Genomic DNA, 109,039 nt, shown 5'->3' on the forward strand with positions numbered 1-109,039 from the left:
CGGAACAAATGGACATTGGGAGGGGGAGATTTGATTCTATTTCATGTCGATGCTTATTACTCAGTGAATTCCTTTGGCTTTTTGTTTCCTGCTATTTTTGTTTGTCTGGAAGAGAAGTATGTCCTAATTCCTTGTACTTGTTTTTGACGTGGAACAATCAATGTATTTAGGGAGGAGTTAAGGCGACCCCAACCCCATCTCCTGATTTAAATCATGGACAAATCTAAACAATTAGGGAGAAGAACCTTCCCCAGAATTTGAAATTTGTCCCTCAAGAAGAGAAAACATGTTCTAAGAAGAACATGAAACAGTCACTTTGTGGTGAGAATATCAGACCACTGCCCTAAGTGACCCTATCTGGGATTGTGCTGCGGCAGTTCTTGTACAGGGCTCCACATGGTGATTCAAAGGTTGGCCAGCCTTACCTGATATATCACCACTTGACTCGTTTGCTAAAATTAAAGCCTTTCATCTAAAGGATGGTGAACAATAGATCCAAATGTAGAGAAGTGGATTGTAACAATATTAGAATTAAGCGATTACAAACGTCATGTGGACAAACCAGTGTTTTTGTGTCTGAAAAATTTGGACTAGGTACATGGTGAAGCACAAATTCCATTTACTTGATAACCATTTCATGTCCCCTCCTTCACCCTCTTCCCCCACTTAAGAAAATGCTTTTTATGAAACTGGATTATGAAACTGTTCCAGTCTGATTTATGAGTTTGTCAAGAACTTTAAAAATGAAGGTCACACATGAATCTTCTAAAAGAATTTCTAGCAGACAACTTGTTTGATTGGATCACAGAGGACAGGAGAGGGAATGACACCTTTGAGTTGGGTTGGATCCAAATTGTGACAGGTGCTGAAAACTAAATAGAGACATTTGTGTTTTTTCTAGGAGATGATAAGTACTAACCTGGTTTCAACTTCCCAGAACAAACTGTCCCCTCCCAGATTAAACTCACCGCTTCTAATCTCACCATGTGGCTGTTAATTCAAGACTTAATGGACTGCACCTCCCTCAGCCTTCCTTTGATTGCTGGAGGACAAAAGACCAAACCCTTCCCAAAGCTTTCCTTCATAGAGGCAGAAACTGGACTCAGCTCACTCCCTTTTTCACCTGTTGCTCTGCCTTGTTTCAAGTACATGGAACATGACGTTCCTCTGTCAGGTGTCCCCTGTTGCTCCCCCTACTTCCCCAATTCTTTCTGTGTGCTGCCTCCTTTAGATTGCAGGCTTCTCACAGAGACTGCCCCAGGGGTTAGGGCAGCACCTGGCACGTGGCAGGTGATTAACGAAGATTTGTTCAATTGCACTGGATTATTGAGTCAAAGTGGGGGCGGGGATGACTGGACCTACACTTCAAGAAAGATGCTTTGGCTGTAGGATAGAGAATGGCCAAGAAGGACAGGAAGAGACTGGAGGCAAGGAAACCGATGAGAAGGCTGTGCACTAATCCAGGGGAGAAGCAGTGAAAGCCTGAGGGAGTGCAGAGTAGAGCGAGGCTGGCGACCAGTCAGCCATGGGGGACAGGAAGAGTATGGAGGCACAGCACTCCAGGGTGGTGAACCTGGGAGACTGGGACAGGGATGCCTTCCAGAGGAATAGAAACATCTGTATGTGGGAAAGATGAGTTTGGTTTTGGACATGCTGAGTTTGAAAAATCTCTGGGACACCAAGATTAAAATGTCCTCTGGGCAGCTGGGGGTGTGGGGCTGGAAGGGGGAATAATGGGCGAAAGTCACAGTATGGATAGAAGGCTGACCAGGGGACCAGGGGCTGAGAGGTACAAGGAAGGTAAGGAGAGTAAGTGTCGTGTGGAGGAGGGGACGGCATTGTTGCTGATTCTTCATTCCCACTTTCAGAGCTTCCTCCTGCCAGAATCACTTCATAATTTTTCCTTTTGTAACCAGAGCATCCGTTTATATTGGCCTTAACCCAACCATCAAACAGTCATCAGAGCTAATTAGGCTCAAGGGCCTGGGGAGATCAGAGGCTCAAAAGGACTGGGGACCTTGAGGGCTAAGGAGTTTAGGACTTGGCAGGACTCAGGAGCCTGGGGGGCTCAGGGCTTTTGGAGGGGGACTTGGGGGTTTGGGAGAGGGCTTCAGGGCTTTGGGAGGGTCTCAGGCCTTGATGAGGATGTTCAGGGTTTGAGAGGGGCTCAGGGCTTGAGGAGGGAGCTCAGGGCTTTGAGCAGAGGGGCTCAGGGCTTTGGGAGGGGCTCAGGGGCTCAAGGCCTGTGTGAGGCTCAGAAATCTCAAGAAGGGGGCTGAGGGTCTCTGGACCTAAGAAAACTCAGAAGTCATCTGTTGTCTGAGGGGAAGGGAAAATGCATTCTGTGTACTGAAGAAATGGGATCTGCTTCTGACCTGATTCCCCCCTTCCCAAGCGCCCCTGCCTGCCTCTGCATATCCAAGGAGCTCTGTGTAAGCCAGAGGTGGGACTAGTCTTCTCTTAACTGTTTGTCCTTGTCTGGCTCAGAATACACTCAGTCCACACCCCTCCAGCTCCCTTTGAGGGCCAACAGCACTCCAAGACCAATCCCTTGGCAAGACCTTTCTATCTACCTTGGCAGCTGGGGGCTCCTCCATGTAGATATTTTGCACCATTCCATTGCTTGGTCTTAGTAGATATCTGCCAGAGAAATACCGCTTCACCTCCAATTACCCCAAAGTCCACTTTTAGAACAGACTGACTATCTGGTCCCTCAGTCTCTATCCTGCTTCCCACTATTTCAGGATCTCCATGGATGGTGAAGGAGACTTATCCCTGCCAAGCTGCCCTGATGATAGATCTCTAAGGCAAAAGCACATTAGGGTTTAAAGTTAAGGGTTTAGGGTTAAGTAGGAGCCCAGGACCCTCCTTTCCCTCCTGCTGGGAGCTAGGGGTCATGGGCCTGTATCTTCCACGCTACCACATGAGCTGTATAGCAGGCTTCTAAACTCTGTAACCACAAAGCTCCCTAAGCTCAGACCTTTAGACCCTCTAACCACTGCCAAGATTTCTGCAGTTTCATGTTCCATTCATGGAACTGGGCTTTCTCTTTGGGTGAGCCCCTTTCTAAAAGATCATCTCCTCCATTATGAATCCCATTAGGTAAACAAGTATAATCTATCCTTCACCACTGTGCCAGGATCCAACATGGTTCCTTCAGGGTTTGCGGAAGATGCTCCTTGAACTGTCCAAGGTGCTGAACTGCTCCATCACACCTCTTACCTTGGACATGCCCTTGGACATGCTCCATAATTCTTGGCAATTCTCATTCTCGGGAATTTATTCAACAAGGCCCAAATTTTCCACTCATACACACACACCCATGCATACACGTATGCATGGGCACACTCCCAAACAAGTCCTGAAGCCTAAACGATATTGTTGTCAGTAAAGTCAAGGCTCCTGGTGTGTTTCAGGGTCTGTGAAAGCCCACTTGCCTTACAACCCTTGTGCAATACAAACGAAACGAACCCTAATAACGGGCCCCAAACCTCAACCATCTTAACTGATGCTTCTATGTTGCTTAGATGTACACAGGAGTTGAAGACACAGAAAAATGACCATTCTCACCTGGAAAAGTCATACTGGTAAACCTTACTGTTCAATCACAGCCTAGGAGAGAAAAAACATAGTTTAAAAAAAGTTTCCAAGAATTCCTCCAGTGCTAAGGTGCCACAAAAATATGAAAATAATAACAGTGTACATTTGTGCAGCGATTCAGGATTACAGAGAGCTGGACAAATAACATTTCATCGATTCATCCCAACAGGTGCTATTATTAACATTTTGGAGGCTACAAGATGAATTGGCTTACCTAGAGGTAAACAGCTAATAAGGCAGGATTCAAACTCAGAGCTTTCAGGTTCAAAATTCAGCATTCAATCCACAGCACCACCTAGCTACCATGCAGTTCAATCATGACATTTCCTATAGCAATGGGGAACCTGTGTCCCTAAGGCCTTCTAAATCCATATTTCAACCTTTTGACTGAGTCCAAATTTTATAAACAAATTCTTTTATTAAGGGGATTTGTTCTATGAAGTTTAGATTCAGTCAAGGGGCTGCACTTGGGGACTTAAAGGGCCACACGTGGCCTTTTGGCCACAGGTCCTTATCACCTCACACTTGGACTAGTGCAATAGCCTGCTGGCCTCTTTTCCTACCTCAAGCATCCATCCTCCACTCAGCTATCAAGGTGGTCTTTTTATTGTGAAAGTTTAATGATATCACTCCCCTGCTCAAGAAGTTTCAATGAGTCCCTATTACCTCCAGCATCAAATCTTAAAACCTCCCTGCCTTGTTTGTTTTTGTTGTTTTTATTTTTGAGGTAATTGGGTTAAGTGACTTGACTAGGGTCACATAGCTGGTAAGCATCTGGGGCCACATTTGAACACAGGTCCTCCTGACTCCAGGGTCGGTGCTCTATCTATTGCAGCACCACCTAGCTGCCCTTCTCTTTAGCTTGTAATGCTCTTCCCAATCTCACCTACCTTTCCAGTTTTCTTACATTTTATGTCTCTCTACCTACTCTATGATCCAGTGACACTGGTGTCCTAGCTGGTCCTCACATTTGATCCCACTCCATGCCTTTGTCCCACTCTGAAAATATTCTCCCTCCTCACCTCCACCTCCTTGTTCCCCTGAATTGCTTCAAGATTCATTTCAAATCCCACCTCCTGCAAGAGGTCTTCCTCAGTCCCCCCACTGCTAGTGCCCTCCTTCCCATGTCATTTCTAATTTATATTGCCTGTATCTTGTTTGTGTATAATTGCTTGCTTGCTGTTTTCCTCATTAGACTGTGAGGTGCTTGAGGGCAAGGCACTGTGTTTTTACCTTTTTTTTTCTTTGTATCCCCAGTGCTTAGCACTTAACAAAAGTAGCTGCTTAATATAAAGAAGCTGCTTAATACACAGTTTGTTGGTGATGATAATAGCTGTGGTGGTGACTGATGATTTGGGTGATTGTACTGAACTGATTGCTTTTTCTTTTCTAAATTGTTTACCAATAGGGGAGTTCTGGGTGGGGGAGGGGTAAACATGTACTTGCAAATGAAAGTGATATAAAAGGAAAACATATCAAAACATGTTTTTCTTAAAAATAAAGGGTCTAGAAAAGTATCCTCCTTCTCCCTCACTCTCTTCTCAATGTAGTATTCATGCACCTTCTCCCGGGTGGGGTTATGAAAAGCTACCACAAGTTAATAGCATTCTATGAGTCATCACCCTGTTCAAAGCCAGTGCTCAAGAGCCCCCACTGATGTGTTCTTACCAATCATCCTGGAGACCAAGATGAAAGTAAAAGACATTTACTTAAAGAACACAACAAAGTAACAAGCCCCCTTCCTCACATACATACGCATACAAACATTCCACATTGATATAGCTTGAAATATGCACCTGAACGTAGGAGCTCTGCATTGAAATAATTTCAAACTTGCACATAGCTCTGCCTTAACTGCTTAAGCAAATCAAACACTTACTGTCCCTATGTGCTATATGCCGATCATAGCCTAACACAATTTACTCAGACATGACTAACTTGGTCTTCCCCATTTGTGTGGCCACGAACATTCATTCACCTTCTTACTTGAAGGGCAGTGTTGCATGTCCTGTCACAAATCCCTCTCCTCCTTTCCGGTTCCCATGACTGTGCATCCTAAGAGGATGCTCAGTATATCCTTGAGACGCCTCCCTGTTTCTGTCATGATATCTGACCTCACTAAAATACATTTATTTCCCATCTCTGAAAGAGATTTGGTGCATCCTGACAGAAATGGATGAGTGGGAATCAGAACGTCCATTTTGACCTAGGGAGTTCATTTTAGGTTTTTGTGAAGGAAGACTCTGTACCACGGAATGGGAGAAGAGAGGTTGAGTCAAATAAAAAGGCCATTTTGTAGGTGACTTGGAAGTATCTGAACTCCTGATGAAGGCCCAAAGCCAAATTTGGGGGAGGAGAAATTTGGTAGAAATTGAGGAAAATTGGATGTAGTAAATTGGAAAAGAATTTTTACAGCTAAGCTCGGGGATAAAGGCCTCATTTCTAGAATATATAGAGAACTGACTCAAATGTATAATCATACAAGTCATTCCCCAATTGATAAATGGTCAAAGGATATGAACAGGCAATTTTCAGAAGAAGAAATTAAAGATATCTATAATCATATGAAAAAATGCTCTAAATCACTATTGATTAGAGAGATGCAAATCAAAACAACTCTGAGGTACCACATCACACCTATAAGATTGGCAAACATGACAGAACAAAAAAATGATAAATGCTGGAGAGGATGTGGGAGAGTTGGAACACTAATTCATTGTTGGTGGAGCTGCGAGCGCATCCAACCATTCTGGAGAGCAATTTGGAACTATGCCCAAAGGGCTACAAAAATGTGCATACCCTTTGACCCAGCAATATCACTACTAGGACTGTATCCCCAAGAGATCATAAAAATGGGAAAGGGTCCCACATGTACAAAAATATTTATAGCAGCACTCTTTGTAGTTGCCAAAAACTGGAAGTCAAGGGGATGTCCATCAATTGGGGAATGGCTGAATAAATTATGGTATATGAATGTAATGGAGTACTATTGTGCCATAAGACATGATGAACAAGACTTCAGAGAGGCCTGGAAGGACTTATATGAACTGATGCTGAGTGAAAGGAGCAGAACCAGGAGAACTCTGTGCACAGCAACGACCACAGTGTGCGAGAGTTTTTTCTGGTAGACTTGGAATTTCATAATAATGCAAGAACTTATTTTAAAAAAAATCCCAGTGGTGGTTTTCTAAGGCAAAATGCCTTCCACACTCAGAGAAAGAAATATGGAAGTGATTCGCAGAATGTAACAGATCATGTTTGTGTGTGTGTATATTTTTGTGTATCATGTTTTGATTTGTTATATGATTTCTTCCATTTATTTTAGTCCGACTACATAGCATGACTATAGTGAAAATGTACTCAATAGGAAAGTATATGTAGAACCTATACAGAATTGTAAGCAGTCGTGGGGAGGGAGGGGGGTAGTGGGGGGTAGGTCTGGGGGGGATAAAATCTCAATTGTGTGGCAGTGATTGTTAAACATTAAAAAATAAAAAATAAATAAATAAAAATAAAAAATTTTTAAAAAATTAAAAAAAAAAAAAGAAAATGAGGAAAATTGGGAGAAAATCTCCAGGAGCTGATATTGGTCAAGATGCTATTTCCAGGTTGGAAGAACCAGAATTCAGGATATTTGAGAAAATGTACAATAATAAAAGCTATCTTTAAAGAAGAAAACACTGGGGAGTAATAATACCCATCATTTTTATAGCACTTGAAGTTTTCAGAGCCTCCCATTCTAAAGCTCTTCTGACCCTCATAACTGGTTGGCTAGTTAGTGTCATCCCAAAAAGATATGACTGGGTTGGGGTCTGTGATAACAAGCAAAGTAGCATCTTTTGCTGTTTGGGTTTTAGTATAATCAAGTGCCTCTGATTGAATCTTGCCTTTATCAACCAAGAATCTTTACTAGGAGTAAAGTACAGAAACAAGAGTTTCTTTTAACTAGAAACAGTATATATATTTGTATTGTTAATTATTTTAATGTGGTTAAAGAAGATCTTTCCCATCCATTAATGGGCCTGCCCATTAAGGGGAGTTTGATTAGGGGAGTTGTTTTGTAGGAGAGTCCCAAGTTTTCGGATTAGTTTTTGGAAGAAGGCTTATGTGCCAGATGAGACTCTGGGAAGCCACTAAGCAGCCCTCTGGCTTTGAAAACCCAGGTGTTGGTGCTTCCTTCTCTGGTAACTATGTATGTGTGTGATGGTCAGAGACTTGGATCTGCACATTGGCCTTTATTTCTCTTCTTGTATTTTTCTCTATTGGTGGATGATATATGTGCTTGATTAAAGGAGATTGTTAATCCCTCAAAAGTTGCCTTTACTTTTAGAAAAGCAGAGCAAAGAACCTGGAAGAGTAGGCTCTCCTCTGTATGTCCTTGATAGCTTTCTTTTGCCACATCACAAGAAAATTTTCAGTTAGCTTTTGTATGAGAAGTAGGCCCTGTGCCTTGTAAATCTCAGCTGAAATAGAATCAGCACCAGGTGCTTTGCCACATGAAAAGAGCCTCATGGCCCTCAAAACCTCTTCTTCACTTGGAAGTTGGGCTAAGGAGGTCAACCTGAGGTCAATGGTCATTTATTGATTGATTGATGATGGTCTGTTAAGAACACTATGGAAGTGTTCAGCGCATCTCTCTAGGATCATGTCCTTATCACTAATCAATGCAACTCCATCAGCACTGAGTAGTTGTGATGCACCATAGGGTTTTGGTCCATAAATAGCCTTCAGGGAATCATAAAAGTGCTTTGGATTGTTACTATCAGCATAAAACTGAATTTCCTCTACCTTCTTACTGAGCCATGAATCTCTGTAAGCTTTGTTTGTGCTTTGCTTTTGATGGAATTAAATGCTGCCTCCTTAGAGGTGGATGAACTATCCTGCTGGCAAATCACGTGGAGTTCTCGTTTTTCATTTAGCAGCTTCTGAATTTCCCCATCATTTCCATCAAACCAGTCTTGGTCTTTGTGAGCGTTCTGACCCAGATGAGCAAATGCAGTGCTGTACACCAAATCTCTGAAAGCTGCCCACTCCTTTTCTGCTCCACTGTTGCCCACTGTATGTTGGCTCAACTTTCCCTCCAAGTAGCAACTAACTGTTCACAGTCAAAGAAGCACTCTAACTTGTTGACATTAAGTCTTCTGGTAGTCATCTTGCCTTGGAGCCACTTCTTTTGTTAAATGTAAATGTTTACCTAGGAGAGGATAAGTCCCTCACTCTGTGCCTCACACTCTCAGTCTCTTCTTTTTACACTGACATAGTCTATTAAAGGTCAATGTTTGCTGTGAGGGTGAATCCATGACGTTTTGTTGCTTTTAGGTAAATGGAAGACAGTGTTGGTGATGAGGTCATGCGATGCACAAGTCTTCAGTAGTAAGTGACCATTGCTGTCGCTGTTTCCAACTCCATTCCTCCCAAGGACTCCCTGCTTTGTCTGATAGTCTGTGCCTCCTCTGGCTTTCTTTGATCTCATCAGAGTTTGTCATGGTGGGAGTATGGAGCCATGTAGCTTTCCTGCAAGTGACAATCACACTGTCATGAGCCTGTTACTCACTCCTTTTGGGAGCCATATAAGCTTAATGATTGCAGAATTCACACCAGCTCCACAGCTTTCCCCTTCACTGTAGCCACTTCAGAAAAATGTGTATCCAGCTCTGACTTCAGTAAACTGGCCTTCATCTGCTAGTCTTGTGTCACTCAGGGCTGCTACTGGGATGTGATACCTCTGAATTCTCTCAAAACAAGAACTGTTCATCTTTGAGATCTCCTGGATTCCATGCACCAATGCTTCACAATCTTCACAAAAGTTTTTGTACATTTTTTTGTGTTTCAACCACAGGGTGAAAGCCATGTCTGTCATGGTAAGCAGGACAAAGTTGGGTGAAGCAGAGAGTTTTTAGGGCCCCTTTTGTAGCCCCTTCCCTCATACCAGGAGGTGGGCAGTGTGGTCCTTTAAAAAGCTGCTCAGATAACCAGGGAGCTGCCAAATCCCACAGCTGCTCCAGCCCAGTGAGAAGATGACCCTATGGCCTGGGCCACTGGGTACAGGGTTGTGACTACAGCTCCCAGAGTATCTGCACTTGATGCTTTGTCACTTGCCTGTGGCCACAGGACTTTGATGGAGATGAAAACAGTAAAATGGTATAGGGGACATTTTTTGATTCCTGCATACTTTGGATGGGGTAGCTAGGTGGTACAGTGGATAGAGCACCAGTGTAGGAGTCAGGAGGACCTGAGTTCAAATCTCACCTCAGACAATTGACAGTCACTAGCTGTGTGACCTTGGGCAAGTCATTTACCCCAACTGCCTCATCCTGGGTCATCTCCAGTCATCCTGATGAATATCTGGTCACTGGATTCAGATGGCTGTGGAGGAGAAGTGAGGCTGATGACCTGCACAGCTCTCCCTCACTCAGAATCAAAGTCAAGTGCAAATCATGTCATCATTTCTCTGATGGCATAGTCTTCTTCAGCAATGAAGGATGAATAAACACACACTTTGGATTTAAGTGAGGCAGAGCTGCACAAAGTTACTGGCCTCTCTCTTCCAGAGTCACTGGAGTCAGGACAAAAGCCAAGACATGTGATGTCTACCCAAGCTCGAAGCAATCCACAGCACCTCCTCATTCTGACAGGGTGGTGGAGGGAGGAGGAAAGAGTCTTCACATGCTTGGAGTTGTTAATGCATGATCTGTAATGACTATGTTAGAACTTCCCTTCTTCACAAGGGAGTAATACAATGGAGTTACACAATAATCAGTCAATTAGGAGGGTTTCTGACATATCAGTGATCCTTTGGAAGAGAACTCTGGCTGAATTTTGAGGTGCCTGTAGCTGCCAAAACCATAGAACCAGCCTTGACCAGCTCAAGGGGCCTTGAGGAGAAGCTACAGATTCAAGACCTTGCTGAAGACTTGCTAAACATCCTGCTGCCTGACTTACTGTGACTACAGATGTCTTCTCCCTTCACCCCTGCTCCCCACCCAAAAGCCTCTAGAAACTATATTATCTCACCCTTTTTTCACTCCCTTTTGAGCAGCTGAGAACCCTCTCTTCCTCTCTGCTCTCCTGCAGGATCTTTTATCTCCTGCAAGCTTTTTTCAGACAATAAACACTTTGTAATCTGTAATTAGACTCTGTTTCATTTCAGGTCCCTTTATGGGCCTGGGGGTCTTTTGTTAACAGGGAAGACTCTGTGCATACCTTTTGACCTAGTACTACTACTACTGCTCCTATACACCAAGAAAATCAAAGGAAAAGAAATAAGATCCATACATACAAAAATGTCTATAGCAGATTTGTGTGCATGTGTGGTGGCAAAGAATTGGAAATTAAAGAAATGCCCATCGATTCAGAAATGGCTGAACAAGTAATGACATATAAAGGTGATAGAATGCTACTGTGCTGTAAGAAATGGTTTCAGAATGGTGATGGCTTCAGAAAGACTTATATGAACTGATGCAAAGTGAAATGAGTAAAAACAGGAGAACTAGCTACATGTCGTTTTTGTTGTTCAGTCATGTCAGTTGTCTCTGACTCTTCATGACCCCACTTGGGGTTTTCTGGGCAAAGATACTGGAATGGCTTGTCATTTCCTTCTCCAGCTCATTTTACAGATGAAGAATTGAGGAAAACAGGGTTAAGTGCCCAACATCACACAGTAAGCCCCTGATGCCAGATTTGAACTCAGAAAGATAAGTCTTTGTGATTCCAAGCACAGTGCTCTATCCACTTCACCACCTTGCTGCCCATCTACATAGTAACAGTAATACTGTAAAGTCAACTTTGAATGATTTACTAAGTCTGATTAACACAATGACCCACCACAATTCCAAAGGACTCATGATGAAAAATGTTATCCACTTGTAGAGAGAAAACTGATCGACTCCAACAGATAGCAGGTCCAGTCACACGGGTTTATGGTTTTCTCCAGCTTTGTTCAGCAACATGTGAACAGGAGCACAGGCAAGTACAACACTCTATCTACTGTGAAGACATAGACTCAAGGACAAATAAAGGATAGTTAGTAAGCAGAGGTGATAAGTAAGAAATGGCAAGTCAGACAATTAGAGGGTTATAAGGAAATTGGCAAGTAGATTGATGGATGGACCAATTGGCAAAATTCAATTTCATAAATATTTATTGAGCATCCACTATGTGCCAGGCACTGTGCTAAGCATTGGAGATACAACTACAAAAAAGACAGTCCTTGCCCTCAAGGAGCACATAATCTAACTGAGGAAGATAATACACAAAAGGAAACTGTAAAGGGCGGAGGTGTCAACAGAGAGTGCCAGGAACAGGATATTCCCTGGATTTGAAACCAAGAACTGGTGGTAGAAAATGGAGAGAAACGGACCAAAAGTTGTTGATGCAAGACTGATGGGAACATGATCATGGTTGTGGGTTTGTTGAGACAAAAGTAAGGAATTTGGGTGAGATTGTCAAGTTGCTGAGCAGTAAAAAGTAGTGTTTTATTGGGGTACTTGGGGCTGAAATAGAAACACTAACAAGTTGTTCAAATAAGACTGATCATCTCACCATTATGAAACTTAGGGAAATTATGCAGTGATTCACTTAAGCATGCAAATTCTGTAGTTCTGCCATTGCTTAGTAACTACTATCTGCATGTCAAATGGAGGCTGCTCTCCTTTCTGAAGGCAAAGAACCTCAAAACACATCTCTTCCCACTTGAGTGTAAGGGAGAATGAAGTATTTTTAAAGGAAATAGAAGCAGGGTTTCAAAGGAACAAAAAGGGATATGATGTGAAGGGGAGATGGCTTTTGTTGGAAGTGTCACACTGAGGAAATTAAGGTAATTAGGACAGTGAGTAGTCAAGTAGGAATTGAGTGAACCACACTGACTCCATCTTGTGTTCGACTCTGGTGCTATTTCATTATGGGTTTAATCTAACTTCCATCTTGTGGGAAAACGTTCAGTTGGGAGAGTTGGGAGAAAATCTTATTGCATTGTTTGAACCTCATTCTATGTGGCTGGAAAACTGGACCACCTCTCCCTGCTGCCTACAGACCCTTAACTAATGACCTAAATTAAATGAAATCAACACTTTTTATACTTATGAACTTCAATTAAAGATGATGTGACAGGTGAGGATACTGACAAATAATCTGCAAAGTATGAATCAGGAATAAGGACGCAAGAAGCCAAACTGAAACAGCTCACAAAACTATTGGACTTTCTTTGAGAAAAGAATCAGATGCTAGAAATGACAAGCACTAAACACCACTAACACAAAAAAATTAAAGTATGACTTTGACAGCAAAGTTCTTATTAATAATGGGCATTCAAGATCAGCTGTTTGTGTTCTTGTTAGAGCAAACCTCCAAATGAGTGCAGAACTCAGAGAAAAAGATGGGGTTCCATGAAAGCGTGGCATCCTGACCTGCAAACCCCAAGAGCAGGCTGAACCTGGGAAGCCCCCGGGAGCTCAGCCCAGAGGAGGCTCCCTGTATTTTTGCTGCCACTGACAGGATCCTCTGTTGTTCCAAGTTCAGTCCGTCCTTCTTGCTGGAGAAAAGGAAGAACTCCAGGAACGCCTCTCCACACTCCAGATCTCTTATGATGAAGTCCTCTGAAAGGAAACAGAATTTAGGTGGCCTCGATGGGGAAACGCGATCTCAGAAGGGAAAGGACCTAGTTCTCCACGACTCCCTCACGTACATGAGGACTCCCACCCTCCCTTTTCTGCTCCCCTTCTACGGGTTGTCTCCCTCCACTAGAAGGGCAGCCCCTTGAGGGTAGGGACACAGTGCCTGACACACAGTAGGCACTCAATAAATGCTTGCTGACTTGGAGATTGGAGAGTAGAAGGGGGGAAGGGAAAAGACAAGTCTATACTTGAGGCTCAAAAAAGCATTTGGGGTCAGCCTGGAAGAGGATGTTCTGACTGGAATGAGGACAAATGTGCTCTGAGGAACACCAGGAAGGAGCCTCTGGGGTTCCTGACCATAAACCCTTGTCCAGTCTGTGACAAGAAGCAGGTAGTATGGACATTAAGTCTCAGGCTTTAGGCAGGAGAGCCTGGAGTGGAAGAGTCACTGGCCGTCATAGAGAGCATCCATCCAATGAGTGTTTATTAAACATCTGTCATGTGCCAGGCACCATGCTGGACGTTAGGCGTACAATGACAAAAATGGCCTGGTCCTGGCCCTCCCAAAGTTGACACTGTCCTGGGGAAGTGAGGCACACACGGGTAAATAGGGTGGCTAGGGCACACCAGTCACAGAGTCAGGAAGACTCATCACCCTGAGGTCAAATCTGGCCTCAGATACTTATGAGCTGGCCCTGTTTGCCTCAGTTTCCTCATCTGTCAAATGAGGTGTAGAAGAAAAAGGCAAATTATTCCCACATCTCTGCCAAGAAAACCCCAAATGGGGTCCCAGAGAGTTAGACACAACTGAAAATTGACTAAACAAAATTAATGCAATATGTATATGGAGAAAGTGTATGTGTGTGTGTGTGTGTGCACGTGTGTATGTGTGTGTGTAATAGAATGGAGGGTAGAGAAGCAGTGACAGTGGCACCTGCAGGAGCTGTCACTTGACTAAACCCCGAATGGAGCCAGGGACTCCCTGGGGAGAAGGGAGGGCACACAGCCTGGGCCAGAGTCTCCAGAAAGGCCCAGGGCAAAAGATGGGAGGAGGTAGACAAGCAGGCCGGTTAAGTCAAATGGAGCATAAGAGGAGCAGATAGCAAGATCAAGCCTGTCTAGAGATACGGGGCAGCTGATGATGTGGGAGGGGAGCCCTGGATACATCCATGGGGGAGTCACCTGAAGACAGACAATACATGAACCCATGGGGAGCAGAGGAAAAAGCAAACACAGGCTGGAAAGGGGGCCCTCACAGGGACACCCCATTGAAACCAAACTCCCTCCATCAAACCTACTTTCATTCCTCCCATGCCTAGCAGCCACCTTCAGCAGTGACAGAAAGGACAAAGGTAGGAAAAGCAGAGGCAGAGACTGGGGAACAGCAAATATCATGTCTCAAGAGGAGAAAAAAGGCAGGAGGACGAGGACAGTCTGCACTGCAAAGACTTCACCGAGGTAAAGGGGAGCAGTGCTCCAAGGGCCAGTGGATCTGGGTTCTGCTCAAGGCAGAGCAGGCCTTCCCTCCATTGTCCTTCACAGTCTTGACACCCAGGACGGCCAATGGGCCAGAGCCTGCTTGGCAAACATTCACCAGGCAGTGCACCACTGTGCTCAATGAACCAAGTCACTGCACCTGTTCATCAGCAGGTCCCTGGTGACTTTTAAATGGTTTCATGGAGTGACTGGGACAGACAGGCTAGGGGATGTTGAGGACAAAGCAGGGAGTGAGCAGCTGGAGGTGCTGAACATGGCCTTTTCATAAGAAGTCTGGCAGCAACGGCAGGAAGGGAGACAGGGCGGCAGTGAAAAGGCTACTGGGCAGGGACTGTTCATTGGATGCTCAAATCTGGGTGAAAAAACTGGAATTCTGCCAGAATTATTTGACTCAGTGATACCCCCTCTTCCCCACAGGAAGAAAGACCTGGAAGCCAGCTTCCTGAAACATGTGAATGGAGCGGATCACAACAAGCATGAGGTTTGTGGAAATTAAAGCAAAGTACACAGCACTCCAGAGAAAGAGGGGCCCACTGCCACAACAGTGGGCAGGGGGCAGACTGGGGGCACACGCTATCAGGCAGGTGGATGGACGGGTGTATGGACCAGTGTGCGCACCTCCAGTGGCTCGCCTCCTCCCAAGGAAGGGAAAAACAAATCTCAAGTTCTTCTCAAAGGAAAAACTCATGAGAGGCAACAAGGAAACAGGGAAAAGCCTGGGCCTGAGGAAGAGAGCCCTTTCATGTCCCAATGGCTCCAATGAATGAGGCTCAAGGAGGGAAAGAACCTGAGGGTGGGTGAGGCTGGGAAAGCAGCCCACCCATGGGACTTCCTTTTTGTGTAAATTCCCTAATCCCCAGTCCAGGGAGGAACCTGTCTGTAACCTGACTCACACATCCTACTAATCGTACTTAAACTGTTCAAGATTTCTGTCCAGTGTGAACCTTCTGATGTTGGGTAAGTTCAGCGCTCAGATGGAAGACCTCCCCATGAGTTTTCTCTCCAGTATGAATTCTCTGATGGGAAGCAAGGGATGAGCTCCAGCTGAAGGTCTTCCCACATTTACACTTGTGAGGTTTCTCCCTAGTATGAATTCTCTGATGTCGAGCAAAGTGTGAACTCAGGCGGAAGGCCTTCCCACACTCCTTACATTCATAAGGTTTTCCCCCAGTGTGTATCCTCTGATGGGAGGTAAGTTCTGACCTATGAGAGAAGGCCTTCGCACATTCTTTACATTCATAGGGTTTCTCCCCAGTGTGAATTCTCTGATGATAAATTAATTCAGTTCTCCGGCCAAAAGCCTTCCCACATTCAACACATTTGTATGGTTTCTCTCCAGTATGTATCCTGTAATGGGAAGTAAGGGATGAGCTGCGTGTAAAGGCCTTCCCACAGTCCTTACATTCAAAGGGTTTCTCACCGGTATGAATCCTCTGGTGATAAATTAATTGTGTTCTCTGCCCAAAGGCCTTCTCACATTCATTACATTTATAAGGTTTTCCCCCGAGATGGATCCAATAATGAGAAGTAAGTTCTGATCTATAGGAGAAAGATTTCTCACATTGACTACACTGGTAAGGTTTTTCTCCAGTGTGAATCCTCTGATGATAAATGAGTCCCGTTCTCCTGCCAAAGGCCTTCCCACATTCTTTACATTCAAAGGGTTTCTCTCCAGTATGAATTCTATAGTGGGAAATGAGGGAAGGATTACGGGTGAAGGCCTTCCCACATTCACTGTATTCATGGCGTTTCTCTCCAGTATGAATTGTCTGGTGTCGAGTGAGTTCTGCCCTCAGGCAGAAGGTCTTCCTACATTCATTACACTCATAAGGTTTCTCTCCAGTGTGAACTGTCTGGTGGCGGGCAAGTTCTGCTCTCAGGCAAAAGCCTTTCCCACACTCATTACACTTATAAGGTTTCTCTCCAGTGTGAAGCCTGTAGTGGGAAATGAGGGAGGAGCTTCGAGTAAAGGCCTTGCCACACTCATCACACCGATATGGCTTCTCCCCAGTGTGAACACTCTGGTGTCGATTAAGGCGAGTCCGCTGGAGGAAAGCCTTCCCACATTCCTTACATTCGTAAGGCTTTTCGCCAGTGTGAGCCCTGCAGTGGGAGGCAAGTTGTGACCTATGGGAGAAGGCCTTCCCGCAATCTTTGCATTCATATGGTTTCTCTCCTGTGTGAATTCTATAATGGGAGGTCAGGGATGAGCTGCGGTTGAAAATCTTTCCACACTCACTACACTGATGATGTTTCTCTCCAGTGGGAACAAACCAATAAGAAGCAAACAATAAGTTACAGTTGAAACCTATCCTACATTCATTATAATTGAAAAATATTTTCTTGGAGCAGATTCTGTTCCGTTTCTTTAGATCTGAGCACTGCCTGAAGCTACTTCTGTGAGCCTCAAGAGCGCAGACAGCCTCTCCAACAGGTCCTTGGCCTGGCCTGAAGCTCCTGCCATCACCCCTGCCTGCCTCCTCCTCCTCCTCCCTCTGCTCCCTCTCAAGGTCACCATCACTAGGGGCCCAGGTTTCCCTCAAGCAGAGAACAGAGGCATCCTTTCTGCTGAGTCCCTCTTGGGATGACTGTTCCATAGAAACACCCAGCTCTGGACCGGACTCCCAATCTGAAACAAAGAACAAACATGAATCCCCATCATCCTCACTTGGCACATAAATAGTCCTATCCTCTCTCTCCTTCCATCCAAAAAAATGAGTCTCTCTTTAAAATGTAGAACAAGTAATGTCTTGTTGGCACAGCTCAGAATGGCATATACACTGCTTCCAAACATCCTCTCAACAGGGAGGTCAGTGATGACACTTCCAGATGACAAGTCCAGCGTACCCATTTGAAATGGAGGTGAGCTCTGAACAAGCCCCAGAAACAGAACTTGGCTGGCCACCATTCAAGGATGATTAAAGGGGCCTCCTGAATTCTACTCATCCTGCCTTGATCTCGGACACACCTGGGCAGCCAGTTGCAGACACTGAAATGTCAGGCACTCAGGACTTGAAGCACTCCCTCAAGAACCTCCTAGCTCAGTGACCTTGGACAAATCATTTGTCACCTCTCAGCCTCAGTTTCCTCATCTCTAAAATGTGGATAATGATAGCACCTAACTCCCCCTCATCCCCAAAGGAAGATCAAAGCCAATGAGATGACAGACAGAAAACACTTTGCAAACCTTTGGCTAGCTTTGAGGATTCTCTTGCATGGGTTTATCTATGCACATGCAGTCCCAAGCTTTTCATGAGCGGGGGCTACACATCCCTGTACTTCTGGTGCTTAATGAATGCCTCCTGATGGCAGGATGGGGTGAGGGGTTAGGAAGAAGATCGAAGGGAAGGGGAAGGAATGAACATTTATAAGGCATCTCCTGTGTGCCAAATGTTTTATAAATATGATCTCACTGGACCCTCACCACAACCCTGGGAGGTAGGCTTAGGGTCATTTTACCAAGGAAGAGATGGAGGCAAACAGGTGAAGGCACTTGCCCAAGTCACCCAGCTACTGAGTATCAGAGGCTGGACTGAAACTCAGGGCCTCCTGACTCCAGACATGGAGTCCTAGCAGGTCCTAGAAAAGATTACCCAGGACCAAACTAGAGAATAGGGGAACTGTGATGGGTGAGGTACCTCTCTCTGCCAAGGCCCCCAAATTCCCCTTCCCCGCCCACTAGCTGACCCACCACAAAACTCCATGGCTCCTGTACTCAGACCCCCTGCCTCAAGGCAGAGCTCACTACTACACTCCTTCCATGGAGATCCCCCCAATCTCACTGACCCTTCACAACCCTAGAAGTACTGATGACCCCTTCCCACTCATTAAGTCAGAGGCAGATTCTTGTGTCTACCCCTCTCCTTCATAACTTGATCTTAATTATAACCCTAATTCAAAGCTGAGCACACATCTGAAGGGTCTAGGAAAAGTCTACAGAGTGAGAAAGCAATTGGTTCAAATATCCCAGAAGGATTCTTGGTCAGGGGACTCCTAGGGAAAGCCCAAGAGGCTGTCTGAGAAAGACAAACAAATAATGATGAAGAGATAAAGAGAGAAACAAGTCCAAGTGACTTCTTCTCCCATCCCAGGAGCCCCAGGCAAAAGGGAAAAGAGGCCCCCAGCAAAGCTGGTCCCAGAACAAGGTTAGGGTTAGGCTTAGGGATAGGAAAGCCAACCCTGGACATGGTTCTGTCTCCAGAGGTGGCATGAGCTGAGGGTTCCCCAGAGAGAACCACGGTACTTGGGAACCCAAAGCAGGGCGCCAACCTGGAAAACAGGTCAAGGAGACATAATCTGGGGAACCTGGATGCTCTGTTTCAAGAAATTATAAGTGAAAACTGCACAGAGAAAGGTAAAGCTAGAAAAAATTCTTCTAAACTCCTCAAAATGAAGGGTGCTGACACCAAAAACAAAGAAGTAAAGCCACAGTCTGAATCACACAAGACCTATCAGCTACCACCAAGACAGAGAGAAGATCATGGGGCGTAAAATTCCAAAGGATAGTGAGAGAGGTCAATTAAAAAGCAAATAAACCAGGGAACCTCAGATACCTCCTAGCTGTGTGACTGGGCAAGTCATATCACTTCCATCTGTCTCAGTAGTCTCGTCTGTATAATGGGGGTCACTGGGTTGTTTCCTTTCCACATCAGAGCTTGACATGAGTCACCTCATTTCCTTGTCCTTCCTAGGGTCTTCAGAGCTCACTCCTTTTCCCCCATTTCTGTTTAGAGACTCCACCAGGTGATCCCCCGTACACTTCTCTCTGCCTCCAAACCTCCTCCACAGCTCCCATGCCTGACTCTGAGCTTGACCACCACACTGGCCTCCCAAAACCCTCCCTCTTTCACACAGCCACCAAAGGACTTTTTTTTAAGTTAATTTATTTATTTTAATTTTCAACATTTACTTCCATAAGTTTTCAGTTTTCTTCCCCCCACTCCCTGAGACAGCATGCAATCCTATATAGGCTCTATATATACATTCCTATTAAATACATTTTCACATTAGTCATGTTGTATAGAAGAATTACAATGAAATAAACCAAAGAGCAAATGGTTGGCTTCACTCTGCATTCAGACTCTGCACTCAGATTCTGCATTCACACTCTGCACTCGGTTTCCCCTGCACTCAGACTTCGCACTCAGACTCCACAGTTCTTTCTCTGGAGAGGGACAGCATTTTCCATCACAAGTCCAAATGACTTCTCTTAAGGACAGCTCTGATCTAGTTAACTCCAAAGACTCCCGACTAACTGCCCTTCAACTCCCAAAGCCTTCTACCACCCGGCCCCAGCCTGGCCTTGCAGCCCAGCAGCTCCTGATCCTTCTGCCCTCTGTGACAAGCCAGATTGTACATGCTTGCACATGTAAACAGCAAGACATGAGTGGACACACACATACACATGCATGTGCACACTCAGAGCCCCCACTCCCTTTAACTTACAATTCAGGCCCCACTTTTGCATTCATCTGCTAGCCTTTATCTCTTTTGTGGACTACATAAATAATGTTAATCATGAATGCTCTGAACTCACTCACTCTACACCCACACTGTGTACATTTTTATATGCCCCACTCTCCTCACTCCATGCAGGTGGAAGCCCCAGTCCTCGTCTTCTTGTTATCCCCTGCACTCAGTGCAATGCCTGGCACCCAGTAGGTGCTTAATAAATGTTTGTTAATAGCTTGAAGATTCCTTTATTCTGGTAAGAAGTGGGGCGAGGGTGACCAAAGAAAAAGCCCAGCCCATCTCAGAGACCAACTCTAGACAAGCAAGTCCGAGCCCTTCAGGGCCAGTGGGACCAGCACAAGCCCACTGGCCCATACCCTTCTCTTTGGCCCAAATTATGCTTTTCCCTAGTTTGGCACATGACACAAACTGTAATAAGCTGGCCTTTTTTCCCCACAACAGAAGGACTAGGCTGGGACCCATGGCTTACAATTCTATAGGGGAGTCCACTCAAGAGCTCAGAGAACAAGCACTAATCCTCTTGCTGTCATTTGTGTCAGTCGTGTCCTACTCTTCATGACCCCATGTGGAGTTTTCATGGCAGAGATACTACAGCGGTTTGGCGTTTCCTTCTCCAGCTTATTTTAGGGATGAGGAAACTGAGGCAAACAGGGTCACCCAGCTAGGAAGTGTCTAAGGCTGGATTTGAACTCAGGGTCTTCCTGACTACAGGCCCAGCACTATCCACTGAGCCACCTAACTGCCCAATTAAATAACCAGTAATAATTTAGAGTTAGCTCAGGCTAATAATGATTGATTTATTAATTATGAGTATAATTTATTAACTGTGAATTCCTTGCTAATGAAGCTCTGACTCTGCACCAAGCACTGGGCTCAGCTCAGCAGGATAAGCTGCTCTCAGGAATGAGGAAATCCATGCACCAAGGGGAGGCCTTGATTGTTCCCCAGCGAATGTTGCCAACCACCATCCTGCCCAGGCTTCAGCCCAGCTCATGACTGCAGCGAGGGAGGGAAGCAAGGGACAGGAGACCTCAGTGGTCCTCACGCATTCACCCTTGGGCAGGACAGAATGAAAATGGCTCCTGGACCTACGGAGGGCCAGGTGGGGTCTCTCCCACCCTCGGAGATGACCTCCCATACCCTGTTGCAGCCTGTCTAGGGGCTCCCTCAGGGCCTTTCTCTGCATCCCCAGCCTGGCATACATTATGCACTTAATAGATGCTTGCTAACTAGCCGAGGCAGGGTGTCTGTCCTCTGTAACATGTCTCTCCTTACCGCCCCCTGCCCTGCCAAGCCTCTTCTTACAACAGCTGCTAACATTTATACAGCACCTACTATGTGCCAGACACTGTGCTAATACAGCACTTAATATGTGCCAAACACTGTGCTATTATCACATTCGATCCTCACAACAACTGGGAGGAATGGGCTATCATGATCCCCATTTTACAGAGGAGGAAACTGAAGCAGACAGAAGGGAAGTGCCCTAGCCAGGTCACCTGGCTGGTACCTATCTGAGGCAGGATTTGAACTCGGGTCTTCCTGATTCCAGGCCTGCAGTCTATCCACCATCCCCACTTGTGGCTCCTTTCTTAGCAGGGACCACACCTGATGCTCCCAGCACAAGAAAGGCCCTTCCCACAAGAAGGCAGCAGAGATGGCAGAGGTCTGGGATCATCTTTCTGACACACAAGTTAAGGGAGCTCAGAGAACAGACTAAAGTATTTCAGGCACCTTCACTCACCTGTCCAACACTTTAACCCTAATTCCTTAAGAAGATAAAGATGATGCTCTAAATCACTATTGATTAGAGAGATGCAAATCAAAACAACTCTGAAGATACCACACCACACCTATCAGATTGGCTAACATGACAAAACAGGAAGGTGATAAATGTTGGAGAAGAAGTAGGAGAGTTGGAACACTAATTCATTGTTGGTGGAGTTGTGAGCTGATCCACCCATTATGGAGAGCAATTTGGAACTATGCCCAAAGGGCTACAAAAATGTGCATACCCTTTGACCCAGCAATATCGCTTCTAGGAATGTATCTCAAAGAGATAATAAAAATGGGAAAGGGTCCCACATGTACAAAAATATATATAGTAGTTCTCTTTGCGGTGGCCAAGAACTGAATATTAAGGGGATGCCCATCAATTGGGGAATGGCTGAACAAGATGTCATATGAATGTAATGGAATACTACTGTGATGTAAGAAGTGATGAACAGAAAGACTGCAGAGAGGCCTGGAAGGACTTATACAAACTGATGCTGAGTGAAAGGAGCAGAACCAGGAGACCTTTGTACACAGCAACAACCACAGTGTATGAGGAATTTTTCTGGTAGACTTAGTCCTTCATAGCAATGCAAGGACCTAAAAAACTCCCAATGGACTCTTGAGGCAAAACGCCTTCCACATCCAGAGAAAGAACTATGGAACTGGATCACAAAATGAAGCAGACCATTTTCTTTTGTATTATGTTTTGTTTTGTTTTATGACTTCTCTAATTTATTTTAATTCTTCTATGCAACATGACTAAGGTGTATTTAATAGGAATGTATGTGAAGAACCTATATAAGATTGCATGCTGTCTTGAGGAGGGAGTGGGGAGGGAGGGGAAAAAGTCTAAGATTTATGGAAGTGTAGAACATTGAAAACAAAATAACTTTTAAAAAGAGAGAGAAAGATGGACCCTCATGAGGCAGAGAAGTGACAGATGGTGAAGAAAGGGCCAGATCCCAAGACAGAATAACACAGGCCTAAACCCATGATGGCGCCAGGCAAGAGGCGTCATCAGGCACAGGGTCGAAAGATGAAGAAAAGGTCTGGAAGGAGGAGCTGGAGACAAGGGGAAGAAGGGAAAGGGGCATTCCCTCCAGGTCAGAGAAGTGAAGGTGCTGCCAGCCTGGCTGAGCTACAGACCTAGGGAGAGGAGAGCACCAGGACAGCTCCTTGTCCACTATGGGGATGACAGGCCTCCCTCATCTACCCACAGCACGCCCTCTTACACTCACCCTCAGAGCTGCTGCATGCACATTCTCCTTTAGGATACCAAGGGGCCTCCCCTCGTTCCAACTGGTCCATCACATCAGGCTGGGAAACAGCAAGTCCTGGTGATGGGAAAAGGGAGAGTCCTGGCGTTGTCAAGCCACCTCAGGTCCAATCTGGCCCCTCTTGTTGGTATAAGGCAGCAGGCTCAGGGGGCCCAGGAGGGCCCACTGGCTCCTGTCAAGTCTCCAAGGAGCTGCCCAGGGACTTTCAAGGACAGCCTTGGACCCAAGGGAATGGGACGAGGGGGGACCCACACTCAAGAAGGGGACCAGGAAAATTCTTCCACCTGGGAACAAGGTGATCCCATCAGGCTCCCCGTGACTAAGCTCTCAGCCAACGCTCCTGCCCTCCCTCCAAGGGGCAATGTTTATATCCCAGGGGAGCCTGGGGTCCTCACCCAGGCAGACCATGTTCCTGTAATTCTCCAGCATCACCTCACAGTAGAGAGCCTTCTGGGAAGGGTTTAGATGCCCCAGCTCCTCATGGCTGAAGATCACAACCACGTCCCTGAAGGTCACCGATCCCTGAAACACCAAATACTCTTGTCTGGACTGACTTCTTGAACCAAGGTCCAGAAAGGGGACGGCAGATGACCAGATCAGTCTTATTTGAGAAGGACTAAGTGTCCCTGTTTGGTCTAAAACATAAGAGAAATGAATAAAGACACCAGGGCAGCTTCATGGGGTCTGCTGCTGGGGAGCCAGGGACTTTGGGCAAGGCCAAGGCTGACCTGCTCTGTCCACTGGCCCTGCCCTGAGGCAATCAGAGTTCCTCAGCAGGCACACACTAAGTGGATGTGCAGGCTCCTTCTCTCCTTGGACACCAGAGCCATGACAAAAGCCTGTGGGAGAGTCTGCATGCCTCTGCACTCCTGTCTATACTTCATTTATTCATTCTCAAATTGACACATCCAGCTCTAACCTCTCTGGTGACCTCCAATCTCAGATCTCTAACAGCCCTTCAGATATCTCCAACTAGACAGCCAGGAGACACTTTAAACTCAACATATCCAAGAGAGCTCCTTATCTTTCCCCCTACCTAAACCTTCTCTGGCAGTGGAGTGGATAGAAAGCCAGGCCTGGGGTCAGGAGGACCTGAGTTCAAATCTGTCAGACATCTGCTAGCTGGGTATCCCTGGGCAGGTCACTTCACACTGTTTGCCTCAGTTTCCCCATCTGTAAAATGAGTCAGAGAAGAAAATGACATAAACCACTCCAGTGTCTTTGCCAAGAAAACCCCAAATGGGGTCACAAAGAGTGGGACACAATGGAAACTGAACAACAAACCCTTCCCACCTCCTTCCTTCCTTCTTACTGTCAAGGGCCACCACCATTCTCCCAGACCCTGAAGCTCACAGTTTGTAGGAGTCATCCTGGATTCCTCACCATCTCTTACCCCCACATCCAGGCTCTAGTAGCATCCCTGGTCGATGTCGCCCCTGAAGCATCTCTGGTCCATTTCAGCTCTGCAGCATCTCTAGTTGATTTCACCTCTGCTACATCTCTGGTCCATTTCTCCTCTGCAGTATCTCTGGTCCATTTCTCCTCTGCAGCATCTCTGGTTCATTTCACTTCTGCAGCATCTTCCCAATATGCCCCTTTCTCTCTTCTGACATGGCCCCTACCTTGGTCCAGGCCCACATCACCTCACACTTAGACTACTGCAATAGCTGCTTGGGAGTCTGCCTGCCTCAAGTCTGTCCCAGTCCACTCCATCCTTCTTTCAGCCACTAAAGTGATTTTCCTGAAACGAAGGTATACCCATGTCATCCCCCTATGTCATAAACTCCAGTCATTCCCTATCACCTCCAGGATCAAACACAAAGTGCTGTTTTGCATTCAAAGCCCTTCATAACCTACCCTGCTCCTACTTTTGCAATCCCCTGACTCTTCCATTCAGTGTCACTGGCCTCCTGGCTGTCCCACGAACAAAACATTGCATCTCCCACTTCTGTGCCTTTGCCCTGAGGCAGCCTGGCTTCCTTTCCTGGCCCCACCAGGCTCACTGTCACCCTGGTCCGACACAGCCTTCATGCTCACCTGCCTGGCGGCCATGACCAAAGGCGTTGCCTCAGTTTCCCCTTCTGTCCAGGGGCATGGGCACAGGAGCGGGGGTGACAAGACCTCTCCCCCCACAACCTCTGACCTTTGACATGCAGCCTCCTCTCAGATTGGAGGGAGGTGAATGGAAGTGAACAGCCTGGAAGAAGACGGTGGAAAATGAACAGGAAATAAATTCCGAGGATGCAGCACCCTGAGAGCGTAAGGCGTTCTGGGAAAAGTAGTGCGGAGGTGGAGCTCAGGGGTTAGTCTCGCCCAACAACCCCCTCAACCCCGGGGGTGAGGGGAGGAGTCTGGCCAAAGTGCGCCTTCACATGGTCTCACACCCTCCCCCGTGCCCCACTCGCCTCCTGGGTAGACACAGAGGGAGGGGGCAGGGAGTCTGACCCAGCCCCGCCTCCCTGGGGGGAGGAAGAAAGGAGGGAGCAAACAGTGTGCTCCCTCCGCAAACATCTCTCCCATAGTCCGTTTGGGGACGGGGAGCTCACTCCTTCCTCTCCAAGGACCAGGAGACCAGACTTTGTGGACAGCGACCAACCCCAATGTCGCTTCCTCACCACCCTTTACGGACCGGAAGCTTACGGACCAGGCTCTCCTAGAAGCGGGCTTCCAGTCGGCCTTGGAAGCCCCTCGGCAAGGACAGAAGCTCCCCGTCTCCAGATTCAGTGTGAAGACCCGCTTCCCCCCAGGCCGAGCCACTTCTCCAGATTCAGTGTGAAGACCCGCTTCCCCCCAGGCCGAGCCACCCTTCACCCACTGCACTCGTCTATCCAGTGAGGCCAGGGGTAAATACAGAGGAGCGCGGAGGGGCCGGACCCCTGGGACCTGCCCCGCGGGAGGAGGGGGAGAAAAAGGGGGGATCTCGCCATGGTGGGGGGCACTGGTCTGGGGCTTGAACTTGAGCTTGGCGGGGGGGCCATATCCTAAGGGAATTGGATTAAAAGAGGCAGATTGCACGAAGTAGTCAGCCTCACTCTCCCCCGGTCATCCAAGTCCAGGGGCAGGAAGAGTCAGGGCGGCAGAACATGGGATGCAGGGAATGATTTTGGCCTCTTGGATGTCTGACCAGGCCCCAAGCGCCACCCCACTCCAACCCCCCACCCCCACCCCCGTTCCAGCCGCCTTCATGGCCATTTGAGACAGATGTTCTCATCTGTCCATTCTGCTGCGGGAAACCTTCACATGCTGGGGGGAATCCTGACTCACTGACCTTCGGAGACCTGTGGGCCCTCAACCCTCCTTACCCCCCACCCCCGCAGCCCGGTTTAGCCCTCTATCCAGAGGGTGTGACTGATGGACACGCCACTGCTTCTCGGAGCCACAGGTGAGCGGTGGGCGGATCAGGTGGATTTGAGCCATGGATGAGTTGCCCTCACAAGAGGTCCTTGACTTTCCTGAGCGTACCGATACCCCTACATCCACACCACGCCGGTTGTGGATGGAAGAAACGAAGCCGAGTCTGCCCTGTTGAAGGGAAGGTTCCCAAACCCTTGAAGGCCGCAGCCCAGCACGCTGTACCTACCTATGAAAAGGTCATGTACAGGGGAGACAGATGGGGAGGAGAGTTAGAAGGACCCTTTCCAAGGCATCTGGCCTGGAGGCAAAACACTGCCTTTCTTTTACTCCAGCCACTCATCTGCATGGGAGAAAATGGGAACTCTAAACTCTAGACTTCCTTAGTTATTAGATGGTTTAGCCTTCAGAGATTAAATTTACGATTAGAACCAGCCAGGGTTTAAAGTCTCTAATGGAGGGAACTGGAAACCCATAGAAGAGGAAGCCAAAGAAAAGATGAATTCTGAAGGCAATTACATTTGGAATTCAAGAGCTTGGCTCCTGGGCTGGAGCTGAGAGGCTGCAACAGCCTCAAGACTGGACTCCCCCCCTCCCCCCCAGCCCAAAGGAGGCTGCTGATGCCTAGCCAGGGGCTTCTCTGCCTTTCCTAAGAGAAACACTTCAGGATTTGTCAAAGTTCCTTAACTGTCCTCTCCAGGCACATGCTCAACGTCCCTCCCCATAACATTCTGGCTTAAATTCTTCTCCCACCCAGAATGGAGGAGATGCACCAGTCAGAGGGGATCTTTCCAAGGCCAACATTCCTGTGGAATCAGGGCTCTGGGCTACTCTTACTACAAAGAACTGGGTAGACTAGGCATGCCAAACCTGAAGAAATGATAGAAAATTGTGTTAGCCTGCCTTCAAATGGAAACACTTTGCACCTGGCTGCATTCAATATTCAAACACCCTGAGCCATTCCCCTCCTCCCCAATCAGGCTCCCAGTTCTCTACATACATTCAGTTGTCCCCTGTGTAATTGGAGCCAGCTTCCTGGGTCTGAGGTGGCTCAAGTTTCTTCAAGTCTCCAAGAAAGAGCTGGGTCCCATCTCTTTCTGTGCTCAGTGCAGCACTGACATGCCCACTCAGCCACTCGCTAAAGCCCATGGTTGTTCTTTTGTACAAATGCTGTTTCCCCAGCGATGAGAGGCAGGTGGTGAGGCGGCAGGACATCTCAAAGAATTTCAAACACTCCACCAACTCCAGGCCAGTTAGAGAGATTTAGTGCAGTTCTGAGATTTAACACTCTGGTGAGTGACTAAATTCCTTAGAGGAATTAGTAATTTCAGTAAGGCAAGGCAGACAATTTTATAGAGTATAGGAGGCTGATTACACAGTCAAAATTTGCACAGAATATAGGAATATGAGTAATATTACAAAGGGGAGGAGTTGTTAAGGAATTAGGTCATGGGGGAAGGGTCCCACTATCACTGGTGGCACTGCTATTGCGGTCCTGTCTGGCTAAGAGGACGATGTGATTGTGGTTGAGTGCAAGGACACGCCTGTGTGAATGTGTGGTTTGGATCTGGGGTCAGTGGCTGGCCTGAGCAGTGGGGCCCATCAGGGGCCGGGCCAGCTCTATTAGGATGCCATCACCCAGGACGTCCCCAATACTGGCACCACAACATGACTGCCCTTGAACTCAAATTGAAGGCTCTAAACCCTCATCCTAGATGCCCTCTGAGAACTTTCTGGGTTTCTGCGGCTGCACCCTCTTGGTTATCCTCGTTTGTCTCCTTCATTGGCTCTCCATCCATGTCCTGCCCACTAACAGGTATCCCTCAAGTCCCTCTGGGGTGGAGAACCTACAGCCTCAAGGTCACATGTGGCCTTCTAGGTCCTCGGGTACAGCCCTGTGACTGAGTCTAAGTTTTACAGAACAAATCTTTTATGAAGGGGATTAGTTATGTGAAGCTGGGATTCAGTCAAAGGGCCGCACTTGAGGACCCAGAGGGCCATAAGGTTCCCCACCTCTGCCCTAGACTAATGATTCCCTGATTGATAAATCCAGCCCCTCACCACAGCTCCTGATAGTTCATCATCTACAGACTTCTTACATTATGAAAATATGACTTACCTTAAGAATTCTGAAAGAAATCCACATTCCAAAACAAAGCTATGTTAACGTTACTGTACAGTGCTATGCTCTGCACTCCTGCTCTGCCACTCAGTGCTCTATCTTCACACATTCCCCACAAAAAATAAAATTCACCCAGTGAAAGGAGAATGAGTGAGCAGAATACCCGCAGCAGCTGATCCCCCGACACAGAGAGGAGACTCCTGCCCCATTCTGTGCCCCCTTCTCCCCACCACTATCTGCCCTCTGGCACCAAAGCACAGGTCTGTCCTGGCCAGTTCCTCCTGCTGCTCTCCCTGCCAACATTTCCTTGAGCCATGTGCCACTCCCTCCATGGGTACTGACCACCTTCCTTCCTCCCTCACCTCCAGGGACAAATTCGCATTACGTAAAAATCACTTTACTGTACGGGTCTGCAGGAAACTGTTGCCTACTGGTCACCCTGAATCGACTGTCTCATAGGCATCTCCAATTCATTGCCACCTTTTCAAACTTCCCTTTTAATAACTTCAGGCCACTGTTGATCCTCTTAGCTGTAACATATTCAACTGTTCATTCACCCCTGCCTACATCCCATCACATGCCATGTTTTGTGGTTTCTACCTTCACAGTAAGACTCACGTACACTACCATGCCTCTTCCCAATCACACAACCACCGCCTTGGTTCAGGCCCTCACAGCTCATTACCAAGGATGTAGACTTTATGGCCTTTGTACCACTGAAATACTCTATTTGCCCTGAAGAGAGTTTTCAACCAGCACAGGAGAGCCACTTTTCCCATCTTTGAGTCTGTTTCTTCATCAGTAAAATCAGGGAGTTGAACTGCACCACATTGAGGTCCCTTCCTTCCTGCTCCAACATTCTGACTAGAACATGGGGAATGCTCATGGGCATCCCTCAAGGTGAGGCCTTGATCTTTTTCCCGTGAAAATATGTGTGGCTGCCGGTCAGCATGAGCAGATTGCAACCCCACACCAGCACTGAGGAACTTCAAAGAATGAGAAGACAAGTGATAATGGGCAGCTCTGTCAGAAGCTAAGTGCTTCACCAATATCTCATTGGGGAGGCAAGTGCTGTTATTTTCATTTTGCAGATGAGGAAACTGAGGCAAACAGAGGTGAGAGACTCAGCCAGGGTCCCAAAACCATGCAGCCTCTGAGTCCCAGGGCTCTGTCCACTGCACCACAAGCTTCCAGCACGCTGGGCGTGGCCCCCTTTGAGAGGAACACATGCAAAAGCTAGGCTGGATACACAGGATGAATGTCTCAGAGGTACAGACCCCTCAGAATGAGGGCTGGTCACCCTCTCACATCCCACCCCTCAGTAAGCATGGATGGTTTACAATCTGTCACTGAAGCAATCAGTCCAATGTTGGAGCTACCAGTTTCACTGGAAGATCAAGGTTGGTAGCTTACCTAGATCAGGGGTGGGGAACCTAAGGACTTGTTCTGTAAAATTTGGATTCAGTCAAAAGGTCACACTTAAGGATTCAGAAGACTGCGGTTCCGCACCCCTGACCTAGATCTTGGCTCATACTAGGCAGAAAAGATGGAGAAATATGCCTCTGTCCAGCTTGATAATGATGCATTTCAATGGATCACTCACTGAAAAAAGGAATCCCCAAACAGACACTGCCTGAAGAGGCAGCCCCACCCCAAAGGGACTGGGGCTCCCCCTCCGTCCTCCCATTTTGTTAGGAAAAGGGCAAATGTTTTCCAAAAAGGGAAGATAGTCTACAAGCTACATAGAGGTCAAGGAGTTTGACTTAGGTTCCTGGGGAACGTCCAGAGCTTCTATGAAAGAAATGGAGAGTGAAAAGGAACCAGTGACTACACAGTGCTAGGACAGCCAGACCTTGGAGGCTAGAGTCACATGGGGATGCCCATAGACCTGTCCTCCAAACAATGCTTTAAAATGCACACAATACACACATGATATATTAACAACAACAAAAATTCAGACGGCCCAGGCCAAGGAGTCGTTTTCTGTAACCAAGCACGAGTCCTTTTTCTGGCAAAGTCATTAAGCTGTGGCAGGTAGGGGAAATATTACATTGGTACTTGCAGCCTTAGGGACACCAGCTGTTTCCATATTGCATCATTCCTGGACCAATGTCTCCCACTCTCCTTGCCCCACCCAGAGGAGCCTCCATCCTAAAACCTCCCCCTTCACTGAGTGAGCCTAACAGCACAGCCAGCTTCCTGCTCCCAAAGTCCACCTCCTGGGTTGAGATTTGGCGTGATAACTGAACAGAATGGGGGTTGGTTTAACATTCTTTTCATTCACACAAGACATGGTCGGAGATGTTCTAATGAATCAAGTTTAGAGTATAATGTGTCAGGCCCAGCGCTAAACCCAGGGGATACAGCTAAGGCCATCCCTGCCCTCTAAGAGAGGTGGCCATGGAAGAAAGGTGTTTTGGCTTGCAAAGTCTCAGGCATAGTGAGTGGACAATGAGCAGTTAAGTGGCTATCCAGAAAGAATCCACAAAGTAGAATTAGGGCTAGATTGAGTGGGCTTTCCCAGTAAGTCCATGACCTGGGAAGGGCCAGCACAGTCCAAGCCCAGGACAGGAGGAGAGTGTGACAGGTGACTAGCCAGAATGAGCAGCTGGTCTGGAATTAGCTAGAGTGAGCTATGGGAGTTTGCATTCCCTGACCAGTCAGGACAGCTTAGCCCCAAGGTGGGAGGAGGACGCAAAAGGCTGGGAGCTGATGGGGTTAGAGGTGACAGAGAGGCAACTCAGGCTTTTCATTGCCTTTCCTGATAGGTTTATTCAACTACAGGAAGCTGATAACACAGCAGACAGTGCACTGGGCCCGAATTTCCAAGTTCAAATCAGGCTTCAGACACCCACTAGCCCTGTGACCCGGGACAGGTCACAGCCCTCATTTGCCTCATTCTTCTCACAAAAATTTTCTTTGCAAAACTGAGATCATGCTAGCACATACCTTCCAAGATTATTTAAGGATCAAATGAGAGATCTGTAAAGTATTTTGCTATTAGTTATTGTAGCAGCTATCATGGTGAGAGGCAGAGTGAGCTGGCAGAATGTAGAACTGGCCTCAAAGTCATTTAAGACGGATTCGGGTTCAGACTCTGACACCTACTGGCTGTGCATGTTCTAAGGTAGTTGTGTCAAATTCACATGAAAACAGGGGCCTAGGGTTAAGGATTCTTTGAGCTGCATATTGCCTGGGAAAATCACATATGTACATTATCTATGCTGTAGTGTATCTGTTTATTTTGCTAAATTTCCCCATTCCATTTTAATCTGAGAGAACACCTCAGAGTACCCGCAGCCTGGGTTTGACACTTCTGCTTTATAAGACAAATTGTCAGTGGGGGATTTCTTCATCCAGGAGTTTCCTATCCTAATGGACCACAGGTCCAGCCCTTATGCCTATGGATCTGGCAGGTAGAGGCTGGAAGGCTATAGACAGAGCTTCCCTACATTGTAGCCAAGCTTTAATAAAGTCTCTTCTGTGATTTTTATGGAGAAGATGGAAAGATGTAGAGTAGAAGGTAGTAGAGATGCAGCCTGACCCGCTTTGGTGGCTGCTGCAGCCCTACCTCCCCAGCATGCACAGCACCTAAAGACCCAGAAGAGAACGTTCTTGTCACCCCAGTCCTGGCAAATGGTCTAACAGCAGAAATAGACAGGTTTATCTGGAAAAAGAACACCAAAGAAGAGACATGACCATCTGTTTTGTTATTGCATGGTAAGGACCAAGGGACCATTCCATTGGACTTACAGATGACACATCTTCTATTCGTTATCACCTGGAGAGTAAGGATCATCCTGCTTTTCTGTTTGTATCCCCAGGGCTTAGCACAGTATAGTAAGTGCTGAATAAATGCTTTTTCATTCATGCAATGCAACTGGGTAGATTCAGAACTGGTTGAATTTAGTTAAATTCAGAACTGGCTGAACTTAAAGTGGAGTTGTCAGTGATATAATATCAGCTTGGTAGGAGGCTTCCAGGCAAGTGCCCTAGACATCTGGGCTTGGCCCTGGACTACTGTTCGTTTTTAGCAATGATGCGGATCAGAAGACAAAACACAAACTCAGCATTTTTTTCAGACAAGACAAAGCTGGGAAGGATCGCTAACGTGCTGGACCCCAAAGGAATTTAATAAGATGAAATTCAATTAGGGCAAAGGTAAAAACCTAAAGACCTAACCCTACATGTGCTCTGGGTTTGAAAAAAATCTATCACACTTCGCTCCTATCCTAATATAACAGTAATAATAAACAATAATAGATAGCATCTATATAACACTTTAAGGTTTACAAAGCACTTAACAGACATCTCATTTTATCTTCACAACAACGCTGGGAGGTAGAAGCTATTATATCCCTATTTTACAGTGAGGAAACTGAGGCAGGTAGGTTGAGTGTCAACCAAGAGTCACCCAGCTAATGAGTGCCTGAGGCCAGAGATGAACTCAGGTCTTCCCAACTCCAGGTCCAGAGCTATCCACTGCAACCCTTGAGGGCCAAGACAGAGCTAAGACATGGAGTATTGCCAGCCAGGAAGAAGGAACATGAAGACTGATGCTTCAGCAGGACCAAAGAAGGTGCGAAGGGAGCCACTAACAAGCCATGCTAGAACACAGAGCCCCTGGAATAATGTAGCAGATAGAGGAGGGATGTGGGCACACCTGTTCATTACAAAAATCACTTTGGCAGCCATGTAGAGGTCAGTCCAGTGGCAGAGGCAATGAATGGATAGATGGTAGCTGTGTGAGGAGAGAGAAGGGAACACACATGGGAGAGGCTGTGCAATTTGAAATAACAGGACCTGGTAACTCAGTGTATGTGGGATGAGGACAAGGGAGGAGCCAAAGATGACTCCAAGACAGTGATGCCCTCAACGGAAATAGGGGAGTTAGGAGGAGTGGCCTTGGAGGAAAAGATAATCCATTCTGTTTTGGCCATGCTGGGTTTAAGATGCTGATAGGACATTCAGTTAGAAATGTGACATGGGATGATATAGACTTGGGTATCCCAGAGATGGTCATTAAAGCCATGGGAGCTGATGAGGTCACTGAGACTGTCAATTCCTATATTCATAAGGGTTCCTTCAAGTAGGAATTCTCTGATGTCGAGTAAGATCTCCATTCTGGCAGGAAGACCTCCCACACTTATTACATTCCTGTGGTATCTCTCCAGCATGAATTTTCTGAAGATAAATCAGGTTAACCTTTTGGCAGAAGGTTTTCCCACATTTGTTACATTTATAAGGTTTTTCTCCACTATGAATTCTCTTATGTTTAATATAATCTAACCTACAAGAGAAACATTTCGCACATTTATTACCCTCATAAGATTTCTCTCTAATATGAGTTGTCTGATGTCAGGTAAGGTATTCTCTGAGGTGGAAGGCCTTCCCACATTCATTACATTCACAGGGTTTCTCTCCAGTATGAATTCTTTGATGTTGAGTATGGTCTGGCCTCAGGGGATAGGCTTTCACAGGGTTTTTTTCCTGTATGACCTCTCTGGTATTGCGTAAATTCTCTCCTCAAGTGGAAGGCTTTCCCTCATTTATGACATTCATAAAGTTTCTCTCCAGTGTGACTTCTCCGATGTCAAGTGAGCTCTCCCATCCAGAAGGCCTTCCCACATTCATTACATTCATAAGATTCCTTTCTAGTGAATCCTGGGAACTAGGCTTAGGAGGCTTATCCTATATCTAGCTCATGAGGTGTCTCTTCAAGAAGAATTCTCTGGTACAAAGTAGGCACCTTATAAATGCATGTTGATTAAGTGATGTTCAGCGTGTTGTGTACTCTGGAGGAAGGCCCACCTGCATTCATTACATTGGGGAAGTTGATGGATGGGCTATGGCTGAAGGTTTTCCTATATTATATGAACACATTTTCTCTTGAAGGCTAAATAGGGTCTATTGTTCAACTGATGGAATACCCACATCCATTATGCTTAGAAAATATCTTCTTCCAGTAGACTCTATTACATTTACTTAGGCTTAATTAGAAATGGAAATTCCCATGTATATCATATTTATGGAAACTGTCTACTACCTATACTCTCCACGGGAGGAAGGGACTGGCCCAAGCCTGCACTTTGGCATGCTTCCGACATCCTTTCACATGACTGGGAGCTTTCTTTTTGGCTCATCATATCTCGCTGAAATGGTTTCTGTCAATTTCTCTGAAGCCTCTCTCCCACAGGATAAGATTCTCAGGACTGTTGGAAGCTGAAGACACAGAAATCGTACCTTGGGAGCCTATGGAGAAATGCTTCCCTGGAAACACCCAGCTTTGGAGCTGCCTCTTTTGTATCAGGTCTAGTCTCCCTATCTGAAAGAAATAAAAAATGTGAGTAAATGAGAAAAAAAAATTACTGTCTAACTTGAAAGGACAGACCAAATAACCTTACTACTACCATTTTTATTTTACACTCATTTGTAGTTTGTCAAAACCTTCACACTGATTCTCACAAAGAGGTTGTGAGGAAGGAAAATCCATTACTATATTGGCTAAACGAGGAAACTGAGTGATTGGCAAAATTAATTGGTAGCAGTCAGTCAGTCCACAAGCACTTATAAAGCACCTACTACATGCTAAGCCTTGGGCTAAGCACAAAAACTAGGCCCTGCTCAGAGTCTAATGAGGGATATGAACAGCAAAGAGCCCTGTCCAGAGGAGCTCCAGACAGAGAGTAAGCACTCACACTGAGGGGGAAACATCAATGTCCTGGCCTAATTGCCATGGGCTGCCCAAGTCTTCTTACCTTAGTCCAGGTCTTCGGTGGCCAACTGGATAAACGTATTGAGAGAAGAGACTTTCCAGAGTCAAACAAGGGTTAGGCTTTATTCAGGATCTTAGTTACGTGTCCATATGCAGGGTGAGTTCTTTCCCAGGAGAAAGGAACCCCTCTCCTCCTCAAGGAGCAAGGATCACACAGCGAGAGGACGGGGGTGGCAGAGGGGAGGGACCCCTGGAGGGGACCCTCGTCAGGCTTTCCTGTCCCGCTTAAGCTCTCCCAGCCACATAGTTCACACGTGGATACCATGCATGCTCTCAGCCCCTTAGCTAATTAACAAAAAGGTGTGCTCAGACCAGGGACCAATCTCAAGTGTGGGATGCTCTCCCCAGCAAGTTTCCACTGAGAAGAGGTGGAGAAACAAGAAAGCTCGAATCTCACTCCTCAATTCCCAGCTGTTCCCTGGGGGGCCTCATGAGAGCTCTCAATCAAGAAGCCCTCATTTTCACCTGCCCAAAACCGTTCACGTGAGAACTGAGCTTACACCCCAACACATCAAGAGGCAGAGATAAGAAGGCAGCCAGTGAAAATGGCCAGAGAGGGAGTCGCAGGGTCTCAGGAGGCCACTGTCACTGGACTGCAGTGTAAGAGGGGAGGCAGTACAAGAAACAAGCAAAGTAGAAAGGGAGGCTAGCACCAGACAGGTATTAGCAACTGACTGAAAGTGCGGGGAGAGAGAGTGAGGAGTCTGGGAGCCTATGGGACCAGAGGGAGGGTTAGCGCCCTCAGCAGGAGTCAGGAATGGGGAACAGTTAGGGGGAAATATAAATCACTAAGCAGCTAGGTGAGGCACCACAGCACAGAGCACTGGGTCTGGAGCCAGGGAGAAATCTTCATGAATTCAAAACCATCTTCAGATACTTTCTGGCTGGGTGACCCTGGGCAAGTCAATTAACCCTGTGTGCCTGTTTCCTCATCTATAAAATGAGCAGGGGAAGGAAATGGCAAACCACTCTAGGACCTCTGCCAAGAAAACCCCCAAAGGCATCACAAAGAGTCGGACATAACTGTAGACGATACGTTGAGTTGAAGATGACGGAGGCAGCCAATCCAAAATGCACCAGAGGCCACTGGAGAGGTGAACCGGGAGGTCAGGAGAACAGTCTGGACTGCATGGCAGGGAGACAGCAGGTGGAAAAATCAAAGGCAGGGAAGACAGTGTGGAGGAGAAGAGTGTGTGGGGGTGGGGGGGAAGAGCATGGGGGGGCAGGCAGTGTAGGGGGAAGAGATCATCTGGGGAGACAGACCAACAGAATGAGGGCTGAGAAATAGCTTCTGCATCTGGACTTTGGAGAGGGCGGTTAAGTGGAACGCTGACGACGGAAGTGGAGGGGGGGGAGCTGAAGAAGAGATGTGGCGCAGCAGTTAGCAGGCAGGCCTGGATCAGAGGAGGGGTCTGGGAGCCTGGGCATGTGTACAGAGCCAATGGGGGGGGACATTGTGCTGCTGGAGGAGGCAGAATGGGAGGGGATCGCTGGAGCAGGCATCATGGGAGACAAGGGCAAGGCTGAGACAGTGGCAGAAACACCTGAGTGGTGGGAGAAGAGCAAGAGGGTAGACAGGGAACTAGGGGGTTGAGGTTAGCAGGTCTTCTCCAGTCTACCCTCCGGATCCCTCCGCTGCCCCCAACAATGGCCTGGCCTCCAGAAGAACTGGCAGCTAGAGACACACCAAGAGAGTCTTAAATCTAGCAGGAGGTTGGCTGACCCTGATTCTGCAGTTCTAGGCACTTACCAGTACCATTCAGAGGTTCTGGGAGGCAACTGAACCTCCCTGACTCTTCCTCCTGTCTTCTGCCATGCTGGGGCAAGTGAACCTCGACTTTGCAGGAGTTCCTTGGGAGGCAAGACTCTCCCTTGAAGGGTCTGGCAGGGCCAGGCTGAGCCCGACAGATGACGCAGCCGTGGCTGCCTATTTCCTCACCCTTCCTTCATAGCTGTCAACTGTAGCAGGGTAAGAGGGCAAGTGCCTCCCTTCCCCCGCCTCATAGGGCTTTCTAGGCAAGCCTGAGCCTAGGGCTGGGCCACCCCCTCTGTTTGTTCTTTCCAGCTCTGAGATGGTCTCATCCAGACTTGGAGGCCACCTCTGAGGTCCAGAGGTCTGTAGAGTCCATCGGGGTCAGAGCTGAAAAGACAGATGGAAAGATGAAGCATTTAATAAGTGCCTGCTGTGTGAGGCAGCCAGTGTCTGCCCTCAGGGAGCACACATCTAACCTGGGAAAGAGCTCTGGGAAACAAGGTGGCTGTGCACCAGGAGACCCCTTCTCACCAGGATAAGGTATAAGCTGACTTCTCAAAGCTGGGGACTGAAGGGCAGAGTCCAAGGTAGCAGGGGAGCACAGGGCTGGCAGCAGGGCAGAACTTGAGGCCAAGAAGCCAACAGACAAGGAAGCACTAACCACATGGAAGTCTGAATGACTGACCAGTCCAAGCCAAGAAGGGTCTGAATGTGAGCACTTTGCCATAGTGTTCCTTTTCCATTTCCCTCCTTGCGCTGGGATGGGGGGCTCATGGAGCAAATGAGAGTGAGAAAAGGGAGCCAGGTGCCCGATCCTGGACAGAGACCATAAGCAGTCTGTGGAAGCAGCAGCTTCTCCAACTCAGGGTGCTGGGCAGCGACAGCTCAACTTAAAGAAGGAGGAAGCAGACCAGACCATTCAAAATAGTCTGACCCACACTAGGCAGTGAAAGCAGGAGGGTGAAAACAGGTTGGAAAAAGGACCACCCCACTTCTTGACCATTGGGAAGGCTCTGCAGGACAAGACGAGGGGTTTTGTCTGAGACTCTTGACAGATGTAGGAATCACACAGGAATTAGCTGGGCAAGAAGTCCAGCCACCAGAAGACTCAAAGCAAGAACAGCCAACAAGGATGAAGGCCAAAGAGAGGAAGCCAACAACCAAACGGGAGGAGGAGGGATGGGAGAGGAGGGTGGAAGAGGGGAGGAGGGGAGAGGGAGGAGGAAGAGGACAGCATCCTAAGTTGGTGAAGAACATTAAAAACACTACCCCATTTCATCCTCAGCAACCATGGGAAGGAGGCCGTGTGATGATCCTCATTTTGCAGATGAAGAAACTGAGACCCACACAGGCTAAGTGACTCACCCATGGTAGTGAGCATCTTTGTTTGTTTGTTTATTTTTACCTATTTACTTTATTCACATCAGAATTTGAACTGGGTCCTCCTGACTCCAAGCATAGCCCATCTCCTCCTCACCTAAGATGGCACCTCTGTGTGAAGCCCTGGGTCTCTCTCCAGCAGACCCCCCCACTGTCACTCCCCCCATCCTTCTCCCCACCATCTGGCTCCTTCCACGTGTTGCCCCTGCTCAGACCTCCATTGCCCCTCCTCACCTTTCCCCTCCCTTCTCCCAATCTCCTCCTGCTACCACCCTCTCCTGATCTCTGCTGCTGCTTCCTCTACTTCTCTGGCTCCTTTGCTGGGTCTTTATCCATGGTCATGAAAGGATCAGAACAGTAAATGGTGAATTAGAGGAAGGGAGGGAGCCCCACTGGTTCACATCTTGTGACTCAATTCTGGAGCTAGCTCAGGTCTCTTTCCATTCAATTACAGGTTCAGTCCCATTTCTGTCTCATGAGAAATGCATATTCAGTAACCTTATTGTGTTGTTCTACCCTAGCCCTAGGTCATTGTTTGACCCTAGTAACCAGCTGGGATGCCAGACCCCCTCTCCCTGCTGCTTAGACAGCCTGCCTAAGGACCTTGGTTATGCTGACCAGAAGTCCAGTGAGATCCAAAGATCTGATGGAAGGTGTTTTCTCACCAGTGTCCATGTCAAGCCACCCATGTGTCTTATCTGAAAACTGACCCCACACTGGTTAACCAGTTGCTGTTTCCATGTTTCTTTGCTGGGGGGAAGACAATTGTGGGGAAGACAATTGGAGAAGGACAATTGTGGGGAAGACAATTGGGGGGATGTCTCCTTTTCTGATTTCAGGAAATTGCACCTCTTTGCTCTCCCTCTCCCAACTTGGGAAGTTCCTAATCTATCCTCCAATTAGAAATCAGATTACTAAATTTTGTATCTACGTTAATCATTTTCTTTTTATTAATCAGTCTCGATTGTTTTTAATGTATAAAAGCCTATCTCCTCCTGTATTCAGAGGCTCAGTCCTGATTTGCTGGGCAGCTGCAGTCATTTCTTAATAAACCAGCATTCTTGGAAGTTCACCTTTCATGTCACCTGCCACTGGGTAACTCTGCCCCTGGGCTGAGAGATGCAGGAAGTGAGACTGAGAAGCAGTGCACAGCCAGAATCCAAGCAGTAGAAGCTTACAAAGCTCAGATCAGGAGGGTGCTTGGACCTAGATCAGACTGTTTGGGGCATGTCAGGCCTGATCCAGCCCTGAGAGCCCTGAAGAACATGGTGCCGAAAAGAGAGAGAACACAGGGTCAGGACAACAAAGAGCACACATGAGGACCCAACATTTCCCCCAAATGCCCGAACATGAAGTCCCAGCTCAGGAAGAAAGGCTGGAAGTGTGTGTGAGAAACCAAAAAGGTCCCCAAGATAAAGGGCTCTGGTTCCGTGCAAGACACCAACCCAGAAGAGAACAACTGTCAAACCTCCATAAGCAAAGCCTCAAGGAAAACTCAGCTCAGATACTAGTCCAATTAGAATTCCTGGAAGAAAGGAAGCAAAGATTCTTTTAAAAGAGTTTCAAAATACTATTTTATTAAATTAAATAAGAATACCTTCTGGGCAAAAAAATAAAACTGGAAAATAAATGTAAGCTTTCTAGGAAAGAATCAGAATGCTCAAGGGCTACAAAACCTTGCCCAGTTAACTGGCTCCTTGACAATTCAAGTCAACCAAAACAGAAGTATAGGCTCCAGGAGAAGTTAATGATTTTAAAAAACAGGACTAGTAATTGTGATCTCACACTAAGCAAGAGCAAAAAGAGACTTAATGAAAAGAGACAAACAGAGAAACTGCATAGTGCCGAAAGGGACCACAGACAATGAATTCAGTATCAGCAGTGTGGACCCAATGGCATCCCACCTAAACAGTGAAAGGAAAAGTTAATGTAGCGCACGCGCACGCACACGCACACACGCACACACACACGCACACACACACGCACATACACACGCACGCACACACACACGCACTCACACACACGCGCTCACACACACACGCGCATGCACGCACATGCACTCACACACACGCACGCGCACGTGCACACACACGCACGCACGCACACACACGCACGCACACATGCATGCACACACACTCATGCACACACACGCACACGCATGCACACGCACGCACACACGCGCGTGCGCACACACGCATGCACACACACGCACACACACACGCACGCACACACCACACACACACACACATGCACGCACACACACGCACACACATGCACGCACACACACCACACACACGCACGCACACGCACACACATGCACGTGCACACGCACGCACACCACACGCACACACACGCACACACACACATGCACGCACACACACGCACACACACACACGCACACACATGCACGCACACACACACCACACACACACGCACACACATGCACTAACAGGGGAGGACCTCAGTGTAACCCTTTCAGGACCAGACAAACCTAACCGCAATAAATAAGTCAATAAAACAAACAACAAAGGAGTTAAGGGCCTGAAGAAAATGTCCTAGGAGCTAGATACGCTAGACCAAGAAAGGAATGCACACACTCCTGGGACAGCTAGGGGGTGCCATAGGGCACAGAGCACTGGCCCTGCACTCAGGAAGGCCTGAGTTCAAATCTAGCCTCAGAGACTTCCCAGCTGTGGGACCCTGGGCAAGTCACTTCACCCTGTTTGCCTCAGTTCCTCATCTATGAAAGGAATTGCAGAAGGAAACAGCAAACCACCCCAGTGTCTCTGCCCAGAAAACCCCAAACAGGGTGACGGAAACTCAGACACTACTGAAAACAACTGAACAGCATATATTCCTCATTTGCATTTGGTGCCCTTATAAAAACTGAACCTGCATTAGAGAACAGAAATATCACAAATAAATGCACAAAATCAGAAAATATTAAACATGTCTTTTCCTGACCACAGCACCATAAAAAATAAATTCAATAAAGAGCCCTTGAAGAAAGATTATATGTGAATTGGAGGTGATGTACCTGAACCCCAAAGGAATGAGGGATCAATGAACCAGTCACTGAAGCCAGAGGAGTAAAACACAAAGTGCCCACATTCCTGGAAGGGGAAGCACTTTCAGCAACAAAAGAAAGAACAGATGAAGGAACTAAGCATGCAATTTTAAAAAAAACTAGAAAGCTAACTTCTAAAAATCAATGAAACAGCAAAACAGAAACTCTGAAAATCCAAGGAGAGAGTAAGAAAATGGAAAGAAAATGCACCGGCTGCTTCTGTCTCCATCGGCTCCCTCATCTCCTCTCTATTACAACTCCCTGTGTCCATATCTGCAGGACCTGGTCCGAGGGTCCAGGCCCACCTCCTGAGCCAGCTGCAAGACCTGAAAACTCATCTTCAGACTCCAGATTACAGTAACTTTGTGAGAGAATACACCATTAACTAATTTTACTTTTTTAAGAAAGAGAAAAACCAAATTACCAGAAGAAAAATGAAAAAAGGAAATAACAAAGAAATACAATTATCAGAGACTAGTTTGCCCCATTATAGGCCAATAAGACGACCAACGCAAGTGAAATAAATACTTACAAAAATGTAGAAATGCCTAGCTTAACCTAACAAAAAAGAGAACCTAACTCAATCTCAGAAAAGAAAAAAAAAATCAGCCAGAAATGAGCTCACACACACAAAAAGCTAGAACTGGATGAAATTACAAAATCCTTTTTGAGCTCTTCCATGGCCTGAGCCCATTGAATATTTATTCTGGATGTTTGGGATACAGAAGCCCTGACTTCTGTGTCTTTCCCTGATGGTAAGCCTTGTTCTTCCTCATCTGAAAGGATGGGAGAATATATCTGTTCACCAAGAAAGTAACCTTCTATGGTCTTATCTTTTTTTCCCCCTTTTCTGGGCATTTTCCCAGCCAGCAACTTGACTTCTGGGTGTCCTCTCTACACCCACCATGCCTGCAGATCTGCCCAGCCAGGGCTTGGGGTCTGAGATTCAAATGCTGTTCCCCAGCCTCAGGGCTTTCGGCAGGGCAGGGCTGCTATTCAGTGTGAGATTAAGTTCAGGTGGTTGGGTGGGGGCAGGGCCACCACACAGGGCTCAGTTCCTTCAGGGGGTTTATGTGGAGACCTTCAACAATGGATCCGAGCTGCTGCCCGCTTCGGGAGCCCCTGTCCACCGCTGCCTCCGCTGCCCCTCCTGAGAGGCCTGAGTTATGGGGACACCCCGCTCCCCTCTCAGCGAGCCAAAAAGACTTTCTCACTGACCTTTGATGCCTGCGGGTGGAGGAACCTGTGCGGCCACTGGAGATTCCATCCCTGAAGCCTGCTCAGATCCTCTCGGCGCAGCTCCACCAAGGCAGGGCTGGGCTCTGCTCTGGTCGGGTGCACAATGGATCTTTGGTGTGGGTTTTTCAGGGCTCTCTGGAACAGAAATCTCTTCCACTCCATTGTTCTGTGGCTTCTGCTGCTCCAGAATTTGTTAAGAGTTCTTCTTTACAGGTATTTTATGGGCTGTGGGTTTCAGAGCTAGCATATGTGTGTCTTTCTATTCCACCATCTTGGCTCCTCCAACTGGATGAATTTACAAGTGAATTCTAGGACCATTCAAAGAACAAATAATTCCCATCAAAAACTGCTGGAAAAAATAGGAAAAGAAGGAGTCTACCAAATGGCTTCTGTGACACATGCTCTGGAGACCTCAGCCAGGGAAATTCAAAACAGAGAAAGAAAACTATAGAACAATATTCCTAGTGACTATTGACCCAAAAATTTTAAAGAAAATGTTAACAAAGATTTTATCCTATAGTCAACTTAGACTGCCTTTAAGCTGGGAATACAGAGTGAGTTCAACATTAGAAAAACTATCAACATAAAAGTATCAGTAATAATAAAAATTAAAATTATATGATCCCATCAACCCATCCAGAGGAAGCTTTTGACAAGATACCACACATTTAAAATAAAAAACAAACAAACAAACACTAGAAAACAGGAATAAATGGGCCTTTCCCTGAGATGCTAAATAGCATCTACCAAAAATCAAGAGGTACATTAGATGAATCAGGAGGAAAGCCGGGACATCTGTTACTACTATTTGATACAGTGCTAGAGAATCTTGACAGAGCAGTAAGATTAGAAAAAGACATGGAGGGAAAAGCACAGGGAAAGAGGAAACTTTTCTCCAAATGATAGGATGGCTTGATTAGTAAACCCTAGAATCAATGAAAAAAGCATCAAATTCAATAATTTCATCAAAGTTGAAGAATATAATAGGTCTCAAATAATCAGCATTTCAGTGTATTACCAATAAAATCCAACAGTACAAAAAAGGAAGAAAAACTCCATTTAAAATAATCACAGAATGTATAAACTATCTGGATGTCTATCTACCAAGACACACACAGGAACTTTATGAATGCAACTATAAAACACTGTTTACAGAAATAAATACAAAAGTTAACAATTGGAGAAACATTAATTATTAATGAATGGATCAAGTCAGTATCATAAAAATTACAATATGTCAGCCAAGAATCTCAACTAATGAAACTAACAGAATTAATGAAAACAGATGAAAGGGGAGGGACTGTCTCTAACCAGATCTCAAACTGTCCTGCAAAGAAGTATTGTATCTATCAAAACGAGAGGTCAATCAATGGAACAGACTGGGAACACCACATAAATCTGAGAGCCTGCTGGTCAACAAACTCACTGAGCCAGGTCCTGGGTTTAACAAAACCTTCTGGAAAAACTGCAGAGCTGTCTGGTAGAAATCTGATTTAGACCATGACTTAGCACCACAAACCAAGCCAGAGAAGCTCCAAATGGAGGCATAACTTAGCTATAAAAGATCAGGTCATTAGAAGACATTAGCAGAACAAGAGAAAAAAATACTTTCAGATCTGTGAAAAGGGGAACAGCCAGTGACCAAAGAAGGAAGAGAAATAGAGAGAACCACAAATGATCAAACAAATAATTTTGTACAAAATTAATGAAATTAGAAAAAATATAGTTACCTTGAAAAAAATCTTTGGAGTCAACTTTTTGGATAAATGTCCAATACAGAAGGGCACCCACTATGTGCAAAGAACCAAATATGTCATTTGATCCTAATCTAGGGAGGTGTCATTATTATCCCAGTTTTACTGTTATATCTGAGGAAAGTGAGGCAGAAAGAGGTTAAGTGACTGACCAAGAGTCACACAGCTAAGAAGTGTCTGAGACTGGATTTGAGCTCAGCCTCCTGCCTCCAAGCCCAGTACTTTCTCCACTCTATCACCCAACCAATTCAAATATATCAGAATAACAACCATTCTCAATTAAATAAATGATCAAAGAATGGCAACAGGCAGTTTTCAAAAGAAATCCAAGCTATCAACAGCCATGTGAGAATGTTCCAAATTACTAAGAATTACAGAAATGCAAGTTAAAGGGACTCTGAAGCTATAGCTCCCCCTCATCAGCCTGGCAATGCTAACACAAACCAAAGAGAGAAGATGGCAGGTGCTGGACAGGCTGTGGGACACATCCCTGGTGGAGTTGGGGTGGGTCCAGCCCACCAAAGGTCACTCCAGTGGGCATGTCCTTTGGTGAGGCCCCAGTCCCAAAGATCAAAGGGGAAAGGACCCCTATGCACAAAGCGGTTTACAGCAGGTCTTTCTGTGGGAGATTGAGGAAGGCCAGTCATGGCATGTAGACCACGTTGTCAGAAGAAGATGCAGCAACTTAAAAGAAGAGCAGACTCTGAAAGACTTCAGAGTGAGAAGCACCAATGCCAGAGGGGACTTTCTCCACTCCATGCCCTACCCCCACTCTCATCCCCCGGGCACAGCCCAGAGAGGCATTTTCTGACATGATCCATAAGGGGACTTGTTTTGTGGAACTTCGTAGGAATACTCTGAGGGCTTTGCTTTTTGCTTTAATCAGCTCAATGAGAGCCAGAGGACACAACAGTGGGAGAGACAAGTTAATTGTTCTTAAACCTGATATTTGAAAAATGAAATAATTCAAACACAAAAACAAGAAAACAGGCACATTAAGGCACTACTGTGGAGGTGTGGATAGATCCAGCAAGCCCTGAAAAGATACTAGGCTGTGCCTACCATTGGACCCAGTGCCCTAGAGGTCATTCCTCAAAGAGATCAAAGAATGAGGAAAATGACTCACAGTCCCAGAACTACTTTCAGCACTTCTTTTCATAGTGTCAAAGAAACGGAAGCTGGGGGGGATCCCCATCAAGTGGGGACAGCTGCCCAAGGCACACAGAGGCCATGGAATTCTACTATGCTCTAAGAAAGGGAGGGGCTGGTTCTGAAGAAACCAGGGAAGATTTGTTTGAGCTGATGCAAAGGTTGGGGAGAAGACCCAGGAGAACAATGTGTCCAGTACCAGGAACAGGAGAACAATGTATCCAGTACCAGGAAAAAAGTAAACAATGTATCCAGTACCAAGCAGGACAACAATGTATCCAGTACCAGCAACAAGAAAACAATGTATCTAGGACCAGGAATAGAACTATGTATCCAGGACAAGCAACAAAACAATGTATCCAGTACTGGCAAAAAGTAAACAATGTATCCAGTACCAGGAACAAGAAAACTGAGTATCCAAGTCCAGGAACAAAACAATGTATCCATTACCAACAATAAGAAAACTGTATATCCACTACCAGCAACAAGAAAACAATGTATCTAGTACCAAGCACAGGAGAACAATGTATCTAGTGCCAGCAACAACAAAACAATGTATCCAGGACCAGGAATAGAACTATGTATCTAGGATAAGCAACAAAACAATGTATCCTGTACTGGCAAAAAGTAAACAATGTATCCAGTACCAGGAACAAGAAAACCGAAAATCCAAGTCCAGGAACAAAACAATGTATCCAGTACCAACAATAAGAAAACTGTATCCAGGACCAGAAGTAGACAGTGTATCCAGTACCAGCAATACCGCAAGGACGAATACTCTGAAGCTTTGCACAACTCCCACGGACTGAATAGGTGGCAAATTCCCTGTCCCTGATAGAGGCAACGAAAACCAGACCTGGAGGAAGCACCTAGTTCTGGAGTGTTAAATGGGGGGCAGGAGGAGAGAAGCCTCTCTCAGAGCAGAATGTATGTTAGTAAAATGATCCTAGTCACATGACAGATTTGTCTAAAATGAAAAAATGATTAATGTCATTTGACTAGCAATAAGCTTTGTTTTGGGTCTATATTTTAATTCTGTGCTGCTTTCTGTTAGTGTTTGGATATGGTCTAGTAATTGTCTATAAGGTCTCAAGCCTCAATACATGAAGCTCTCCTATACAGAATTGTGTCAATTAGTTGTAAAGAAAGTTTTAAATCATGATTTTTTTCCCCTGATGTCTCTGAAAGGGCTTATTTTAACAAAGTCAGCACCTCAAGGCCTTTTTTGTTTTTTAAAGAAGCTTCCTCTAGCTTACAGATAGCATTATCCATGCAAAGTTTAGGGCTCAGGGAAGGAAGGAAGGGAGGAAGGAAGGAAGGAAGGAAGGAAGGAAGGAAGGAAGGGAGGGAGGGAGGGAGGGAGGAAGGGAGGGAGGGAGGGAGGGAGGGAGGGAGGGAGGGAGGGAGGGAGGGAGGAAGGAAGGAAGGAAGGAAGGAAGGAAGGAAGGAAGGAAGGAAGGAAGGAAGGAAGAAAGAAAGAAAGAAAGAAAGAAAGAAAGAAAGAAAGAAAGAAAGAAAGAAAGAAAGAAAGAAAGAAAGAAAGAAAGGAAGGAAGGAAGGAAGGAAGAAAGAAAGAGAGAGAAAGAAAGAAAGAGAGAAAGAAAGAAAGAAGAGAGAGAAAGAAAGAGAGAAAGAAAGAGAGAGAGAAAGAAAGAGAGAAAAGAAGGAAAGAAGGAAAGAAAAAGAAGAAACGGTATGCAAAAACTGAAATTCTTCAAATAGCTTAATTTGACTTCTTACTACGGCCCTGATGTTCACAATGTTAACTCCATAAGATTTCAATTGGCTTTCACTATATGAAAATTGTCTTAGAAGGTTTCATAAGGCCCTACCCAAATCATACCAAGTCTTGTTACCAGCAGGTATAAAAAGCATTACCTAGGAAGCCTCTTCAAGTGGCTTGGAACCTGGAAAGTCAATCTACTGGAACAACACCTCTGCGAGATCTGCAGAAATGAGGCAAGACGTCCATTCCAGGTACTGTTAACAACTGATGCTAATTAAATAACTCTGAGGTGTTGATTCAGGGATGCACATGCAGACAATCTGTAGACTGTAGTCTAGGACAGACCCCCTCTGATACAGAAGTTTCATGGGAAATGTTTCCCAGAAGACAACTTCATGAAGTAGACAGCAAAAACCAATTTGTTTAAATGGACACTAAGATGCACTTATATTCTCTCTCCTTTTTTGTCTGATTATAGAGATATTTATTGTCCATTATTTCTTACAGTCACCCTAATGGTGTCAGATTTAGAATGCACCTAAAATTTCAATTCAAGTCCTCTCTGTTGGTTCCTTGTGGTATCCAGGTCTGTGGTTGGGAGAGCTCTGAGCCTCGCTAAGGTTCTGTTCTTGAGGCCTTGGTTCGCCATATCTGACTGGGGATAATTTTGCCAAATAATTGCTACATTTAAATTGCCCCAAAAGCTGTATGATATATGACTGAGTTTTGGAAATTATTAGAATCCTCCAATCTTGTTTAGAGATTTTGTTCAAGTGCTTTTTTAAATTATTCCTTGTCAAACTGATTATGGTCTGTACAAATAACTGACTTGCGATACCGTGAATCTTTAGGTGGCCTAGTGACAAGTTTGTGGTTTGTTTGTTTTGGTTTGGTTTTTCAAATCCAGGGCCAAAAGAACTGTTGAAAGGAGATTTTAAGAAAAACATAACTGACTCCACCTTGTGCTAAATTTGCTAGTATTATATCCCTTTCCCTTTCCCTTTCTGAGGCTTCTTTGACAGCTAGTTCCTACACCTCCTTTCCCCCTAATCACTTTCTATCCATCCAATAAGGCCACTGTAGAGCTTAACAGATGCTAATTTACTAAACAACTGATAAAGAAGATACTAAAAAAAAAAGGTTTTTTTTTTTGGTCTGGTGTAAATGGCCCTGCTGAAGCACATTTTAAGTATCCTAATAAGGACCTTGGCATGGAGGAGCCCCTCCAAGTGCCCTGCCTGATCTCACCCCTAAATACTTTGTAAGAGACATTTCTTTGCTTCTGGGTCACATACCAGGTATCACATCACTCAGGATGAAAGATTATCACAAACAGTCAGAAATGAGGGTTAGGCCAGACAGCAATTCTATCTGATCCCACAGCCCTCCTCAGCTGGGCACTCCTGACTCTCCAACTTGTCCCACAGGCCTTCACATAATGAAGATGTCTCCATATGAGGCCTCTTCTTCCAACTGGCAAATTCCTCTCCGGAACCTCCAGTGGAGGAAGGGCCCAAGCCCAGCCTCTATTTGAATCCAAGGGTACCTCCCCCCTTTCTTCTTGCAGCTTGCTGTGCTGTCTTCTCCTCTCCCTCACCCAAATTAGGATATAAACTCTTCAAGGGCAGAAACTGTCTTCCTTCTTCTGTATTCCCAAGTACTTAGCACAGTGCCCGGAACACCTAAATCCTGAAGAAATGCTTTATCTATCTTGATCTCAGCTGGGGAAGGAAATGGCAAATCCTTCCAGTATCTGCCAAGAAAACCCCAAGTAGGGTCACAAGGAGTCAGACACTAAAAACAGCAAGCCTGTATCTCAGCTTGGCAGTCCCTCATTCAAAAGAGAAACCGATGCTCAGTCTGGAGAAAGATGCTGAGCAGCTGGAGAGCAGTCAGAACAGTAGAGGCCCCAAATTCATGACTTATGAAGACATGCTGAAGGTTCTTGGGCCTGGAGATGAGAATACCTTCAACCATCTTATGAAAGAAATATTACATATATTTGGCAGTGACCAAATGTAGGCTGGATATTAGGGAAAATGCCTTGCAGTTATCACAATGTCAAAGTAGCAGGAGCTGGAGGGCCCCAGGCCCTCTCCTGGGAAGAGGTCTGACCAGCTGACTGTTAAGCTGCTCCCAACTCTGGCCAGGTTTAGCTGGGGGATAGTTGCGGGGGCGGGGGGGGAGGGAGGGGGGACTTCAGAAAATGCCAACTTTTCTTGGTTCTTTCCTCAGGCTAGCTCTCCCAGGTTGAAGCTCATTAATCAGCCAACAAGCAGTCATTAAGCACTAGGCTCTGAAACAGAGATAAAAGTGAAAATTCCTGCCCTCAGCTGCTCCCACTCCACCAGGGGAGAAAACATAGACAAGTATAGGCAGATACAAAATCCATACAGAACCTTGAAAAAGTAAGAAAGGACCAGTAAAGTGCTCAGCAGGGCAGGAAGTGAACCAATGAAAGAGCTGAAAAGGAAACCAGGAATGCCAGGAGGAGAAGGGGGACAGCCAGTGCAAAGGTGTGGAAATGGGAGATGAAATGGGATGTATGAGAACAAGAAGGTGGCCAGTGTCACTGGATCATAGAATACACACAAAGGAACACTGAGTAAGAAGGTTGGGAACATGGAAGGAGGCTGCCTATGAATGGCTCTGAACACTAAACAGAGCATTTTATATTCAATCCTGTAGGTGACAAGAATTATGGGAGTACACTGGGGGAGTAGAAGGGGTGACATGGTCATGCCTGTGCTTCAGGAACATCACATTAGTGGCTGGAGGATGGACTAGAAAGGAGAGAGTATTGAGGCAGGCAGACCCCCAGCAGCTATTGTAACAGTGTACCATATATGTATACTACATACTACACATAATATGGTATACTTATTCTTATTACTATTATTTTAATTATACTTATTACAATTATATTTATTACTACTATTACTACTAATACTACTATGAATACTAATATTGCTATTACTACATGTCATAGTAATCCAGGCATCAGGGGATGAGGGCCTGCACCACAGCAGGGGTAGCATCAGGAGAAAAGGGGGCTTGTTTGACAGATGCTGCAGAGGTGAAATGGACAGGCCTTGGCACCAGATGGGTTGGGGGGGGAGGGGAGTGAGGAATCCAGGATGACTGCTAGATTAGTAGCATGAGAGACGGGGAGGAGGGAACTACCCTCTAGAGTAACAGGGAAGATAAGGAGACGGGAGAGTTTAAGGGGGAAAAATAGTGAGTTCTGGCTTGACCTTCTCCAGGGTAACCCAGACCACCTAAGGAAGTGAGCCCTTTGAGAACCACACCACTTATGAGGTAAGAAATCACAGGCGATGGACAGGGAAAGAGAGCAGGCCATCAACCAACCAGCCAATACTGGCTCAGCTCCTACCTTAAAAATCCCTTCATGATCTTGCAGCAAGGCCCAGGTCTTCCTGCTGGATCACTGCCTCAAAGGACTGGCCATCCAACCGGAGGAGCCGCAGAAGCTCCTCATCCCTTCCGGTGCTCTGAGCCCTAGGCCCCTGGGCCTATTATATGTCTATAAATGTCTGCCTGACCAACTGACCAACCAACTCTGACACAATATCAACCCAAACATGGGAGCCCCCTCCTTGGGGCAGGATCTCTCCTCCAGAGACTTCCTAGTCAGCCACCAACACCAGCTTATCTAAGTCCTTCTTAAAAGGTGGCCACAGAACAGAACTGCCCCCCCCCAAAGTGGCCATCCTTTCAGCAGAATATGGGCAGTAGCAGAGTCCAGAACTTTGGGGCTCCTGGGAAATTGTCCACACACAGGGCCCTCCAATGCCCCCCAGTGGCAATGCCTTCCATTTCAGTATTTTCTTCCATCTAAGTGTATTCATTCAGCACAATTCTCAAGCCTGTCAAGAGACTGACTGATGTGGTCATTTGTGAAGTCATTCAAGGACCATCCACTCAGGTCCAGTCTCTTACACTAAATGCCCCATTCATACCTGATGCCACCTATCAATGCCCATTTAGGAATGAGCACCCAGGAGAGACCCAAGGACAAAGAAAGGGAGTCCAGGGCCATGGTGAGTGCCCATGGTGGGGGGCTGGCCAGAAGCAGACAGACCAGGTGATAGCTCAGGCAGTTCCCTGGGTTAGCTAGAGGACAGAGGAGAAACATGAGCCCTTAAGGAGGACAGGAAACTCCAAGAGGCTCCCACTCACCTGGAGAGAGCCAGCTATGGGGAACCGTGGAATCATGCCTGCTCCCAGCAGGACAGATGAAGCTCAGACCTAGGGAGTGAGAGCAGAGTGTGAGAGGGGGGCCCATACCTCCACTCACCTTCTACCTCCCAGAGGGCCAGGCTCAGCACCCACTAGTACCCAGGCAGGTTCACACACAAGCACACACTCATATGCACCATTCTCACATACAGCCACATGTATACACATACATCCACACTCACACATGTGCACATATAGACTCACACTCATGTGTACACTCACACTGACATGCACACATCCTCACACTAGCTCCCACACCCTTGTCTGCTTACAGACGTGCATGTGTACTCAGACACACACAGGTTCACACTTCATGGGGCACTTCACACAAGGCCAGGCTGGGAAAGATGGATGGAGACAAAGGTGAAAGCTGCCCTACCTTTGGGGAGCAAAGAGCCAACCCTGAGAAAAGCCAAGAACCAAATGCCTGCCTCTGCATCCCCCACAGCTGAGCTGCCCATGCTTTAACCCCCTCCTGCACATCCACAGAAGAGAGCCCTTCCCTGAGGACAGGGTAGCCTGCTGGTCTCTGCAGTAAAAGAAGGGAGGGAGGGAGAGAGGAAGAAAGGAAAGAAGCAAGGAATGAAGGAAGGAGAGGAAGAGAGGAAAAAGGAAGCAATAAAGGAACAAGAAGGGAGGGAGGAAAGAAAGGAAGGATAAAGTAAGAGGCGGGGAGGGAGCAGGGAGGGAGGAGGGAGGGAGCAAAGCCAGAGCCAGGACTATTTCACCATAGTCCCACCCCCTTCCTCCCTCCCCCCTCCCCGCACTGACCTGGCAGGCCATGGCAGGGAAGAGGAGAAAGCCAAAGTAATGTGACACTGCCCCACTCCTTTCGAGGTCTTTAGGCTCATCTGGGAAATGTAGTTCAGCCACAAGGATGTGCATGCCCAGAGAAGTGCCAGGTACTGGGCAAAGAGATGAGGCCCAGAGGGGGTGGGACAGATTCCCCTCTTACCTCCCCCACCCCCACCCCCAGTAAAGAGCTGTCCCATTTAAGGCATTTATTAAAAGGCAGCTGTTTACACATGTCTACACCTGACATGCAGAGAGCAAGTGCAGAATTAGGGTTAGCCTAGGAAAAGCCATCAGGCTGTGATCTGGGCTTTGAAGGCCCCTGGGAGAGCCCAACAGCATCAGCCAGTCAACAAATACCCAAGAATAGTCTGGAATCAGGCTGGGCACAAAGAGCAGAAAGGGGGGAGGGGAGGGGGCACTACAGACACAACACCTCACCCTACCCCCAGTCCAAGCTGGTAGGGCAACAAGCATTTGTTAAGCACCTAGAACATAGCAGGCAAAGTGCTAACCACAAAAAGGTTTTGAAAGAAGGCTCAGCTAAGAGGTTGGCCTCAAGGACAGAGGGCACAAAGGTGAAGACTGAGAGGGGGCAGAAATCTGGCACCAAGGACAGAGAAGGGAGGAGGGAGAATTACAGAAATAGCCCCTTGCCCCCAAGTTGGCCCTCTCTGCAGCAGGCCCTGAAGGTCCCTGTGTGGCAGCACCCAGAATTGGCTCTCAAGTACCAGGGAGAGCTATGAAAAAGGGGACGGAGAAGACATTCCCTGGACAGGAGGTCTGGCACTGAGGGCAGAGCACACATGCATGGAAAACCACAGATGGCAGAAGAGAACCTATGCCAATCTGGAACCCAGTGGTAGGGATGGCAAGGTCAGGCATCCATGAGCATGCTGACCTGCCAGAGCTATCTCTAACACAACCATCATGTGTTTACACTAAACCTCTGGAGGACAGAGGGTCCTTAATGGAGTGAAGAAAGAACAGGGAGACAGCGGAGACAGAAGAAGAGCAGTCGGGAAGGAAAGAGGGGCACAGAGTCAAGAGACAACAGTGCCTTTGAAGACAAGGCAGGAGAAACTCTCCAAGAATGAAAGAGCATGAAATACTTCAGGTAAAAATGAGGGAAGGGAGTAATTTGTAAAGTCAGTCTACCTGGCAATTGCACAGTCCCCAGTGACATCTGAGAAAGCATAAAAGTGTGATAGGTCACAGTGACAATCTATACTATCTCACCTGATTCTCCTAACAACCCTCTAGGGTGGAAACGATCATTGTTCCCATTTCACAGATGAGGAAAGTGAGACTGAGAGAGGTTAAAGGACTTGCTCATGGCTACAAAAGAAGTGTCTGGAACAGGATCTGAACTTGAGTCTTCCTGACCATTTTATCCACAACTCCATGCAAAAGAATGGCTAGGACAGAAATGGGGCACAGAGTCATAGATGTGGGGCTAGAAGAGAATTCCAATGCCACCTTGTCCAGCCAACTCATCATGTTACAGATGAAGAAACTGAGGCTTGGAGTGACTTGGCCAAAGTCAGACTGGTACTCATCATCAAAGATGGGGTCCAAACCAGTGTCCTTTCACTCCAGCCACTGCACTTTCCATTGTACTCCTCTGTGTTAAGAGTGTGGTGAATGATGGGGTGCTGGAGGAATCGGGCACTGCCAGCTTTTTTCAAGAACTTTGGCAATGAAGGCAGGAGATGGGCTGGTAATGGACGGGGGGAAGAGACTTTAGCATATTGGAAGGCAATTATGAAGACTCCAAAGGAAAACAGGTGATGAGGCTTGGAGTAGGCAGGAGAGGCCTGATTGAGGAACAGTGGATGAGGTTGAGAATTTTTGAGAGAACAAGCTCCTGTCGAATCTCAGGGGTCTCAGTCATGACTATACATGCATGGGAGAAGTGGGGGGAGTCCAGTAGGGGATGGAGGTGAGGAACAGTCGCTGGGTGGCAAAGAAGGAAGACGGTCCTTGCTTGGTTAGAATTCTCTGCTTTTCAGTCAAATCTACACTCTGGCCAATATCCTCATTTTCTTGATATTCAGGAGGATGGAGCTTCGTAGGGTTTCCCTTCAGTATGAGTTGTCTGATGTCGAGTGAGCTGGGTACTCTGGCGAAAGGATTTTCCACAGTCATTACATTCAAATGGCTTCTCTCCAGTGTGAATCCTGTGATGGGACATAAGAGAAGAGCTCCGGGTAAAGGCCTTCCCACACTCATGACATTCAAATGGCTTCTCTCCAGTGTGAATCCTGTGATGGGAAATAAGGGAAGAACTACGGCTAAAGGCCTTCCCACATTCATTACATTCAAAAGGTTTCTCTCCAGTATGGATGTTCTGATGTTGAATAAGCTCTGCCCTCTGGCGAAAGGCTTTGTCACACTCATTGCACTCATAAGGTTTCTCTCCAGTGTGAACACTCCGATGTCGAGTGAGCTGCTTGCACCAACGGAAGGCCTTCCCACATTCATGACATGCATAGGGTTTCTCTCCAGTGTGAACACTCCGGTGTCGAGTGAGCTGGACATTTAGGCGGAAAGCTATCCCACATTCAATGCATTCATAAGGTTTTTCTCCAGTGTGAATTCTCTGATGATACATTAGTTCAGTTTTCCGGCTAAAGGCCCTACCACATTCATTACATTCATAAGGTTTCTCTCCAGTATGTATCCTATGATGGGAAATAAGGGAAGAGTTACATGTGAAGGCCTTCCCACACTCACTGCATAGATAAGGTTTCTCTCCAGTGTGAGTTCTTTGATGTGCAGTCAGCTGTTTGCTTAGGCGAAAGGCCTTCCCACACTCATTACATCCATATGGCTTCTCTCCACTATGAATCCGACGATGAGAAGTGAGAGATGAGCTTCGGTTAAAGGTCTTCCCACATGCATAACATTCATAAGCTTTCTCTCCAGCAAAACTACTCTGACAAGGAGCAAGCTCTGTCTTCTGGCAGACAGTTTTCTCAAATTCAAGATATGCATAAAGTTTTTCCCTAGTGTGAACACTTCGATGTCGGGTAAGCTGTTTGCACCAGCGGAAGGCCTTCCCACATTCATGACATTCATAGGGTTTCTCTCCAGTATGAATATTCCAATGTCGAGTAAGCTGAATGCTTAGGCGGAAAGCCTTCCCACATTCAATGCATTCATAAGGTTTCTCTCCAGTATGAATTCTCTGATGTCCAGTAAGTTGTTTTCTTAAGCGGAAAGCCTTTCCACATTCATGGCACTCATAAGGTTTCTCTCCAGTATGAATTGTCTGATGGGAAATAAGGGATGAGCTTCGTGTGAAGGCCTTTCCACAGTCATTACACTTATATGGTTTTTCTCCAGTGTGAACACGCTGGTGTTGAGTAAGTTCTGTTCTCTGGAGGAAGGTCTTCTCACATGCAGTACATTCATAAGGCTTCTTCTCTCCAGTGTGAATTGTCTGATGTTGAATAAGCTGTTTGTTCAGGCGAAATGCCTTCCCACAGTCACCACATCCAAATGGTTTCTCTCCAGTATGGATCCTATGATGGGAAGTAAGGGATGAACTGCGGGTGAAGACCTTCCCACAGTCATTGCAATCATGTAGCTTGGTGCTAGTGTGACTCTTGTAATAGGATATAAGGGATGCACTGCCCTTGCAGGCCTTCCCATGGTTATTAGGTTCACATAATTTCTCTCCAAGATGGGTTCCCAGATGTTTACTAAGCTGCACACTCTGGGAAATGGTCTCAGATTCATTCCATTTCTGGGGCTTGGCTCCAGCGTGAATTGCCTGGGGGAGAATAATGGTTGAGCTATGGTTAAGGGCTTTCCCACATTCATTCAACTGAGAAATGGTCTTCCTGGAACAGCCTCTATTCCAGTGACTGGATCTGAAGCTCTTTCTCTGTGCATTCCATACTTTCTGCTGTGGAAAAAGGACAGACCCTAGACCAGCCCTTTCATCATGTTTCCTCCATTCACACCCACCCACTTTATTACAGGAAGTGATTCTTTGGGTGACCTTGACTTGTTGAGAATAATTGTCCTCAATGATATGCAGCTTCTCTAAGTCAACACCACATTCCCAGGCTTCCCTTAGGCTGGAGACAAAGAACTCGTTCCATGAGAATCTCTCCAGGGATTGTTCCATAGAAGTGCCCTGCTTGGGAAATGGCTCCTTGGTTTCAAGGATAGTAACGCAATCTGAAAGAAATTTTAAAAAATATGAATAGTTCCTGTAGCCACCAGCTGTGAACTTTAAAGGATGGGGAGGAGGGCAGGAGAAAGACAGAGCCAGAGACAGACTGAGAGGAGAGAGAAACAGAGTGGGATAAAGTGACAGAAAGACAGAGAGAGAGGAAAAAGAGAAAGGAGAAACAGATAGCATGGGATAGAGCAAGAGAAAGACAGGAGAAAGAGAGACAGAAAGGAGAGACAGAGAACAGAGAGGAAAGAGACAGGGTAGGATACAGCAAGAGAAAGACAGAGAGGAGAAAGAGAGAGACAGAGAGAAAGGAAACAGAGAGAATAGAGAGGAGAGAGTAAGAGTGAAAGGCTAGAGTGAGAGAAAGACTAAGAGAGAGAAGAGAGAGATAAAGAGAAAGGAGAGAGACAGAAAATAGAGAGAGGAGAGATAGAGTGGGATAGAGAGACATAGAAAGAGGAGAAAAAGAGAGAGAATAGAGGAGACAGAGTGGGATAGAATGAGAGGAGAGAGAGAGGGGAGAAAGAGAGAGAGAGAGAATACAAAGGCTGGAGATACAAATTCAAGCAAGTACCTGCTAACTACAAACACACCCATATCTCCAGCATCCTCCAAAAAAACCCTGCTTGATGTATCTAGTCCACTAGCCACATCCTATATCTCTCCTCTCTTCTCTGACTAAACTTCTTGAGAAGGCTGTGTACAAACTCATCATTCCACTCAAACTGCTGTCTCCTAAGTTAGGAATGCTCTCTAGCTTGCCAGATCCAATGGCCTTTTCTCAGTCCTCACTGTTCTTGACTTCTCTGAGGCCTCTGACATTCCTGATTACTCTCTCCTCCTTGATGGGACACCACTCTCTCTTGGTTCTTCTCCTACCTGTGTAACTATTCCTCAGTCTCCAGGGCGAGATCTCTATCCAGACCACACTATGTAACCATGAGGATCCCCCAAGGCTCTGTCTAGGGTCCTTTTTCCCCTCTATCTCATTTTCCCTGGTGATCTCTTCAGCTCCCATGGATTCAATTATCATCTCTATGAAGATGATTCTCAGATCTATTTGTCCAGCCCTAAACTCTCCGACCTCCAGTCTCTTATCTCTGTTACACATCTCAACCTAGATGCCCAGTAGATGTCTTAAACTCATCATGTTCAAAACTGAACACATTATCTTTTCCCCCTAGTCCCTACCTTCTTCCTGTAGAGGACACCACCATCCTCTCTGTCATCCAGGCTCCAATCCTCGGTGTCATCCTCGACTCATCACTTTCTCATCTCCCCTCAATTAGTTGATAAGTTCTATTGTTTCTACCTTGGTTGCAGTTCACATGGATGTCCCCTTCTCTTCTCTGATGTTGCTGCCTCCCTGGTGCAGGCCCTCATCTGCTCATGCCTGGATTATTGCAAAAGCCTCCTTATCACCTCCAGAATCAAATATGAAATCTTCCACTTGGCATTCAAATCCTTCCTACCCTTCCCACAATGCATCTGCCTCCAGGCGACCCTGGCCTCCTGGCTGTTCCATCCCCCAACTGCAGGAATTCTCTCTGGCTGTCCACCATGCCTAGAATGTTCTCCCTCCTTCACTTTGAATACTGACCTCCTTGGTTTCCTCCAAGTCCCTGGCAAACTCTCTTCCTTCTGGTACATTTCCTCTGCTGATTATCTAGCTAATTTTATCTTTAGTTTGTTTGTACACAGCAGCTTGCTTAGGCTGTGAGATCCTGAGGGCAAGGGACCGTCTTTGGCCTTTCTTTACATCCCCAGCATTTAGCAGGGTCTGGCACACAGTAGGTACTTAATATATGCTTGCTGACCTCAAGGAGCTGTCATTTAATGAGGGAGAGGAATACATGGAGGCAGCTAGAAGGGAGTTGGGGGAACAAATAAAAATCATACCCTACCTGATGTTGTATGGCAACTTACACTTCATAAAAAGCTTTCACATCAATCCCCATAACAACTTCACAAAGTAGGAAGCCTGGTTGTTCCACTTCCCAAACAAGGAAACCAAGGCTCATGGTGATACAATAACTTGTCCAAGGACACACATCCAAGAGGCAGAAGTAGGACTTGAACCCAGCCTTCTGGCCACAGCAGGCCACTTCCCCTCTTCTGGGACCATCCTGTGGGGGCAGGCTGGGGAGCCCCATGTGGTCTCCACAACCCCCACATCCCTCTTCTGTCTGCCCTCAGGAGTCAAAGACATAGGCAGGTCATTGCATAGTGAACTGAGTGCTAGACATGAACTCAGGAAAACCTCCCAAGGATAGAAAAAAAAAGGAAATCCCTGCCCTCCAGGAAATGACCTTCTATTTTGGGGGGTAGGGAGATGTAACATGCTTATATAAGCATATACAAGGTTATCAGGGGGCACTGGAGGCTCAGGGACACTCAGGAGTGGCTCATGTAGGAGGAAATGGCACTTCAACTAAATTCTGAAGGAAAAAACTAAGCAGCAGAATTGAGAAGAGAATATATTCGAGGTTCAGAGGATAGATAATACAAAAGCATGGAGATGGAAAATGCAGTGCCATGGAACACTCAGATTGTCAGTTTGACCAGGTCTTAAAGTCCACCCTTTTATATTCATACAAGAAGGCTGTGAAACATAGGATGGGGCCAAGGTGCGAAGGGAGAGAAGGTGACTTATTGGAGAAATACTGTGGAGGTGAAATCTATGAGAGATGATGCAAAGGCCAAAGTGAGGAGAGATAAAGACATTGAAGAAAAGGGGAAAGGGCCTATCTGTACAAAAATATTTATAGCAGTTGTTTTTGTAGTGGCTAAGAATTAGAAATTGAAGGGATGTCCATCAAATGGAAAATGGTTAAACAAGTTGTGGTATACGATCCTGATGGAATATTATTGTGCTGTAAGAAATGACAAAGCAGGACAATTTCACAAAAACCTGGACTTACACCAAGTGAGCAGAAACAAGACATTGGACACAGTAACATCAACATTGTAACAATAATTAACTGTGAATGACTCAGCTCTTCTCAGCAATACAACGATCCAAGACAATCCCAAAGGACTGTCATGTTTGTTTCATAGTATGTTTCATGATGAAACATACTATCCAACTCCAGAGAAAGAACTGATATTATTTGAATACAGGCTAAAGCATGCTATTTTTCACTTTCTTTCTTCCATCCTTTTACTCAAGTCTTCTAGTACAAAATGACTAATATGGAAATGTTTTACATGATTGCACAGGTATAACACATACCTCATTGCTTATCATCTCAGTGAGGGGAAGAGACGAAGAGAGAGATAGAATTTGGAACTTAAAACTTAAAAAAAATCTTTAAAAATTATTCTAATATGTAACTGGGGAAATATATATATAAAAGAGTCAGAGGCATTTAGGGTTAGTATATATATACATATGATTAGTTAGGGTTAGAAACGAATTTAGGGTTAAGGTTAGAGGAGAGATGCTGGGGAGGTGAAATCTATAAGATGATGCAAAGGTGAAAGTGAGGAGAGGCTTGGAAGTGAAATCTACAAGATGATGCAAATGTCAAAATGAGGAGAGATGCTGGGAGGTGAAATCTATGAGATGATGTAAAGGTGAAAGTGAAAGGCCATTGGCACCATACTGAATCTTGGGGTGAAAGACAGGGAGGAGTCCAGGATGACTCCTTAAACTGTGAGCTTGAGGGACTAAGAGAAAGGTGGTGCTCAAAAGGTAGAGGTGTGGCCGGGATGTGCTAGAGGTGGTGGGGGCGAGGGGGAGCTTTAGGAGGCAATGAGACAATGGACTGAAATAATCATAAATAATATCGTAAAATTAATGTCAATCAGAGAGGTAGGAGGACCAGGAAAAAAGTCACAAATACTTCGAGTATTCAGGAGAAGAGGGTAGGATGATGGACAGTGTCCAAGGTTGCAGAGAGGTCAAGAAGGAGAACTGAGAGAAGGCAGCTGGAATGGAGAATTAAGATCACTGGTAACTCTGAAGAGAGCAGGTCGGCAGAAAAAGCAGGCACTGGACTAATGGATGAGGATAAGGCAGGCCTTATCTTGGCTCTTGAAGCTTCCATTCACACAGGAAGGGGGCTTGGGATTGAAGAATGACAGGGATAGTGAGTAGAGGAGGGAGCTGACATGCCCTGTCTAGCCACAATGGAAGCTGTGATTTGATGAGAGGATTTGATACGGAGGTGGGGGAAGGGTGGAGGAAGGAGAACCAGAGGGGGGATAATGGTTAAGGAATACAGATGAGAAAGGAAGGAGAGCTACAAGATCCTATCTAGCAGGTTTGGTAGGGTCCGGCTCCTTAAGGCTGATGAAATGTGGGGACCGTGTTGGAAGCCAGCAAGCAAGGAATGAAATGGAATGGAATAAGTATTTATTAAGCACCTATTATGTGCCAAGAAATAGGCTAAGCACTTTACAAATATTATCTCGTTTGGTCCAGGGAGGTTAGTGCTATTAGGATCTCCATCTCACAAGTGAAGAAACTTGGGCAGACAGAGGTTAAGTGACTGGCCCAGGATGTCTGAGGCCAGATTTGAATTCAAGTCTTCCGGAGTCCAGGCCTCATGCTCTGGACACTGAAGCCCCCCAACCTGTCTCTGAGAAGGAGCCAATTGACAGGGACAAGACTGCAGACTGGCAGTAAGGGCGGGATGATTTGAGGATTCAATCTGCTGGAGAAAATGAGAGTAGATAGGATTAAGTATGTGTTTAGAGGGGCTGAACTTGACAAGAAGGGTCTTCTCTAGAGCACCAATGGGGGAAGGAAGAGAGAATGGGTTCCATGCCATCAAACTGTCCTCCCTGCTTTGGCCTTCCTTGCCTCCCCTGACAGTCCCCCACCCCTCCCACCTGGCTGACATCTCAGGGAGAGGTCTGGTAACCCAGCCAGCTAGACACAAGCCCTCAGGTAGAGCCCAGCTCTCTCTATACTTGATTCAATCCCCCAAGCCCACCTCCTCCCCAAGTGAGGCCCCTAACCATGAGAACCCACAATGGGGGACACCCAGCTTTGGGATCTTTTGATTTATTTTCTCTGCTGGGAGGTCTACCTTTGTGCAGAAGATGAAGACAATTAGGAAGAAAGGAAGGGGGCAAGGCTTGCTTTCCCACCCTCAAGAGTATCTGAGAGCTCATGGAAAAAGGGACAGGTGCGTCAGGACTGGAGAGCAGCCAGCAGCCAGAACTCACCTGAAGCATGAAGGTGCCTGGAACCCTTCAAGGAGGTCCACAATGAAATGCCCCAGGGACTTGGGGTTGGCCCCATGGCCTTGGACCTTGGTATCCTGGACTGACCAAAGGCACAAAGCTGGGAGAAAGCAGCCACATCAATCACTGGTCACTAATTCTGCCTCGGCCTGCCTCCACCACCGCCAACGGCAGCCCCGGTCATTCACCATCAATGGCCCCTCATGAGCTACATTTCCAGAGACTCTGATGACATACGATGTCACTCGATCCTTGCAACTACTCTGGGAGGGAGATGCTATGATTATCCCCATTTGACAAGGGGGGAAATTGAGGCAAACAGAGGTTTGTCCAGGATTTGAACTCAGGTCTTCCTGACTCAATCAACTATGCCCCCTAGGACCAAGAAAAATGAGGCAACTCCACTGTCCCATGAACCTCCCCTCAACACCCCCCACCCGCAGCCTTCCCTTGCAGGATGCAGGTGCCAGGGAGAGATATTTGTTTAAGTTCAAATAAATACACTTATTAAGAAAAATAAAATCAGTGAGTACTCCGTTCAGGATTTCCTCCCAAGACACCTCAGCATGTTAACTGCCCTCCTCTAGGCACTCTGTGGCTGATCTGTGGTCTCCAGAGGAGGCCTAGAGGGCAGACTCTCCCCTTGCTAGTGCTGGAAGCTGAGCCCTCCCCCTAATGCTGACCCCAAATTACTCTGGGGGCCATGGAATCCCCTAGCTCTTTCTCCAAACGCCCACTATTCATCTATATCTGCCACCTCTCTCTGTGGCTATATCCAAGTGTGTAACAGTCCAGGGGCGAGCTCAGATCCTGGGGCCCTGTCCTGGAAGCCTCCTCACTCACTGATGCTGAAACCTCCCCAGCTCCTCTGAGGGTTCAGTCATCCAACCAGATCTGAAGCCACTCAACGGCAGCTCTTTCCTCATCCCCTGGCTTAATCTGCCCTGACCTTCTCTGGACAACTCCTAGGCAGCTTGCTGAGATCTCAAAAGAGGAAACCTAGTGAGAAATCCATTCCCAAAACTTTAAATAGTGTGCATTTATACAGCTGTGCAGATCTGTCTCCTGGACCTTCACAACCACCGTTGAGGCTGTTAGGATAACCCATTTGACAGGAAGAGGAAACAGGGGCAGAGGACAAGTGACTTGCTACTAAGGGTCAACCAGCTACTAAGCTTCTGAGGCTAGATGTGAACTCATCTGGAGGAATAAAAAGGAAAGGAAAGAAAAACGTGCCACTGATATTTCTGCGAAGAACTGAGCCATCCCCATTGATCTGAAGGTGTCTTGAGTCCATCCCCAGAAGAAAAACATGCAAAGAGCAGATATAAGTTATGAGGAATTCTGGCCTAAGGAATGCCTGGCTGGCCAGGGGGAATGGTAGACTGGGGCACAGCAGCCGGACTGACCCCCCTCTTGGAGCCTGGGCCCAGCCGGGGAGCCGTCAGAATAGCCCAAAGCCATGGGTCCAGGAGGGTAGGAGGAAAGCAGAGGGGCAGCCAGGGAGGACCACTGCCATCCAGTGGGTCCACAGACAACCAGAGGTGGCAGAAGAAAAAGGAGGAATGGCCCAGATGGCCTGGCAGGAAAGACCACCACCCAAGGACAGATGCCTGTAAGCTCCCGGAATGAGCTTAGGTCTAACTGCAACCTGCATGCTCACTCATTCTCTCCATAGGTGAGGGTGCTGCCAGCCTGGCTGAGCTATAGACCCAGGGAGAGGAGAGCACCAGGTCAGCTCCTTGTCCACCATGGGGATGACAGGCCTCCCTCATCTGCCCACAGTGCACCTTCTCACATTCACCTGCGGAGCTGCTGTATGCGCCTTCTCCTTCAGGAGACCAAGGGACCTCCCCTCGTTCCAACTGGTCCATCACATCAGGCTGGGAAACAGCAAGTCCTGGTGATGGAAAATGGAACAGCCCTGGTGTCAGTGAGCTGCCTCAGGTCCAACCTCTCTCTGGCACAAGGCAGCAGGCTCAGGGGGCCCAGGAGAGCCTACTGGCTCTCTCATGTCTCCAAGGAGCTGCCCAGAGACCTTCAGGGACAGTCTTGGATCCAAGGGAATGGGAAGAGGGGACCCACACTCAAGAAGGGGACCAGGGAAACCCTTCCACCTGGGAACAAAGTGGTCCCAACAGGCCCCCCATAACTGAGTTCTCAGCCAAGGCCCCTACCCTCCCTCCAAGGGGCGGTGTTTGGATCCCAGGGGAGCTTGGAGGCCTCACCCAAGCAGACCATGTTCCTGTAATTCTCCAGCATCACCTCGCAGTAGAGAGCCTTCTGGGAAGGGTCTAGATGCCCCCACTCCTCATGGCTGAAGGTCACAACCACATCCCTGAAGGTCAGCGATCCCTGAAACACCAAATATTTTTGTCTGGACTGACCTGTCGGACCTAAGGTCCGGAGAAAGGAGAGTAGATGACCAGTTCATTCTTACTGGGGAAGGACCAAGTGCCCCTGTTTGGTCTAAAACATAAGAGAAATGAACAGAGACACCAGGGCAGCTTCATGGGGTCCTGGAGGGAATCCCCCCCACACCCTGGGTTCTTAGTTCCCTCATCTGGGCCTCCACCCCAACTCCCTCCTGAGCCAATGAAGCAGTGCTGCCCCCATCACTGGGGGCTCCTTGGACTCTCCAAGTGCCTCCCCCATGATCCAAAGCTGACCAAGGAGGGAAAACGCCCAGCACAGGAGGTGAGGGGTCACTTGGGTACCAGGAAAATTCCACTTACCTGAAGGATCCTAGGGGTCAGAGGCCAAGGAGCCATGGTAGCTGCAGAGGTATCCAGCAGAAGGACAAGGGGGAGGAAGGAGAAGAGGAGGATGGATATGAGGAAGAATGAGAGTGGGAGGAGGGAAAATGGATGAGCAGGGGAGGAGGGAAAGGTAGGGATGAGAGTGAGCAGGAGAGAGGAGGGAGGGAGGGGAGGGAAGCCAGAGAAGCTGGAGCTGGAGGAGAGAAGGGAATAAAGGTGAGCAGAAGCCAGGGCTGGGCGTGATGGGGCAGGAAGAAAAGTTTGGTCCAGAAATCCCTAGACTCTGGGGGAAGAACTGGGACGAAGACGGCATATATGGACATCCTACCGTATACACAGGAGACGGCAACAGATCCGAGAGACACAGGAGGGAGGGGTGAGATCACCGAGTCATGGGAGGAAGTGAAGGGGGAGAGGTCAGGGTCACAGGTCAGCGGTCATGGCTTCTCCTCCGGTGGGGGACCTCTCACCTGCCGAGCTGCGGCTGCTCCAGGTACTGGAAGCGATGCTAGCCAGCCGGAAGTGACGTCTGCCCTCTGCTGAAGCCGCCCTCGTATCGCTCGGCCCAGGCCACGCCCCTCACGTCACCCCACTGGCTGCCCGCTCGTTGCCATGGAAACGGGGGGATGCCTAAAATGGTCCTGGGGTCAGGGAGGAGGGGAAAAGGGATCTGCATTTATGGAGCGCTTACTGTGTACTAGGCACTGGACTAAGGCCTTTGCAATTGTTATCTCATTCGATCCTCCCAACAGCCCTAGGAGGGAGGTGGTTATATCAGATCTCCATTTTACAGATGAGGAAACTGAGGCAGACAGAGGGGAAGTGACCTGCCTGGGGTCACACAGGAAGCTTCTGAGGCTGGATTTGAACTTGAGTCTTCCTGACTCCAGGCCCTGCTCACATCCTAGCTGTGCATCTCACCAATCCCTCTCCAAAAGGAGCAGCTCATGACAGCAGGAATATCACCAGTGGTTGTCCTTGGTCCCATTTTACAGAGAACATTGAGGCCCAGGGAGGGGCCCTCCCAGCCCAGGCTTAGCCTCTGGTCTTCCAGACTCATTGCTGCCACTCTCCCCTCATCCTCCTCTTGGCTGGTCCAACCACCAGGCTCACCTTACTCCTTTGCTCCCCCTCTGCCCTTATTCAATCAGTGAATGGCCTTGGCTTGGCAACCCACCCCTCCATCTGTACTTACTCAGGGCTCATTTCCCATGTTCTGGGTCCTGGGATGTCACCCCTTCCCACCCCCATGCCCCAGGGCTCAGAGCCCCATCCACTTTCTCTTCCATCCTCTGTCTTCCTGGGATGCCCTGCTCTGGAGATGACAGAATTGTGGGAAGGCATATCTGACCCTTTTTTCAGCCCCTTCTTTCCCTCTAAAGAGAAGCAGACTCCCTGACAAGAGATGGCTTTCATGAATGCCCAGCTTTGCTGGCTATGAAGCCTCAACCTAGCCCCTTCCCTCCTAGCCTGCCCTCCCCGCTTCTCTCTGGATCACAGGCAGGAAGCAGAAAGGGTAGGCCGAGGGTTAGGGTAGAATCGGAGTAGGGCTAGGGAGGAGTTCAGAGGCATATGGACTTCCTCCAATAGAGGGGTAGTCCTGCAGATGTGTGGCAGATCTGGAGCCAGAGGCCCTGGGTGCTCCCTGAATCTCAACTCGGCCTCTCCGGACCCTCTGTGCCCAGTCTGCTGGTTTTTAGCTCTAACTCTGCCCTTCATGGTCCTTCCCCATCCTGATGGGCCTCCCCTCGATTCTCTGGCTTCTCAATGTCCTTCCTGAACTGAAACCTGCACCAGGTGGAGCACAATCACCTCCCTTCCGGCTCCTGGGAGTACAGCCTCTCTTTAACAGAGAAACTCCCTCAGAGTGCAGTCCACTAACCACTCCCCCCTCTCAGATTCTCCACCTTCCCAGATGTCCCATCATTTGTCAGTCAGTCAGTCAGTTGGTCAGTCAATAAGCATTTATTAAATTGCCTCAGAGGCTCCAGACAGAGTACTGAGGATACAAATACAGTGTGGCCCGCTTGGAGCTCCCATTCTCACAGAAGACAACACCTAAAAGGGGAGGGAGAAGGTCTGCTAAAGTGAAGGAGGGATGAGTAATGTGGACTTCCAGGGGATGCCTTTTGTACTGGGCTGAACGTCAGATTCAGGGATTCTGGATTTTGTTGTCACATCTGCAAGCGTAATGAGGTTGTTCTCTGTGACTCTCCCATGGCTGCCCATCACTTACCAAGTCAAATCCAAACTTTCAGCCCCGCATTCAAAACTCACCATTGTGGCCCCTCCTCACCCCTCTCCTCTCTTCTCCCCACACTGTTCCCCACCAGGGGATTAAGGCTACATGTGCCTTTCTATGTTCAAGTTTTACAGAACAAATCCCCTTCGTAAAAGTTTGGATGCAGTCAAAGGGCCACACTTGAGGACCTAAAGGGCCCTACCGTCTCCTGCAGGCATCAAGCCTTGGAGTGGGGAGTACAGCATTCTCTGCCATCCACAGGCACACCCAACAGTCACCACCCTTCCTTGGTCGCATAATTCTTGGAGTCCAGATGGTGAGAAAGGGGCTAGAGATGCATTACTATGCAGCCAGGACATTTCAATATGACTTTATGAATGCACCACTTTTTTAACAAAAGAATCCGGGACAGTCACAGAGGAGGCTCAAAACTCCCCAAACAGGACACGTACAGTAGGCTACAAGGCCAGCCTGGGGCCACACTCCCCCAGATCATAGGATCACCCTCCCACACTTCCCCTGAAGTAAGAGGAGTGGGGAGCACCCATGGAAGGGAGGAAAGGCTTGGGTCTCATTCTAGCTCTAGAATCCTAGGGGTCACCCAGGCCGATGCCAGCCCATCCACTAGCAGAGTCCAAGGTTCCAGTAAGGAGAGTGGCTACAAGTCTCTTAGGAGTCTCTGGCTTGGGAATAGGTGAGGGTGGTGGGGGAGCTGGGGGCTGGGCAGGAGGTCAAGGGGCAGGGTGGGAACTGAGGTGCCTTTCCAGTAGTGTACGGTGGGAGAAGACCTTAGCACAGAGCGGGCAGGGGACGCGCTCTGGCCGGTGTGTGCGCATGTGCACATTGAGCGAGCTCTTCTGAGTGAATCGTTTGCAGCAGACAGAACACTGGAAGGCCCGGACCCCCGTGTGTGTGACCATGTGCTTGAGGAGGTAATCTCGGAGGGAGAAGGATCGCCAGCACACTGAGCATTGGTGGGGTTTCTCCCCTAGGAACATGGGAGAAAGGCAGGGTGAGAGAGGTCGGGCTGAGCACCCCCCACCCCTCAGGTGCTTAACAAGGTCTCCTGAGGGGGGCCTTCGGCAGGAGGTAGGGCTGGGCTCCTCTCTGCTCTCCCCACCATCCCACTACCACCACTTGGCCAGTTACTTTCAAGGCCTTATTTCCAGCCCCAATTTCTATCTCAAGCACGTCAATTGCCGGGTGGGCGTTTCCTGGGGCTTCGGCTTTTCCCACTCATGTCCCTCTCTGCTCTAAGTCTGGGATGGGGTCAGGGCCTCACTCCCCAAGGCACAGAAGCTCAGATCTGCCAGTGGCTTCAAAGATAGATACACAAGCACCGAGCAGAGCCAAAGCCCAGGGTTCTTTCCCCCCTGGGCCTCAGGACAGGTCCCTCCTCCCCAGCACAGCTCCACCCCCACTCCTGCTGAGGGCTCCTCTTACCCGAATGAATGAACATGTGCTTTGTGTAATTCTTCCTCGAGCTGAAAGTTTTCTGGCAGTGGCTACACTCGTAGGAAGGCAGCTCTGCGGGCCGGGGACCCGTCCCAGGCTGCGCAGGGGGCCCGGGGCCTTCACTGTGCTGGATTTGTAGTGGTCCTAACCCCCCCAGGCCAGCGGCGGCAGAGGCTGCAGAGACCCCGCTGCCGCCTCCGCCCGCAGCGCCTTCTGGCTGCAGGGGGCTGAAGAAGGGTGGGGGCTGGGGGGGCCCCGGGGGAGGGGCTGGTAGGTGGAAGGGGAAGAGGCCAGTGGCCCCAGGACCCTTCACCCCAGAGCCCGGGGGACCGGGAAAACCCAGGGCCCGGGGCTCAGGGGGTCTAGGCCCAAAGCTGCAGTCGGAACGAGAGGGAGCCTGGGGAGGCCCGTCTAGGGCCGGAGGGGCCGCCTCCCGGGGTGCCCCATCTGCTACCTCCTCGTTGGGCCACACCGGGATAAAGCTCTCAGGGAACACCTCTTCCGAGGTCCCGCCAAAGTAGTCTCTCCCTCCCGGGGGTTCTGAGGAGGCCAAATCGGACACCGTGGGAGGGGGGTCCTTCCGAGGCTCCTTAAGGCCCTCGCTGAAGAAGCCGCCCCCACACTGGCTGAAGCAGCCCCCACCACCGCCAGCCTCCTCTTCCTCAGCCCCGTCCTCCTCGTCATCCTCGTCTTCGTCCTCCTCATCCTCTGCCCCATCCCCCGGGCCCGAGCCTTCTCTGGCCCCCTCGGCCCCCCCTGACCCCCCAGGGGCTGGCCGGGTGGGCGAGGCCTCTCCCTCCTCGTCCTTGACCACCACGGGCAGCGGCTCCAGCAGCTGGAGGCGCACGGGCTGCCTCTGCTTGCGGCTGTGACAGCCATGGGGCCCACTGTCTGCCCCCGATGTAGCGGCTGGCCGCTGCTGCTGCTGCTGCTGCTGCTGCTGCTGCTGCTGCTGCTGCTGGGCCGAGAGCAGGTCCCGAAGCTTGTAGCGGACCTCGGCCCCTGGCCCCGTAGTGCAGAGCTCCGCAGAGGCGGTGGCAGCGGGCCCCGAGGCCCCGTCCTCCGGCCCCCGCGTGCCCGCCCCACGCGCCTGCGAGATGATCTGCGTGCACTCGTCGATGACCGTCTTGATCTGCAGGATGGAGGCGGCCGTGAGCACCTGCAGCGCCTCGCTCTGTGCCACCACGAGCGAGCCGCTGTACAGGAACTCGACGAGCTGGCGCACGGTCTGCGCGGGCACCACGGGCGGCACCAGGATCTCCGAGTGGCCCAGCAGCAGCTTGTCCTGGAAGAAAGGCGAGCCGGCCGCCAGCACGCAGCGGTGCGCCCGCAGCGAGGCCTCCCGAATGCGCACGGTCACGTCGCAGAAGTGGCCGCCCAGCCGCTGCCCATTGAGCGTCTCCAGCAGTGAGCGGGAGAAGTTCTGTAGGTGGATGTAGTGCACCGCTTCCGCAGCTGCCGCTGAGGCTGAGGTCGTGGCTGTGGCTGTGGCCGCGGCGGAGGCCGCCATGGCCCTGCCCCTGCACCACCGAGGGACAGAGGGTGAGCGAGGTCCCCCGATCCCCCCATCACAAGCCTGGACACAGGCCCCGGCCAGACCCAGATGCACCAGCACTCTTAGAGCCACTCTCTAGAGAGATCCACCCACACCCACCCACTGTACATATGTCCACAGGTCCTGCGGTGACCCCCGGGCACTCTCATCTGCCCAACCAGTGACCCCCAAGCACCCTCATCTGCCCCATGGTCACCCCCGAGGCACCCTCACCTGCCCCATGGTGACCCCCGGGCACCCTCATCTGCCCCACGGTGACCCCCGAGGCACCCTCACCTGCCCCACAGTCACCCCCCAGGCGCCCTCACCTGCCCCCACAGGGAACCCTGGGTCACAGACACCCCACACAATGCCCCCTTGGCCAGTGCCCTCCATGTCACACATGCCCTGGTCCCTTTCCCTGTCAAAGCACCAGCCCCCTCTTCACAGCTGCCCCTGTGTCTCACCCTTTAGGTTCCCCCGGCCCCGCAGCGCCCCCTCTGGTCGGGTCCCTCCTCACAGCTGCCCTTGTGTCTCAACCTTTAGGTTCCCCCGGCCCCGCAGCGCCCCCTCTGGTCGGGTCCCTCCTCACAGCTGCTCCTGTGTCTCACCCTTTAGGTTCCCCCGGCCCCGCAGCGCCCCCTCTGCTCGGGTCCCTCCTCACAGCTGCTCCTGTGTCTCACCCTTTAGGTTCCCCCGGCCCCGCAGCGCCCCCTCTGCTCGGGTCCCTCCTCACAGCCGCCCCTGTGTCTCATCCTTTAGGTTCCCCCGGCCCCGCAGCGCCCCCTCTGGTCGGGTCCCTCCTCACAGCTGCCCTTGTGTCTCACCCTTTAGGTTCCCCCGGCCCCGCAGCGTCCCCTCTGGTCGGGTCCCTCCTCACAGCTGCCCTTGTGTCTCACCCTTTAGGTTCCCCCGGCCCCGCAGCGTCCCCTCTGGTCGGGTCCCTCCTCACAGCTGCCCTTGTGTCTCAACCTTTAGGTTCCCCCGGCCCCGCAGCGCCCCCTCTGGTCGGGTCCCTCCTCACAGCTGCTCCTGTGTCTCACCCTTTAGGTTCCCCCGGCCCCGCAGCGCCCCCTCTGGTCGGGTCCCTCCTCACAGCCGCCCCTGTGTCTCACCCTTTAGGTTCCCCCGGCCCCGCAGCGCCCCCTCTGGTCGGGTCCCTCCTCACAGCTGCCCTTGTGTCTCACCCTTTAGGTTCCCCCGGCCCCGCAGCGCCCCCTCTGGTCGGGCCGCCGCCGCCCCGGTCCTGCCACCTCCTTTCTGTAGCGTAGCTCTCTTCGTGTCCGGCACCCACTTCCGGCCTCAATTTCGAGGGGCGGGCCTCAGGAGGTGGTCAATGGGAAGTGACGTCACAGGCAGGGCCCTAAGCGATAGGATCCGAGAGACGAGGACCTTCCCTCCAGCTTGGAGGCCTGGGAACGCCCTCGGGGAGCCCCGCCCTGACCATAGAGACGAGGCCGGTCTCTGGGGCTAGAAGGGCCCTGTAGCAGAAAGCACCATCGAGAGGGGGCCTCTCTCTCCACCTGGAGGACCGAAGAAGGCCGGCTTCAGGGCCGTGGAAGCCGGCGCGTGAATGGGGAGGTGGGAGGGGGAGGGAAAGAAGAAAGCCCGGAATGAGCGAACGCTGAGCTTGCGACCAGCAGAGGCGCGAAGCCCGGGGGGACACAAATCGGGGCTCCCGGACTAAGGGGGCCAGGCGGAGGTGGACACGCCCCGACCACGGACAATGGCCGAGGGGACGGCTGGGGGTGGGGTGGGGTGCAGGGTGGTCGGGTGGGGTGCAGGGTGGTCACGTGGGGTGGGTCCGCCCCACCGCCCCCCCTCGGTTAGTTCTCCGCCTCTGGCTCCTCTACGTCCTGGGCTCGGAGGCAGGCATACAGTAGGCGCTTCATAAGTGCTGATTGAGGTAGCGGCCCGGAGGTTGGGAAGACCCCCTTCTAATCCGAGTTTGGGGCTTCCCGACAGGCGCACTCCGCAGGCCAGAGCCGCCTGCGCATTGAGGGTTAGGGTCTGCCCCCTCCCCGCTTCGGGCGCCCTAGCTCCGGGGCTCCAGTCCCTCGAGGGGCGGCGCAGGGAGCTTGGCTCCTGATGGCTTCCGATTCCCCCCACCCCCTCAGTCTTATCCTGTCTGGCTTCACCTTTTTTAGCAAAGGTTTTGCTGAATTCTCCCTCTCTTTCACCCACAATTGCCCCCGGGCTATCAGGATTATCCCTGCCTCCCCTTGGATCGAATCAGTAAGAACTGATGAAGCCTCTCTGGCCGGGTGCCTGGGTGCGCAGGGCTGGGGATGCCAGAAAAGGGGGGTGAGGGGGCAAAAGACTCTCCGTGCCCTCGAGTAGCTTACTATGCCATGGGAAAGACCACGTGCGAATATACACAAAGCCAGCTATTTCCCAGATAGTGGGAAATAAGCAGAGAGAGGCTCTAGAATTTAGCGGGGTCAGCCAGGAGTAGGGGGGAACCACTGGAGAGTCTCTGTTCGGGAATGAGGTGTAAGGAGATGGGGAAAGCTGGGTATATTAGAAGGGACCCCGGAGGCCATCGGGGGAGCTGCTGGAGTTGGTGAGGGAGAGCGGTGTGTGACCTGGTTGGACATGGACTTGAGAAAATCTTTAGTGGATAAATGGAAGATAGACTAGACTAGGAAGAGACTTGAGGTAGGCAGACCGTTCCACACTCCCCCCCAGCTACTGCAGTAGTCCAGGTGGGCTGTTATGAGGGTCTCCACTTTAGATGAGTGCTCTGTCAAAGGAGAGGAAGGGGTATTTAGAGAGATGCTTCAGAGGTGAAATTGACTGGCTGGGCACCGTATTGGGTCTGCGGAGTGAGAGAGAGTCCAGGGTGAGTCCTGGGAGCTTGGGAGTACCCTTTACAGCTATAGAGAAGGGAGGGGGCCGGGGAGGACTTGGGCAAAAGATAATGAGCTCGGTTTGGGACATGTTGACTTTAAGATGTCTGCTGGACACCCACTCTGAAAGGCCAATGTATTTGAGAGATTGGAGGTCAACAGAGTTTGGGGCAGAGAGTTTAGGTCTATCTACAGAGGTTGGCCTATGACATTAGACCTCATGCACACACATATACATACAGCACAGGCTCACCCATGCTCCATGCTAAATGCCTGGCAGGCTAGTCAAACTGGCCTGCTAATTCCTAATTCCTTGCACAGGACCCTCCACCCATCTTAACACTCTCCTTCCTGGCCTCTCCAGCCCTCTTCTCCACAGTCTCCCCAAGGCCTTAGTCCAAGATGGTCCCAGCCACCAGGCTTCCCCCCTAAGTCTGAGCTCTGTCCGTTCGCTCCTTCTCCATAGACTTGAAGAGAAGGTGCTGTCTCCCTGGCTTGGTCAATGTCCACCAAACAGCCCTTCAAAACTTGACTCTAAAATTAAAGATGTCTATAGTCATATGAAAAAATGCTCTAAATCACTATTGATTAGAGAGATGCAAATCAAAACAACTCAGATACCACATCACACCTATCAGATTGGCTAACATGACAGAACAAGAAGATGATAAATGTTGGAGAAGATGTGGGAGAGTTGAAACACATTCATTGTTGGTGAGGCTGTCAGCTGATCCAACCATTCTGAAGAGCCATTTGGAACTATGCCCAAAGGGCTATAAAAATGTGCATACCCTTTGACCCAGCAATATTGCTTCTAGGAATGTATCCCCAAGAGATCAAAAAAATGGAAAAGGGTCCCACATGTAGAAACATATTTATAGCAGCACTCTTTGTAGTTGCCAAAAACTGGAAATCAAGGGGATGCCCATCAATTGGGGAATGGCTGAATAAATTGTGGTATATGAATGTAATGGAATACTATTGTGCTATAAGAAATGATGAACAGGAAGACTTCAGAGAGGCCTGGAAAGATTTATATGAACTGATGCTGAGTGAAAGGAGCAGAACCAGGAGAACTTTGTACACAGCAACAACCACAGTGTATGAGGAATTCTTCTGGTAGACTTAGTCCTTCATAGCAATGCAAGGACCTCAGAAATTCCCAATGGACTCGAGGCAAAATGCCTTCCACATCCAGGGAAAGAACTGTGGAATTCAATGGCAGAATGTAGCAGATCATCTTCTTTTGTATTACATTTTGGTTTGTTCTATAACTTCTCCCATTCATTTTAATTCTTCTATGCAACATGACTATGGTGAAAATATATCTAATAGGAATGTATGTGTAGAATCTATATAAAATTGTATACAGTCTCAGGGAAGGAGAGAGGAAAGGGGGAGGGAGGGAAAAAATCTATATGGTAGTGATTGTAGAATACTGAAAATAAAAAATAAAAAAAATTGTTTTTACATGTAATTGAGAAAAAATAAAGTATTATTTAAAATAAAAAAAATAAAAAAAAAATTTAAAAAAATTAAAAAAAATAAAAATAAAAAAAAAGAAAATAAAATAAAAAAAGAAAAATTGACTCTAAAATTTTCCCAGAAGTCAGAGGGCCTATATTTTAGGACTCCTCTCTTGCACTTCTCTAGGTTGGGGGGAGGGGCTCAAGCCAGGGAACTAAAGATAAAAGGGAAAGGGCTGGGATAGGAAAGAAGATAAGGGAATGATACGGAGGGAAAGAATGAGCTCCATCCTCCCCTTATCTGGACCGAGTGGTCTGTTTCCTTTGTAACCATCTCCTCAGAGTGAGGAAAAGAACATGAGGGAACTGGAGAGTATTCCAAGCCCCCAAGGTCACCCCAGCTAGCTGGAAGAAAGGAGGACTAGAGGGGAGGGAGGGCTCACCCTCAGCCCCCATGCCAGAGGGCAGCTGGCTATTTCTCCCCCTCAGTGTGCTGGGGTAAGACCTCCCAAAGTGTGGGACACACTCCTCCACAACGATCCATAGAGTGCCAAGGAAAGTGACTAGGTACCTTGGCTGGTTTGTCCTCAGCTCTGTGGGGCAGAAGCTGTTGTCTGTCTGTTTCTGCCAAGGAGACATTGCCTGAAGGCTGAAAAGTGGGAAACCTTGGGAACCACCCCCAAGTTTGCAAGGGCCTCCTCTGGTGTTTGCGGAGATTTATCTGGCACTCCATGTCCCCGTTTGCAGTTTCTTGGCAAAGATACTAGAATGGTTTGCTGTTTCCTCTCCAACTCATTTTACAAATGAAGAAACTGAGGCAAATAGGATTAAAGTGACATGCCCAGGGTCACACAGCTAGGAAGTGTCTGAGGCCGAATTCAAACTCAGGAAGATAAGCCTGGTGCTCTATCCACAGCACCACCTAGCTGCCCCGATCTGGAGACCAGATCAAAATTATTTTCCCTCTCTCTGATCCCCAAGTTTGGCTTTGGCTAAAATTGGCAGCAGGACCCTCAAATCCTTGGGTTCAAAGAAGCTCTGTTTTTTATAGAAGAGCCACAGAGGATGCCTGGGGACACACTTCCTGGGAAGTATCATGGCATCTCATGCAAAGACCCGAAGCATGTTACACTTTCCCAGCTTGATTAATGAGGTTGTTGGTGCCTAGTCTGAATGGTTAGACATGTGGGGGTGGATGGATGGATGGATGGATGAATGAACGAATGGATGAATGGATGAATGGATGGGTAATGAACATGAGGGGGTGGATGGATGGATAGATGGATGGGTGGATGGATAAATGAATGAGTGAATGGATGAATGGGTGGGTGGATGGACGTGGATGTTGAGTAGATGGATTCAGAGGAGAGGTTCTGGAGTGACTAAGGTTTCAGAACCAGAGAACATTATGTTAGTTACTTAAAGTGGGGCTGATAGAAACAGAATCATGTTCTCTCTTTGGGGAGATGCAGAGTTGTTGCATACAGGCCCTAGACCTCTGTTTCACATATCAGGTTTTTTCTGCCTCCAAAGCAAACACTGTGTTCCAGTGTCTCATCTAGCCTTCTTTCCTTAGAGGCAACTGGGTGGTGCAGTGGGTAGAACATACCAAGTACAAATCCAACCTAAGACAGTTAAATATTAGCTATGTGATCCTGGACAAGACACTTGACCTGCCTCTGCCTCTTCTGGGGTCTGGATGCACCCAGCAATAGGTAGTTCTAGTGGGAAACCCTTGGGACACAGGAGACTCCCATTTGATGGGAGATGGCCTTGTTCTTTCCTTTAAACTCCAGGTCACTGGCCTGCCTCTAGGAAGAAGCTGTTGGCTGTCTATACAGGAAAGACCCAGGAGACAGAGTGGCCAAAGCCAAGATTTCCAGCTGCATTTGGAGGAATGCTCAGAGGTGCCATGAACACCCCTCCCCACTCCACTTTGGCCTCTATCTGATGAATCTTACAGACCTCTAATCTACAGTGATGGATTACAAAAGAGACCAATTACATTGAAATACAGCCTGTCTCTATCTCTCTCCAGAAGCATGGGTTGGGCTGGACTGAATAGGAGGAGGAGAGGGGACCCCAAACTATCTAAGGCTTGGCCCTTCCCTACCTGAGACCCACTCCACAGTGAACACACATAGAGAATAACAAAGAAGCCTGTTAATCCAAATCAGCCCAAAGTGGGATCTCCCCCAAACTACATCGGGAAAGGAGCTCTCCCATTGGGAGTGAGATGGCTCACTTCAGCCCAGAGATGGGCCTAGGACTCTCCCAGGGGAAAGCCCTCCCAAGGCTCTAGAGCAGGTTCCTCTCATGGTGGCCCTCAAAGCTGGGCCGGAACCTTAGTGCAGACTTCTGGCTCCTCTCATGGCCCAATAAGAAGAGAGGTCCATGCCAACAGGCTGGTGACATTCTTCCTCAGGGCTGAAACTGCTTGCGGTCCCTTGCACAGATGAGTGGCCGTGCATCTCTTTGAAACAAGGATGATTTTCTTGGTGTCCCAAGTAACCAGCCTTCAGTGAAACTGCCAGAAAGCAAAGGCTCATTAACAGTGCACACAGTAATAACGACAGTAGCACACATTGACATAGAGTGCCTACTGTGTGCTAGGCCCTGTGCTAAGTGCTTCACAATCATTGTCTCTTCTGATCCTCACCACAGCCTGGCAGGTAGGAGCTATTATCATCCCCACTTTACAGATGAAAAAAAATGAGAGAGATGAAGTGACCCAAGCCCATCCCGCTAGTAAGTGTCTGAGGCCAGATTTGGACTGGGGTCTTTCCGACTCCAGGCCCCACTGTGCCCCCTAGAAGTGCTGAGATGGACTAGGCCCCCACCAAAGGGCTACCTCCTAAGTCCCTGGAATGGTGAAAGCAGTCTTATCTTGATCTTGTTCAAAGAGAGGACTCCAGTGGTGTCTACTAAGTCCAAGCCTGAAAACAGGGGCTGCCTAGCAGACCAGCCAGGGTACTTCTCCCTGGTGCTAGGAATTGGTCCACATTAGGCGTTCTGTTCAAGCCTGGCTATTAGCCCCCATCTACATCTTTCTGTTTCTCTTGGGCACCTCCACTGAGGGTCAGATGTGAGGGCTTCTGGGTTCTGTGAGGCTGCTGCCACTGTACCAGCATTCCTTTGAGGCAGTTTCTGAGATCCTCCATCTAGCTCTTTCTTCAAATGGTTCAGAATCTGTGGGCTGCCTCAAGCAATCCCCCTCATGTCTGGAGAACGAGGCTGGCCTCTTGCTGAGTTGTCTCAGACTCTCCTTTCACTGTGGCAGTGCTGGGAAATCCCCCACAGTCCAATCCCTTGGGATCCAGCCCAGACCCTGAACAGCTGGGGATCCTGCAGCCAAGGCCGCTGGAGCCCCTGTTTCTGCCCTCCCATAAGCCTCTGCCCCCTGGAGGCCCTGTCTCTGCCCTCCCATAAGCCTCTGCATGGTCTACATGGACAGTCACCAGGTATGGCTCCCAGCTTGTTACCTGCAGGGTATGTCTGCATGGCTCTAAGGGCATCAGCTTCATGAGGGTCACGTCCCAAGCCAGGCCCAGTCTCCTGTGTTCCCCAGGTCCATGGCCCAACCTGTTTCCATTTCTGCACACCTTACTCTCCCCCAAGGAGGAATTTGGAAGACTTTTCTTCCTTTTTGCTGTGTGGTATTATAGACAAAATGAATGTAAGGGTCTTCTGACCCACCAAATATCTGAGCTAAAGTCTGCCTGTATACACTCCTGCCACATACCTTTGCAATTGGCTACCTCAGGCTCCCTTTGTCTGACCGGGGGTGGCCTCACAGCGGCCCAGACAACCTCTTGTCCTACCCAAGACTCCCAGGATTATTCTTCTGGAGGACAGGGTTTGCATCTGGAGAAAATGCCCAACTGGGAGTCTCTGGACTCAAAAGCGCATGCCATGGGGTAAGGCCTCCACCTTCTCCCAGACAGTAGAATTGTGATCTCTCATTGTGTCTCTCTGATTGAAGGGGCTCCTACCTCTGGGAGCAGCTGTTCCTCCTCAGAGGATGGACAAGTCTGAATCCCTTTCTGCAGTTCATTCCCCAAGTGTATCTGCATGGTCAAAATCTTCCTCAGCATCAGTGACAGTTCTCTGTCTGCTCTCCTCAAAGTGGCCTCGTTCTTAAGACCAGCGTCTCGTTCTGATATCAGAAGACCTCTCTGCTTTCCAAATGCAAAAGTGAGAGCGTGCCCTTCAAACATCCAAGCTCTCATCTCTTCTAGAGAACACCCTGTGCATGCCCACATGGACACACAAATATCAGCGCAAGTAATAAATCCACTGTGTAACAGCAACGATGCTTCCCATACTGAGCATAAGCAGTATGGCAGGACAGCCAGCCAGGAACGCAAATCATTATGGGAAATATCTCCTCCTTGGCTGCCACAAAGCAGAAAGTGAGCAGGTAAAAACCCTGATTTTCTTATGTTTAAGTACGGTTCAGGATGAAAAAAACAAAATCCTGAACTAAGACTGGGAGTTTCTAAGAAGACTTTATAGAGAAAATCCTGTCAGTGACACAAAAGCAGTTTTGGTTTTTTACACATATAACAATATCTACAAAGGTCACACAGATTCATTAGCTCACCCTTCCTTCCTTCAATTAAATAGGATGATACCATAGTCCTAACATACATCCCCCAACAAAACCAACTGAGTTAAGCAGATTTTGTAGGTAAACTGAGTCAGGTTACAGACTAATCAGAGAATTTTTAAAGAAGGTCCACCAGGCTAATTGAAAGGAAGAGTTCTACGTGTCCTGAAGCTAACCAAAAGCTATTTGGCAGGAAAATTCTCCACAAATAAATCCTGGATTGGGGGGGAGGGGTTTAAAGATACTATATGGCCTCCTCTCAGGAAGGTGAAGTCTTCCCTTATCACCAACATTCCATAAATCATTTTGGTTTTGATGCCAAGGGAGGTTAATATTAACAGGAAACAGGTTTCAGCAGCGGCCAGATATTCAGAAGAAACAGCTTAATGAAAATGACATTTAAATAAAAGGAAAGTGAAATATTATCATCACAAAATCAGGAAAACAACATCAATTTTTCTTCACATATCACCATCTAGCAAGGATTCAGACTTTTGAGAAATTCATCATATCATCTGGAATAGAATAGGATGCAGCCAAGCCAGGAGAGGCTTCTCCTATCTCCCCAAAACCCTGATAGAACAAACGAAAAATGACATTAAAAGTCCAACGAATAATCAGGAAGAAAAAAACTGTGACTAAAAGGAAATTCTTTAAATGAAAGCTAAAGTGTTCCCATACATAAGACAAAATCCTGTAGAAATAAAACTGGCCCCTGGGAAAGGTCAAAAACTTCCGGGGCCCCAGTGTGTTGGCCTGAGGCAAGGCACATTAAAGGCCTTTCGCATTCACCACCTCCAAAGTCCTTCCTGGAGGAAAAGTCCCAAGTTTTGTTAGTTTACAAAGACAAAGGGCAAACCACACCAATCTTTTTTTTTTTTTTTTAAGCTTCTGGAAATTCCGTTCAAAGGTCCTTTTCAAAACTTCAAAACTGTAGATGAGTCAGACTAGATTGGGAGCTCTCTGAGGGCAGGGAATGTCTTTTTCCTTTCTTAGTCCAGGGCTGGGCACATGGATGGTTCTTAATAAATGCTTATTCACAGTAATTTTTGTGTGTGTTGGAGAAAAAGCTATCTTATGGAGAACCTCTTCAGAAAGGCCCTTTTAATCCCTACTGGATCTGTGATCTAATCAATTCGCTAATCCCCTCCAGCCAGGCAGACCAGAACCCTTTCTAGTTTGTTGGGCCACCTCTCTCCAAACTCTCCAGAAGGTTCCTAATGTGCTGGAGGCCTCTGTCACCTCTTCCCTCCATGTTCCTTAAAGATCATGGTTGCATATCACCACCTGAGTGTACCCACCATGCACCTGTCCATCACCCACCCTGTGACATTCATTTTAAATTCTTCAGAAGAGCCTGATCTCTGTGGTAGAATGCTGATTTTCAAATATTATCCCCTCTTTTGCATGAAATGAGCCGCCAAGCTTCTCAGCTTCTGGAGGGAGAGGAAAGCCTGGCTCTGTATCCAGGTGGCTGCAGAGAATTATAGGTAGGATGATGAAGGGAAAAACAGAGATGCCAGAAAACACCTGAAAGTAGCCCAGAAAGAGCTGGGATGGAGAAAGCCCCCATCTGGTCCAGAGGCGCACAGAGGACAGATAGACAGATGGAAGGAGAGAGAGGTGTTAGGGAAGCTGGTGCCAGCTCTGAAGCAGTTTGGGGTTGCTGGGAACCCTGAAATATCAGGGTACAAGGAAGCATCTGCCAGGAAAGAATTCACACACTCAAACTTTCTTCCAGTCAAATGACAATGAGTTTATTGTAATTCAAATAGGAGCCTGCAGGGTTCCTAGTGAAGCTGCCACTTCATGGGGGTGAGATTGATGCTCACATACAAAAAGGGTGGTGAAAGGACCTGGGTGGGATTAAGGAGGTTTGAGTATTCTAGGTTGGGCCAAGTACTACAAGTGAAAGGATGTGAAATAAACTAAATAGGTGATCTAGGTGGGCTGTGCTGGGCCGGTTGCCTTGGGAGGAGGCCCCAGTGATCTGGGCTGCTAAAATGTATGGGAAAATTCAGGGAGTCCATTGCTTTCAGAGACATTGTCTTTTCCTTTTCGGGGTCTAGGTCCCATGGCCCCATCAGCTCCAGTTCCATTCATTGGGGCTTGACCCCAAACCCTCAGAAAACAGGCAGGGAAAGACTCACTCCCCAGGAGAGAAGGGGCATTCCTTGAGGAATTACCAGAGGCACCTGGGCACCGAGTCAAGAGGCCTGACCCCAGTGTGACAGGGGATGGGATCTTCAATCCTACAAAGAGTCTAGTGGAGACCTTCATTCCCAGTGGGTCAGCAGCAGGAATTTAATGCCACCCGATGTAGACTATTTGACCAATTCTTTTTTTTCTGTGGGGTGGGAAGGGAATCAGGTTTGAGTGACTTGTCCATGGTCACACAGCTAGTAAGTGTCTGAGGCTTCATTTGAACTCAGGTCCTCCTGACTGTAGGGCTGGTGCTCTATCCACTGTGCCAGTTGACCCAGAGCCCATGCAGATTGGTAGCAGCATCGGACTCCAGAGGAGACAGCACCCAATGAGGTCTACCCAACTTATCCAAGAGTGCTGATGGGAATGGGCCCAAGGGCAATATCCCAAACCAAAATATGAGTCAACAAAAGAAGAAACCCTAGCACAATTAAGAAACATTCTGGTTAAGAGAAGCCCCAAAGGGAAACCCACAAGATGAGATGAACGCCACCAGTCCAAGAAGAGTTTTAGAGATAGAAAAGTGGCTTGACTACAAGTACCATCAGAGCAGGTGAAAGACATGAAGTGAGAGGAAAAAGTGAAACTAAAAATGAATGAAAATTAAGTATGCATGAAGGGCAAAATACTCTGTTAAGCACTGGGGATACCAAGAGAGGCAAAATCCAATCCCTGTCCTTGAGGGTCTCACCTTGTCCAGGGGCCGATGACACCTGGGAAAGTCAGATAGTGAGTCACTAAATATTTCTTAAAGGCCTACTTGGTGCAAGGGGCTCCCAGTCTCAATGCCAGGCAGATGGAAAGGTCCCTTGGTCCTTAGGCAGATGATGATGGCTCTTCTCTAGAGTGATTTCCATTCAAAAAAACACAGCTGTTTCTGACTTTGAACCAATGCCTTGGGTGGGGAGGAGGCTCTATGCTGGGTGAAAACAGGTGCAGACTGTGACTTCTGAAGAAGTTGCTGCCAGCTGGTATCTCCACAAGAAGCTTCCCTGAAATGTGCTGCAGGGGACAGGCTAGAAGCTGACAGCCAGCCTGGTTTCTCACTGTTGCACTTTCAGCTCTTGGGAGGTATTTGTTGGTGGGCAGTCAGAGGGTAGGTGTGGCAAGCCTTTTCCAAAAAGCTTGCTCTGCTCCTTTGAATGATGACTTTTAAGACCGCACTGGAAATAGAGCCAGTAGAATAAATAGCTTCTAACAGAAGGTGGAAAGCCTAGCTCAAGTAGTAGACTCTCCCAAAACTGAATGAAACGCACAGAAGTGAATTCTTCCAACAAGAAATATTAGTGGGGGAAAGTCAAAAGATTGAAAAATACCAGAAAATAGAAAACATTTCAGATTTTTTAAAAAAGGACCTTCAAAACAAGTTGAAAAGAGATTACTAAAGAATCATCAAGGCCATGTGAGCACCAGGATTTCCATGGCCACCACATAAACAAAGTATAGGAATAATAAGTACGTAAAGAAAAGTGACAATGGAACAGCACACCGAAATCCCTACAATGCTGCTAAAGCAGTCTTAACAGAAAAAAATCGGATCCCTTCCAACACATACTGCCAAATAAGAAAAAGAGAGAACTAGTGAACTGCATATGCATTTTTAAAAATTAGAAAGCCAACAAATAATTTAGTGAAAAATCATCACAAAGAAGAGATATGAGAAATGAAAGGGGAAAAAATTGGAAACAAAAATGATGGAAATGATCACTAAAACTAAAAGCTGTTTGTCTGAGGGGGAAAAAGTCACAAAATTGATACATCCTTAGCTAATCTTATTAAAGAGAAGAGAGCAGAAAACTGAATTAATAAAATAGCAAATGAGCAAGGGGAAATCACTGTAAAATCAGAAGAAATAAAAATAATAATTAGAACTTTATGCAGTTCTATGCTAACAAATCTGAGAACACAGAAGAAATAGGGGATGACTTCAAAAACATCAAACTATCAAAAGACCAGAGAGGGACCTTGAATAACTCAATTTCAGAAGAGGAAATAGAGATCGATGTAGAAGAAATGTCAAAGGAGGGGAGGATTCCTAGTCCTGAGGAGACCAGGAAGATTTTATCAAACTTTTAAAGAACATTTAGCAAATTCCCCAAAACTGAGAAAGAAAGCACCCTACCAGAATCTTTTTGTTTTTTGTTTTGTTGTTCTGTGACAAGTATAGTCCTACCACCTAAACCAGGGATGGATAAAACACAGAAGGAAAACTGTAAGACCATATCATTAGTGAATATTCATTCAATTATTCTAAACAAAATCCTAACATACTACAGCTATTTATCCAAAAATCATTTGTTATGACCACATAGGATTTATATGAGGAACAAGGATCGCTCAAAATTAGGAAAACAATCAACATTATCAATGACATTAATAACAATCAACATCCCAAACCACATGAGTATCTCAAGAGAAGTAAAAAAGACCTTTGATCAAAGTTCAACTCTCTTTTATGCCAAAAATTCAACAAAGTACCGATATGGGAGAACCTTCTTTAATATCATAAAAAGCATTTGTCTCAAACCATCATACACAATGGGGATATTCTGGAATCTTTTGAAATAAATACAGGAATTAGGGAGGCAAAGATGCCCACTGTCCCCACCATGATTTGTTATGGTTCCGGAATTGTGCTGAGCACCGAAAGGACAAGAAGGAATGACTAGAATAAATACGGATAAGGAGGCAAATAACTATCCCTACATGTTGATGATGTGATGGTTTACTTGAAAAATCCTAAAGCGTCAGCAGACCCCAAAGAAAACAGCTAAAAGCTTTGGCAAAAGGTGGAGACTACAAAACAAACTCCTCAAAATCAACAGCATTTCTATAAAATAACACACAAGAAGCAATAATGGCAGAAGTCCCATTCCAAATAATGAGAAAAGGCATGAAATACCTGGAAATTGGATTCCTAAAGCACACAAAAGACTTGTCTAGATTCAATTACAAAACACTCTTTAAGGGAAACAAAGAACCACTTCCTCAGTGCTCATGGCCATGTGGCACCAATATCGTAAAAATGACAGTACCACCTAAATTAATTCATACTTTGAATGCGATACTGACCAAAACAGCAAGGGATGCTTTGTAGAGTTTGACAAAATAACAACAATAACAAAAAAAATCACTTGGAAACAAAAAGATCCGGAACATCAAGGGAAATGATGGAAAGAAGGAAGGGTTAGTACAGAATAAAGTACAGTCCTCAAACTACCTGGCCTTGGTTAAAGACTAGAGGGAGACCAATGGAGCACAATTGGCAAGGGAGAATCAGAAATAAGGGAACACAATAATCCAGTGTTTGGTAAAATGAAAATCCTAAGGAACCTAGGGAAAAACTCTTTATTTGAAAAAAATTGCTGGGAAAAGTAGAAAGCAGCCTAGCAGAAAGGAGGCTTAGACCAGCCCCTTAGATCATTGATACTCTTGGACTGTGGTCTGGGTCCCCAAACCAGCAGGCAGGCAGGACTTAAACCCAGATCTTTCTGGGATAGTACTAGACTCTCCAAATTTGAGAGACAGTACCAAAGAGAGAAGGTGAGACTGAGGCAGTGGGAAGTTTAGAGATACTCTGTCAGGGCCACTGTAACCCAAGACTGAGGCTGAGAGAGGGCAAGGGAGTCCAGGATCCCTTAGTGGCTCACACCCATTATATGCCAGAAACTGTGCCTGGTGCTAAGGAATCCAAAGAAAGTCATAAAGAAGAGTGGCTCAGTGGATAGAGCACCCACTCTGGAGTCACTAGGATCCAAGTTCAAATGTGGTCTCAGACACTAACTAGCTATGTGACCCTGGGCAAGTCACTTCACTCGATTGCCTTTGAAAAAGAAAAAAATGGTTTATGAGGTCCCAAGCTCAGGCCAGTACACAAAACCAGTAGAGTTCAGAGGAATGATGTGTGGCCACCCTGTGGCCAGGATCTTCTAGCAGATGCTCCCGGGGGCTCCTGGGCGGTGTGTGGGCATGCCTGTGCAGGAGCCCAGGGTTTAGCACATGGCCTGGCACCCAGGAAGGGCTTCCTCCGTGTTTCTTGGTTAATTGCTCCAGTTGTCTGTGCTGGGGGTTCCATGAGGCTGCATAGAAGCTTGGGGTCTCTCCCAGGTCCTGGCCCCAGGCTCCGCATGCAATCAGAGCCCCTAGGGAAAGGGAAGCAGGAGCCACCTGGGCATCAAGGAACAGACCAAAAGATGCAGAGAAAAAAGAGCCACAGTAGGTGGCTGGGGAGAAGGGATGGTGGGGATGAGATGACCAGATGGAGCTTCCAAGCTGAATTCTTTCCCTCACAAGCAGGGTGACCTAGGTAAGGTCGTTGCCTCAGTATGCTTGTTGCAAAATTGAACATTGATACTCCACTGTATTTTGGACTGTTTATTCATTCAATATTGTATCTGACCACTGGAATCATCACTCAAGGATTTGATTGAGATTTCATTGCATAGGCCTTAGGGGCAGAGTTGGTTAGATTGCCACTTCTCTAGACTCCAGCCTGGCAGAGAAGGGGTGCAGTGGAGATGAGCAGACCTAGTCCAGGCCACCCTGTTGGAGGGAGCGCCTGACCACAAAGACGGGACACTGTGTTTGCTGACCGTAGAGGGCTGTGAATCACCCTGGTCATAGGATGCTTGTCCACCATGAGACTTTGGTGAGGGGGCAACTGACTCTGGGTCATCCTCCTTGCCGTGGGTCCTGGAAACCCCTCACTGACTGAACCAAAAGTAAGGCTTCCCCCCCTTCACCCACGCTATAGACTGATCAGTCTGTAACCAATCATATAAAAAGTCTCTCTGACGGCCTGGTCCCTGGCTACTGATGGGCCACGGAGCCCATTAATTGGCATTTGCTTGCCTTGCTAATAAACTGATCACGCTTGGGACTGTCTTTCTGCCTTAGGTTTTCTTTCTCGAAGATTTTGTCTCTACAGTTTCTTCTTCTGTCCATAACTTCTGGTCCAGACTCACATAGATCCAGCCTTGCATGGATGGAGCTCAATCTTTAAGGGTTTATTGTCAAACCACAGTCTTCTTTGGGATTATTCAAATGTGTGATGTTTTATCCCTACTCTGGAAACATGACAATTTGTTTTATGTTTGACAAAAAATGGGAAAAGATCTCACACAAGCACTCAGGCTAATAGTGCCTCTAGCAGAGATCCTTATTTAACCTGATGTAAAAACAAACCCCGAAAGGTGAAGCCCCCACACCATGAGCATTTCAGTCACACACACCCCCCCCCCCCCCAGTGATGACCTAGGGTCTAGGTCCTGGCCCTTCCCCTTTCTTGCCCCTCAACCCTTCAGGGATCCCAGACTTCCAAAGGGCTTTGTAGAATCCTCCCTGAGAAAGAGTCCAGTTCTGTCCCCCAGACCTGCCCAGAGCAGGACCATTTGACTCTCCTGCTCCTGGTCTGTTCCATTTCTGGTTTTTGGCACTAGCTCTCACCCAAACTCCAGCCTCTCTAGCTGCCTCCCCCAAAAGGGGCTCATAGATGAGCAGGCTTCATCTGTGCCTATAGGCAGCCCTATCCTCTCCATTGCCCTGTATGCCTGGGCTCCCTTAGCAGACAGAGGCCAAATCTTGCTTGGAAGGCACCTTGGACATCACACAGCAAGATGGCTCATGCCTTCTGTAGCGGATAAAAAAGACCCTGACCCAATTCACAGGTGCAGAGGGAGCCCCCCCTCAAAGACACTGGGCTAGCGTGTGGCCCCTTGTGGCTTTGGCCCATGGGGGTGGACCTTGAGGCCCTTGCTTTGGCACCTCTCCCAGACTGGCTAGCCCTGCCCTCCACCCCAATCCCTGGTGTTTTCACTGGCTTTGTAAAACCACAGCAGTAGCTTCAGAGCCAGGGGTGGGCAGGAGGCAGAAGACCTAGGTGCCTGTCTGTGTGCCGGGGCATGGGACTGGCAGTGACTGTCAAAGTGAATGGGGGTCTTTGGTCAGGCCCCCTAAAGTATCCAAGATTGCTTCCCCCTTCTTGGGCATCTGCAGGCTCCCTCTCTCCCACTCTTTTTCTCTCCCTGTCTCTCCCCCATTTCTCTACCTTTCTTTCTGTCTGTCTCTCCCCTTCTCTCTGTCCCCCATTACTGTCTTCCTGCCCCCCCCATTTCTCTCTCTCTCTCCTCCTTGTCTGTCACTCCCTTTCTCTCCCTCCCCCATTTCTCTGTCTGCCTCTGTCTCTCTGTCTGCAGAGAAAGGTGTGCCAAGTGTTGGATTGACATGATGCTGGAGGAACCTGTCTGCATTTCTTCTGTATGCAACCACTTCAGGGAGACTGAGGAAGTGACTGCCACACCTTGCTTCTGGTCAGTAGAATTGCATTAATCTCTTGCCCTTTCCTGCCTTGGAGTTCCCAGATTCTGGGAGGATGCCTTGGCACCTCAGGGCTGGGTCTTTTCAAGAGACCCTTTGGGGTTGGGTTTTAGGGGAAGGATAGGCTTCACCCAGAGCCTCCTGGCCTTGTCTGTCCTTCTGTGAATTCTGCTCCTTTGGCAGGGTACCTGACCTCTCTTCTCTGGCATAGCTGCCAAGCCCTAGGAGTCCCCCAGGCTCAGTCTCCTTCAAAGTCTCCCCACTAGGATGTAGCCCTGTGTCGCAGAGAGGTCAAAACAGACCCTCATCTTCTGTGTGAGCTTATCCAACCATGTCAGAGAGTGCACCACAGTCTTGGGATTCACAGGGTCTTTAAGGTAGACAAGAAGGCCTCAGATTGCTGCCCATACTCAGCACAGAAGACAGGGTTCAGGGGAGCTCTAAGGTCCCCCTCAGCAGCATAGGGAAGCCTCCCCTGAATCGGCTAGCCTTTGTGACCTAGGGCCATTGGAAGAGATGACCTCTCCCAAAGAAGGAAGCTGAAAGAATAATCCAGGGGAACTAGGGTGATTACACAGTGAGGGCAGAGAAGGGACAAACACCAGGGACAGGGTCCAAGAAGCATTGGCCAGACTGCCCAAAGGATTGGATTGAAGGGGTGAGGGAGAGCGAGAGACTCCAACCATTTCCTCTTGGGTGGGTGGTAGGATGCTAGTGCCCTGGACAAGGAGAGAAGTTTGGAAAGGGGGTGGGGTGGGGGAGACAGGGAGGGGGGAGAGAAAGACAGAGAAGGGGGAGGGAGAGACAGAGGGGGAGGGAGAGACAGAGGGGAGGGAGAGACAGAGAGGGGGAGGGAGAGACAGAGGGGGGAGGGAGGGAGAGACAGAGAGGGGGGAGGGAGAGACAGGGGGGGAGGGAGAGACAGAGGAGGGAGGGGGAGACAGAGAGGGGGGAGGGAGAGACAGAGAGGGGGGAGGGAGAGACAGAGGGGAGGGAGAGACAGAGGGGGAGGAGAGACAGAGAGGGGGGAGGGAGAGACAGAGAGGGGGGAGGGAGAGACAGAGAGGGGGGAGGGAGAGACAGAGGGGGAGGGAAGAGACAGAGGGGGAGGAGAGACAGAGAGGGGGGAGGAGAGACAGAGGGGGGAGGGAGGAGACAGAGGAGGGAGGGAGAGACAGAGAGGGGGGAGGGAGAGACAGGGGAGGAGGGGAGAGACAGAGGAGGGAGGGAGAGACAGAGAGGGGGGAGGGAGAGACAGAGAGGGGGGAGGGAGAGACAGAGGGGGAGGGAGAGACAGAGAGGGGGGAGGGAGAGGACAGAGGAGGGAGGGAGAGACAGAGAGGGGGGAGGGAGAGACAGGGGAGGAGGGAGAGACAGAGGAGGGAGGGAGAGACGGGGGAGGGAGAGACAGAGGGGGAGGGAGAGACAGAGAGGGGGAGGGAGAGACAGAGAGGGGGGAGGAGAGACAGAGAGGGGGGAGGGAGACAGAGGGGGAGAGACAGAGAGGTGGAGGGAGAGACAGAGGGGGAGGGACAGACGGAGGGGGGAGGGGCAGAGCCGGAAACACGGGAGGCGAGGGGGAGGAGTCGGTGTGCGTGGGGGAGGGGCCGGAGCTGCAGACCCCTCCTTTCCTGGAGCGATAGACGGGGCTCAGTTTTCTTCTCTGCGCAATGGGCACAAGGACACAGGGCATCCGGTTTGCCCCCGCCCGGGGTAGTTGTGAGGATCGTGAGGGCATGTTTAGGAAGGGAATGCTTAGCAGACTGTAAGGCGCTATTCGGAGGCCAGCCGCCGCCATCACCATTATTTAGTCCACATAACCGACCCCTCCTCCCGGCCTTCGGTCCATCCCCCCACCGCCACGCCCACGTGGCCTGGCTCGTACGCATGCTCAGAGACCGGGGGAGGGGGACTGTCTGGGAGCATCGCAGAACACAGTCCCCGAAATCGGAGCGCCCTGCGCCTGCGCCCCCTCTACCCTGCGTCGGCCTGGAGCCCCGAGCCCTCCCTTGCCTCCATTCCCGCCTCTCGTGTCCCAACCCCCCCCTGCCGCGTTCTAGAACAGTGCGCATGGGCCCTCTCTTCCCCCGCCCCAGTGCCTTTCTTCTGGCTCCCGGGCCCCGGGCCCCGCCCTCGTGAGGGACGTCGTGGCGTCAGGGCGTCGCAGCGCGCGGGGGCCCGAAGCGAGGCGGTTGGCGGGCGGCGCAGTGACGTCGGTTATTTAGCCCCCGCCCCCTCGGCGTGCGCTCTCTTTTGCCCCTCCTCCGCCTCCTGCTCCTGCTCTAGCGTCTGCTCCTCTCGCTCCTCCCGCTCCCACTCGTGCTTCTGCTCCCGTTCGCCTCGGCGCGGCTCGGCCGCGGTCCCCTAGCCTGCGTCGGGCGCCGCAGCAGCCTAGCCAGCAGCAGCCGCGTTTCTTCCGTTCGGCCGGCCGCGGGCCCTGAGGTGGCGCGTGGCGCGGGCCTGGGCCGTTGGCGAGCCGAGCAAAGCCGAGCGGAGCCGAGCAGCGGCGGCGGCGGGCCGCGGCCCGCGGCGGCGCGCTCCGCTGTGCGCCCTGCGCGAGGCGGGAGCCCCGGCCGGCCCCTCCCCTCCTGCTTTTGGGCGGTGCGCGCGCCCCGACGCGCACGCGCAGAGGCCTGTGACCGAGGCCGCGCCTGTGCCCGCGCGCCAGCGATCCCCTACGGCCTCGGCGGCGGCGGCGGGGAGCGCGAGCGGAGCCGCGTGAGGCCCGGGCCCAGCCCCGGCACAGAGCGCGCCAGCAGCGCGGGGATGGCGGCGTCGGTGGCGGCGGGGCGCGGGCAGCCCGGGTTTCCGGGGACGGGCCCGCAGGCGCCGACAAGCGCGGGCCCGGGGGGCCCGGAGGGCCGGCCGCCTCGGCCTCGGCCGCGTCCGGGGGGCCCCTCGGGGCCCGGCCCCGCCGCCTCGGCGTCCTCGGCCTCGGCGGCCCGCGGGGGGGCGGCGGCGGCCTCGGGCGGGGGCGGGCTCGGGGCCCGCGGCCGCCGCCTCCTCGGGGCCCGCGGCCGCCGCCTCCTCGGCCTCGGGCGCCCCGCGGCCTCGGGCGGGGGCGGCCCGAGCGAGGCGGCCGAGCTGCTGGAGCACTGCGGCGTGTGCCGGGAGCGCCTGCGGCCCGAGCGGGAGCCGCGCCTGCTGCCCTGCCTGCACTCGGTGTGCGGCCAGTGCCTGCTGCTCGGGCCGGCCTCCGCGCCTGGTGGCGCCACCGGCACGGCCACCGGGCCTGCCGCCGCCAACAACGGGGGCGACGGCGCGGGTGAGCGGGGGAGGGGCGCCGCGTGCGGCCCGCGGGCCCTTTGTTCGGGCCTGCGGCGGGAGGGGGGGCGGGGAGGAAGGGGGGGCGGGCTGAGCGCGGCCCCCCGCCCCCGCGCTCCCTCCCCCAGCCCCGGCTCCCTCTGCTCCCCTGCCCTCGCAGTGGTGGATTGCCCCGTGTGCAAGCAGCAGTGCTTCGCCAAGGACATCGTGGAGAACTACTTCATGAGAGACAGCGGCGCCAAGACGGCCCCGGACCCCAAGGATGCCAACCAGGTGAGCCCTGGCGCCTGCCCGGGAGCCACGCCCCCCTCCCTGGGCCGGCCGGGCCTCAGCTGGGGGGGAGAGAAATAGACTAGCCACGCCCCCTCCCAGCCAGGTGAGCCTGGGGCGCTGACCCCGCCCCCTGGGTCGCCTGAGGAGCCTTGGTGGCACTGCCCCCTTCCAGCCAGGTGAGCCTGGGCACGCTCACCCCCCCACCCAGGTGAGCCCACCTTCAGTTGGAGGAAAGTCAGGTTTCCAGGCCTACGTCCTGGAAAGCTCCTGAGGAGCTGGGCAGCCCCCAAGACAACCTCCTTCAGAGCAAATGATGCCCTTTGTTGCCCCCAGTGCTGCACTAGCTGTGAGGACAACGCCCCTGCCACCAGCTACTGCGTTGAGTGCTCGGAGCCCCTGTGTGAGACGTGTGTGGAGGCTCATCAGCGGGTCAAGTACACCAAGGACCACACTGTCCGCTCCACAGGTGCGCCCCCTCCAAGGTGGGGGAAGGGGCAGCGGGGATGTCTCAATTGGCTCTAGGGAGGGACAGAACCTGTCCTCCCTTGGTCTCTGTGGAGGCAGACCTTGAATGTCAGGGGAAGGAGGGTGGCCGGGCCCGGGAAGAAGGGAGGAGGACCCGGCAGTTGTTAGGGGACAGGGATAGGACCCCTGCTGGAGGAGGCTGACCTGAAATACACACATCTGCAGGCCCTGCGAAGTCCCGTGATGGGGAGCGCACAGTCTACTGCTCAGTCCATAAGCACGAGCCCCTGGTCCTCTTCTGCGAGAGCTGTGACACCCTTACCTGCCGGGATTGCCAGCTCAATGCCCACAAGGACCATCAGTGAGTTGGGGCCCTCCCAGTTTCCATGGGAGCCGGAGGTCCTGGGCCTGGGTTCCTGCGGGTCTGGGCTGCCCTCCCTGGCTCTGATCTCACTGGTTCAAGCTCTGCTCTGCACCTGTTTTGATGGACTGCCATGAGTGTCCGTTGATTTGCCATCTTGAATGGTTTCTGCCACCCAGAGCAAGTGCTATGGGCTGAAAGGGGTCCAGCCCATTTTAGGGATCAGGCTGCTGAGGCCCAGGAATGCTATGGGCCATAGTCCCTTCCTCAGCTGTGGGCAACATTCGCTCCTCTCTTTACGTTTGTGCAGATACCAGTTCCTGGAGGATGCTGTGAGAAACCAGAGGAAGCTCCTGGCCTCCCTGGTCAAGCGCTTGGGGGATAAGCATGCCACCCTGCAGAAGAACACCAAGGAAGTGCGAACCTCGTGAGTCCCAGGGCAGGTTGGGCAGCACTTACATGCCTCTGGTGGCGGCCTCTCCTGAAGTTTTCCTTTCCCCCCACCAGGATTCGCCAGGTCACAGACGTGCAGAAGCGGGTGCAGGTGGATGTGAAAATGGCCATACTGCAGATCATGAAAGAGCTGAACAAGCGCGGCCGCGTGCTCGTCAACGATGCCCAGAAGGTGACAGAGGGTCAGCAGGAGCGCCTGGAGCGCCAGCATTGGACCATGACCAAGATTCAGAGGCACCAGGAACACATCCTGCGCTTTGCCTCCTGGGCCTTGGAGAGCGATAACAACACGGCTCTGCTGCTGTCTAAGAAACTGGTGAGGGGACTAGGGGGTGGGGACCAGGGATCCTGGGTCCTGGAGAGTGATGACATGGCTCTGCTGCTTTAAGAAACTGGTGAGGGGGCTGGGAGGCAGGGGCCTGGGGTAGGACCCACCCTCACCTGGGCCTGGGGCCACCAGATTTACTTCCAGCTGCACCGTGCCCTCAAGATGATTGTGGACCCCGTGGAGCCCCAGGGGGACATGAAGTTCCAGTGGGACCTCAACGCTTGGACCAAAAGCGCCGAGGCCTTTGGTGGGTGTTGAATCGTGTTGGGCCAGGGTGGGAGCCCACCAGGCCTTCTTAGTCTGGTTTTGGGGAAAGCTGACGTGGGACTGGGGGCCAGATGAACGTGAGCCAGTTCCCTTTTCCCCCCCCACAGGCAAGATTGTTTCAGAAAGGAGTGGTCCTGGTTCCATGGCCCCTCCCCGGCCCCCTGGCAAGCCTGGAGGAGGGAATCAGGTGAGACCCTCCCTGGTAGGGCACTGGGCTGGGGGTCCTTGTGGCCTTGGAGCTGGAGCAGGGCTTGGGGTATTGATGCCTGCACTCTCTTCCTCAGGCCATGGACCTGCAGGAGGGGTATGGGAGCTATGGCCCAGGTGAGTGTGGGGGTGAGAAGGGCTGTGCTACTGTGGGAACTGCTTTGGGGCTCTCACAGCTAACTGTCCCTTCCTGCTCCCCAGATGACCCCTACAGTGCTGAACCCAACGTGTCCGGGATGAAAAGGTGAGTGTGGGGGAGTCCAAAGTGTCTCCTGTGTGGAGGGGTCCTGGCCTCAGCCTGCCTCACCTCTGCCCTCCTCAGGTCTAGGTCTGGCGAGGGGGGAAGTGAGTGGCCTCATGCGGAAGGTCCCCAGGGTGAGCCTGGAGCGCCTCGATCTGGACCTGACTGCGGACAGCCAGCCCCCAGTCTTCAAGGTCTTCCCTGGGACCACCAATGAGGATTACAACCTCATTGTCATCGAGAGGGGAGGTCAGCCAGGGGCCCCGGGAGGGCCTCCTATGCCACCTATGGCCATGGTCAAGGTGAGGAAGGGGGGAGGGAAACCTGTGGGGTTCGGGGGCTAGGGAGGGCAGGGTCTTGGTCTCACAGACTCCACTCTCTGCCCCCAGGAGGAAGAGACAGAGGCTGCCATCGGAGCCCCCCCAGGGGTGGAGGGACTAGAGACAAAACCGCTGCTGCTGCCTCCCTTGGAGGCCTCAGGGCCTGAGGGTCCCCACCTGGCCTCCCCCAGTGGCAGCACCAGCTCTGGCCTGGAAGTGCTGGGAGGCCCTGATGCAGCTGCTGCCGCCACTGCAGCCACTGGTGGCCCTGGAGCTGTGGATGATAGCGCCACCATATGCCGTGTCTGCCAGAAGGCAGGGGACCTGGTGATGTGTAGCCAGTGTGAATTCTGTTTCCATTTGGAGTGTCACCTGCCAATCTTGCAGGAGGTTCCTGGGTAAGTGGGGGTGCCTTGGGGCAGTAAGGAGACAGAAGGGGTGGTCCCAGTAGCTCTGAGCCTCCTCTGTGTACCCCCAGGCCTTGATGGGCCTTATGGACAGAGGCATTGGCAATGGACCCTCTCCCGCCCTGCTGGGCTCTTTTGGGGGTCCTGTGGTCTCCCTTGCCCTGCCTCCCCCCTTGCCAGGTTGTGTGGGCTCAGGGAGGGAGCCTGAAGGCTTTTGGGCCTTGATGGCCTCTTCAGGGCACTGGTACATGGTCCATTCCTGACCTCTGCTTCCATTTCTCTTCTCCTGTCCTCAGGGAAGAGTGGAGCTGCTCTCTGTGCCAGGAGGTGGTGGACTGCAAAGATGAGGTCCCCCTTCCTGGCCCTGAGACTGTAGCCTTGACCCCTGATGGGGACACCTGTCCTGCCAAGCTGTCACCTACTAACCAGCAGGTACAGGGGTGGCACCTGGGAGTGGGCACCCAGGAGTGGGGCAGGGCCATGATACTAGTGCCTGAGGTCTGACTTCTTCCTGCAGAAGTGTGAGCGTGTGCTGCTGGCCTTGCTCTGCCATGAGCCATGCCGCCCCCTGCACCGACTGGCCACGGATCCCACACCCTCTGCTGAGCAGCCAGGCACTCTGGACCTCACCCTGATTCGTGCACGCCTCCAGGAGAAGCTGTCACCCCCGTACAGCTCCCCGCAGGAGTTTGCCCAGGATGTGGGCCGCATGTTCAAGCAATTCAACAAACTCACGGAGGTGAGGATGCGGGGAGCAGGGGTGGCAGTGGGTGCAGGTGCAGGGGAGACTGATGGACACCTGACACTCTTCCAACCGTGCTCTGATCAACAGGACAAAGCTGATGTCCAGTCGATCATTGGCCTTCAACGCTTCTTTGAGACTCGCATGAACGAGGCTTTTGGGGACACCAAGTTCTCAGCTATTCTGGTGGAGCCCCTTCCTCCCCCCATCCCAGGCCCTGGCCTGGCCCCTCCCGAGCTGGTGGGGGGCTCCAACGACGGTAACTGAGCCCCCATCTTGCCCCAGAATGGCTCCATCATCCCCTCACTCATTCGTTCCTTCACCTGTTGGTCCTGTATCCTCCCCCAGATGCGGTTTTTACTTCTCTCAATTTAATAAAAATGTAACCCAGGAGACAAGGTCCCACAAGTCCCAAGACCCAGAGCGAGCAAGCGAGGTGTCCTGGGAGTCCCTGGCAGGGGGCTGGCTGGTGGGCACAGTGGCTTTGTGGGCCCCCTCCCCTTAGCGCAAGGCTTCTTTTGGATGCAGCCCAGAGAGGGGAAGAGGGCCCAAGGCTCCAAGGGTCCCTTCCCCCTTCTGCCCCCCCCCAGGTCTGAACGGTTTGGGAGTAGGGTTAGTTAGACAATCTTCCTGGAGAAGTTGGGGCTTGGAAGGGCCTTTGGGGGGTGGGGGTGGGGCCTAGGAGCTGCCTTGACTTCTCTTTGTCATCTGCTTCTTGTACTGAGCTTGGAGTTCACTGAAACACCCATCCAATAAACCTGCCAGCCATTGCCTCTCCCTGCCTCACTTGTTATGTTGGGGTGACTTGTCACCTGGCTGGGGGGGGATGGGGGCACTCAAGACACGCACATTTAAGGTTGGAAGGTAGCTGGGGCCCCTTTCCCCATCACAATCAAGCTTTTGTTGCCATCTTAAAAACTTTATTCTCAGGGTGGTGTCTGCACCCCATTCTCTCCACCCCTCCCTGCTGGCTCAGTCCCTTCTCAAGTTCTTGAGGCGCTCTTCCAAGTCCGCATCCGCATCAGCCAGGGCTGCAGAAGGCTCTGCTTTCTTGCCCCCAGCAGCCACAGAGAGGGAGCCGCCCGTGGAAGGGAGATCTGCAGGAGGGAAAGCACAAGCCAGTCAGGGAGGGACAGGGCTGGCATAGGCCAGCGGGTGGGCAGGGACAGGGGCACTCACTGGAGAGTTCGTCCGTCAGGCTCAGGCCCAGCTCATCCAGCACTTGGGACACCACAGCATCACTGAAAGGGCAGAGAAGAGAGATGAGGGCAGGCAGGCAAGCCCCCCCCCCCCCCACACCCCCTCACCCTGGCCCCCTCAGCACCTCTCCTCTTCATCTTCCTCATCCCCCATGGCATCATCAATGGCATCGTTCATCATCTCTTCCTTCATGTCCATGATCTCTGCTTGGCGTTCAAATTCCATCATGATCTTCTGGATCTGGGGCAGCTTCAGCTGGGGAGGGCAGGAGGGACTCGGGCTGGACCCCCCTGTTTCCCAGATAACCCCAACCCAGCTCTCCAGGCTGACACCATCCTCCCATCTAGCATTTGCACCTGCTATGGCTGACCTGGCTGAGGGCAATGGTGAGCCAACCACCTGCCTGGCCTTCTAAGGACTGCACCCTGCCCATGAGCACTATGAGGGGATTCTTAATGGAAGACTGGCCTCCTGTGCTTGCTCAATGGTGCCTGCCTGTCCCAGCCTTTCCCTCTTTTCTCTTGCTGGTCACTGGAAATTCTGATGGGCCCCCCCTACCCCCTAGCCTGACATATGGCCCTGTGGCAGGCCAGTCCCCTGCCCATCCACCTCATGCAAACTGCTCTGGGGGTGACCATACCTGCCTGTTCATGGTTCCCATGGCTTTTGTGACACCCTTCATTGCCTGAGCCATGGAGTTGTTGGATTTGAGGGTCTGTATCTTTAGGGACACGGCCTGGATGTTGGCCCGCATCATCACAAACTTGCTGACGTAGCGGCGTGTGCGCACCAGGTCTCGGGCCATGATTTTCACAGCGTCCTAAGGGGGTAGAGTGCTGTCATAGAAGCCCCTGGAGGAGGGCTGGGAGATTCCTATGGGACAGCCTCCTAGCTCTTCCCAGCCAGGACTGGGGGTATCCCCCTGTCCAGGCCCCTCAAGAGCCAGGACTCAGCCAGGGGGAGCTGGCCTTCTGTCTCCTCCCCCCACCCTTATGTGAAGCTTTCAGCTTGGGGGGAGGGGCCCAGTCACCATCTGGCCCTGCTTGGCCATCTTCTTAATGTCAGCAATGATTTTCTTCTCCTGGGTCTCCAGCTTCTGACGTTCCCTGTCCAGCTCACGCATGGCCCGGTTCAGGGCCCGCTGGTTCTGGCGCAGCAGCTCCTCGGGAGTTTTCCGACGCCCAAACAGTAGGTCCATGGTGGAGCTGGAGCTGCAGAAACCAGTCAGTCAGAGCATTTAATTAAGCACTTACTGCAAGTCCCCTCTCCTTGAAGGGAGGGAAGGCACCCCAGGAGCATCAGGAGGACTGGGAAAGGCTCCCTGCAGAGGTGGGCCGGCGGATGCTGACGGGCACTTGGCTCTTCTCATCAGCCAACGCCCCCTTTAAAGTCTCTCCTTTCTGCACTCCTAGAGGGAGCTCCTTGAGGGCAGGCACACAGTGGGTACCTGATAAACATTTACTGACTTGCGGCTGGGAGTTCGAACAGAGGAAGGAGAGGAGGGCACCCTGGGCCTGGTGGGCAGTCAGAAGGGTTCCTGGGGCTGAGAGGGCCTTGTTCCTGGCAGAGCCAGGAGGCTGGAGAGGGAAGAGGGGCAGGGGAAGGAGGGCTTCGAAGGCCAAACTGAGCATTTCTGTCTGTTCCCTGAATTACTAGGGCCAGGTGCGAGGTGGCACAAAGGCCTTGGCGCCACGTTGGACCTGGGGAGGGAGAGATCAGGCGGGTGGCAGTGCCCTCCCCGGTGCTAGGGAAGAGGGGTGGGAGGGAGAGGTTCAGGGGGAAAGGCAATGAGTTCCGATTCGGAATCTCCACCGGACATCCAGTTTAAGTTTCTGAAAAGCCATGGGAGACTGGGGGTCGGCAGAGAATCCTCAAGGGTAAGATGCCCAAGCTGTATGGAGGGTCAGAGCCAGAGCCTTGAGGGGCGCCCAAGGTTGGAGGGGTCAGAGGGGGAGGAGAAGCCGGACGCGGGTCTGGCCACTAAGAGGCCGCCGGTCATTCTGGGTGGAATGAGGAGGTCGGGTCAGGAAGAGGGAGAGCCGCTGCAGACAGCCTTTTGGGGGGCTCCCTAGGGTGCCAAGCCTCCGCCCACTGACCACTCCCAAGCGCCGCCGCTCGCTCACTGAACTTCCACCCCAGACTCCGAATCCTTCCCGGGCGAGAACCGGGGGCACACAGCGGGCCCCACCAGGCCGGCGATGCCCCCCGCCGAGGGCCCCTTGGGGAGCTGACACGCCCCCCACCCCCTAGAACGTGGGCGATATTGCGGGGGGCCCTGGAGCCCCTCCAGGGGTGGGGCTCCCCAGAACGCCGGGGTCCCGGAGGAGGGGCCTAGAGGGGGCGCTGCGTTCCGAGATCGGGGGAACCAGAAGGCGGGGTCCCCCGAGGAGGCTGTCGGAGGGGGGCTGAGGCCCGGACGCCGGCGTCCTCTGGGGGCGGGGGGGCGCGCCTTCACTCACCGGCCCCGAGCTGGAGGCACAACCGCCGCCTCCGGGAAGCCCCCCGGGTCGCGCTGGACTCCGGGGCCACCCACCCGCGCCGCCGCCGCCGCTGCCCGGGGTCTGCTCGCCGCCTGCTTTCTCCCACAACCCGCCGCTGCTTCCGGATACCGGCGCCGTGACGTCACTGGCACGCGCCCCGCCCGGGGCCGAGAGCCGTAGTGCGCAGGCGCGCGGGGTCGGACGGCCCGCAGAGCGCGCCGGCGTGCAGGCCGGCGCTCCAGCCCCGCCCCCCCTTCCCCGGGGCCGCAGGTTCGGGTCCAACCCCGCACGGACAGACGGGACGCACGCACGGACAGAAGGCCAGGAGGCAAAGGCACTGCATCAACATTCCCCTTTAATAACCTGACACGAACTCGAGTGGGAGTGGGGGCGGGGTCCGGGGACAATCCAATTCATTTCCCTTCTCTGATCCGGACGACGGGGGCGGGGTAGGGCGGCGCCCATCAATCACGTGGTTAAAAAAACTAAACCCAAAAAAGAACTGGGGGCGGCGCGCGGCCGGAGGCCCCCTCCCCATCCCCACTCCCGCGCGAGGCCCCGGCCCCCAATAAATACGTGGCCCGGGGGCCGCGGACGCCCCGCCCCCCGCCCCGACCGGGGGAGGGGGCCCGGAGGAGGGGGAGGGCCGGCTCGGGGGGCGGGGCTGTCCGTCCGTCCGCCCGCCCCCCGCCTATTTGAGGCAGCGCTCAAAGTACGTGGAGCCGATGTAGCCGCCGCGCATGGAGCGCTGCACGTTCTGCTCGAAAAGGCGCCGGTTGTTCTGGAGGACCTCGGCCGCCTCCTTGTTCAGGGGATCCTCGGGGTTGGGCTCCTGCGGGCCGGGATCCGGTCAGGCCCGGGGCCCCCTACCCCCCCCACCCATCGCCCCACGGCCTCCACCCCCGCACTCATTCCCCTCGGCCCCCCCCACGCACTCACCAGGAAGAGATACTGCAGCCCGTAGATGATGGAGTTTATCGTTAGCACTGGTTTCCAGTCCTCTCTGTGGAAGGAGAAGCGCCCCCCAGCCCAAAGGGCTCGGCCTCAGCAGGGCAGCCCCACCTCCTCCTGGCCCACGGGCAGTGCTCCTCATCCCATCCTGCCCACCCTCCCCCCAGGGTCCTAAATCGGAAAAGAAGGTTCAAGCCACATCTGTGTGCCCTTCCCTGGTCTCCAGCTTGGTCACTTCTCCACAATGGCTCTCTGCTGAGCCCTGTCCGGCCATCTCCTCCTCAAGGCTACTGCCAAAGTGCTGACCCCCAGCAGCACCAGGCTGACCGTAACCCTCTGGTCCTCTGTCTTGGCCACTGTACCCTCACAAGTTCCCCTCAAGGGCCAGCAGGCCAGAAATGACCTTGTTCTCACCGGGGAAGTTGGGGTGGCCACTTACCTGAGGATGTTAAGGCAGACATTGCCCTCAAGGTCGATGTTGGGGTGATAAACCATGGTCTCACACTTCACCTTGGGTGGATCGTGGGGGTAACCCTGGCCAACCTGGGGACAGAGAGGCAGTCAGAGGCCCTCGGCCCCTCCCCCAGGGCAGTTTCTGCCCCTCCCCTTCAAAAGACTTACCTTAAAACTAAACACAAACTTGCCAGCCTTGTAGAAGCCCTGGAAAAAGAAGGGAAAGGAAAGGAGGGGAGGCTGATTGGGGCTGCCTGCTCCAGGTACCTCCCGGCACACAGTCCCCAGGCCCCTGGGAACGGCTTGGAGAAGGACAGAAGTCGGGAGAGGCCCATGGCGGCAACATGACCGACGCGGGGGGAGGGGGCCCTCACCTCATCCGGGCAGATGACCAGCTTGAAGTTGAGGAGGTCGTCCTGATCAGAAAAGTCGATCTCGCAGGTCTTAGGCAAGTTGAGCTCATTAATGTCTGGAGGAGAGTGGAGGGCAAGTTATCTGGGGACCATCATCTACACCCTGAGGTCAGGGGCTGGTCCAGGTAGGATCGGGTCCGGGGTGGGGTGGGGACGAGGCCGCAGATGGCCCCGGTTGGGGGGGGGGGGGGGGGCAGCCCCTGGTCCCAGGTGGGGGGTGGGGGCAGTTGATGATACCAGGTGGGGGTGGGGGCAGCCTTGGGTCCCAGGTGGGGGGTGGGGGCAGCCCTTGGTCGCAGGTGGGGGTGGGGGCGGGGCGGCCCTCTCCCCCCTCTCCCCCCTCCGCCCGGGGCACCTTTCTGGATGCGGAGCTGCGCGGCGGAGGCCTTCTTGCTGCTGCCCTTGGTGCCGCCCGCCGACTCCTCCTCCTTCTTCTGCTGCTTCAGCGAGAACAGCTTGATCATCCTGCCGCCGCCGCCGCCTCCTCGGGGCCCTGGCCGGCCGGCCGCCCCTGCCCACTGTCCGCCGCCTGCCCGCCCCAGCCCCCGCCTCCGGCCCCTGCCCGGCTCCTCCGCGTTCCGGCCCCGGCTGCTCAGCTCAGCGCCGCGCTGCGCGGCCCGTCTCGGCTCCCGTAGCTCGCTCGGTCCGCTTCGGAAGTGTTCGACTCCCTCCGGAAGGGCTCGGCTCCGCTCGGGTGCCTTCGGAAGTGGGCTTCGGCTTCGCCCCGCCCCCCGCCCGGCGGCCGCTCTCGGTCCCGCCCCCTCCTCTCCTCCTCCTCTGTCCCAGATCGGGTTCCCGGCTGCCCTTTCTCTGTCTCTCTGTGTCCCTCTTTCTCTCTCGCTTACAGGCTACGAACCGGCTTCGGCCTGGGCCAGGCCCTCAGCCTGGGCGGTCGCGAAGGGCCTCGACAACGGTCTCGGGGCGCCCCGACGCTTCGGTGATTTCCGCCGCCGCCTCCCCCGCTTCGGCTCTGGCCGCTGTCGGCCCCGCGGCGCGCATGCGCAGACGCGGCGCGCAGTCCGGGGCCGCGCTCGGCCATTTCCGGGCGGGGGCTTCTGGCGCTTCCGGAGGAGATTGACCTGCGGGCTGCCGACCGAGCTGGCTGGGGGAGGGGTGCGAAGGAAGGCTCTTGGAGGGCGGAGGTGGGGGGGGCCACGGGAGGAGGAAAGAGAGTTACTAGTCTCCAGGGAGCTCTTAGTGCACACATCGACCGCGACAGCGCTGGCAGCTGTCAGTTTAGGCCAGCCCCGCCTACGTGCCCGCCCATTGGAGAAGGCTCGGAGGGCGTGCCAATAGTCGTCGGGCTCTAGGCCCGGGGGCGGGGCTGTGGCGCTAGCCTTATACGAATATCCCGGAAATGCGGAGTAGGCGGGGATGACCGAATCTGAGCTGCAGCTTCCGGGCTTTCGGTCTCCATGACAACCGCAGGCCGGGAGGAGGGGCAGCGAGGCGCCGCGGGAGCGCGGGAGTCCCGGCGTCACCAGGGAGACCGCATCGCCTCAGAAGCGGTTGGTCCCGGGGCCGAGACTGAAGGCGAGAAGGACGCGAGCCGGGAGCAGGCGGAGGCGGGCCCTCATCCCCATGGTAACTCCGCTTCTCCTGCGCCTAAGAACCGAATCGCTGAGCATTGTGGGAAAGGGCAAGGAGTCTGCGCGCCGCCTGCTGGGGAGCGTAGTCCAGCGGGGGCTGGGGGCACGTGATGGGGAGGGGATGGGGCCCTGCAGGGTTTGTACTGGAGAGAGGGGAAGAGCTGCTTTCGGCCGACCCCCTCAGTAGTTCTCGAGCGTCTCTTCTCGTTTGGGGGGGGGGCTGTCTCACCCAGGAGAACTGAGACCTCATTGGCCAGCTTCGGTGGGGGAGGGGGCGGACAAAACCCCTGTCCTTTTTTGCCTGCGTACCCCAGTGCACTCAGGTTGGCACACTGTAGGTGCCTAATAAGTGCTCATTGACTGCCACGCGACCGTGAGGGGCGCACCTGAGCCTGAGTTCAGATCCAGCCTCAGACACTTGCTAGCTGGGTCACCAGTCTGCCTCAGTTTCCTCACGTGTCATTTGAGCTGGAGGGTCAGCACTGAAGGGGCGCCTGGCCTGGAGGAGGGCCCCCACCCTCTGTCCGCCCTCTCCCCTAGGTGCCAGTGGCCGGCCCGAGGGAGCCTTGAAGGACGCGCCAATGGCGCACCCCCACCCGCGGGGGCAGCTGCGCTACCCCAAGCCGTTACGGCTCCTGTGCCAGGCCGTGCCCCCCATCCTCGGCTCTTCCCGCTGCAGACCCAGCCTCTCCCTCTGCAAAGGGCCCCCTCCCTTGCTCATTTCGGGGGCTCCTTTTCCCCTTGCCCCCAGCGCCCTGCAGTGCAGGGTGCTGCTTCTGCCTCCAGCCTCCCAGGGACCCCGGCTCATCCATCTCCAGAAGGGCCCTGGCCCCCCTCCGCAGGGGCGCCTCGGCGCTGTCTCCACTGCACCCCAAGCCCCTCTCCTGAAGAGCCCCATGCCCTCTCAATGCCGGGTGCTCGGCTGTCCCCGGCCCCAGAGCTGCTCCCCGATGGGGGCACCTCCTCCCTGTACTCCGAGTCCCTCCCGCTCCCCCCAGACCAGATCTCATCCCCTGAAAGGGAGACCCCCCCTCTCCAGGGCCAGCCCCTCTCCTTGCAGGACGGTGTCCTCTTCTATCTGCCTAAAAGTCCAGCCTCTGAAGGGGAAGCCCATCCCCTTCAGTCCCAGCCCCTCCAAAGGCAGAGCCTCATCTTCCCTGAGACCCAGATACCACCCAGTCAAGAAAGCCCCCCACACCTCCAGTCCCAGACCTTCAGGTTCCCTGCAGCCCAGTTCCCCGCCTCTGAAGGCATGCTCTGCCTCCTCCCACTGCGGGAAAGCCCAGGCTCCTCCACTGCTGGGGGCCCCTTCGACCATTGACCCTAGTCTGTCCTGCCGGGGCTTGCTCCATTCTCTGAGGCTCAGCCCCTCCAGACACAGGGGACTGGCCTTCCCAGTGAACATGGTCCTGGCCTCTCCAGAGCTCCTGTTCTCCCCCCGGGCCCAGGATTTCAGAGAAAGAGAGCTGGGGTTCACTATCCTGCCCAGACTCTCCTCCCCAGAAATCCCTCCCAACTCCCCTACTTCTGGCTTCAGTCCCACCCCAACCCCCTGCTCCCTTTATCCTGGCCTGGGTTCCCCTGAGTCACAGGATGGCCACAGTTCCAGAGTGATCCAGTCTGTGCCCCTGTCTGCGGTGAGCACGGACCTTGCAGAGCCCCAGGCCTTTTCAGGGGGGCATGATGGTCAAGGACGGGACTTGGATACGGTCATCCTGCAGCCACAACAGGAAGGACAGCATCTCTTGGGGTGAGGCCCTGGGGATCCCCACCTCTTCAGCACCCCAGGGTTTTGGGGGAGAACGGGAGGAGAACCGCAGCGACCCCCTGCTCTCATGTGCCTAGGCCTGCTGTCCAGGTTTGGCCCTGGCCTCGTGGCGGCAGCCACCAGCTGGGCTCCACCTCCGGCTTTGGCTGTCTCTTCTGGCCGTGTTCCAGTGGTGCTTCCCATGTGAGCTCCGCAGGGGCTCTGCCCGTCCAGAAGCATCTCCAGCTGTGCTCTCCTGCCCCCCGTCCCCAACACCTGCAGTCTCCCTGAGAGCAAGTCCACCCAGGGGAGAGAGCTTTGGCTCCCCTGAAGTATCAGTAAAGTGGGGGTGTGGAAAATGAGGACTCACTTCTGGGGGATGCCAAGGCTGGCAAGACACCACCCGATGGTGAGGCCCCTGGTCTGAAGCGGGGATGGAGGGTATTTGGGCCACGGGAGGGAAACACGAGCCTCTGCTCCCAGTGAGGTGAGGTCACTGTGGCAGCCGAGGGCCAGCTAGACTGGAGGGACAGCCCTGGCCAGGGAGAGACTGGAGACAAAGGGGAGGGGCGATCTGTCGGAGGAGATGGGACAGCAGGCAGAGGGGGGGCCAAAGAGTGAGCTCACGGTTTTAGGCCTCAGCGTCTCATAGGGTCTCAGCAGAGGGGAGCCATGAGAGTATCTGGAGGGCCTCTCACTGATAGAATCGAATCGAATTCAGCCAGCCCTTTGAAGCATCTTTCCTGCCCTGAGGGATGGAGAGGCCTATCTACTGGGCTGTGGGGGTGAGATTGGGCAGGGCCTCCTCTCCATCCCTGGGCTCTGGGCTGCTACAGGACACCCCAGGGGAGATGGGGGGAAATGTGCATCTGTAGTCAGGGTGGTCAGCAGACACAGACAAGAGGATTGGGGAATGCACTGAGAGACCTGTGGAGGTTACCTGGTTCAGGCTGTTCAGGTGACACAGGAATAAACTGAGGAAGCCCTGAGCTAGGAATGGGCTTACCCCAGACTCCTCGGGTCTCCTGCCCAACTTCCAGTAGCACTGGGCTTCCTGCAGGCCCCAGGCAGCGCCTGCTGGGGCAGGTGCAGTGAGGACAGTTGGTGCCAACCTTGGCCCACAGTCCCCTCCCACCTGAGGAGAGGTCCCTGCCTGGGGGGTGGGGGCGGTATTAACCCTCCAACAATGGACTCTCACCTGGAAGACGCATTGGATTCATAGACCATTGGATGGGATGCTGCGTGCTGGAGATGTGTATAGCTGTGTTACCATGAGCAAGTCACTTGTCTCAACCTCAGTTTATTTGTCTATAAAGTGGAGTTAATAACATCACCTTCCTCTCAAATGAGATACAGCACGTGTAAGTGCTTAGTAGCCTTCCTTAGCAGCACCATGTAAATGTGCACTGTTGTCCCAAAGGACAAGGCCCTCATTTTACAGATAAGGAAACAGGCATTCCAGAGCAGGGCTGCACAGCAAGTGAGTTGATAGGATTTAGACACTTGAGAAGTCACCAGGTTGGACTGCTCCCCTCAAAAGGTAGACACACAATGAAAAACTTCGCAGCCTGGTGTGATGGGTCGCAACTGGCATCTCTGAGTTGCAGGAGGGAACAAAGCTGATACAACATCCCTGCTAAATCTCTTCCTGTGCCCATCAGCCTGGGTGGGAGAGGGAGACCCAGGCCCAGAAAGAAGGCTGGAGCCTTAAGATGTCACCCCCAGACTTAGGCCAGCGGCCCCCACAGAGACATGCAGAAGACCCCCAGCTCTCTGCTTCATTCTCCCTATTTCTAAGGCAGAGCCCTCTGGGTGTCCCACCATCAGTGTGGTGAGGCAAACATGAGAGAAAGATGAGGGCTGCTTGTAACAGCTCCGAGCCTTGAGCCATAGATGGTGGTGCCTGGCACATTGGGTTGGAGCCAGCTGCTTCCCTTGGAGAGGGGTATAGGAGGTGTGTGTGGAGGGAGTGCTGTTCTGTCCTGGTCATTCTAACTGGTCTATTCCTCCCCCCAGGAACACCTTTCAGGGAACATTTGGATGTGGCTCTAAATGTGTGTGTGTGTGTGTGTGTGTGTGTGTGTGTGTATACACATTTATTATAGGCAACAAGGAATATTAATAAAATCAAAACTTACTTGGGAACTGTGTAGGGAAACAAGCATGTATTAAGTGCCTGTTGTGTGCTGTGATACAAACCCTCAAGGATCTTCCATCCTAATGGGGAAAGCTTTCGTGCCATGAGTTAGCATTGTCCAATCTGGCTGGTCAGAAGCACAGCTGTCCCCAGTGTGGAGGTGACTGGGTCAGCTTCTCGGGGGAGAGTGTTCTGGCACGGTGCTGGGATGTGCCAGGGGAGGAGGCTGCCCTGATGGCACCAGGAGGAGACCCTCAATGGCAAGAAGAACTTTGAAGTCAAGGGTTTCTGTTTTCAATTTGATCTCCTTGATTTTCAGAATTTCTATTTTTGAGAACTTTAAAAATGTGTTGGTTTCATTTGTGTGCTTGATTTTCTGATGTCATTGCTTTTTGTTGATGTAAACATTTCTATATATTTATGTAGGTATGTAGACATATATGTGTGTATGTCTAACCACCCTCACGCACACACACACACACACACACACACGCACACACACACTGACTTCCTTGGTATGTTGTCACAGACCTGTTCAGATCCTCCGTGGTCTAGGGGATAGAATGCTGGATGCTCACTAGTTGTGCCCTGCCCCCAGAGCACCTTCTATTTAATCTGTGGTGCATGTGTGCACTGTCTTCCTCATTACAGTGGAAGCTCACTGCAAGCAGAGATTGTTTCTTCTTTGTGCTTGTATCTCCAGCACCTAACAGTGCATAGAAGGTACAAAATAAAATACTTGTGGATTGATTGGGAGACTCCACACAAGTAAGTCACTTAATCCCTTTCAACCTCAGTTTCCACATCTGTAAAATGGGATCATAATAACACCTACTTTACAGGGTTGTTGTGAGGATGGAATGAGACCATCATTGTAAAGTGTGCACTGATCAGGGACTGTCTAGTTCCTCTTTTGTATCCCCAGCGCCTTCCACATAGTAGGTGCTGAATAAATGTTTATTGATGGAATGATTCCCTGGTCAGAATTCAGTCTGGTGCACTACATTCCTAGAACTGGAATTTCTAAATTCCCACTGATGTGTACTTTCCCCGGTCAGCCAACTAACAGTAGGCTCAAAGCAAAAGTATTGGCCTAAGTGGCATATCAAGAAAAACAGCAGTGGAACATCTGGAGTGCAGATCCAGGGCGCACTTTCCCATGAGCATCCAGCGGGGTGCCCACAGAGTTCCACAGAGTGTGGAGAGGGCACAGGAGGAGGCTGTGCACTCCTGTAGATCTGCAGGGCTCCCCAATTTCTTCTGAAGTGCTTATGCACTGCCTTGGTCACTCTTCTAGACCCTGGACTTGTGACTCTGAGGCATGGATATGCCCAGCAGGAAGTTCAACTCAACATTGGCGTGAGAGGTCTGTCCTCAGATTGCCAAGAGGCTTGGCTCTCCAAGCAGAGTTCTACTGCCCATGCTGACCCAGCAGTGCAATCTCCCCCATGGCAGAGGTCAGCCTCTTCCTCAGCCATCCAGCCATTCTTGCAGAGGCTTTCCCACCAAGGCCAAGTCCTTACCAGTCCTCAGTCTAGTTTTCTAATCTTCAGTCCAAGTCTTTGACTGTTGGCCTCTAAGTTGGAGTTTGAATGGGGACTCATTCTCCTTCTCTTCACTGTGGATCTTCAGGTGTGAGCTGCGCTTCAAGTGCAACTGGAAGTTTTCCCCCGTTGGCTGTATTGCCAGGGTGCTCAGTCTCTGCCCAGCCCTTCCCCTGTAGCCTCCTCCTAGGGCTTATTGCCCTGGTAGCTTCTTTGGGGATAGATGAACTGCTGCTGGCCTAGGTGCCCACCATTTTCCTCACACTGGAGAGGCAGTTTCCTCCTGGATTCTAAGTAGTGGGGCAGTGTGGGTATAGGCAGCTCCCTTCCCCCACTGACTGTTGCCTGCAGTAGTTTCCCTGGCATCAGGGGCTCCTCTGTAGGACCTAATGCCTACTAAAGGTTCTGGGGGTTGCTCCCCAGTACAACCCTCCTGCCGCAGGGTGCAGTCTCAGTTCCATGAGCCAGCAGCTACGAACGGAGTGTGGCTTGGGGAGCTGTGACCAAAGGCAGCCCCTGCCAGGCCTTCTCTCCCATATTGCTTTATTCTTTTCGTATTTGACTTGCCCATGATGCCCCACCACTCGCTTCTTGGGGGGCAGCGGGTGGGTGAGTCAGGCTGAAGACCTTGGGAAAGGTTTCCAGTTCATGACCTTTCTCACCAGTCTTCATTCCATTGGCTCCTCGTGGAGAACAAGGTCTGACTGGGGTCTTCATGCCCTATGCCTCCTCTCTGAAGTACTGCCAGCTGCAGCCACAGTGTAAGGATTCTCTGGGGCCCTGGTACACCTGTCTAGGGTGTAGTTTCTGTTTTCAGAAATTTCTTGGTTTGGAGCCATCTTTTATATTCCTCCCTACCCTCAAATTCTGGAAGATTTAATTCTATCTAAGTGACACCCGCTCCCCTGATCCCCCTGTTCCCTGCCACCTGAATGGTATCTCCTGTCTTTACCTGCCCCAACTGCCCATCCCCACCATACAAGCACTTCATGGCTTTCAAATTCTCTTTATTACTGTGTGACTTTTCCAGACCTTCATCCCTCTGGGCCTCAGTTTCCTACACTGCATGGAGACAATTAGTGGCACAGTAGAGAGAGCACAGTGCTTGGAATCTGTCCTCAGACGCTTACCGGCTGGGTGATTTGGGGCAAGTCACTAACCCTCTGTCTGTCTCAGATTCCTCAACTATGAAGTGGGTGTTATAAGAGCACCTACCCACCTAGGATCAAACAAGATATTTGGCTGGACAAATGTAGTGGCATAGAAATGCTTTTTCCTTTCCCCTGTAAGATGAAGGGGCTGGAATAGGTAGAATCAGAATTTCAGATATGGTAGGAACGTGGTGACCACCCAAGTAAAATCCGTACCCAAACAAACACAGCTGTCAGCTTGTACTCGGCTTTTGTCAGGTGTTCCAGGTAAAAGAGGACAAGGAAGTTTATTCTCCTCTAGAACAGTCCTTACCAGAGAAGATGAGGCCCTGATTAGGGAGGTGGCTCTGGGGAGACCAATCTGAGAGATGAATATGTGGAATTGACAGCATCTGGCACTTGGTTGGATGTGATGTGTGAGAGTGAGGAGTGGGGGATGACATGGTCTCAGGTTTGCCAATTTGGGCACTAGAAGGATGGGGCCCTGAGGAGAAAGAGGGGAGTGGAAAGTGAATGGAAGGGTAATGGTGGGTGGGCGGAAGAGCTAAAGATCTTCCCTGTCCATTAATAGGCCTCAGATTCCTTTTGTTCATTTCTAATGAGGCACTGGGTTCTCTGTGGCCCTG

The 109,039-nt window shown here is 50.6% G+C and overlaps 7 protein-coding genes and 2 long non-coding RNA genes across 17 annotated transcripts; 4 read left to right on the forward strand and 5 right to left on the reverse strand.

The window, feature by feature from the left end:
* Positions 1–11,722: 11,722 nt before the first annotated feature.
* Positions 11,723–25,285, reverse strand: LOC140504159 (uncharacterized). Its single transcript, XM_072608781.1, has 4 exons — positions 25,228–25,285; positions 23,629–23,868; positions 23,195–23,290; positions 11,723–17,337 (listed from the first exon to the last, which is right to left on the reverse strand). Exons 1-4 carry the CDS (start codon positions 25,283–25,285, stop codon positions 15,629–15,631), a joined length of 2,103 nt encoding a protein of 700 aa, XP_072464882.1. The 3' UTR covers positions 11,723–15,628.
* A 284-nt stretch (positions 25,286–25,569) lies between these two features.
* LOC140508118 (uncharacterized) lies at positions 25,570–35,071 on the forward strand. Its single transcript, XR_011968296.1, has 2 exons — positions 25,570–26,076; positions 33,174–35,071. It is a non-coding gene; the product is annotated as an uncharacterized lncRNA (long non-coding RNA).
* On the reverse strand, positions 34,007–65,971 carry LOC140508070 (uncharacterized). Of its 8 annotated transcripts, XM_072615795.1 has the most exons (9): positions 65,074–65,969; positions 64,722–64,938; positions 64,215–64,341; positions 63,791–63,886; positions 53,841–56,792; positions 51,750–51,818; positions 42,900–43,228; positions 37,232–37,621; positions 34,007–35,031 (listed from the first exon to the last, which is right to left on the reverse strand). In XM_072615795.1, exons 2-5 carry the CDS (start codon positions 64,755–64,757, stop codon positions 54,655–54,657), a joined length of 2,397 nt encoding a protein of 798 aa, XP_072471896.1. In that variant the 5' UTR covers positions 64,758–64,938; positions 65,074–65,969; the 3' UTR covers positions 34,007–35,031; positions 37,232–37,621; positions 42,900–43,228; positions 51,750–51,818; positions 53,841–54,654. The 8 variants fall into 8 exon arrangements, with proteins under 8 accessions (XP_072471896.1, XP_072471899.1, XP_072471900.1 ...); XM_072615798.1 differs by lacking the exon at positions 37,232–37,621; XM_072615794.1 differs by lacking the exon at positions 34,007–35,031 and having other exon boundaries at positions 35,517–37,621.
* Positions 38,450–40,266, forward strand: LOC140508131 (uncharacterized). Its single transcript, XR_011968314.1, has 2 exons — positions 38,450–38,607; positions 39,136–40,266. It is a non-coding gene; the product is annotated as an uncharacterized lncRNA (long non-coding RNA).
* Positions 65,972–67,341: 1,370 nt separating the features above from the next.
* ZBTB45 (zinc finger and BTB domain containing 45) lies at positions 67,342–71,085 on the reverse strand. 2 transcript variants are annotated; one of them, XM_072615824.1, is made up of 3 exons: positions 70,444–71,085; positions 68,431–69,962; positions 67,342–67,975 (listed from the first exon to the last, which is right to left on the reverse strand). In XM_072615824.1, the coding sequence occupies exons 2-3, from the start codon at positions 69,950–69,952 to the stop codon at positions 67,719–67,721; spliced, it is 1,779 nt and encodes a 592-aa protein (XP_072471925.1). In that variant the 5' UTR covers positions 69,953–69,962; positions 70,444–71,085; the 3' UTR covers positions 67,342–67,718. The 2 variants fall into 2 exon arrangements, with proteins under 2 accessions (XP_072471925.1, XP_072471924.1); XM_072615823.1 differs by lacking the exon at positions 70,444–71,085 and having other exon boundaries at positions 68,431–70,207.
* Positions 71,086–89,988: 18,903 nt separating this feature from the next.
* Positions 89,989–95,523, forward strand: TRIM28 (tripartite motif containing 28). The gene is given in 19 exon segments (XM_072615791.1): positions 89,989–90,225; positions 90,228–90,383; positions 90,386–90,463; positions 90,466–90,685; positions 90,845–90,957; positions 91,291–91,423; positions 91,648–91,783; positions 92,094–92,210; positions 92,291–92,552; positions 92,697–92,811; positions 92,939–93,018; positions 93,116–93,155; positions 93,240–93,282; positions 93,361–93,376; positions 93,378–93,581; positions 93,669–93,997; positions 94,303–94,438; positions 94,524–94,745; positions 94,839–95,523. Coding segments are annotated over 19 exon segments (2,616 nt in total). The 5' UTR covers positions 89,989–90,186; the 3' UTR covers positions 95,016–95,523.
* Positions 95,524–95,646: 123 nt separating this feature from the next.
* On the reverse strand, positions 95,647–98,626 carry CHMP2A (charged multivesicular body protein 2A). Its single transcript, XM_072615875.1, has 6 exons — positions 98,408–98,626; positions 96,979–97,159; positions 96,589–96,768; positions 96,073–96,203; positions 95,928–95,989; positions 95,647–95,845 (listed from the first exon to the last, which is right to left on the reverse strand). The coding sequence occupies exons 2-6, from the start codon at positions 97,144–97,146 to the stop codon at positions 95,721–95,723; spliced, it is 666 nt and encodes a 221-aa protein (XP_072471976.1). The 5' UTR covers positions 97,147–97,159; positions 98,408–98,626; the 3' UTR covers positions 95,647–95,720.
* Positions 98,627–98,763: 137 nt separating this feature from the next.
* Positions 98,764–100,977, reverse strand: UBE2M (ubiquitin conjugating enzyme E2 M). The gene is made up of 6 exons (XM_072615877.1): positions 100,601–100,977; positions 100,207–100,301; positions 100,001–100,039; positions 99,819–99,922; positions 99,368–99,431; positions 98,764–99,260 (listed from the first exon to the last, which is right to left on the reverse strand). The coding sequence occupies exons 1-6, from the start codon at positions 100,707–100,709 to the stop codon at positions 99,120–99,122; spliced, it is 552 nt and encodes a 183-aa protein (XP_072471978.1). The 5' UTR covers positions 100,710–100,977; the 3' UTR covers positions 98,764–99,119.
* Positions 100,978–101,352: 375 nt separating this feature from the next.
* LOC140508085 (uncharacterized) lies at positions 101,353–106,690 on the forward strand. The gene is made up of 3 exons (XM_072615826.1): positions 101,353–101,829; positions 102,375–103,584; positions 103,680–106,690. The coding sequence occupies exons 1-3, from the start codon at positions 101,661–101,663 to the stop codon at positions 103,870–103,872; spliced, it is 1,572 nt and encodes a 523-aa protein (XP_072471927.1). The 5' UTR covers positions 101,353–101,660; the 3' UTR covers positions 103,873–106,690.
* Positions 106,691–109,039: the final 2,349 nt, after the last annotated feature.

The sequence above is a fragment of the Notamacropus eugenii genome, chromosome 5 (assembly GCF_028372415.1).
Source record: "Notamacropus eugenii isolate mMacEug1 chromosome 5, mMacEug1.pri_v2, whole genome shotgun sequence".
NCBI classification, from domain to species: Eukaryota; Metazoa; Chordata; class Mammalia; order Diprotodontia; family Macropodidae; genus Notamacropus; species Notamacropus eugenii.

Coding starts and splice junctions, on each gene's coding strand:
- LOC140504159 (XM_072608781.1), bottom strand. CDS start 25,285: ATGGCCGCCAGGCAGGTGAGCATGAAGGCTGTGTCGGACCAGGGTGAC. Junction 23,291..23,628: donor CAGGAACATGGTCTGCCTGG/GTGAGGACCCCA, acceptor TCCCATCACCAG/GACTTGCTGTTTCCCAGCCT. Junction 17,338..23,194: donor TGCATGCAGCAGCTCTGAGG/GTGAGTGTAAGA, acceptor TCTTTGTTTCAG/ATTGGGAGTCCGGTCCAGAG.
- LOC140508070 (XM_072615799.1), bottom strand. CDS start 64,757: ATGGCTCCTTGGCCTCTGACCCCTAGGATCCTTCAG. Junction 63,887..64,214: donor CAGGAACATGGTCTGCTTGG/GTGAGGCCTCCA, acceptor TTCCATCACCAG/GACTTGCTGTTTCCCAGCCT. Junction 56,793..63,790: donor CGCATACAGCAGCTCCGCAG/GTGAATGTGAGA, acceptor AATTTCTTTCAG/ATTGCGTTACTATCCTTGAA.
- ZBTB45 (XM_072615824.1), bottom strand. CDS start 69,952: ATGGCGGCCTCCGCCGCGGCCACAGCCACAGCCACGACCTCAGCCTCA. Junction 67,976..68,430: donor GCACATGTTCATTCATTCGG/GTAAGAGGAGCC, acceptor CCATGTTCCTAG/GGGAGAAACCCCACCAATGC.
- CHMP2A (XM_072615875.1), bottom strand. CDS start 97,146: ATGGACCTACTGTTTGGGCGTCGGAAAACTCCCGAGGAGCTGCTGCGC. Junction 96,769..96,978: donor TGGCCAAGCAGGGCCAGATG/GTGACTGGGCCC, acceptor CTACCCCCTTAG/GACGCTGTGAAAATCATGGC. Junction 96,204..96,588: donor TGGGAACCATGAACAGGCAG/GTATGGTCACCC, acceptor TGCCCTCCCCAG/CTGAAGCTGCCCCAGATCCA.
- UBE2M (XM_072615877.1), bottom strand. CDS start 100,709: ATGATCAAGCTGTTCTCGCTGAAGCAGCAGAAGAAGGAGGAGGAGTCG. Junction 99,923..100,000: donor AGTTTGTGTTTAGTTTTAAG/GTAAGTCTTTTG, acceptor CTCTGTCCCCAG/GTTGGCCAGGGTTACCCCCA. Junction 99,261..99,367: donor GGCTGCAGTATCTCTTCCTG/GTGAGTGCGTGG, acceptor CCCGGCCCGCAG/GAGCCCAACCCCGAGGATCC.
- LOC140508085 (XM_072615826.1), top strand. CDS start 101,661: ATGACAACCGCAGGCCGGGAGGAGGGGCAGCGAGGCGCCGCGGGAGCG. Junction 101,830..102,374: donor GGCGGGCCCTCATCCCCATG/GTAACTCCGCTT, acceptor CCTCTCCCCTAG/GTGCCAGTGGCCGGCCCGAG. Junction 103,585..103,679: donor GAAGGACAGCATCTCTTGGG/GTGAGGCCCTGG, acceptor TCATGTGCCTAG/GCCTGCTGTCCAGGTTTGGC.